This window comes from Heptranchias perlo, chromosome 20 (assembly GCF_035084215.1).
Source record: "Heptranchias perlo isolate sHepPer1 chromosome 20, sHepPer1.hap1, whole genome shotgun sequence".
Lineage (NCBI taxonomy): Eukaryota > Metazoa > Chordata > Chondrichthyes > Hexanchiformes > Hexanchidae > Heptranchias > Heptranchias perlo.
Genome location: NC_090344.1, coordinates 11,766,776 through 11,876,629, shown reverse-complemented (window position 1 = coordinate 11,876,629; position 109,854 = coordinate 11,766,776). Strand labels below are relative to the sequence as shown.

General features: G+C 43.7%; 1 protein-coding gene and 23 non-coding genes across 24 annotated transcripts; 11 read left to right on the top strand and 13 right to left on the bottom strand.

Annotated features, from left to right (window-relative positions):
• Positions 1 to 1,070: 1,070 nt before the first annotated feature.
• Positions 1,071 to 1,144, top strand: trnai-aau (transfer RNA isoleucine (anticodon AAU)). Its single transcript has one exon. It is a non-coding gene; the product is annotated as a tRNA-Ile (tRNA).
• A 526-nt stretch (positions 1,145 to 1,670) lies between these two features.
• trnap-agg (transfer RNA proline (anticodon AGG)) lies at positions 1,671 to 1,760 on the bottom strand. The gene is given in 2 exon segments: positions 1,671 to 1,706; positions 1,725 to 1,760. It is a non-coding gene; the product is annotated as a tRNA-Pro (tRNA).
• Positions 1,761 to 3,638: 1,878 nt separating this feature from the next.
• trnai-aau (transfer RNA isoleucine (anticodon AAU)) lies at positions 3,639 to 3,712 on the top strand. The gene has a single exon. It is a non-coding gene; the product is annotated as a tRNA-Ile (tRNA).
• A 2,470-nt stretch (positions 3,713 to 6,182) lies between these two features.
• On the top strand, positions 6,183 to 6,256 carry trnai-aau (transfer RNA isoleucine (anticodon AAU)). The gene has a single exon. It is a non-coding gene; the product is annotated as a tRNA-Ile (tRNA).
• Positions 6,257 to 6,782: 526 nt separating this feature from the next.
• trnap-ugg (transfer RNA proline (anticodon UGG)) lies at positions 6,783 to 6,865 on the bottom strand. Its single transcript is given in 2 exon segments — positions 6,783 to 6,818; positions 6,830 to 6,865. It is a non-coding gene; the product is annotated as a tRNA-Pro (tRNA).
• A 6,668-nt stretch (positions 6,866 to 13,533) lies between these two features.
• Positions 13,534 to 13,604, bottom strand: trnag-gcc (transfer RNA glycine (anticodon GCC)). Its single transcript has one exon. It is a non-coding gene; the product is annotated as a tRNA-Gly (tRNA).
• A 13,774-nt stretch (positions 13,605 to 27,378) lies between these two features.
• On the bottom strand, positions 27,379 to 27,467 carry trnap-agg (transfer RNA proline (anticodon AGG)). Its single transcript is given in 2 exon segments — positions 27,379 to 27,414; positions 27,432 to 27,467. It is a non-coding gene; the product is annotated as a tRNA-Pro (tRNA).
• A 4,130-nt stretch (positions 27,468 to 31,597) lies between these two features.
• trnat-agu (transfer RNA threonine (anticodon AGU)) lies at positions 31,598 to 31,671 on the top strand. Its single transcript has one exon. It is a non-coding gene; the product is annotated as a tRNA-Thr (tRNA).
• Positions 31,672 to 35,810: 4,139 nt separating this feature from the next.
• On the top strand, positions 35,811 to 35,892 carry trnas-cga (transfer RNA serine (anticodon CGA)). The gene has a single exon. It is a non-coding gene; the product is annotated as a tRNA-Ser (tRNA).
• A 5,207-nt stretch (positions 35,893 to 41,099) lies between these two features.
• trnat-agu (transfer RNA threonine (anticodon AGU)) lies at positions 41,100 to 41,173 on the bottom strand. The gene has a single exon. It is a non-coding gene; the product is annotated as a tRNA-Thr (tRNA).
• Positions 41,174 to 59,175: 18,002 nt separating this feature from the next.
• On the top strand, positions 59,176 to 59,246 carry trnag-gcc (transfer RNA glycine (anticodon GCC)). Its single transcript has one exon. It is a non-coding gene; the product is annotated as a tRNA-Gly (tRNA).
• Positions 59,247 to 71,603: 12,357 nt separating this feature from the next.
• trnak-cuu (transfer RNA lysine (anticodon CUU)) lies at positions 71,604 to 71,676 on the bottom strand. Its single transcript has one exon. It is a non-coding gene; the product is annotated as a tRNA-Lys (tRNA).
• Positions 71,677 to 72,445: 769 nt separating this feature from the next.
• On the bottom strand, positions 72,446 to 72,519 carry trnai-aau (transfer RNA isoleucine (anticodon AAU)). The gene has a single exon. It is a non-coding gene; the product is annotated as a tRNA-Ile (tRNA).
• A 1,727-nt stretch (positions 72,520 to 74,246) lies between these two features.
• Positions 74,247 to 74,336, top strand: trnap-ugg (transfer RNA proline (anticodon UGG)). The gene is given in 2 exon segments: positions 74,247 to 74,282; positions 74,301 to 74,336. It is a non-coding gene; the product is annotated as a tRNA-Pro (tRNA).
• Positions 74,337 to 74,862: 526 nt separating this feature from the next.
• trnai-aau (transfer RNA isoleucine (anticodon AAU)) lies at positions 74,863 to 74,936 on the bottom strand. The gene has a single exon. It is a non-coding gene; the product is annotated as a tRNA-Ile (tRNA).
• A 1,886-nt stretch (positions 74,937 to 76,822) lies between these two features.
• Positions 76,823 to 76,912, top strand: trnap-ugg (transfer RNA proline (anticodon UGG)). Its single transcript is given in 2 exon segments — positions 76,823 to 76,858; positions 76,877 to 76,912. It is a non-coding gene; the product is annotated as a tRNA-Pro (tRNA).
• A 526-nt stretch (positions 76,913 to 77,438) lies between these two features.
• Positions 77,439 to 77,512, bottom strand: trnai-aau (transfer RNA isoleucine (anticodon AAU)). The gene has a single exon. It is a non-coding gene; the product is annotated as a tRNA-Ile (tRNA).
• A 1,887-nt stretch (positions 77,513 to 79,399) lies between these two features.
• trnap-ugg (transfer RNA proline (anticodon UGG)) lies at positions 79,400 to 79,489 on the top strand. The gene is given in 2 exon segments: positions 79,400 to 79,435; positions 79,454 to 79,489. It is a non-coding gene; the product is annotated as a tRNA-Pro (tRNA).
• A 526-nt stretch (positions 79,490 to 80,015) lies between these two features.
• On the bottom strand, positions 80,016 to 80,089 carry trnai-aau (transfer RNA isoleucine (anticodon AAU)). The gene has a single exon. It is a non-coding gene; the product is annotated as a tRNA-Ile (tRNA).
• Positions 80,090 to 81,979: 1,890 nt separating this feature from the next.
• trnap-ugg (transfer RNA proline (anticodon UGG)) lies at positions 81,980 to 82,069 on the top strand. Its single transcript is given in 2 exon segments — positions 81,980 to 82,015; positions 82,034 to 82,069. It is a non-coding gene; the product is annotated as a tRNA-Pro (tRNA).
• A 526-nt stretch (positions 82,070 to 82,595) lies between these two features.
• On the bottom strand, positions 82,596 to 82,669 carry trnai-aau (transfer RNA isoleucine (anticodon AAU)). Its single transcript has one exon. It is a non-coding gene; the product is annotated as a tRNA-Ile (tRNA).
• A 2,433-nt stretch (positions 82,670 to 85,102) lies between these two features.
• trnai-aau (transfer RNA isoleucine (anticodon AAU)) lies at positions 85,103 to 85,176 on the bottom strand. The gene has a single exon. It is a non-coding gene; the product is annotated as a tRNA-Ile (tRNA).
• Positions 85,177 to 95,075: 9,899 nt separating this feature from the next.
• Positions 95,076 to 97,012, top strand: LOC137336071 (zinc finger protein 271-like; the record flags this gene model as incomplete). Its single annotated transcript, XM_068001565.1, has 1 exon — positions 95,076 to 97,012. A coding segment is annotated over one exon (1,593 nt), but the record flags the coding sequence as incomplete, so codon positions are not given.
• Positions 97,013 to 102,432: 5,420 nt separating this feature from the next.
• Positions 102,433 to 102,527, bottom strand: trnay-gua (transfer RNA tyrosine (anticodon GUA)). The gene is made up of 2 exons: positions 102,491 to 102,527; positions 102,433 to 102,468 (listed from the first exon to the last, which is right to left on the bottom strand). It is a non-coding gene; the product is annotated as a tRNA-Tyr (tRNA).
• Positions 102,528 to 109,854: the final 7,327 nt, after the last annotated feature.

The following is a 109,854-nucleotide window of genomic DNA, read 5'->3' as shown; positions in this document are numbered from 1 at the left end:
TAACGCTTCAACCACTCGGCGATCGCAGCGGCACATGGCAGTACTTGCATGCATGGCTGTAGATGCTACTTTACACTGCCAGTTGCTTCAAACGATGCCCGATAGACCGGCGTTGTCTTGTAGCTTTCCCAGGAGCTTCATTTGATTCGGTGGGTCAAGTTTGGGAAATTGAACGATTTGCACCGGCAGCTTGTGGTAGCATATTACCTCATTTTCATTACCGGTAATGAACCACTGCAGCCACTGCAGAATTCGGTGCCACCCACAGCCGATCGGCCATCCTTTCAGACCTCTTCTATCCATCCAATCACGTTTTCTATTCCGATGTAGAGAAATGTCGAGTTGCACACTAACTATTTCCTCCGTTCTCTTTCGCAAACATATCACTGAACCAAACTTCACAAGTCACTCAGGAAAAATAATTCAGTTCAAAATCATTCGCTTCCGAAGGACCTGCGAGGACAGACTGACCAAACCTGCGTTCAGTCGTGAAGCTTGTGGGTGTGTTGTGATCCGAAGGGACAGAGACAGGCCTGCGACACGGAGCGAAGGCAGGAACTCAGAAATGTGGCCATAAATGGGCAGACAGTCAGTCACAGTCATTGATTCTGACACACGGCCCGGTAGTTGTTCAGTCAGTCGGGGAGCGAGGCCTGCAGCCAGCAAAGAAAAAGCCTGGCCTGAGAATAAGGCAGAGACCCAATCAGACGGATAGACAGACAGACATCTGACTCAACGTCGAAACGCAGCGTGATCGAATCACGTTGCGGTGATATCATTTTCACAGTAGCTCAGGTTCCTGCCCACAGGTTTTATAGCGGGGCAGTGTTTTATGGATGGTCTGTTCATTGTGAGTAAAATATTATTGATCGGAATTTAATTTGTTACATTAAAGTGCTCTTTGTTTGTTAATTTTGATCTACATCCTCGACAGTATATACAGAAACAAGTAACAATGTTTAAGGGATGTGGTTTATTCAATATTCGTTGCAAAACCCTGTCAGCTGGTGTAAAAATAAACTCAAACTACCCAACACGCGGGTAAGCCCATAAAGCTAAACTACATAGATGGCCGGTTAGCTCAGTTGGTTAGAGCGTGGTGCTAATAACGCCAAGGCCGCGGGTTCGATCCCCGTACGGGCCATAAGGTTCCTAATGCAATGCGTTGGTAACTTTTAAAAGTTTGGCAGACTTTGGAAACAAGCGAATCCACACAAAATGTCATGAGGTCAATTTTTTGGAGTAACATCCATTGATATGTTTTCTGATCTATCTTTTTGAGGTCCAAAGTGGACGGCCTCAAACTTGCTTACGTTGAAATCCATTTGCCGCAGTTTTGCCCATTCACTTAATCGAGTAATATCTCTCTGTAATCTCATTCTTCCATCCACACTGCTCATAATTCTGTCTATCTTTGTGTCATCGGCAAACTTGGATATGTGTTTCTCGATCCCGTCATCTAATATCAATGAGACCGCCTAAATTGGGGTAAATTCACATTCAGCTTCAATCTCCACATCATCTTGAGACATTTTATTTACTCCGTGTGTGTTGCGCCTTGGAAACTTCTGCACTTTGTCCTCTGGAGCTCAAATATAATTCAATTCGAACAACTGCAAAGATGTCAGAATCCAATTGGTGACTTTTCACTAAAAAGCAGTGAGATAACAGGGCTCGTCCGGGATTTGAACCCGGGACCTCTCGCATATTCTATTAGAAAAACGCCCTAAGCGAGAATCATACCCCTAGACCAACGAGCCGCTTGCTAGAAAGTCCTGCAGCCGGTCTAAAATTTCACCATAGTCTTCAGCCGATCGGCTATCCTTTGCAACCGCTTCTGTCCACCCAATCTCGTTTTCTATTCCTATATACAGCAATATCAAGTTGTACACTACCTATTTACAGTCACCAATATTAGCCTCTCTTTACTAAATTCGTTTACAATGTACGACTTGTTTTTTCAAATAATACTTTTCAGAATTAGTTAATCTGAAGCTACATTGGCATCTGTCTCGTCATCGTCAGAGTATACAAGCTACCATAAGTATATTTTACTCACATTGCTGTTTTCTTTCACTGTGAGGGCGAAGAGACAAAAATGTGGAGACATTAGCTACGAATTTATCAGCTGGGTTGCACCTTTACTTTTCCGACCGTCTCAGTCTTTTTTTCCTTTACCTTTCCCTGCTGGTGTTGCAGATTAGATCAGCCTTTACCGTTCCAGGAAGCCTGAGAAGTCCATCAGGGGACAACATGGAGACAAGAGACAAGGAGAGATAGAGAGATTCGTGCAAATAAAGTCGCTTATAAATGGGTGGTTCTGCAAAGTAGCAGAATTTTAGTTGCAGATTGGGCAAGATTCTTTCTTGTGTATTTGAATTTTGAAAGAGTACATTGTGCACCCAATTAAAAGCGCCGGCCACGCTCGAGTATCTCTCATGCTCTGAGAGAGACAAATGAAGTGAGTTAGATCCAGTTCATTCATTTGAGCATTGAACGGATCTTTAAACAATAATTCAGCGAGCAGAAATCAAACCTGCGAAGGAAAACTCCATTTGATCTTGAATTTAACGCTTCAACCACTCGGCGATCGCAGCGGCACATGGCAGTACTTGCATGCATGGCTGTAGATGCTACTTTACACTGCCAGTTGCTTCAAACGATGCCCGATAGACCGGCGTTGTCTTGTAGCTTTCCCAGGAGCTTCATTTGATTCGGTGGGTCAAGTTTGGGAAATTGAACGATTTGCACCGGCAGCTTGTGGTAGCATATTACCTCATTTTCATTACCGGTAATGAACCACTGCAGCCACTGCAGAATTCGGTGCCACCCACAGCCGATCGGCCATCCTTTCAGACCTCTTCTATCCATCCAATTACGTTTTCTATTCCGATGTAGAGAAATGTCGAGTTGCACACTAACTATTTCCTCCGTTCTCTTTCGCAAACATATCACTGAACCAAACTTCACAAGTCACTCAGGAAAAATAATTCAGTTCAAAATCATTCGCTTCCGAAGGACCTGCGAGGACAGACTGACCAAACCTGCGTTCAGTCGTGAAGCTTGTGGGTGTGTTGTGATCCGAAGGGACAGAGACAGGCCTGCGACACGGAGCGAAGGCAGGAACTCAGAAATGTGGCCATAAATGGGCAGACAGTCAGTCACAGTCATTGATTCTGACACACGGCCCGGTAGTTGTTCAGTCAGTCGGGGAGCGAGGCCTGCAGCCAGCAAAGAAAAAGCCTGGCCTGAGAATAAGGCAGAGACCCAATCAGACGGATAGACAGACAGACATCTGACTCAACGTCGAAACGCAGCGTGATCGAATCACGTTGCGGTGATATCATTTTCACAGTAGCTCAGGGTCCTGCCCACAGGTTTTATAGCGGGGCAGTGTTTTATGGATGGTCTGTTCATTGTGAGTAAAATATTATTGATCGGAATTTAATTTGTTACATTAAAGTGCTCTTTGTTTGTTAATTTTGATCTACATCCTCGACAGTATATACAGAAACAAGTAACAATGTTTAAGGGATGTGGTTTATTCAATATTCGTTGCAAAACCCTGTCAGCTGGTGTAAAAATAAACTCAAACTACCCAACACGCGGGTAAGCCCATAAAGCTAAACTACATAGATGGCCGGTTAGCTCAGTTGGTTAGAGCGTGGTGCTAATAACGCCAAGGCCGCGGGTTCGATCCCCGTACGGGCCATAAGGTTCCTGTTGCAATGCGTTGGTAACTTTTAAAAGTTTGGCACACTTTCGAAACAAGCGAATCCACACAAAATGTCATGAGGTCAATTTTTTGGAGTAACATCCATTGATATGTTTTCTGATCTATCTTTTTGAGGTCCAAAGTGGACGGCCTCAAACTTGCTTACGTTGAAATCCATTTGCCGCAGTTTTGCCCATTCACTTAATCGAGTAATATCTCTCTGTAATCTCATTCTTCCATCCACACTGCTTATAATTCTGTCTATCTTTGTGTCATCGGCAAACTTGGATATGTGTTTCTCGATCCCGTCATCTAATATCAATGAGACCGCCTAAATTGGGGTAAATTCACATTCAGCTTCAATCTCCACATCATCTTGAGACATTTTTTTTTGCTCCGTGTGTGTTGCGCCTTGGAAACTTCTGCACTTTGTCCTCTGGAGCTCAAATATAATTCAATTCGAACAACTGCAAAGATGTCAGAATCCAATTGGTGACTTTTCACTAAAAAGCAGTGAGATAACAGGGCTCGCCCGGGATTTGAACCCGGGACCTCTCGCATATTCTATTAGAAAAACGCCCTAAGCGAGAATCATACCCCTAGACTGCAGCCGGTCTAAAATTTCACCATAGTCTTCAGCCGATCGGCTATCCTTTGCAACCGCTTCTGTCCACCCAATCTCGTTTTCTATTCCTATATACAGCAATATCAAGTTGTACACTACCTATTTACAGTCACCAATATTAGCCTCTCTTTACTAAATTCGTTTACAATGTACGACTTGTTTTTTCAAATAATACTTTTCAGAATTAGTTAATCTGAAGCTACATTGGCATCTGTCTCGTCATCGTCAGAGAATACAAGCTACCATAAGTATATTTTACTCACATTGCTGTTTTCTTTCATTGTGAGGGCGAAGAGACAAAAATGTGGAGACATTAGCTACGAATTTATCAGCTGGGTTGCACCTTTACTTTTCCGACCGTCTCAGTCTTTTTTTCCTTTACCTTTCCCTGCTGGTGTTGCAGATTAGATCAGCCTTTACCGTTCCAGGAAGCCTGAGAAGTCCATCAGGGGACAACATGGAGACAAGAGACAAGGAGAGATAGAGAGATTCGTGCAAATAAAGTCGCTTATAAATGGGTGGTTCTGCAAAGTAGCAGAATTTTAGTTGCAGATTGGGCAAGATTCTTTCTTGTGTATTTGAATTTTGAAAGAGTACATTGGGCACCCAATGAAAAGCGCCGGCCACGCTCGAGTATCTCTCATGCTCTGAGAGAGACAAATGAAGTGAGTTAGATCCAGTTCATTCATTTGAGCATTGAACGGATCTTTAAACAATAATTCAGCGAGCAGAAATCAAACCTGCGAAGGAAAACTCCATTTGATCTTGAATTTAACGCTTCAACCACTCGGCGATCGCAGCGGCACATGGCAGTACTTGCATGCATGGCTGTAGATGCTACTTTACACTGCCAGTTGCTTCAAACGATGCCCGATAGACCGGCGTTGTCTTGTAGCTTTCCCAGGAGCTTCATTTGATTCGGTGGGTCAAGTTTGGGAAATTGAACGATTTGCACCGGCAGCTTGTGGTAGCATATTACCTCATTTTCATTACCGGTAATGAACCACTGCAGCCACTGCAGAATTCGGTGCCACCCACAGCCGATCGGCCATCCTTTCAGACCTCTTCTATCCATCCAATCACGTTTTCTATTCCGATGTAGAGAAATGTCGAGTTGCACACTAACTATTTCCTCCGTTCTCTTTCGCAAACATATCACTGAACCAAACTTCACAAGTCACTCAGGAAAAATAATTCAGTTCAAAATCATTCGCTTCCGAAGGACCTGCGAGGACAGACTGACCAAACCTGCGTTCAGTCGTGAAGCTTGTGGGTGTGTTGTGATCCGAAGGGACAGAGACAGGCCTGCGACACGGAGCGAAGGCAGGAACTCAGAAATGTGGCCATAAATGGGCAGACAGTCAGTCACAGTCATTGATTCTGACACACGGCCCGGTAGTTGTTCAGTCAGTCGGGGAGCGAGGCCTGCAGCCAGCAAAGAAAAAGCCTGGCCTTAGAATAAGGCAGAGACCCAATCAGACGGATAGACAGACAGACATCTGACTCAACGTCGAAACGCAGCGTGATCGAATCACGTTGCGGTGATATCATTTTCACAGTAGCTCAGGGTCCTGCCCACAGGTTTTATAGCGGGGCAGTGTTTTATGGATGGTCTGTTCATTGTGAGTAAAATATTATTGATCGGAATTTAATTTGTTACATTAAAGTGCTCTTTGTTTGTTAATTTTGATCTACATCCTCGACAGTATATACAGAAACAAGTAACAATGTTTAAGGGATGTGGTTTATTCAATATTCGTTGCAAAACCCTGTCAGCTGGTGTAAAAATAAACTCAAACTACCCAACACGCGGGTAAGCCCATAAAGCTAAACTACATAGATGGCCGGTTAGCTCAGTTGGTTAGAGCGTGGTGCTAATAACGCCAAGGCCGCGGGTTCGATCCCCGTACGGGCCATAAGGTTCCTGTTGCAATGCGTTGATAACTTTTAAAAGTTTGGCAGACTTTGGAAACAAGCGAATCCACACAAAATGTCATGAGGTCAATTTTTTGGAGTAACATCCATTGATATGTTTTCTGATCTATCTTTTTGAGGTCCAAAGTGGACGGCCTCAAACTTGCTTATGTTGAAATCCATTTGCCGCAGTTTTGCCCATTCACTTAATCGAGTAATATCTCTCTGTAATCTCATTCTTCCATCCACACTGCTTATAATTCTGTCTATCTTTGTGTCATCGGCAAACTTGGATATGTGGTTCTCGATCCCGTCATCTAATATCAATGAGACCGCCTAAATTGGGGTAAATTCACATTCAGCTTCAATCTCCACATCATCTTGAGACATTTTATTTACTCCGTGTGTGTTGCGCCTTGGAAACTTCTGCACTTTGTCCTCTGGAGCTCAAATATAATTCAATTCGAACAACTGCAAAGATGTCAGAATCCAATTGGTGACTTTTCACGAAAAAGCAGTGAGATAACAGGGCTCGTCCGGGATTTGAACCCGGGACCTCTCGCATTAGAAAAACGCCCAAAGCGAGAATCATACCCCTAGACCAACGAGCCGCTTGCTAGAAAGCCCTGCAGCCGGTCTAAAATTTCACCATAGTCTTCAGCCGATCGGCTATCCTTTGCAACCGCTTCTGTCCACCCAATCTCGTTTTCTGTTCCAAAATACAGCAATATCAAGTTGTACACGACCTATTTCCAGTCACCAATATTAGCCTCTCTTTACTAATTTCGTTTACGATGTACGACTTGTTTTTTCAAATAATACTTTTCAGAATTAGTTCATCTGAAGCGACATTGGCATCTGTCTCGGCATCGTCAGAGTTTTCAAGCTACCATGAGTCTATTTTACTCAGATTGCTGTTTTCTTTCACTGTGAGGGCGAAGAGACAAAAATGTGGAGACATTAGCTACGAATTTATCAGCTGGGTTGCACCTTTACTTTTCCGACCGTCTCAGTCTTTTTTTCCTTTACCTTTCCCTGCTGGTGTTGCAGGTTAGATCAGCCTTTACCGTTCCAGGAAGCCTGAGAAGTCCATCAGGGGACAACATCGAGACAAGAGACAAGGAGAGATAGAGAGATTCATGTAAATAAAGTCGCTTATAAATGGGTGGTTCTGCAAAGTAGCAGAATTTTAGTTGCAGATTGGGCAAGATTCTTTCTTGTGTATTTGAATTTTGCAAGAGTACATTGGGCACCCAATTAAAAGCGCCGGCCACGCTCGAGTATCTCTCATGCTCTGAGAGAGATAAATGAAGGGAGTTAGATCCAGTTCATTCATTTGAGCATTGAACGGATCTTTAAACAATAATTCAGCGAGCAGAAATCAAACCTGCGAAGGAAAACTCCATTTGATCTTGAATTTAACGCTTCAACCACTCGGCGATCGCAGCGGCACATGGCAGTACTTACATGGCTGTAGATGCTACTTTAAACTGCCAGTTGCTTCAAACGATGCCCGATAGACCGGCGTTGTCTTGTAGCTTTCCCAGCAGCTTCATTTGATTCGGTGGGTCAAGTTTGGGAAATTGAATGATTTTCACCGGCACCTTGTGGTAGTATATTACCTCATTTTCATTACCGGTAATGAACCACTGCAGCCACTGCAGAATTCGGTGCCACCCACAGCCGATCGGCCATCCTTTCAGACCTCTTCTATACATCCAATCACGTTTTCTATTCCGATGTAGAGAAATGTCGAGTTGCACACTAACTATTTCCTCCGTTCTCTTTCGCAAACATATCACTGAACCAAACTTCACAAGTCACTCAGGAAAAATAATTCAGTTCAAAATCATTAGCTTCCGAAGGACCTGCGAGGACAGACTGTCCAAACCTGCGTTCAGTCGTGAAGCTTGTGGGTGTGTTGTGATCCTAAGGGACAGAGACAGGCCTGCGACACAGAGCGAAGGCAGGAACTCAGAAATGTGGCCATAAATGGGCAGACAGTCAGTCACAGTCATTGATTCTGACACACGGCCCGGTAGTTGTTCAGTCAGTCGGGGAGCGAGGCCTGCAGCCAGCAAACAAAAAGCCTGGCCTGAGAATAAGGCCGAGTCCCAATCAGACGGATAAACAGACAGACAGATAGACAGACAGACATCTGACTCAACGTCAAAACGCAGCGTGATCGAATCAGAAAATGCCACTTTGTGCGAGCAGTTTGTCCGGCCTGGGCTGCAATGAGGTAGGACACTGGGAGTATTCAATTAATGAAATCAGTACTTCAAACAGAAAACATTCTTCACTCACTCATCCTGAGACATTAGGGTCTCTATACTTGAATTATTGTTCCATTCATTGGAACTTGGGAACATGAGTAGGCCATTCAGCCCCTCGAGCATCCTTCCTGAGGTGGGTGCCCGGAACTGAATGCAATCCTCCAGATGGGGTCTCACCAGAGCTCTGTGCAGCTGTAACATAACATCCACCCCTTGTTTTCCAGCCCTCTTGAGATAAACGGGGAGAGTCAGAGCTCAAGAGAGAAAGCGAGAGTGAGCAAATGGGAGAGAGAGAGAGGATTATGCATTGCACAAACCGTCCCTGTGTCGATTTCTCAGGAGCGCTGTGAATCCCCACTGAGCTTTTGATCCACTTGCTGCATATGGGTAACGTGAAATAACCTAATCGACAGCCGATTTGTGGTGCCATGGGTAGCACGTGGGACTTCTTCTAATCACTGCAAAGGTTGTGTGTCCGAATCTCACCATCGTTGAATTTTAGTTCAGGGTTCGGTGATTTCGGCGCTGGGAAGTGAAATTTTGCAGCTAAACCGCAACAGGATCATTAATGCTCGTCAAGGAAGGGAAATAACCCCCTCCACTTCATCATATAAAAGTGGCTCCTGTCCCACCCGAATTTATAATGCTTAATCCACTCTGAGCTGGATTGGCGAAACACTCTCAAGATGGAGGCACATCATCTGCTCACCGCAAAAGTCAATCTGCTGGACTTCCGGCTCTGTCAGACTGCATGTTCCTTCAGACAGGTTTCTAACTGGACACATGCATCCTGCTGCCTGCGAGCATTGGTGCTTGAGGGGTAGAATTCTTGCTTGCAGTAATTCTATTCCTGTGAAAGTAGCTCCTGATGATCGCAAGATGGAAAGTTTCGTGACTGAGCGGTCGAACGCGCAGGGTAAAAGCTCAGGCTAAATTCCATAACTTGTCGATGGATCAAAATCATAGTTTGCGGCTCCAATACCGCAGCCTCCCTCCTGTAAACTAATAACACGAAATATCTCATCTGATATTGCAACAAGAGGAACCACGTGGCGATACAAATAATTGATGCATTTTGGAACACTCAATTATACGTTCAGCTCCGTTCGAAATGTTCACAAGGAAAAGGATTCGTTGATCTCGGTGAGACTCGACGAACAACCTTGCCATTTCCCGACCTTGTCCGGTCATATAAGGACCGCGCACTGAATGATTGCGCCGCTGGAGCCCGGTCACTTTGATCACCTCTCCCACTCTGCTGGAAAGAATCTTAAGGTGAGAAACGTGTCCTGTCCCCGTGATGAAAATAATATCTGCACGTTCACTTTCAGCTTCTTTCACATCCTCTGCTCCATCGCACTACAATCGGGTTTTCTGTGAACAGGTCAAAATAAACACTGGCAGAAATTCTAACAGCAGTGGGATTCAAACCCACGCCTCTATAGAAATTAAATTTAACACCTTCGACCGCGAGGCCGCGCTACCATAATGTCACAGTAATGTTTAAAGAGCTGTTTAATGCTCCAATAAATGAATTGAAGCTAATTGACCGCATTTAGCCGGTGCTGGGGTTGTTCTCCTTCGAGCAGAGAACGTTAAGAGGAGATTTGATCGAAGTGTTCAAAATCATGAAGGGTTGAGATAAATAAATAAAGAGAAACTGTTCCCATTGGCGGAAGGGTCGAGAACCAGAGGACACAGATTTAAGGTGATTGGCAAAAGAACCAAAGGCGATATGAGGAAACAGTTCTTTACCCAGCGAATAGTTATAATCTGGAATGCGCTGATTGAAAGGTGGCTTTCAAAAAGGAATTGGATAAATACTTGAAGGGAAATAAATTCAGTGCGAACGGGAAGGAGCGGGGGAATGGGACTATCTTGAATGCTTTAACAACGAGCCGGCACGAGCTCGATAGGCCGAATGGCCTCCCTCTCTGCTATAACCATTTTATGATTCTATGATTCTGTTTATACTCTTTATTTTCTTTGCATGCATTTCTCCATCTCTCCCTGTCTCTGTCTCATGTGTTGTCCTCTAATGGACTTCTCAGGCTTCCGTGAACGGCGACGGCTGATCGATCCTGCAACACCAGCAGAGAAGGTTAAAGAAAGGTTGAGACGGTTGGAAAAGTAAAGGTGCAACCCAGCTGCTGCAGTCAATGTCTAAACATTAAGATCTCTTCGCTCTCACAGTAAAACAAAGCACCAATTTGATTAAAGTATACTTTTGGGAGAGTGTATGTTATCACCATGCCGAGACAGACGGCAAAACATATCATAGAATCATTAAAATTTACGTTAGCGGAGGCCATTCGGCCCATCATGTTTCTTCCGGCCGGAAAAGAGATATCCAGCATCACCCGACTTACCAGCGTTTAGTCCGTAGTCTTGTCGGTTACGGCTCTTCAAGTGCATATTGAAGTGCTTTTTAAACCCGATGAGGGTTTCTGCTTCTCCCAACCTCTCAGGCAGTGAGTTCCAGACCCCCACCACCCGCTGGGTGGAACAAAATTCCCCTCTGCTCCACTCTAATCCTTCTCCCAATTACCTTAAATCTATGACCCTTTTTATTGAACTCTCTGCTACGTGAATCAGGTCCTTCCTATCCACTCTATCGAGGCCCGTGATAATTTTATACACCTCAATTAAATCTCCCCTCAGCCTCGTCGGTTCCAGAGAAAACAACCTCAGCCTATCCAATCTATCCTCATAGCCAAAATTCTCCACTCTTCGCAACATCGTCGTAAATCTCTGTACCATTTCGAGTGTAGTCCCATCTTTCCTGTAATGTGGTGACCAAAACTGTACGCAATACTCCAGCTGTAGCCGAACTAGTGTTTTATTCAGTTCCAGAATAACCTCCCTGCTCTTACATTCTATGCCTCGGCTCATAAAGCAAAGTATCCTTTATACCTTTTTAACCACCTTAACCACCTCTCCTCTTATCTTGAGGGATCTGTGGACATGCACTCCAAGGTCTCTCTTTTCAACGACACCTCTCAGTATCCTCCAAAGCAATGTAGTTTCCGAGCAACTAATTCTGAAACGTCTTGCTTGACAATATAAGTCGTAGAGACGAAACCAATTTAGTAAAGGGAAACTAATATTGGTGACTGGAAATAGTTAGTGTACAACTTGATATTGCTGTGTACCGGAATAGAAAACGAGATTGGATGGACAGAAGAGGTCTGAAAGGGTAGCCGATCGGCTATGGGAGACAGCGAAATTTAAACTAGCTGCATGACGTAAGTAACAGCGTCTGGTTGGTCTTGATGTATGATTCTTGTTTCGGTGGCTTTGGTTGATTAATATCTGAGAGTCCCGGTGTAAAATCCCCAATAAGCTCTTGCTGTTCAGCTACGTTGAGTGTAAAATTCACCAATTGTCTTCTGACATCTTTTCAGTGTTCCTGTTGGTCGGATTAAAGTGCATGTTTGAGCTCCAGAGGACAGAGTGCTGAAGTTTCCAAAGTGCAACACATGTGAAGTAAATAAAATGTCTCAAGATGATGCAGAGATTGATGCTGAATGTGAATCTCCCCCTATTCAGGTGGTCTCATTGATATTGGATGACGGGACAGGGAACGACATATGGAAGTTTGCCGATGACACCAAAATGGGCAGCGTTATAAGCAGTGCTGATTATATAGGAATAGGAACACAGGAACAGGAGTAGACCATTCAGCCCCTCGTGCCTGCTCCGCCATTTGATAAGATCATGGCTGATCTGTGATCTAACTCCATATACCTGATTTTGGCCCATATCCCTTAATACCTTTGGTTGCCAAAAAGCTATCTATCTCAGATTTAAATTTATAAATTGAGCTAGTATCAATTGCCATTTGCGGAAGAGAGTTCCAAACTTCTACAACCTTTTGTGTGTAGAAATGTTTTCTAATCTCGCTCCTGAAATGTCTGGCTCTAATTTTTAGACAGTGCCCCCTACTTCCAAAACCCCCAACCAGCGGAAATAGTTTCTCTCTATCCACCCTATCTGTTCCCCTTAATATCTTATAAACTTCGATCAGATCACCCCTTAACCTTCGAAACTCTGGAGAATGCAACCCCAATTTGCGTAACCTCTCTTCGTAACTTAACCCTTGAAGTCTGGGTATCATTCTGGTAAATTCCAGAGAGTCATTAATAGAATGAATGAATGGGCAAAACTGTGGCAAATGGATTTCAATTTAGGCAAGTGTGAGGTCATCCACTTTGGACCTCAAAAGGATAGATCAGAATACTTTATAAAAGGTGAAAAATTCGAAACTGTGGAGTTCCAAAGGAACTTCGGTGTCCATGTACATAGATCAATAACATGTCATGGACAGGAACTGAATATAATCAAAAAGGCTAATGGAATGGTGGCCTATATGTTTAGAGGATGAGAATAGACATTATGCTACAGCTACACAAAGCTCTGGTTGGACCACACCTGGAGTACTGTGTTCAGTTTTGGGCACCGCACCTTAGGAAGGATATATTGGCCTTGGAGGGAGTGCAGTGTGATTTACTAGAAAGATAACTGGACTCTAAGCGATAAATTACGAGGAGAGATGACACAAACTATAGTTGTATTCCCTTCAATTTAGTAGATTAAGGGTTGATGTGATCGAAATGTTCAAGATATTAAGAGGAACTGATGGGGTAGATGGATAGAAACTATTTCCGCTCGTTGGGGTGTCTAGGACTTGGGGACATCGGCTAAACATTAGAGTCAGAATTTCAGGAGTGATGTTAGGAAACACTTCGACAAGCAAAGGGTTGGAGAAGTTTGGAACTCTCTTCCATAAACAGCAGTTGATGCGAGCTCAATTGTTAATTTCAAACTCGTGATTTATCGATTTTTGTTAACCAAAGATATTTCGAGATATGGGACGAAGGCGGGGACAGGGATTTCGGTCACAACTCAGCCATGATCGTGTTGAGTTGCGGAACAGGCTCGACGGACCAAACACCACAATCCTGTTCCGAAGTTCCTCCTTGGTGCAGAATGCAAAACGATCGTGCACTGGCCGGGAATCGAACCCGAGTCTCCCGCGTGGCAGGCGAGAATTCTACCCCTGAACCACCAATGCTTGCTGTTGTAGAAGTTACATGCTCCTATATGGAATGCTGTCTAAACGAACAAGCCGTTCACAGCTGCGATGGCCCAGTGGTTCAAGCGTTGGTCTCAAAACCCCATTTGGGTTTTCCAGCCGAGGTTTGAATTCTGCTCGCAACCCCCAACTGTTTAAAGATCTCTTCAATGCTCAAATAGATTAATTGGAGTTAATTGACCGCATTTACAACTCTCCCAGCATCAGAGATACTTCAACGTGGCCGGTGCTTTTAATTGAGCGTCCAATCTTCTCTTGCAAGATTTCAAGACCCGAGAAGGAATCTCTCCCAATCTGTAACTTAAATTCTGGTCGTTTGCAAAACCTGACATTTATACTCTTTATTTTCTTTGCATGCATCTCTCTATCTTTCCCTGTCTCTGTCTCTTCTCTCTCTGTTGTGCCCGACGGGCTTCTCAGGCTTCCTTGAACGGCGAAGCCTGATCTCACTTGCAACACCAGCAGAGAAAGGTAAAAAAAAGGCACTGAGACGGTTGGAAAAGTAAAGGTGCAACCCAGCTGCTGCAGCTAATGTCTACACACTTATGTCTCTTCACTCTCACAGTGAAACAAAGCATCAATTTGATTAAAGTATACTTCTGGTCGAGTGTATATTATCGCGATGCCGAGACAGACGGCAATTATATCATAGAATCCGAGAAAGTTATGCCAAAGAAGGAAGCCATTCTGCACATCGTGCCTGTGCCGGCCGAAAAATCGGTACCGAGCCTCATCTCACTTTCCAGCGTTTGGTCCCGAATCTTGTCGGTTATGGATCTTCACGTGCATATTGAAGTTTTTATTTTTCAATGCGATGAGGGTTTCCGCCTCTCCCACCTTTTCTGGCAGTGATTTTCCGACCCCCACACCCACCACCCTCTGGATGGAAAAAAAAAATTCACTCCCCTCTAATCATTCTACCGATTACATAAGATTGATGTATCCTGATTATTGACCTCCCTACGAAGGGAAATAGGTCCTTACTATACACTCGATCGAGGCCCGTCATAATGTTATACACCTCAATTAAATCTCCCAACAGCCTCCTCAGTTCCAAAGCAAACAACCCCAGCTTATCCAATCTAATCTCATAGCTAAAATTCTCCAGTTCTGGCAACATTGTCTTAAATCTCCTTTGTACCCTTTCTCGTGCAATCACATCTTTCCTGTAATGTGGTGACCACAACTGTACGCAGTATTCTTGCTGTGGCCTAACTATTGTTTTATAAATTTCTACCAGAACCTCCCCTGCTCTTATATTCTATGCCTCGGCTAATAAAGGAGAATATTCTTTATGGCTTCTTAACCACCTTATCTCGCTGTTCTGCTGCCTTCTGGGATCTGTGGACATGCACTCCAAGGTTTTGCTGTTTATCTACATCTCTCAGTCTCCTCCCAAGCAATGTAGTTTCAGAGCAACTAATTCTGAAACGTCTTACTTCATAATTCAAGTCGTACAGTCGAAACCAATTTGTTAAACGGAGACTAATATTGGTGACTGGAAATAGTTAATGTACAACTTGATATTGCTATGCACCGGAACAGAAAACGAGATTGGATGGACAGAAGAGGTCTGAAAGGATGGCCGATCGGCTGTGGGAGGCAGCGCACCTTTCAACTGACTCCACGGCTTCAGCATCAGCGGTTTGTTGGTCTCGGGGTGTGATTTTCGCTTGGAGGGTTGTGTTATGTGATACGCGCGCGATCTCAGCTTCAAATCCCGCATGACCCCTCCTCTTTCTGTGCTTTTAGTGAAAAGTCACCAATCAGCTTCCGATATCTTTTCAATGTTGCTGTTGGTGGAATTGAATTATATCCAGAGAATGTTTGAGCTCCAGAGGACAGAGTGCGGAAATTTCCAAGGCACAACACAGGTGAAAAAATAAATGTCTCAATATGATGAGGAGATTGAAGCTGAATGTGAATTTACCCCAGTGCAGTCGGTCTCATTGATATAAGATGACGGGATAGAGAGCGACATGTGCAGATGACGCCAAGATGGGCAGCACTGTAAGCAAAGTAGATGGAAGCAGAACATTACAGAGAGTATTTAATATAATAAATGAATGGGCAAAACTGTGGCAAATGGATTTCAATTTAGGTAAGTGTGAGGTCATCCAAATTGGACCTATAGAGCATTGATCAGAATACGTTCTAACTGGTGAAATGCTCAAAACCGTGGAGTTCCAAAGGGACTTAGCGGTCCATATACATAGATCATTAAAATGTCATGGACAGGTACAGAAAATAATCAAAAAGGCTAATGGAAAACTAGCTTTTATACCTGAAGGACCAGAATACAAGGTGATAGACATTATGGGACAGCGAGACAAAGCTCTGGTTGGACCACGCCTGGAGTACTGTGTTCTATTCTGGGCACCGCACCTTAGGAAGGATATTTTGGCCGTGGAGGTAGTGCAGTGTAATTTTGCTAGATTGATACCTGGAATCCAAGGGTTAAATTACGAGGGGAGATTACACAAACTAGGGTTGTATGCCCTGGAATTTAGTAGAATAAGGGCTGATTTGATTGAAGTTTTCAAGATATTACGGGGAACTGTTGGTGTTGATGGAGAGAAACTCTTCCCGCTCGTTCGGATGTCTTGGACTCGGGAACCTGGCCTAAAAATTGGAGTCAGGAATTTCAGGAGTGAAATTAGTTAACACTTCGACAAGCAAAGGGGGGTAGAAGTTTGGAACTCTCTTCTGCAAGCGACAGTGTTACCTTAATTGTTGATTTTAAACCTGAGACTGATAGATTTTTTCGTTAACCAGTGGTATTAAGGGATACGGAGCGAAGGCAGTTATATGGAATTAGGTCACAGATCAGCCATGATCTCACTGAATTGCGGAACCGGCTCGAGTGGCTAAACTCATCTTCCTAATATGGTGCAAAACATGAAACGTTCATGCATTGTCCGCGAATCGAATCCGTGTCAGAGGCCAGAATTCTATCCCAGAGCCACCAATACTAGTGCGTACAGGCACTGCATATGTACATTTATGTTACTCTCATAGTGATTAAAAGCAGCAATTTGAGTAAACTATACTTATGGTAGAATGTAAACTATGACGATGTCGAGACAGACGATTATGTTGTTTCAGAGCAATTCATTCTGCAAAGTGTTACTTGATAATGCAAGTCTTACATTCAAAGCAAATTTGATAATAAGCGAGAAATATTGTTGATATGAAATGATCAGTGTGGAACCTGATATTGCTCCACATCGTGCATCGTAGAAGAAAGCGGGATTGTATGGACAGAGCCTTCTGAAAGGATGGCGGAACGGCTGCGTGGCAGCGAGATTTTACAGCGGCTGCACGGCTCTGTTGCTTGTTGGTCTTTGGGTCTGAATGTCGCTCAGGAAGTTCGAATCGTTCAAAATTCCGAATGAGCCCTGTTATGTCCCCATTTTTAGTCAAAAATCACCAATTGGCTTCTTACATCTTTTCAGCGGTGTGGAAGGCAGTTTTGACTTATCTCCAGCAGAGCATGTTTGAGCACCAGAGGAAAGAAAGCAAAGGGTTTGTCCATGCAACACAAGTGGACGAAATGAAGATCATCTTTGAAGAAGTTGTAGATTGAAGCCGGCACATGAATTTATCCCAATTCAGACAATCTCATGGGGACAGAACAAAAAAGGTAAAGGATGCTGCATTGGCCTGGAAACTAACCCCAGGTTTCCCACCAGCAGGCGAGGGTTCCACCACTGAACCACCAATGGACACACGGCTGCAGGCAGCACGTGTAGCTTTGGATACATGTCTAGAACATGCACTCTGGCAGAGTTCCTGTGATTACCGTCCGCAATCGACTCGACAGCCGCGCGATGCCTTTGTGTTAACTTATAGATTAAGCATGGTCGTGAAATTCACTGGGGGCTCGAAACCAGCTTACACGACGATTGTGAAACAGTCAAAGAAATAAGAGCTGTAATTACCAGGCAGTGTTTACTTCTCTCAGAGGTTAAGGGATAATCCAGCCCAATGTTCACCTTTAACATTTCACGACTTGAGACAGAATTTCAAAAAAACTGTACCTTAAATTCTGCTCAATCACAGAATTTGGAGATTTATACTATTTTATTTCTTTGCATGCATATCTCTATCGCTGTCTACGTTTCTTCTCTCTCTTATCAGGCTTCCTTGAACGGCCAGGTCTGGAAACCGGGGATGGAAAAGACTGTCGGATCTTCAGTCCAAATGTTGGATTTCGACGGGATGAGCTTTGCTATTTTCCGTCTCCGTTTTCGGAAAATATAAACCCAGATGGGATTTCACCTCCTCAGTCCCGTCACCTCCGGGTAATGGGAATGAACCCAATCTATCGCTCGGTCGGAACATCCGTATTATTATTGCTTAAGTATAAAATTACGGGGTTACAGCTATATTCAGGACGCATTTTAGAAATTAACACGTAACAGACTTATGCGAAAACTAGAAGCACGTGGAATTAAAGGACCTGTGGTAACGTGGGCACCTAATTGGCTCAGGAATGGGAGGCAGAGAGTAGTGGTGAACGGATACCCTTATACATTAGGGTCTCTATACTTGAATTATGTTTTCATTTATTGGAGCATAGGAACAGGAATCGGCCATTCAGTCCCTCGAGCCTCCAGGTTAACACATCCTTCCTGAGGTGGAGTGCCCAGAACTGAATGATGTCCTCCAGATGAGGTCTCACCAGAGCTCTGTGCAGCTGTAACATAGCTTCCACCCCTTTGTATTCCAGCCTTCTTGAAATGAACGGGGAGAGTAAGAGCTCAAGAATGAAAGCGAGAGAGAGCAAGACGAATAGAGAGAGACAGACAGACAGACAGCTCACTCGGCATTGGAGAAACCGTCGCTGTGTCGATTTCTCAGGAGCTGCTGTGAATCCCCACTGAGCTTTCCAACCACTTGCTCCACCGCAGCAAAAAGTCATAAGCAGCAAATGGGTAATGTGAAATCACATAATCGACAGCCGATTTGTGGCGCAATGGGTCGCACGTTGGACTTCAAATCACCAGCTCCAAAGTTGTGGATTCCAATTTGACTACCGTTGAAGTTGAGGGCTCAATTTTGGTGGTGGGAATTAGAACTTTGCAGCAAAACCACAACAGGATCACGAATGTTCATCAAAGAAGGGAAACAACCCTCTTGTTGCTCCTGAAAATCGCAAGAATTCAAGTATCGTGACTGAGCGGTCTAACCCGCTGGTTTAAAGCTCCAGTTAAATCCCATATTTTGTAGATGGATCAAAATCACGGTTTGTGGCTCCAATTCCGCAGCCTCCTTCCTGTAAACTAATAAAACTAAACATCTCATCTGTTTTTGCAACAGCGTAGGCCGGAGGAACCACATGGCTGAACAAATAACTAGATGCATTTTGTAACACACCAATTGCACATTCTACTCTGTTCGAAATGTTCACAAAGAAAAGGATTGGTTGATCTCGATGAGAGTCAACTAACAACCTCGCCATTTCCCGACCCTGGACTGTCATATAAGGACCGCCCACTGACTGATCGCGCCGCAAGAGCCCGGTCACTTTGATCACCCGTCCCACTCTGCTGGATGGAATATTAAGGTGAGCGGCCCTCACCTGTGGGAACGTGTCCTGTCCCCGTGATGAAAATAATATCTGCACTTTCACTTTCAGCTTCTTTCACATCCTCTGCTCCATCGCACGACAATCGGGTTTTCTGTGAACAGGTCAAAATAAACATTGGCAGAAATTCTAAGAGCATTGGGATTCAAACCCACGCCTCCATAGAAATTAAATGTAACACCTTAGACCGCGTGGCCGCGCTACCATAATGTCACAGTAATGTTTAAAGAGCTGTTTAATGCACAAATATATGAATTGAAGCTAATTGACCGCATTTACCCCGTGCTGGGGCTGTTCTCCTTCGAGCAGAGAAGGTTAAGAGGAGATTTGATAGAAGTGTTCAAAATCATGAAGGGTTTAGATAAAGTAAATAAAGAGAAACTGTTCCCATTGACAGAAGGATCGAGAACCAGAGGACACAGATTTAAGGTGATTGGCAAAAGAACCAAAGGCGACATGAGGAAACACTTTTTTTACCCAGTGAGTATTTATAATCTGGAATGCGCTGCCTGAAAGGGTGGTGGAAGCAGATTCAATCGTGACTTTCAAAAAGGAATTGGATAAATACTTGAAGGGAAATAAATGCAGGGCTACCGGGAAGTGGCGGGGGAATGGGACTAACTGGATCGGTCTTACAATGAGCCAGCGCGGGCTCGATGGACCGAATAGCCTCCTATGATGTAACCATTTTATGATTGTATGATTCTATTGATAATCCTTATTTTCTTTGCATGTATTTCTCTATCTCTCCCTGTCTCTGTCTCTTGTGTTGTCCCCCGATGGACTTCTCAGGCTTCCTTGAACGGCGTTGGCTGATCGATCCTGCAACACCAGCAGAGAAGGTTAAAGAAAGATTGAGACAGGAGGAAAAGTAAAGGGGCAACCCAGCTGCTGCAGCCAATGTCTACACATTAATGTCTCTTCGCTCTCAATTAAGTCACTCTCTTTTCATTCCTCTTATTTCGTTCTTTTTCTTTCTGCCTCCAGCACCTTTATCTGTATCCTGTTTTTATTCCCTCATGTGTCTCTGCTGGATGATCCAAAATTCAGACCCGCCGCTTCTTCCAGCTTTTTCTTCCTTCCACAATAATGGTCCATTTCATTGAGACTTTACTGCGGCCTTGCTACTCTAACATTCACCTTCACATTCTTACGCCTTTATGATTGCTCTATATCGACCGCTGTTCCTCGGGGGCACATGGCCCGTTCATTTGTGCCTTGAAACATTTCCACCTGCGTGACTGTTCCAGAGACAAGCACAAAGAAAGCAGGTCTGGCATTCCGAAGGACAGCGGCATAGTTTTCCGTGGAATTTCCATGGGGTATCTTGTGACACGGGGGATGTTAACTGAAGAACTGGGATTTGTTTTCATGGTCGTTGGAGCTTTTCCCCGAGCAGTTGATGTGCGGGAGAGACGGGCGGCGCGACATAGCTGCGAATGACGGCTGAAAGGTGCACTTTTGGCAATCTGGGCGGTGCAGTAAAGTTGGAAATGTTCCGCTTGATCTTAATAGGTCTGTGGAAATATCTGATTCAAAAGGAATGAGGAGAAATGAAAAGAGCGGCAATGGTGAAAAGGTATCGATTACAGGAGATTGGCCGTGAGCGAAAGGTCCTTTGAAAGCTCGGCGAAGAGGGGAATTTTGTTCGGAAACGGCAGACTTTAAGCGCGTGAGGAAAGTGAAGTGCGAGCTGCGTTCTTGGGTCAAATTGGGTGTTTTCAGGCAAACAGCCATTGTGAAATCACAAAAATGAAAACAGAAAATGCTGGAAACGCTGAGCAGGTCAGGCAGCACCTGTGGAGAAAGAACCAGAGGGAACGTTCCAGCTGCATGACCTTTGTAATCAGAACTAAAAGGTTTGTCATGTGTTTGAGCAACTTGACTGTCGAAGATGCGAGCTTCCAACTCTGAATTATTTGGGTTCGAATCTTACTGCTGCCAGAATTTGTCGAGTTTTTCATTTTGGCCGCCACACCAAAAACCCTTCTTTAATAAGAAGTGTTTTTCCGCATTGCTAGTTTACACCTGATTGTAAAATTCAGCAAAGTCTGGATTGCCACCCAACTGTTTCTTAGACGGAGGTGTTGGGAGTGTTAGGGGTGATCTCGGTGAAGTATCAATCAATGTGCACAATGGCGCCCTGGTGAACCGAGTACCTCTTATAGTCAGTATAATATCAAAGATATGTAACATAATTATGAATTTCTTCTTTACATCACACTAGGATTTATTATCAGGGAATGGACATGAGCAGGTCGATTTACGTCACGCTCCGGTCGCTTTGCATCGCCCCCGACACAAAGAATAGAATCATAGAAAGGTTACAGCACGAAAAGAGGCCATTCGGCACATCGAGTCCGTGCCGACAATCTGCCAGTCCAATCCAGACAGACCAACTCCCCCACCCTATCCGTGTAGCCCTGTATTTTCTTTCGTTTCAAATACTTATCCAGTTCCTTATTGAAGACCATGATTGAATCTGCCTCCACCACCCCCTCGGGCAGTGCATTCCAGATCCTAAACACTCGCTGTGCAGAAAAGTTTTTCCTCATGTCACCTTTGGTTCTTTTGCCAAACACCTTAAATCTATGTTCTTTGGTTTTTGATAGGAACAGTTTCTCTCTATCTACTCTGTCTCGATCCTTCATGATTTTGAATACCTCTATTAAATCTCCTCGTAACCGTCTCTGTTCCAAGCAGAACAACCCCAGCTTCTCCAATCTATCCATGAAACTTATGCCCCTCATCCCTGGAATCTTTACAGTAAATCTCTTCTGTGGGGATTCGGTATTAACATCGCCGAATCCCCCACCATCAACATTTGGTGGTCACCATGAACCAGAAACAGAACTGGACCAGCCACAGAGGCTGGATATTCTGCGCCAAGTGACTCACCTTCGAATTCCCTAAAGCCGTTCAACCATCTACAAGGCGCAAGTTGAGTGAGTTCGAATACTCATGTGATGGTCATCGACCTGAAACGTTAATTCTGTTTCTATGTCTAAAGATTCTGCCTGACCTGCTGAGGATACGCACATTTACAGTTTCTGTTTCAGGTTGGCAACAGAGTCAGTATTTTCATTTTGAATAAAGGGGCTTTCACGCATTTCTCCATGCGACGAGGTGGTAGAGAGGTTAAGGCGATGACCTGTTAATCTGTTGTGCTCTGCAAGCGTGGCTTCAAGTCCCATCTTCGTCGTTATTGTGTTTAAGTTTTGTTCCTCTCATTCGTGAAAGAATGTCTGGTGAAAGTCCCATCCTTCTCGAAACGGCAGACGGAGGGTTGTGCATTGTTTGCTGAAATCAGCTACAGTTCCTTCCAGGAAGGTGTTGAGATTGTTTGGTCGCGAAGTATCAGATTGAAGATTGGTGTCATTGTAAAAAGAGTAAATCTTATGGCCATCGTCAGAGAAACGTATGTACCATAATTATGATTTATGTCCGGATCATTGCGTGTCTGTGTCTGTTAAAAAATGGATGTGCTGTAAGTCCCGGATCATTCTCTGTGCGTTTTACCCGATTTTCTTGATACCTTTTTCCTTCTGAACTGAAATGACGATCCTCTCTCGAGAAAACGGTTCACCACCTGCTTCGGGCAACTGGTCGGAAAAATAACAAAAACTGATGAGACCAAGTTCATTCTGCTCGGATGAAATTCCAATCTCCGCACTCTATCCCCCATTCAGACCCACCCCCGCCTGGACATTATAATCTGCGATATTCATAAGGGAATGGAGAAGCAGAATATCACGGTTATAATTTTCTTCGTTGCTCAACACTGAATAGCTTCAATTGCAATGATTCAGAAGGTAATCATAGAATCATAGAATCTTACAGCACAGAAGGAGGCCATTCGGCCGTCGTGCCAGTGCCGGCTTTTTCTAAGACCTGTCCAAATTAAACTCACACCCCACATTTTTCCCAATAATCCTGCAAATTCGTCTTCTTCAATTATGTCAAATTGCCTTTTGAATGATCCTATGGAATCGGCTTCCACCACCCTGTCAGGAAGTGCGTTCCTGATCTTATCAAACCCTCTGTGTGAAAATAATTCTCCTCAATTCCCCTCTAGTTCTTTTGCCAATTATTTTAAATCTGTGACCTCTGTTTACCGACCCACTTGCCAGAGGAAACAGTTTCTCCCAACTTGCTCTTTCAAAACCCCTCATTATTTTGAATATCTCTGTTAGGTCTCCCGTTAATCATCTCTGCTGTAAGGAGAATAATCCCAGATTCTCCAATCTCTCCATGGAACTGAAGTCCCTCATTCCTGGTAACATCCAGGTCAACCTGCTCTGAATCCTCTTCAATGCCTTTTTATCCTAAAGTGTGGTGCCCAGACCTGTACAATATACTCCAGCTGAGGCCTAACCACTGATTGTAAGGATTAGTACAATTTCCTTTTTTTTGTATTCAATGCCCCTGTTTACAAAGCCAAGTATCCCATACGCTTTCTTAACCACCTTATCAACTTGCGTTGTTTTATGAATATGAACACCCAGGTCCCTCTGCTCTTGGAACCCCCCATAATTTGTTCCATTTAGATTATACTGCCTCTCCATGTTCTTCTTCCAAAAGTGCATCACTTCACACTGATCGGCGTTAAATCTGTCACGTGACTGCCCATTTCACCAGTCTGTCCATCTCATCCTAAAGTCTGCTATTATCTTGCTCACGATTTACTACGTTGCCAAGTTATGTATCATCCGCAAACTTCGAAATTGTACTCCCAATTCCCACATCCCAGTCATTTATATATAACAAGAAAAGCAATAGCCCTAATACCGACCCCTGGGGGATTCCACTGCATATTTCTCCCCAGTCAGAAAAACATCCGTTCACCACGAATCTCTGCCTCCTATCCCTCAGCCAATTACTTGCCCACGTGACCACCGGCCCTTTAATCCCACGTGCTTCTAGTTTTCGAATAAGTCTGTTATGTGTTAATTTCTAAAATGTGTCCTGAAAATAACTGTAACCCCGTAATTTTATTGTTAAACAATGAGAATACAGATATTAAGACCGAACGATAGATCGGGTTCATTCCCATAACCCGAAGGTGTCGGGACCCGAGGAGGTGAAAACCCATCTGGGTTTATATTTCCCGAAAACGGAGACTGAAAATAGCAAAACTCATCCCATCGAAATCCAACAATTGGACGAAGAACCGACAGCCTTTTCCCATCCCGGGTTTCCAGACCTGGCCGTTGAAGGAAGCCTGATAAGTCCATTAGGGAGCAACACCGAAAGTGAAGAAACGCAGACAGAGATAGAGAGATACATGCAAAGAAAAATAGTCTAAATTTCCAATTCTGTGATTGAGCAGAATTTAAGCTGCAGCTTAAAGGAAATTCGTCTCATGTCGTGAGATGCAGATAGGGCTGGATTATAACTTTATTTCTGAGAGAAGTAAACATTGCTTGGAAACTACAGCTGTTATTTATTTGACCATTTTACAGTGGCGGTGTGAAGTGATTTCGAATCTCAGTCAATTTCAAGACCATGCTTGATCCACTCGTTTGGTCACCAACAGGTAGCACGCGGCTGTAGAGCAGACTGCGCAGGCTTATCACAGGAACTCTACCAGACTGCATGTTCCAGACTTTTATCCAACGCTACACGTGCAAACTGCAGCCATGCGTGCATTGGTGGTTCAGTGTAGAACCCTCGCCTGCCGGTGGGAAACCAGGGGTTTGGTTGCAGTCCAATGCAGCATCCTTTACCTTTTTTATCTGTACCCATGAGATCGCCTGAATTGGGATAAATTCATGTGCCGGGTTCAATCTGTACAACTTCTTGAAAGATTATCTTCATTTCATCCACGTGTCTTTCGTGAACAAACCCTCTGCATTCTGTCCTCTGGTGCTCAAACATGCTCTGCTGGAGATAAGTCAAACCTGCCTTCTGCACCGCTGAAAGGAAATGAGAAGCCAGTTGGTGATCTTTGACTAAAAATGGGGACACAACGGGGCTCATCCGGGATTTGAACCAGTGAAACGCCTTGAGCGAGAATCAGACCCAAAGACCAACTCGCAACAGAGCCGTGCAGTCACTGTAAAATTTCGCTGCCACGCAGCCGATCCGCCATCCTTTCAGAACACCATGTCCATACAATTCCGCTTTCTTGTACGATATACGATGTAGAACAATGTCAGGTTCTGCACCAATTATATCATATCAACAACATCAAATTCGTTTTGAATGTACGACTTGTATTATCAAGTAACACTTTACAGAATGAATTACTCTGAAACGACATTGTCGTCTGTCTCGGCACCGTCATAGTTTACACTCCACCATAAGTACACTTTACTCAAATTGCTGCTTTCATTCACTATGAGAGCGAAGATCCATGAATGTGGAGACATTAGCTCCGAATTTATCAGCTGGGTTGCACCTTTACTTTTCCTACTGTCTCCGTCTTTTTTTCTTTCACATTCTCTGATATTATTGCAGGTGAGATCAGCTCTCGCCCTTCATGGAAGCCTGAGAAGTCCATTGGGGACAACACAGAGAGACAAACGACAGAGACAGGGAGAGATAGAGAGATGCATGCAAAGAAAATGAAGAGTAGAAATGTCAGGTTTTGCAAACTCGCAGAATTCAAGTTCCTGATTGGGAGAGATTCCTTCTCGGGTCTTGAAATCTTGCAAGAGAAGATCTGACACTAATTAAAAGCACCGGCCACGCTGTCGAATCTCTCATTCTGGGAGAGAGATAAATGCGGTCAATTAACTCCAATTAATCTATTTCAGCACTGAAGTGATCTTTAAACAGTTGCTCTGCGAGCAGAATTCAAACCTGCGCAGGAAAACCTCAATTGAATTTTGAGTCCAACGCTTGAAACAGTCGGCCACCGCAGCTGTAAACGGCATGTTCGTTCAGATCGGATTCCAAATGGACACTTGCCGCTATTAAGAACGCGCGCATTGGTTGTGCAGGCGTCGAATTCCGCGGGAGACTTTGGTTCGATTTCCGGCCAATGCAGAATCATTCTCACCAATGAGGAGCTGAGGAATATAAGTATGCCATTTCTCCCCTCGAGCCTGTTCCGCAATTCAAACAGATCATGGCTGATATGTGACCGAACTCCAGATAATCGCTTTAGCCCCGTATCGCTTAATAACATCAGTTAACAAAAATCGATTAATCTCAGGTATAAAATTAACAATTCAGTTCGCATCAACTGCCGTTTGCGGAAGAGAGTTCCAAACTTCCACCTCCCTTTGCTTGCAGAGGTGTTTCCCAACTTCACTCCTGAAAGTCCTGACCCAAATGTTTAGGCGATGTCCCCAAGTCCTGGACATCCCAACCGGCGGAAATAGTTTTTCTCTATCTACTCCATCAGTTCCCCTTAATATTTTGAAAAGTTCGATCAAATCAGCTCTTAATCTACTAAATTCGAGGTAAACCCGAGTTTATGTAATCTCTCCGCGTAATTTAACCCTTGGGGTCCAGGTAACATTCCAGTAAACCGAAGCTGCACTCGCTCCACAGCCAATATATCCTTCCGAAGGTGCGTTGCCCAGAACTGAATACAATACTTCAGGTGTGGTCCAAGCAGGGCTTTGTATAGCTGTATCATAATGCCTATCCCCTTGTATTCTCGTCCTCGAGATATAAAGACCAACATTTCATTAACATTTTTGATTATTTTTTGTACCTGTCAATGACATTTTAATGATGTGTTTGGATGGACACATCAGTCTTTTTGGACCTCCACTGTTTCGAGCTTTTCACCATTTACAAAGTATTCCGATCTATCCGTTTTGGTCCAAAGTGGATGACCTCACACTTGACTAAATTGATATCGATTTGCCACAATTTTACCCATTCATTTATTATATTAATAACTCTCTGTAATTTTATGTTTCCATCTGCACTGCTTACAATGCTGCCCATCTTGGTGTCATCGGCAAACTTGGATATGTGGCTTTCTATCCCGTCATCTAATATCCGCCAGAATTGGAAAAGAATCCAAATTTAGCTTCAAACTCCTCATCATCTTGAGACATTTTATTTCCTTCACGTGTGTTGCGCCGACGATACTCCGGCATTGAGTCCACTGGAGCTCAAACATCCTCTGGAGAAAATTCAGTTCCACCAACAGCAACACTGAAAACATGTCAGAAGCCAATTGGTGACTTTTCACTAAAAGGAGGGCTCGTCCGGGATTTGAACCCGGGACCTCTCGCATATCACTCAATGAAACGCCCTAAGCGAGAATCATACCCCTAGACCAACGAGCCGCTGTTACTTCAGCTTTGCAGCCAGTGTAAAAGTTCGTTGCCTCCCACAGCCGATCGGCCATCCTTTCAGACCAGGTCTGTGCATCCAATCTCGTTTTCTGCTCCGGTGTCCAGCAATATCAAGTTGCACACCAAATATTTCCAATCACCAATATTAGTCTCCCTTTACCAAATTGGTTTCGAGTGTACGACTTGAGTTGTCAAGTGAGACGTTTCAGAATTATTTGCTCTTAAACTACATTGCTTGGGAGGATACTGAGAGGTGTGTCGATTTGCGGCACGCTCTGTTCCCTTTGCATCGCCTCATGCACATTGAGTTGAATCATGGAAAGGCTACAGCACGGAAAGAGGCCATTCGGCCCATCGAGTCCGTGCTCGCTCTCTGCAAGAGCAATCCAGCTAGAAACACTCCCGCGCCTTTCCCCGAAGCCCTGCATTTTTTTTCCTTTCAAGTACTTATCCAGTTCCCTTTTGAAGGCCATGATTGAATCTGCCTCCATCACACCCTCGGGCAGTGCATTCCAGATCCGAACCTCTTGCTGTGTGAAAAAGTTTTTCCTCATGTCACCTTTGATTATTTTGCCAATCACCTGCAACCGATGTCCTCTGGTTCTTGACCCTTCCGCCAATGGGAACAGTTTCTCTCCATCTTCTACGTCGAGATCCTTCATGATTTTGAATACCTCTATCAAATCTCCACAAAACCGTCTCTTTTCCGAGGAGAACAACCTCAGATTCTCCAGTCTAACCACGTAACTAAAGTCCCTCATCCCTGCAATTATGCTGGTCATTTTTTTCTGCTCCCCCTCCAAGGCCTTCACATCTTTCCTGAAGTGCGGTGTCCCGAACCGGACACAATACTTCAGTTGTGTTCGAACCAGTGTGTTATAATGTTTCATCCTGACTTCTATACTTTTGCACTCGAAACATCTGTTTATAAAGCCCAGGACCCCGAATGCTTTTTAACCGCTTTCTCAACCTGCCCTGCCACATTCAACTATTTGTAGACATGAACCTCTCTTTGTTCCTGGATCGCTTTCACATTTGTGCCCTGGAGTTTATATTGCCTCTCCTCGTTCTTCCAACCGAAATGTATCACTTCGCATTTTTCAGCGTTAAATTTCATCTGCCACGTCTCCGCCTATGTCATTTGAAGTCTATCACTGTCCTTAACACTGTTTACTACCGTTCCAAGGTTTGTTTCATCTGCAAATTTTGAAATTGTGCCCTGTGCACTAAAGTCCGAGTCATTGATATATATCAAGAAAAGCAGTGGTCCGAGCACTGATCCCTGGGGAACACCACTTTACAAATCTGTCCAGTTCGAAAAAGAACCGTTCCCCAGTAATCTCTGTTTCCTGTCCCTTTCTTGATGATAAGCCTACCATGCGCCACTTTATCAAAGACCTTTTGAAAGTCTATATACACCGCATCAACTGAATTGCCTTCATCTATCCTCTCTGTTACCTCATCAAAAACTCTTACAGGTTAGTTAAGCACGATTTGTATTTAACAAATCCGTGCTGGCTTTCCCTAATCAATTCACCCTCGACCAAGTGACTGTTAATTCTGTCCCGGATTATCGTTTCTAAAAGTTTCCCCACCACTGAGGTTAAACTGACTGGCCTATATTTGCTGGGTTTATCCGTGCATCCATTTCTGAACAAGGGTGCAACCTTTGCAATTCTCCAGTCCTCTGGCACCACCCACATATCTAAGGATGTTGATAGATTATGGCCAGTACCTCTGCAATTTCCACCCTTACTTCCCTCAGCAACCTAGCATGTATCCCATCCGGAACAGGTGATTTACCTACTTTAAGTACAGCCAGCCGTTCAAGTGCCTCTTCTTTATCAATTTTTAGACCATCCAGTATCTCAACTATAAGTTCCTTTGCTGAGACTCTGGCAGCATCTTCTTCCTTGGCAAAGACAGATGCAAAGTACTCATCTGGTACCTCGGCCATCCCCTCTGCCTCCATGAGTAGATCTCCTTGATCGGGCCGAATCCGCCTCTCGCCTCCGCTTACTACCCGTTTACTGTTTACATGCCTGCAGAAGACTTTTGGATTCCCTTTTATGTTGGCCGTCAGTCCATAGTCATATTTATCTTTGCCTCTCATTTCCTTTTTCTCTTCCCCTCTGAACTCCCTAATTTCGGCCTGGTGAATGAGAGCATAAAAAAGTTAGCATTTCATTCAGCCGGAAACAGAAAGTTACTGGTTGATTAATGGCGATTTGAACAAGCATTCGTCTTTTTTACAGAGTTTAATGAGTGTTGCGAAATTAATATAGTGAACTAGAATTCCTGATGGGGAACCTCTTCAGACATCACATTACTGCCCACACTGGGAAAAAGGATACTTCCGAAACTTTGACAACACATCGCAGGTCCCGCTGCAAAGTCACAGCTTGCCAGCTATTCCGAAATTTGGAGCCTGGACAGGGAGTTAAACGCTGGACCTTCAGCTCACTGCCCACTTTAAAAGTCTGATACTCTACCGACTGAGCAACCCAGGCTCAACACAACATCCCATCGTGCATATTCATGGGAGGCCTCTGAATCATCCCTGCAGCCGGAGAGCAAGGGTGAGGTCCGTTTTATAAAATTCTCAGCAACGTGATGAGGAGAATCCTTGTTCCTGTTGAACATGATGTAAGAAACATGGACAGTGAACTCGTGAGTTTACAATTCTTCTTGTTTGTGCGAAATGTCTTGTCATTCGTTAGCACCAATTAAAATAACACTTTACCCAGCGGCACAAAAGCTGAACTTGTCCCACACGGGAGCTGGAAAAGGCCTCTCGACCTTTCAGCGTATTAACATCTGTAAGCTGAATAATTTCTTCCGTTACACAGTGACACCAGGCAGCATATTTCCCTTCAAAATGTTGCCAACACGAAACTTCCAACCGATGAATATCGGCTTAACGAAAAGAAGAATTGTTTGTTTGGGTCTTTAGATTTAAAGATCTCGTACCGGCCCCTTTGCCATATGAGCTGCCGCTAAAAGTCCCCTCTCTCCCTATGAACAAGTAAACTGGCACCTGCTATTGCAAGACGGCAGGCCGGAGGAACCCAAGAGCTCCCATTGGAACACTAAGAAGTAGACGCGTTATGGAACATACCAGTTGTACCTTGAGCTCCAGTCAAAATGTTCGGAGTAAAAGGTTTGATTGTTTTAGAAGACGCTCGTACTCACAACCTGGTCATTTCAGGAGCCCATACTGCTATAAATAAGTAACGCACGCTCAATAATTGTGCAACACGAGAGCAGCGAACAACCGACAGCATCAGCTCTCCTGCCAAACAGCTTCATTTTCGGTCTCTCAATTATCACTTCGAGATCTTTCTCAAACAGAAGCCTCCAATCAAGATGCGCTTCATTAAATAACAATTCTTAAATCAAGAGAGTTTTGATCGATCATGACGAAAGCATGTACAATTTCCTCACTTGTTCCTTTCAATCCCCTGGGATGGTAAACATCAGGTCGTGGAGATTTGTCTATATTTAGCCTAATTATTTTCTCCATTGCCATTATTTTACTAAAACGAAACCCCTTGATTTATTAACAGTTTTCCTAGTGTCTCTGCTTTTAGCCTCATCCATTTCTGTGACGACCGATGCAAAGTAAAAGTTTAGCAACTCTGCCATTTCCTGATTTTCAATTACAATATCACCTCCATCTGTCTTCAAGCGGCCCACATTACTCCAAGCCTCCCTTCGTTCTCTTAATATATTTGGAAAAACCTTGAGAGTTGTCCTCATTTTCCCTCACAAGTTTTTCTCCTTTTCCCTTTTTGCTCCTCTTACGCTTTTTTTTAGTTTCAGCACCACAATAAACAACACTCCGCTGTAAAGTTCGGCTCAATAGTTCTCCAATGTCAGAACGAGAATTGTCTGATCCCCGAATTTATTTAATGTAACAAATACAATCACACATAATCATCCGTGTATCAACGCACTGATGGATACACAAAGATAAACACAGCGAGAAATCCAGTCAGTGTCGGAATGCACAGGTGAACGGACAAGCGAAACAGACAAAGATAAAACGGCCTGAACCCCCAACAGTGAAGTGTCGCTGATAGATATTAATGAGAGGAGGTGGCGACAAAGTGTCATCAATTGGCGCTGTGGCTTAGTTGGTGAAATCGTCTGTCTAGTAAACAGAAGATCCTGGGTTCAACTCCCAGCAGTGCCTTGTGCAGCTGGTTATTTTACCTAATTTGTGGAATTGAGCGACAAAATAACACTGTGGTGTTTTTTCAGGAGGAAACGGATAACCGAATAACTGTTCAAAAACGCCCTTTCATTGTGCAGACAGACCTCTCATGGAATGTGTCTGGAACACGTTAATTGAAAGACACGTTCTTGTTTCTGGGCTCGTTGGGATCGTGGTGCAATTCATGATTTGAGGTTCAAACCCGGAAATAGTCCTAATTTGGACCTGGACTTGTGATCTTGACCTGCGGTGCAAACGTTTGCAAAGAGGGAAAGGAAGTCCCCAAATCACTCCACCTGAATCGCCAGGCCCGGATGAAATACATCCCAGGCTGTTAATAGAAGCAAGGAAGGCAACAGCGGAGGCTCTGACCATCATTTTCCAATCCTCCCTGGCTGCAGGTGTGATGCCGGAGGATTGGAGGACTGCTGAAGTTGTACCGTTGTTTAAAAAGGGAGAAAGGAATAGATCGAATTATTGCAGGCCAGTCAGCCTAACCTCTGTATTGAGCACAATTCTGGGGGAAAGTATTAATCTTCATTTAGAAAGGGACGGATTAATGAAGGGCAGTCAGCATGGATTTGTTAAGGGTCGGTCGTTTGAATTGAATTTTTTTGGAGGTATCAAGGAAGGTGGATGAGGGTGGTGCGTTTTTTGTAGTCTACATAGATTTTCGCGAGGCTTTTGACAAAGTCCTACATGGCAGATTGGTCAAAAGTGTAAAAGTCCATTGGATCCAAGGGAAATTGGCAAGTTGACCCAAAATTGACTGAGTGGCAGGAAGCAATGTTCGATGGGTGTTTTTGTGACTGCAAAGTTGTCTCGAGTGGGGTTCCGCAGGGATCCGTACTAGGTCGGTGCTTTTCGTAGCACCGATCATTGATTTGGATTTAAATGTACGGGGTATTATTAACAATTTTGCAGAAGATGCAAAAATTGGTCATGTGGTTGATGGTGAGGAGGGAAGCTGTGGACTGCAGGAAGATATCAGTGGAATGGACAGGTGGATAGAATAGTGGCAAATGCAATTCAATCTGGAGAATGAGGTAATGCATTTAGGGAGGGCAAACAAGGCAAGGGAATACACAATAAATATTGAAACTAATTTGCCATTTACACGCCCATTTTGCAAGTTTACTGATGTCTTCCTGTATTTTTCGCATTTTTCCTTTGCATTAACTACAGCTCCCAATTATGTGCTGTCTGTCAATTTTGAAATTGTATTTCCGATTCCTATGACTAAATCATTTTTGTAAATTGTGAACAACAATGGTCCCATCACCGATAAATTGTGAACAACAGTGGTCCCAGCACCGATAAATTTTGAACAACAGTTGTCCCAGCACCGATAAATTGTGAACAACAGTGGTCCCAGCACTGACAAAATTGTGAACAACAGTGGTCCCAGCACCGATAAACTGTGAACAACAGTGGACCCAGCACCGACAAATTGAGAACAACAGTGGTCCCAGCACTGATAAATTGTGAACAACCGTGAACCCAGCACTGATAAATTGAGAACAACAGTGGTCCCAGCACCGATAAATTGTGAACAACAGTGATCCCAGAACCGATAAATTGTGAACAACAGTGATCCCAGAACCGATAAATTGCGAACAACAGTGGTCCCAGCACCGGTAAATTGTGAACAACAGTGGTCCCAGGACTTTTGACCTTGAACTGCATCTGAAACTTCTGCATAAAATGAAATGAAGTCCCCAAATCGCCCCACGTGGCTCTCAAACGCAATGGGAAGAAGTTCAATGCGAACAATCAGGAATTTAAAGGAATCTCAACGACCTGCACTTTCTTTGAATAAGTTTTGTTAGCTATTATATTTGACCGTGAAATCGCTCTCAACTTTCATCCAGCTGAAGCAGAGTGTGGCCGCTTTGTTTCTGCGAGCATGTCGGTGACGTGGTTAGCTTTGACACTGATTGCTTCCAATTTGTAAAATTTCACCAAGCGTCAGCGAAATTAAACCGAGAATCGAATTGTCCCTGTAAGTGATGAATTGAAGGGATTGGTGCTCCAAGCAGATCTGGAAAATGCACAGGGCGGTCGATCAGGAGTTCCAAATCCACCCTCCAGCCACTCACCAATCATATGAACTGAGCTTTACTCTGGCCCAGTGTCACCGCACTGAAATCGATTATTTCTCCGGCATGTTTTTCTTCATAGTTGCTACTTTAAGAGTGAAGACCGGCTGTTTGGATTTTCACTCCTACTAGCTTCAACCATTCATTTTGGTCTGACTGTAGGCAGTTGTTATATTGGTCGCTGCAAATTCAAAGTTTAGCCCAATTAATTATTGGTTTAGCAGGTGACCTCTTCGCCTGTCGAGTTGGTGCTGTCGGTTTGTACGGAAGTTTGATGGTTCGAGCTCTTATTTGATTTTTCCTCAGGATTCATCGCCTCAAAGTTCCAGGGTTTCAATGTATGTTTTGGAAGCAAGAATATCACAATTCTCCTTGGCAGACAAGCCCCGGAAAGGCCAGAAGGGAGGCCGCACTCGCTGCAGGAGAGCTGGTTCGCTGTGACATGGAGATTTCTGTAGTGAGCGAGACCAGACTGTTCCTATGTTCAGAGAATAAATGGCGCACCCGTTATGTTGGAAAAGCAAAACGGTGGGGATTTTTGGATCAGATGTTGCTCGTTGCGTTACTTTCATCTTGATCGTAGAACCGGTTTGGGCGTTCCTGTGATCAACGGCGACAATTGCCTATTCATTTTAAATTTAACAACAGCTGCACTGAGCTTTTAATCATACCCTTAAGATACAGTCTGTAAAATGATGAAATTTGATCATCTGCAAAGCATAAAAATCTGATTAAAGTTTTGACTGTCTCTTGGTAACCACGTCAACATCTCCTTCAGTATGAAATAGAAAGTTATCGTTTGATTAATGGTGAATAAAACAGTCATTCATCTACCAATAGGGTTTAATTAGTCTCATGTCATTAATTTAATAATTTCATAACTCTTGCTAAAGTTAATTCCTTGACTTGGAATCGAACTCATGAGGTGGTCGGTTGAGTCGTTTGAGAGGAGATTTGATAGAAGTGATCAAAATCATGAAGGGTTGAGAAAAAGTAAATAAAGAGAAGCTGTTCCCATTGGCTGAAGGGTTGAGAACCAGAGGACACAGATTTTAGGTGATTGGCAAAAAAAAACAAAGGCGAAATGAGTAAAACTTTTTTACGCAGCGAGTGGTTATGATCTGGAATGTGCTGCCTGAAACGGTGGAAGCAGAATCAATCGTGGCTATCAAAAAGGAAATGGATAAGTATTTGAAGGGAAAATATTTGCAGGTATACGGGGAAAGAACGGGGGAATGGGACGATCTGGATTGCACTTGAAGAGAGCTGGCACAGGCTCGATGGGCCGAATGGCCTCCTTCTGTGCAGTGACGATTCTATGATTCTATATCTCCCAATCTCCATCGTAAATGCTGCTAACTTGACGTTAGGTTTTTTCGATACTTTTATCTCTCTATCTCTCTCTGTCTCTCTGTGTTCCCCCCTGATGGACTTCTCAGGCAGCCTTGAACGGCCAAAGCTGATCGAACCTGCGACACCAGCAGAGAACGGTAAAGATCGAAAGACTGAGACGGGAGGAAAACGAAAAATCCAACCCAGATGATGAACTCGCAGATAATATCTACACATTAATGTCTCTTCGTCCTCATAGTGAAAACATCAGTAATTTTATTCCAATATAAAAATAAAGAAAGTCTTGTCTTTATAAAGCGCTTTTCAAGACCTCAAGACCTCCCAAAGCGCTATACAGCCAATGAGGTATTTTTGAAGTGTAGTCAATGTTATACTTGTGGTCGAGTGGATAATCTGCGGATGCCGAGGGAGACAACAATGTAACTTTCGAGAAATTAATTCTGAAAAGTCTCACTTGGCATGACAAGTCGCACATTCAAAACGAATGTGGTAAAGAGAGGCTAATATTGTTGATATGAAATAGTTAGTGTACAACTTCACATTGCTGTACATCGGAATAGAAAAAGTGATTGGATGGATCGCAGGATGGCCGATCGGCGATGGGTTGCACCGAATTCTGCACTGGTTGCACCCTTTTGGTAGCAGTAGCTGTTCTGTTTTTGTATAGCTGCGATGGCCGAGTGGTTAAGGCGTTGGACTCGAAATCTAATGGGGTTTTCCTGCGCAGGTTCGAATCCTGCTCGTAGCGCTATTTCTCATAGATTTGTTCAATGATCAAACAAATAAGGACTGGAGTTGACGGACCGTGTTCCCTCCCTCAGAGAGATGCTCCAGCGTGGCAAATGCTTTTAATTCGGAGTCAATGGTCTCTTGCAGAGTTGCACGGCACGTGAAAGAATCTCGACCAAGCTCCATCTTAAATTCTGCTCGTTCGCAAAGCTTGATATTTATCCGATTTGTTTCTATACTTTAATCTCTCCCTGTCTCTTGACTCTCTGAATTTTCCCCTGATGGACTTCTCAGGTTTTCTTCAACGGCCAAGGATGATCGAACCTGCAACACCAGCAGAGAAGGGTAAAGATGGAAAGACTGAGACGGGGGGAGAAGCAAAGGTGCAACCCAGTTGATGTATTCGGAGCTATTGTCCACACATTTATGTCTCTTCGACCTCACAGTGAAAAAAATCAGCAATTTGAATACAGTGCACTTATGGTAGAGTGTTTAAATGCGAGTGTTGAGACATACAACAATCGAACCGTTGCCATGGTGATGACCGAATCTAAACACTAGACCACAAAGAAACGCTGAAAATTCTTTGGTGCGAACAAGCAGCCCAACGCGGCCTTTCCCACTTGCCTCTTTGTAATTCAGGTCATTATCGTGCGAGACAAGCTGCTCGCAAAAAAATGGCATTTTCTGTTCAAACTACTATCGCGACAGAAGGTGATGTTCAGGCAATGACAGCACCAAGTGCAACTAGGCATGTACATGAAATGGAAAGTGAGGTAAAATACTACCACAAGCTGCTGATGGACATGTTTCCATTTCCAAAATTCACGAACCTGAATGCAGCTCCTGGGAAAACTGCAAGGCCACGCAGGTCCATCATGAATCATTTGAAGCAACTGGCAGTTTAAAGTGGCATCTCCTCCTGCTTCTGTCGGGGGTGAAGGAGAGACACCGTCGTTATAAAAGTACAGTTTGATTTTGTACAGAACTGTACAGAGAAGGAGCACATATACTGGGGCTGTGAGATATTCTATATTATTCATATTTAACCACAAGAATATCCGCAGTCAGAAGCTGAAAAGAAGGGAGAGATAAGAGGCCGGAAAATAAACACAGAGCTGAATGAATCACGCAAGAGTGAAAGAAAAGTAAATCTTACCAGTTCTGCTGTGTTCCGTGCGCAATCTTGGGCGCTCCCCGATGGACTGATGGTGAGAATTTAATGCTCCCACCAACGCATGAGTTCGATTCCAAGTCAGCGAATTAACTTTAGCAAAAGTTATTAAATTAATTACATGAAACTAATTAAACCCTGTTGGTAGATGAATGACTGTTTTATTCACCATTAATCAAACGATAACTTTCTATTTCATACTGAAGGAGATGTTGACGTGGTGACCGAGAGACAGTCAAAACTTTAATCAGATTTTTATGCTTTGCAGATGATCAAATTTCATCATTTTACAGACTGTATCTTAAGGGTATGATTAAAAGCTCAGTGCAGCTGTTGTTAAATTTAAAATGAATAGGCAATTGTCGCCGTTGATCACAGGAACGCCCAAACCGGTTCTACGATCAAGATGAAAGTAACGCAACGAGCAACATCTGATACAAAAATCCCCACCGTTTTGCTTTTCCAACATAAAAGGTGTGACATTTATTCTCTGAACATAGGAACAGTCTGGTCTCGCTCACGACAGAAATCTCCATGTCACAGCGAACCAGCTCTCCTGCAGCAAGTGCGGCCTCCCTTCTGGCCTTTCCTGGGCTTGTCTGCCAAGGAGAATTGTGATTTTCTTGCTTCCAAAACATACATTGAAACCCTGGAACTTTGAGGCGAAGAATCCTGAGGAAAAATCAAATAAGAGCTCGAACCATCAAACTTCCGTGCAAACCGACAGCACCAACTAGACAGGTGAAGAGGTCACCTGCTAAACCAATAATTAATTGGGCTAAACTTTGAGTTTGCAGCGACCAATATAACAACTGTCTACAGTCAGTCCAAAATGAATGGTTGAAGCTTGTAGGAATGAAAATCCAAACAGCCGGTCTTCGCTCTTAAACCAGCAACTATGAAGAAAAACATGCCGGAGAAATACTCGCTTTCAGTGCGGTGACACTGGGCCAGAGTAAAGCTCAGTTAATATGATTGGTGAGTGGCTGGAGGGTGGATTTCGAACTACTGACCGATTGCACTGTGCATTTTCCAGATCTGCTTGGAGCACCAATCCCTTCAATTCATCACTTACAATTCGATTCTCGGTTTCATTTCGCTGACGCTTGGTGAAATTTTACAAATATGAAGCGATCAGTGTCAAAGCTAACCACGTCACCGACATGCTCGCAGATACAAAGCGGCAACACTCTGCTTCAGCAAGATGAAAGCCGAGAGCGATTTCACGGTCAAATATAATGGCTAACAAAACTTATTCAAAGAAAGTGCAGGTCGTTGAGTTGCCTTTAAATTCCTGATTGTTCGCATTGAACTTCTTCACATTGCGTTTGAGAGCCACGTGGGGCGATTTGGGGACTTCATTTCATTTTATGCAGAAGTTTCAAATGCAGTTCAAGGTCAAAGGTCCTGGGAACACTGTTGTTTACAATTTACCGGTGCTGCGACCATTGTTGTTCGCAATTTATCGGTTCTCGGATCACTGTTGTTCACAATTTACCAGTGCTGGGACCATTGTTGTTCACAATTTATCGGTGCTGGGACCACTGTTGTTCACAATTTGTCGGTGCTGCGACCATTGTTGTTCACAATTTATCGGTGCTGGGACCACTTTTGTTCACAATTTGTCGGTGCTGCGACCATTGTTGTTCACAATTTATCGGTGCTTGGACCACTGTTGTTCACAATTTGTCGGTGCTGCGACCATTGTTGTTCACAATTTATCGGTTCTGGGATCACTGTTGTTCACAATTTGTCGGTGCTGCGACCATTGTTGTTCACAATTTATCGGTGCTGGGACCATTGTTGTTCACAATTTATCGGTGCTGGGATTACTGTTGTTCACAATTTATCAGTGCTGGGTTTGAGAATGCATACGGGGCGCCCTTTTAATAAAAATGCATATGGGGTAAGCTTTTAGTGGTTTATAGTGAGATACCTCCATAGCGAAGTAGCAGTGTGGTGAACCAATGGTTAATATAAGTAGCCCATTTTGCTAGCTAGAATTAGAAACAATGAGCTTCTTCTTTGACCACCTGTTTACGTTATTGATTTTCTTTATGTATAAGCCTGCCTTGTGTTAATCAAGCAAAGAGATATGATAAAGTTGAATTCTAGTATAAGGAGTTGTCATGCAGCTGCATTAATGAATGGATCTCCCTTTGCAGGCAAGGTCAAAACACATCCCAAGCCAGAGATAAGGTAGCCTCCCTTTTCCTTGGCATACGCATGAACAAGTATTACCTGTGAGTGGTCGGTCATTATGTCAGTTAGCATGGCTTGCCAAGACTCAGCTTATGATTGGTTTTAACCCCTTGCTACTCATGTCCCTCCCCACTCTGAAAATGTATAATTGTGTGGATCTGCCTATGTAATTTTGCCTGCTCTATGAGATTGACCAGACTCTGTCAAGAGTTGAAATCAATTCTATCGATAAGGTCAGCTGCAGCTAATAAATTGTGTTAAACTTTCAAGTTTTATTCTCATCAGTTATTGCTGAACCAGACTAAGGGTAAAGAAATCCGGTATCGTCAGGTTCACGGTTGTTCACAATTTATCGGTGCTGGGTTCACAGTTGTTCACAATTTATCGGTGCTGGGACCACTGTTGTTCTCAATTTGTCGGTGCTGGGTCCACTGTTGTTCTCAATTTGTCGGTGCTGGGACCACTGTTGTTCACAATTTATCGGTGGTGGGACAACTGTTGTTCACAATTTATCGGTGGTGGGACAACTGTTGTTCACAATTTATCGGTGATGGGACCACTGTTGTTCACAACTTACATTGATGATTTAGTCATCGGAATCGGAAATACAATTTCAAAATTGACAGTCAGCACATAATTGGCAGCTGTAGTTAATACAAAGGAAAAATGCGAAAAATACAGGAAGACGTCAGTAAACTTGCAAAATGGGCGTGTAAATGGCAAATTAGTTTCAATATTTATTGTGTATTCCCTTGCCTTGTTTGCCCTCCCTAAATGCATTACCTCATTCTCCAGATTGAATTGCATTTGCCACTATTCTATCCACCTCTCCATTCCACTGATATCTTCCTGCAGTCCTCAGCTTCCCTCCTCACCATCAACCACACGACCAATTTTTGCATCTTCTGCAAAATTGTTAATAATACCCCGTACATTTAAATCCAAATCAATGATCTGTGCTACGAAAAGCAGCGACCCAGTACGGATCCCTGCGGAACCCCACTCGAGACAGCCTTGCAGTCACAAAAACACCCGTCGACCATTGCTTCCTGCCACTCAGTCAATTTTGGATCAACTTGCCAATTTCCCTTGGATCCAATGGGCTTTTACACTTTTGACCAATCTGCCATGTAGGACTTTGTCAAAAGCCTCGCGAAAATCTATGTAGACTACAAAAAACGCACTACCCTCATCCACCTTCCTTGATACCTCCAAAAAAATTCAATTCAAACGACCTTCCCTTAACAAATCCATGCTGACTGCCCTTCATTAATCCGTCCCTTTCTAAATGAAGATTAATACTTTCCCCCAGAATTGTGCTCAATACCGAGGTTAGGCTGACTGGCCTGCAATAATTCGATCTCTTCCTTTCTCCCTTTTTAAACAACGGTACAACTTCAGCAGTCCTCCAATCCTCCGGCATCACACCTGCAGCCAGGGAGGATTGGAAAATGATGGTCAGAGCCTCCGATATTTCCTTCCTTGCTTCTGTTAACAGCCTGGGATGTATTCCATCCGGGCCTGGCGATTCAGGTGGAGTGATTTGGGGACTTCCTTTCCCTCTTTGCAAACGTTTGCACCGCAGGTCAAGATCACAAATCCAGTTCCAAATTTGGACTACTTCCGGGTTTGAACCTCAAATCGCGAAATACACCCCGACCCCAACGAGCCCAGAAACAAGAACGTGTCTTTAAATTAACGTGTTACAGACACATTCTATGAGAGGTCTGTCTGTACAATGAAAGGGCGTTTTTGAACAGTCATTCGGTTATCCGTTTCCTCCTGAACAAACACCACATTGTTATTTTGTCGCTCAATTCCACAAATTAGGTAAAATAATCAGCTGCACAAGGCACTGCTGGGAGTTGAACCCAGGATCTTCTGTTTACTAGACAGACGCTTTAACCAACTAAGCCACAGCGCCAATTGATGAGATTTTGTCTCCACCTCCTCTCATTAATATCTATCAGCGACACTTCACTGTTGGGGGTTCAGGCCGTTTTATCTTTGTCTGTTTCGCTTGTCCGTTCACCTGTGCATTCCGACACTAACCGGATTTCTCGCTGTGTTTATCTTTGTGTATCCATCAGTGCGTTGATACACGGATGATTATGTGTGATTGTATTTGTTACATTAAATAAATTCGGGGATCAGACAATTCTCGCTCTGACATTGGAGAACTATTGAGCCGAACTTCACAGCGAAGTGTTGTTTATTGTGGTGCTGAAACTAAAAAATCGTAAGAGGAGCAAAAAGGGAAAAGGAGAAAAACTTGTGAGGGAAAATGAGGACAACTCTCAAGGTTTTTCCAAATATATTAAGAGAACGAAGGGAGGCTTGGAGTAATGTGGGCCGCTTGAAGACAGATGGAGGTGATATTGTAATTGAAAATCAGGAAATGGCAGAGTTGCTAAATTTTTACTTTGCATCGGTCGTCACAGAAATGGATGAGGCTAACATAGCAGAGACACTAGGAAAACTGTTAACAAATCAAGGGGTTTCGTTTTAGTAAAATAATGGCAATGGAGAAAATAATTAGGCTAAAGATAGACAAATCTCCACGACCTGATGTTTACCATCCCAGGGGATTGAAAGGAACAAGTGAGGAAATTGTACATGCTTTAGTCATGATCGATCAAAACTCTCTTGATTTAAGAATTGTTATTTAATGAAGCGCATCTTGATTGGAGGCTTCTGTTTGAGAAAGATCTCGAAGTGATAATTGAGAGACCGAAAATGAAGCTGTTTGTCAGAAGCGCTGATGCTGTCGGTTGTTCGCTGCTCTCGTGTTGCCCAATTGTTAAGCGTGCGTTCCTTATTTATAGCAGTATGGACTCCAGAAATGACCAGGTTGTGAGTTCGAGCGTCTTCTAAAACAATCAAACCTTTTACTCCGAACATTTTGACTGGAGTTCAAGGTGCAACTGTTATGTTCCATAACGCGTCTACTTCTTAGTGTTCCCATGGGAGCTCTTGGGTTCCTCCGGCCTGCCGTCTTGCAATAGCAGGTGCCAGTTTACTTGTTCATAGGGGGAGAGGGGACTTTTTGCGGCAGCTCATATGGCAAAGGGGCCGGTACGAGATCTTTAAATCTAAAGAACCAAACAAACAATTCTTCTTTTCGTTAAGCCGATATTCATCGGTTGGAAGTTTCGTGTTGGCAAAATTTGGAGGGGAAATATGCTGCCTGGTTTCACTGTGTCACGGGTGAAATTATTCAGCTTACAGATGTTAATACGCTGAAAGATCGAGAGGCCTTTTCCAACTCCCGTGTGGGACAAGTTCAGCTTTTGTGCCGCTGGGTAAAGTGTTATTTTAATTGGTGCTAACGAATGACAAGACATTTGGCACAAACAAGAAGAATTGTAAACTCACGAGTTCACTGTCCATGTTTCTTACATCATGTTCAACAGGAACAAGGATTCTCCTCAACACGTTGCTGAGAATTTTATAAAACGGACCTCACCCTTGCTCGCCGGCTGCAGGGATGATTCAGAGGCCTCCCATGAATATGCACGATGGGAGCTTATGTTGTATCGAGCCTGGGTAGCTCAGTCGGTAGAGTATCAGACTTTTAAAGTGGGCAGTGAGCTGAAGGTCCAGCGTTTAACTCCCTGTCCAGGCTCCAAATTTCGGAACAGCTGGCAAGCTGTGACTTTGCAGCGGGACCTGCGATGTGTTGTCAAAGTTTCGGAAGTATCCTTTTTCCCAGTGTGGGCAGTAATGTGTTGTTTGAAGCGGTTCCCCATCAGGAATTCTAGTTCACTGTATTAATTTCGCAAAACTCATTAAACTCTGTAAAAAAGACGAATGCTTGTTCAAATCGCCATTAATCAACCAGTAACTTTCTGTTTCCGGCTGAATGAAATGCTAACTTTTTTATGTTCTCATTCACCAGGCCGAAATTAGGGAGTTCAGAGGGGAAGAGAAAAAGGAAATGAGAGGCAAAGAGAAATATGACTATGGACTGACGGCCAACATAAAAGGGAATCCAAAAGTCTTCTGCAGGCATGTAAACAGTAAACGGGTAGTAAGCGGAGGCGAGAGGCGGATTCGGCCCGATCAAGGAGATCTACTCATGGAGGCAGAGGGGATGGCCGAGGTACCAAATGAGTACTTTGCATCTGTCTTTACCAAGGAAGAAGATGCTGCCAGAGTCTCAGCAAAGGAACTTATAGCTGAGATACTGGATGGTCTAAAAATTGATAAAGAAGAGGCACTTGAACGGCTGGCTGTACTTAAAGTAGGTAAATCACCTGTTCCGGATGGGATACATGCTAGGTTGCTGAGGGAAGTAAAGGTGGAAATTGCAGAGGTACTGGCCATAATCTATCAACATCCTTAGATATGTGGGTGGTGCCAGAGGACTGGAGAATTGCAAATGTTGCACCCTTGTTCAGAAATGGGTACACGGATAAACCCAGCAACTATAGGCCAGTCAGTTTAACCACAGTGGTGGGGAAACCTTTAGAAACGATAATCCGGGACAGAATTAACAGTCACTTGGTCGAGGGTGAATTGATTAGGGAAAGCCAGCACGGATTTGTTAAATACAAATCGTGCTTAACTAACCTGTAAGAGTTTTTGATGAGGTAACAGAGAGGATAGATGAAGGCAATTCAGTTGATGCGGTGTATATCGACTTTCAAAAGGTGTTTGATAAAGTGCTGCATGGTAGGCTTATCATCAAGAAAGGGACAGGAAACAGAGATTACTGGGGAACGTTTATTTTTCGAACTGGAGAGAGTTGTCCAGTGGTGTTCCCCAGGGATCAGTGCTCGGACCACTGCTTTTCTTGATATATATCAATGACTTGGACTTTAGTGCACAGGGCACAATTTCAAAATTTGCAGATGAAACAAACCTTGGAAGGGTAGTAAACAGTGTTCAGGACAGTGATAGACTTCAAATGACATAGACAGGCTGGTGGCATGGGCGGAGACGTGGCAGATGAAATTTAACGCTGAAAAATGCGAAGTGATACATTTCGGTTGGAAGAACGAGGAGAGGCAATATAAACTCCAGGGCACAAATGTGAAAGCGGTACAGGAACAAAGAGAGGTGTATGTGTACAAATAGTTGAATGTGGCAGGGCAGGTTGAGAAAGCGGTTAAAAAGCATTCGGGATCCTGGGCTTTATAAATAGATGCATAGAGTGCAAAAGTATAGAAGTCAGGATGAAACATTATAACACACTGGTTCGAACACATCTGAAGTATTGTGTCCGGTTCGGGACGCTGCACTTCAGGAAAGATGTGAAGGCCTTGGAGGGGGAGCAGAAAAAAATTACCAGCATAATTGCAGGGTTGAGGGACTTTAGTTACGTGGATAGACTGGAGAATCTGAGGTTGTTCTCCTCGGAAAAGAGACGGTTTTGTAGAGATTTGATAGAGGTATTCAAAATCATGAAGGATCTCGACATAGAAGATGGAGAGAAACTGTTCCCATTGGCGGAAGGGTCAAGAACCAGAGGACATCGGTTTCAGGTGATTGGCAAAATAACCAAAGGTGACATGAGGAAAAACTTTTTCACACAGCAAGAGGTTCGGATCTGGAATGCACTGCCCGAGGGTGTGATGGAGGCAGATTCAATCATGGCCTTCAAAAGGGAACTGGATAAGTACTTGAAAGGAAAAAAAATGCAGGGCTTCGGGGAAAGGCGGGGGAGTGTTTCTAGCTGGATTGCTCTTGCAGAGAGCGAGCACGGACTCGATGGGCCGAATGGCCTCTTTCCGTGTTGTAGCCTTTCCATGATTCAACTCAATGTGCATGAGGCGATGCAAAGGGAACAGAGCGTGCCGCAAATCGACACACCTCTCAGTATCCTCCCAAGCAATGTAGTTTAAGAGCAAATAATTCTGAAACGTCTCACTTTACAACTCAAGTCGTACACTCGAAACCAATTTGGTAAAGGGAGACTAATATTGGTGATTGGAAATATTTGGTGTGCAACTTGATATTGCTGGACACCGGAGCAGAAAACGAGATTGGATGCACAGACGTGGTCTGAAAGGATGGCCGATCGGCTGTGGGAGGCAACGAACTTTTACACTGGCTGCAAAGCTGAAGTAACAGCGGCTCGTTGGTCTAGGGGTATGATTCTCGCTTAGGACGTTTCATTGAGTGATATGCGAGTGATATCCCGGACGAGCCCTCCTTTTAGTGAAAAGTCACCAATTGGCTTCTGACATGTTTTCAGTGTTGCTGTTGGTGGAACTGAATTATATCCACAGGATGTTTGAGCTCCAGTGGACTCAATGCCGGAGTATCGTCGGCGCAACACACGTGAAGGAAATAAAATGTCTCAAGATGATGAGGAGTTTGAAGCTAAATTTGGATTTTTTTCCAATTCAGGCGGATATTGGATGACGGGATAGAAAGTCACATATCCAAGTTTGCCGATGACACCAAGATGGGCAGCATTGTCAGCAGTGCAGATGGAAACATAAAATTACAGAGAGGTATTAATATAATAAATGAATGGGTAAAATTGTGGCAAATCGATATCAATTTAGTCAAGTATGAGGTCATCCACTTTGGACCAAAAAGGATAGATCAGAATACTTTGTAAATGGTGAAAAGCTCGAAACAGTGGAGGTCCAAAAAGACTGATGTGTCCATCTACATACATTATTAAAATGTCATTGACAGGTACAAAAAAAAATCAAAAATATTAATGGAATGTTGGTCTTTATATCTCGAGGACGAGAATACAAGGGGATAGGCATTATGATACAGCTATACAAAGCCCTGGTTCGACCACACCTGAAGTACTGTATTCAGTTCTGGGCAACGCACCTTAGGAAGGATATATCGGCTGTGGAGCGAGTGCAGCTTCGGTTTACTGGAAAGTTACCTCAACCCCAAGGGTTAAATTACGCGGAGAGATTACATAAACTCGGGTTTACCTCGAATTTAGTCGATTAAGAGCTGATTTGATCGAACTTTTCGAAATATTAAGGGGAACTGATGGAGTAGATAGAGAAAAACTATTTCCGCCGGTTGGGATGTCTAGGACTCGGGAACATCACCAAAACATTCGGGTCAGGACTTTCAGGAGTGAAGTTGGGAAACACCTCTGCAAGCAAAGGGAGGTAAAAGTTTGGAACTCTCTTCCGCAAACGGCAGTTGATGCGAGCTGAATTGTTAATTTTATACCTGAGATTGATCGATTTTTGTTAACTGAAGTTATTAAGCGATACGGAGCGAAGGCGATTATCTGGAGTTTGGTCACATATCAGCCATGATCTGTTTGAATTGCGGAACAGGCTCGAGGGGTGAAATGGCATACTTATATTCCTCAGCTCCTCATTGGTGAGAATGATTCTGCATTGGCCGGAAATCGAACCAAAGTCTCCCGCACAAGAGGTGAGAATTCGACCCCTGCACAACCAATGCGCGCGTTCTTAATAGCGGCAAGTGTCCATTTGGAATCCGATCTGAATGAACATGCCGTTTACAGCTGCGGTGGCCGAGTGTTTAAAGCGTTGGACTCAAAATTCAATTGAGGTTTTCCTGCCCAGGTTTGAATTCTGCTCGCAGAGCAACTGTTTAAAGATCACTTCAGTGCTGAAATAGATTAATTGGAGTTAATTGATCGCATTTATCTCTCTCCCAGAATGAGAGATTCGACAGCGTGGCCGGTGCTTTTAATTAGTGTCAGATCTTCTCTTGCAAGATTTCAAGACCCGAGAAGGAATCTCTCCCAATCAGGAACTTAAATTCTGCTCGTTTGCAAAACCTGACATTTCCACTCTTCATTTTCTTTGCCTGCATCTCTCTATCTTTCCCTGTCTCTGTCTTTTGTCTCTCTGTGTTGTCCCCGATGGACTTCTCAGGCTTCGTTGAACGGCGAGAGCTGATCTAACCGTCAATAATATCAGAGAATTTGAAAGAAAAAAAAGACGGAGACAGTAGGAAAAGTAAAGGTGCAACCCAGCTGATAAATTCGTAGCTAATGTTTCCACATTCATGGATCTTCGCTCTCATAGTGAATGAAAGCAGCAATTTGAGTAAAGTGTACTTATGGTGGAGTGTAAACTATGACGATGCCGAGACAGACGACAATGTAGTTTCAGAGTAATTCATTCTGTAAAGTGTTACTTGATAATACAAGTCGTACATTCAAAACAAATTTGATATTGTTGAAATGATATAATTAGTGCAGAACCTGACATTGTTCTACATCGTATATCGTACAAGAAAGCGGAATTGTATGGACAGAGAGCTCTGAAAGGATGGCGGATCGGCTGCGTCGCAGCGAAATTTTACAGTGACTGCACGGCTCTGTTGCGAGTTGATCTTTGGGTCTGATTTTCTCTCAGGGAGTTTCATTGGTTCAAATCCCGGATGAGCCCAGTTGTGTCCCCATTTTTAGTCAAAGATCACCAATTGGCTTCTCATTTCCTTTCAGCGGTGCAGAAGGCAGATTTGACTTATCTCCAGCAGAGCATGTTTGAGCACCAGAGGACAGAATGCAGAGGGTTTGTCCACGAAAGACACGTGGATGAAATGAAGATAATCTTTCAAGAAGTTGTACAGATTGAAGCCGGCACATGAATTTATCCCAATTCAGGCGATTTCATGGGTACAGATACAAAAGGTAAAGGAAGCTGCATTGGACTGCAACCAAACCCCTGGTTTCCCACCGGCAGGCGAGGGTTCCACACTGAACCACCAATGCACGCATGGCTGCAGTTTGCACGTGTAGCGTTGGATAAAAGTCTGGAACATGCAGTCTGGTAGAGTTCCTGTGATGAGCCTGCGCAGTCTGCTCTGCAGCCGCGTGCAATCCGTGGGTGACCAAACGAGTGGGTCAAGCATGGTCTTGAAATTGACTGAGATTCGAAATCACTTCACACCGCCACTGTGAAATGGTCAAATAAATAAGAGCTGTAGTTTCCAAGCAATGTTTACTTCTCTCAGAAATAAAGTTAGAATCCAGCCCTATGTGCATCTCACGACATGAGACGAATTTCCTTTAAGCTGCAGCTTAAATTCTGCTCAATCACAGAATTGGAAATTTAGACTATTTTTCTTTGCATGTATCTCTCTATCTCTGTCTGCGTTTCTTCACTTTCGGTGTTGCTCCCTAATGGACTTATCAGGCTTCCTTCAACGGCCAGCTCTGGAAACCAGGGATGGGAAAAGGCTGTCGGTTCTTCGTCCAATTGTTGGATTTCGATGGGATGAGTTTTGCTATTTTCAGTCTCCGTTTTCGCGAAATATAAACCCAAATGGGTTTTCACCTCCTCGGGTCCCGACACCTTCGGGTAATGGGAATGAACCAGATCTATCGTTCGGTCTTAATATCTGTATTCTCATTGTTTAACAATAAAATTACGGGGTTACAGTTATTTTCAGGACACATTTTAGAAATTAACACATAACAGACTTATTCGAAAACTAGATGCACGTGGGATTAAAGGGCCGGTGGTCACGTGGGCAAGTAATTTGCTGAGGGATCGGAGGCAGAGATTCGTGGTGAACGGATGTTTTTCTGACTGGTGAGAAATATGCAGTGGGATCCCCCAGGGGTCGGTATTCGGGCTATTGCTTTTCTTGTTATATATAAATGACTGGGATGTGGGAATAGGGAGTACAATTTCGAAGTTTGCGGATGATACATAACTTGGCAACGTTGTAAATCGTGAGCAAGATAATAGCAGACTTCAGGATGAGATGGACAGACTGGTGAAATTGGCGGTCACGTGACAGATTTAACGCCGATCAGTGTGAAGTGATGCACTTTTGGAAGAAGAACATGGAGAGGCAGTATAATCTAAATGGAACAAATTATGGGGGGTTCCAAGAGCAGAGGGACCTGGGGGTTCATATTCATAAAACAAGGCAAGTTGATAAGGTGGTTAAGAAAGCGTATGGGATACTTGGCTTTGTAAACAGGGGCATTGAATACAAAAAAAAAGTAAATTATACTAATCCTTACAATCAGTGGTTAGGCCTCAGCTGGAGTATATTGTATAGATCTGGGTACCACACTTTAGGATAAAAAGGCATTGAAGAGGATTCAGAGCAGGTTGACCTGGATGTTACCAGGAATGAGGGACTTCAGTTACATGGAGAGATTGGAGAATCTGGGATTATTCTCCTTACAGCAGAGATGGTTAACGGGAGACCTAACAGAGATATTCAAAATAATGAGGGGTTTTGAAAGAGCAAGTTGGGAGAAACTGTTTCCTCTGGCAAGTGGGTCGGTAAACAAAGGTCACAGATTTAAAATAATTGGCAAAAGAACTAGAGGGGAATTGAGGAGAATTATTTTCACACAGAGGGTTTGTTAAGATCAGGAACGCACTTCCTGAAAGGGTGGTGGAAGCAGATTCCATAGGATCATTCAAAAGGCAATTGGACATAATTGAAGAGGACGAATTTGCAGGGTTATTGGGAAAAATGTGGGGTGTGAGTTTAATTTGGACAGGTCTTCGAAAAAGCCGGCACTGGCACGACGGCCGAATGGCCTCCTTCTGTGCTGTAAGATTCTATGATTCTATGATTACCTTCTGAATCATTGCAATTGAAGCTATTCAGTGTTGAGCAACGAAGAAAATTATAACCGTGATATTCTGCTTCTCCATTCCCTTATGAATATCGCAGATTATAATGTCCAGGCGGGGGTGGGTCTGAATGGGGGATAGAGTGCGGAGATTGGAATGGAAGCCCAGCAGAATGAACTTGGTCTCATCAGTTTTTGTTATTTTTCCGACCAGTTGCCCGAAGCAGGTGGTGAACCGTTTTCTCGAGAGAGGATCGTCATTTCAGTTCAGAAGGAAAAAGGTATCAAGAAAATCGGGTAAAACGCACAGAGAATGATCGGGACTTACAGCACATCCATTTTTAACAGACACAGACACGCAATGATCCGGACATAAATCATAATTATGGTACATACGTTTCTCTTACGATGACCATAAGATTTACTCTTTTTACAATTACACCAATCTTCAATCTGATACTTCGCGACCAAACAATCTCAACACCTTCCTGGAAGGAACTGTAGCTGATTTCAGCAAACAATGCACAACACTCCGTCTGCCGTTTCGAGAAGGATGGGACTTTCACCAGACATTCTTTCACGAATGAGAGGAACAGAACTTAAACACAATAACGACGAAGATGGGACTTGAACCCACGCTTGCAGAGCACAACAGATTAACAGGTCATCGCCTTAACCTCTCTACCACCTCGTCGCATGGAGAAATGCGTGAAAGCCCCTTTATTCAAAATGAAAATACTGACTCTGTTGCCAACCTGAAACAGAAACTGGAAATGTGCGTATCCTCAGCAGGTCAGGCAGAATCTTTAGACATAGAAACAGAATTAACGTTTCAGGTCGATGACCATCACATGAGTATTCGAACTCACTCAACTTGCGCCTTGTAGATGGTTGAACGGCTTTCGCGAATTCGAAGGTGAGTCACTTGGCGCAGAATATCCAGCCTCTGTGGCTGGTCCAGATATGTTTCTGGTTAATGGTGACCACCAGTATGTTGATGGTGGGGGATTCGGCGATGTTAATACCGAATCCCCACAGAAGAGATTTACTGTAAAGATTCCAGGGATGAGGGGCATAAGTTTCATGGATAGATTGGAGAAGCTGGGGTTGTTCTGCTTGGAACAGAGACGGTTACGAGGAGATTTAATAGAGGTATTCAAAATCATGAAGGATCGAGACAGAGTAGATAGAGAGAAACTGTTCCTATCAAAAACCAAAGAACATAGATTTAAGGTGTTTGGCAAAAGAACCAAAGGTGACATGAGGAAAATCTTTTCTGCACAGCGAGTGTTTAGGATCTGGAATACACTGCCCGAGGGGGTGGTGGAGGCAGATTCAATCATGGTCTTCAATAAGGAACTGGATAAGTATTTGAAACGAAAGAAAATACAGGGCTACACGGATAGGGTGGGGGAGTGGGTCTATCTGGATTGCACTGGCAGATTGTCGGCACGGACTCGATGTGCCGAATGGCCTCTTTTCGTGCTGTGACCTTTCTATGATTCTATTCTATGTGTCGGGGGCGATGCAAAGCGACCGGAGCTTGACGTAAATCGACCTGCTCATGTCCATTCCCTGATAATAAATCCTAGTGTGATGTAAAGAAGAAATTCATAATTATGGTACATATCTTTTATATTATACTGACTATAAGAGGTACTCGGTTCACCAGGGCGCCATTGTGCACATTGATTGATACTTCACCGAGATCACACCTCACAGTCCCAACACCTCCGTCTAAGAAACAGTTGGGTGGCAATCCAGACTTTGCTGAATTTTACAAACAGGTGTAAACCAGCAATGCGGAAAAACACTTCTTATTAAAGAAGGGTTTTTGGTGTGGCGGCCAAAATGAAAAACTCTACAAATTCTGGCAGCAGTAAGATTCGAACCCAAATAATTCAGAGATGGAAGCTCGCATCTTCGACAGTCAAGTTGCTCAAACACATGACAAACCTTTTAGTTCTGATTACAAAGGTCATGCAGCTGGAACGTTTCCTCTGGTTCTTTCTCCACAGGTGCTGCCTGACCTGCTCAGCGTTTTCAGCATTTTCTGTTTTCATTTTCGTGATTTCACAATGGCTGTTTTCCTGAAAACACCCAATTTGACCCAAGAACGCAGCTCGCACTTCACTTTCCTCACGCGCTTAAAGTCTGCCGTTTCCGAACAAAATTCCCATCTTCGCCGAGCTTTCAAAGGACCTTTCGCTCACGGCCAATCTCCTGTAATCGACACCTTTTCACCATTGCAGCTCTTTTCATTTCTCCTCATTCCTGTTGAATCAGATATTTCCACAGACCTATTAAGATCAAGCGGAACATTTCCGACTTTACTGCACCGCCCAGATTGCCAAAAGTGCACCTTTCAGCCCTCATTCGTAGCAATGCAGTGCCGCCCGTCTCTCCCGCACATCAACTGCTCGGGGAAAAGCTCCAACGACCATGAAAACAAATCCCAGTTCTTCAGTTAACATCCCCCGTGTCACAAGATACCCCATGGAAATTCCACGGAAAACTATGCCGCTGTCCTTCGGAATGCCAGACCTGCTTTCTTTGTGCTTGTCTCGGGAACAGTCACGCAGGTGGAAATGTTTCAAGGCACAAATGAACGGGCCATGTGCCCCCGAGGAACAGGGGTCGATATGGAGCAAACATAAAGGCGTAAGAATGTGAAGGTGAATGTTAGAGTAGCAAGGCCGCAGTAAAGTCTCAATGAAATGGACCATTATTGTGGAAGGAAGAAAAAGCTGGAAGAAGCTGCGGGTCTGAATTTTGGATCATCCAGCAGAGACACATGAGGGAATAAAAACAGGATACAGATAAAGGTGCTGGAGGCAGAAAGAAAAAGAACGAAATAAGAGGAATGAAAAGAGAGTGACTTAATTGAGAGCGAAGAGACATTAATGTGTAGACGTTGGCTGCAGCAGCTGGGTTGCCCCTTTACTTTTCCTCCTGTCTCAATCTTTCTTTAACTTTCTCTGCTGGTGTTGCAGGATCGATCAGCCAACGCCGTTCAAGGAAGCCTGAGAAGTCCATCAGGGGACAACACAAGAGACAGAGACAGGGAGAGATAGAGAAATACATGCAAAGAAAATAAGGATTATCAATAGAATCATACAATCATAAAATGGTTACAGCATAGAAGGCTATTCGGTCCATCGAGCCCGCGCTGGCTCATTGTAAGACCGATCCAGTTAGTCCTATTCCCCCGCCACTTGCCGGCAGCCCTGCATTTATTTCCCTTCAAGTATTTATCCAATTCCTTTTTGAAAGTCACGACTGAATCTGCTTCCACCACCCTTTCAGGCAGCGCATTCCAGATTATAAATACTCACTGGGTAAAACAAGTGTTTCCTTATGTCGCCTTTGGTTCTTTTGCCAATCACCTTAAATCTGTGTCCTCTGGTTCTCGATCCTTCTGTCAATGGGAACAGTTTCTCTTTATTTACTTTATCTAAACCCTTCATGATTTGAACACTTCTATCAAATCTCCTCTTAACCTTCCCTGCTCGAAGGAGAACAGCCCCAGCACGGGGTAAATGCGGTCAATTAGCTTCAATTCATATATTTGTGTATTAAACAGCTCTTTAAACATTACTGTGACATTATGGTAGCGCGGCCACGCGTTCTAAGGTGTTACATTTAATTTCTATAGAGGCGTGGGTTTGAATCCCAATGCTCTTAGAATTTCTGCCAATGTTAATTTTGACCTGTTCACAGAAAACCCGAATGTAGTGCGATGGAGCAGAGAATGTGAAAGAAGCTGAAAGTGAAAGTGCAGATATTATTTTCATCACGGGGACAGGACACGTTCCCACAGGTGAGGGCCGCTCACCTTCATATTCCATCCAGCAGAGTGGGACGGGTGATCAAAGTGACCGGGCTCCAGCGGCGCGATCAGTCAGTGGGCGGTCCTTATATGACAGTCCAGGGTCGGGAAATGGCGAGGTTGTTCGTTGACTCTCATCGAGATCAACCAATCCTTTTCTTTGTGAACATTTCGAACGGAGTAGAATGTGCAATTGGTGTGTTACAAAATGCATCTAGTTATTTGTTCAGCCATGTGGTTCCTCCGGCCTACGCTGTTGTAAAAACAGATGAGATGTTTAGTTTTATTAGTTTACAGGAAGGAGGCTGCGGAATTGGAGCCACAAACCATGATTTTGATCCATCTACAAATTATGGGATTTAACTGGAGCTTTAAACCAGCGGGTTAGACCGCTCAGTCACGATACTTGAATTCTTGCGATTTTCAGGTTGTTTCCCTTCTTTGATGAACATTCGTGATCCTGTTGTGGTTTTGCTGCAAAGTTCTAATTCCCACCACCAAAATTGAGCCCTCAACTTCAACGGTAGTCAAATTGGAATCCACAACTTTGGAGCTGGTGATTTGAAGTCCAACGTGCTACCCATTGCGCCACAAATCGGCTGTCGATTATGTGATTTCACATTACCCATTTGCTGCTTATGACTTTTTGCTGCGGTGGAGCAAGTGGTTCGAAAGCTCAGTGGGGATTCACAGCAGCTCCTGAGAAATCTACACAGCGACGGTTTCTCCAATGCCTCGTGATCTGTCTGTCTGTCTGTCTCTCTCTATTCGTCTTGCTCTCTCTCGCTTTCATTCTTGAGCTCTTACTCTCCCCGTTTATTTCAAGAAGGCTGGAATACAAAGGGGTGGAAGCTATGTTACAGCTGCACAGAGCTCTGGTGAGACATCATCTGGAGGACATCATTCAGTTCTGGGCACTCCACCTCAGGAAGGATGTGTTAACCTGGAGGCTCGAGGGGCTGAATGGCCGATTCCTGTTCCTATGCTCCAATAAATGAAAACATAATTCAAGTATAGAGACCCTAATGTATAAGGGTATCCGTTCACCACGACTCTCTGCCTCCCATTCCTGAGCCAATTAGGTGCCCACGTTACCACAGGTCCTTTAATTCCACGTGCTTCTAGTTTTCGCATAAGTCTGTTACGTGTTAATTTCTAAAATGCTCCTGAATATAGCTGTAACCCCGTAATTTTATACTTAAGCAATAAGAATACGGATGTTCCGACCGCGCGATAGATTGGGTTCATTCCCATTACCCGGAGGTGACGGGACTGAGGAGGTGAAATCCCATCTGGGTTTATATTTTCCGAAAACGGAGACGGAAAAGAGCAAAGCTCATCCCGCCGAAATCCAACAATTGGACTGAAGATCCGACAGTCTTTTCCATCCCCGGTTTCCAGACCTGGCCGTTCAAGGAAGCCTGATCAGTCCATCAGGGTTAAACACCGAGAGAGAAGAAACGCAGACAGCGATAGAGAGATGCATGCAAATAAATAAAATAGTATAAATCTCCAAATTCCGTGATTGAGCAGAATTTATGGTACAGCTTTTTTGAAATTCTGTCTCAAGTCTTGAAATCTCATAGGTGAACATTGGGCTGGATTATCCCTTAACCTCTGAGAGAAGTAAACACTGCCTGGTAATTACAGCTCTTATTTATTTGACTGTTTCACAATCGTCGTGTAAGTTGGTTTCGAGCCCCCAGTGAATTTCACGACCATGCTTGATCCATAATTTAACACAAAGGGCACCGCGCAACTGTAGAGTCGATTGCGTAGGGTAATCACAGGAACTCTGCCAGATTGCATGTTCTAGACATGTATCCAAAGCTACATGTGCTGCCTGCAGCCGTGTGTCCATTGGTGGTTCAGTGGTGGAACCCTCGCCTGCCGGCGGGAAACCAGAGGTTTGGTTCCAGGCCAATGCAGCATCCTTTACCTTTTTTGTTCTGTACCCATGAGATTGTCTGAATTGGGATAAATTCATGTGCCGGCTTCAATCTACAACTTCTTGAAAGATTATCTTCATTTCGTCTACTTGTGTTGCATGGACAAACCCTCTGCTTTCTTTCCTCTGGTGCTCAAACATGCTCTGCTGGAGATAAGTCAAAACTGCCTTCCACACCGCTGAAAAGATGTAAGAAGCCAATTGGTGATTTTTGACTAAAAATGGGGACATAACAGGGCTCATTCGGAATTTTGAACGATTCGAACTCCCTGAGCGACATTCAGACCCAAAGACCAACAAGCAACAGAGCCGTGCAGCCGCTGTAAAATTTCGCTGCCATGCAGCCGTTCCGCCATCCTTTCAGAAGGCTCTGTCCATACAATCCCGCTTTCTTCTACGATGCACGATGTAGAGCAATATCAGGTTCCACACTGATCATTTCATATCAACAATATTTCTCGCTTATTATCAAATTTGCTTTGAATGTAAGACTTGCATAATCAAGTAACACTATGCATAATGAATTGCTCTGAAACGACATAATAGTCTGTCTCGACATCGGCATAGTTTACATTCTACCATAAGTATAGTTTACTCAAATTGCAGCTTTCAATCACTATGAGAGTAACATAAATGGACATATGCAGTGCGTGCACGTACGAGTATTGGTGGCTCTGGGATAGAATTCTAGCCTCAGACACGGATTCGATTCGCGGACAATGCATGAACGTTTCGTGTTTTGCAACAATTAGGAAGATGAGTTTAACCACTCGAGCCGGTTCCGCAATTCAGTGAGATCATGGCTGATCTGTGACCTAATTCCATATAACCGCCTTCGCTCCGTATCCCTTAATACCACTGGTTTACGAAAAAATCTATCAGTCTCAGGTTTAAAATTAACAATTAAGCTAACACTGTCGCTTGCAGAAGAGAGTTCCAAACTTCTACCCCCCTTTGCTTGTTGAAGTGTTAACTAATTTCACTCCTGAAATTCCTGACTCTAATTTTTAGGCCAGGTTCCCGAGTCCTTGACATCCGAACGAGCGGGAAGAGTTTCTCTCCATCAACACCAACAGTTCCCCGTAATATCTTGAAAACTTCAATCAAATCAGCCCTTATTCTACTAAATTCCAGGGAATACAACCCTAGTTTGTGTAATCTCCCCTCGTAATTTAACCCTTGGATTCCAGGTATCAATCTCGCAAAATTACACTGCACTACCTCCACGGCCAAAATATCCTTCCTAAGGTGCGGTGCCCAGAATTGAACACAGTACTCCAGGTGTGGTCTAACCAGAGCTTTGTATAGCTGTAGCATAATGTCTATCACCTTGTATTCTGGTCGTTTGGATATAAAAGCTAGTTTTCCATTAGCCTTTTTGATTATTTTCTGCACCTGTCCATGACATTTTAATGATCTATGTATATGGACCGGGAAGACCCTTTGGAACTCCACGGGTTCGAGCATTTCACCAGTTAGAGCGTATTCTGATCAATGCTCGCTAGGTCCAAGTTGGATGACCTCACACTTACCTAAATTGAAATCCATTTGCCACAGTTTTGCCCATTCATTTATTATATTAAATACTCTCTGTAATGTTCTGCTTCCATCTACTTTGCTTACAGTGCTGCCCATCTTGGCGTCATCTGCACATGTCGCTCTCTATCCCGTCATCTTATATCAATGAGACCGACTGCACTGGGGTAAATTCACATTCAGCTTCAATCTCCTCATCATATTGAGACATTTATTTTTTCACCTGTGTTGTGCCTTGGAAATTTCCGCACTCTGTCCTCTGGAGCTCAAACATTCTCTGGATATAATTCAATTCCACCAACAGCAACATTGAAAAGATATCGGAAGCTGATTGATGACTTTTCACTAAAAGCACAGAAAGAGGAGGGTTCATGCGGGATTTGAAGCTGAGATCGCGCGCGTATCACATAACACAACCCTCTAAGCGAAAATCACACCCCGAGACCAACAAACCGCTGATGCTGAAGCCGTGGAGTCAGTTGAAAGGTGCGCTGCCTCCCACAGCCGATCGGCCATCCTTTCAGACCTCTTCTGTCCATCCAATCTCGTTTTCTGTTCCGGTGCACAGCAATATCAAGTTGTACATTAACTATTTCCAGTCACCAATATTAGTCTCCGTTTAACAAATTGGTTTCGACTGTACGACTTGAATTATGAAGTAAGACGTTTCAGAATTAGTTGCTCTGAAACTACATTGCTTGGGAGGAGACTGAGAGATGTAGATAAACAGCAAAACCTTGGAGTGCATGTCCACAGATCCCAGAAGGCAGCAGAACAGCGAGATAAGGTGGTTAAGAAGCCATAAAGAATATTCTCCTTTATTAGCCGAGGCATAGAATATAAGAGCAGGGGAGGTTCTGGTAGAAATTTATAAAACAATAGTTAGGCCACAGCAAGAATACTTCGTACAGTTGTGGTCACCACATTACAGGAAAGATGTGATTGCACGAGAGATGGTACAGAGGAGATTTAAGATAATGTTGCCAGAACTTGAGAATTTTAGGTATGAGATTAGATTGGATAAGCTGGGGTTGTTTGCTTTGGAACTGAGGAGGCTGTTGGGAGATTTAATTGAGGTGTATAACATTATGACGGGCCTCGATCGAGTGTATAGTAAGGACCTATTTCCCTTCGTAGGGAGGTCAATAATCAGGATACATCAATCTTAGGTAATCGGTGGAATGATTAGAGGGGAGTGAATTTTTTTTTCCATCCAGAGGGTGGTGGGAGTGGGGGTCGGAAAATCACTGCCAGAAAGGGTGGGAGAGGCGGAAACCCTCATCGCATTGAAAAATAAAAACTTCAATATGCACGTGAAGATCCATAACCGACAAGATTAGGGACTAAACGCTGGAAAGTGAGATGAGGCTCGGTACCGATTTTTCGGCCGGCACAGGCACGATGTGCAGAATGGCTTCCTTCTTTGGCATAACTTTCTCGGATTCTATGATATAATTGCCGTCTGTCTCGGCATCGCGATAATATACACTCGACCAGAAGTATACTTTAATCAAATTGATGCTTTGTTTCACTGTGAGAGTGAAGAGACATAAGTGTGTAGACATTAGCTGCAGCAGCTGGGTTGCACCTTTACTTTTCCAACCGTCTCAGTGCCATTTTTTTACCTTTCTCTGCTTGTGTTGCAGGTGAGATCAGCCTTCGCCGTTCAAGGAAGCCTGAGAAGCCCGTCGGGCACAACAGAGAGAGAAGAGACAGAGACAGGGAAAGATAGAGAGATGCATGCAAAGAAAATAAAGAGTATAAAAGTCAAGTTTTGCAAACTACCAGAATTTAAGTTACAGATTGGGAGAGATTCCTTCTCGGGTCTTGAAATCTTGCAAGAGAAGATTGGACGCTCAATTAAAAGTATCTCTGATGCTGGGAGAGAGGTAAATGCGGTCAATTAACTCCAATTAATCTATTTGAGCATTGAAGAGATCTTGAAACAGTTGGGTGTTGCGAGCAGAATTCAAACCTCGGCAGGAAAACCCAAATGGGGTTTTGAGACCAACGCTTGAACCACTCGGCCATCGCAGCTGCAAACGGCATGTTCGTTTAGACAGCATTCCATATAGGAGCATGCAACTTCTACAAAATCAAGCATTGGTGGTTCAGGGGTAGAATTCTCGCCTGCCACGCGGGAGACCCGGGTTCGATTCCCGGCCAATGCAAGATCATTTTGCATTTTGCACCAATGAGGAACTTCGGAACAGGATTGTGGTATTTGGTCCGTCGAGTCTGTTCCGCAACTCAATACGATCATGGCTGAGTTGTGACCGAAATCCCTGTACCCGCCTTCGTCCCATATCTCTAAATATCTTTGGTTCACAAAAATCGATAAATCACGGGTTTGAAATTAACAATTGAGCTCGCATCAACTGCTGTTTATGGAAGAGAGTTCCAAACTTCTCCAACACTTTGCTTGCAGAAGTGTTTCCTAACTTCACTCCTGAAAGTCTGACTCTAATGTTTAGCCTATGTCCCCAAGTCCTAGACACCCCAACGAGCGGAAATAGTTTCCATGTAACTACCCCATCAGTTCCTCTTAATATCTTGAACATTTCGATCACATCAACCCTTAATCTACTAAACTGAAGGGAATACAACTATAGTTTGTGTAATCTCTCCTCGTAATTTATCGCTTAGAGTCGAGTTATCTTTCTAGTAAATCACACTGCACTCCCTCCAAGGCCAATATATCCTTCCTAAGGTGCGGTGCCCAAAACTGAACACAGTACTCCAGGTGTGGTCCAACCAGAGCTTTGTGCAGCTGTAGCATAATGTCTGTTCTCATTCTCTAAACATATAGGCCACCATTCCATTCGCCTTTTGGAATATATTCTGTTCGTGTCCATGACCTGTTATTGATCTATGTACATGGACACCGAAGTTCCTTTGGAACTCCACAGTTTCGAATTTTTCACCTTTTATAAAGTATTCTGATCTATCCTTTTGAGGTCCAAAGTGGATGACCTCACACTTGCTTATATTGAAATCCATTTGCCACAGTTTTGCCCATTCATTCATTATATTAATGTCTCTCTGGAATTTACCAGAATGATACCCGGACTTCAAGGGTTAAGTTACGAAGAGAGATGACACAAATTGGGGTTGCATTCTCCAGAGTTTCGAAGGTTAAGGGGTGATCTGATCGAAGTTTATAAGATATTAAGGGGAACAGATAGGGTGGATAGAGAGAAACTATTTCCGCTGGTTGGGGGTTTTGGAAGTAGGAGGCACTGTCTAAAAATTAGAGCCAGACCTTTCAGGAGCGAGATTAGAAAACATTTCTACACACAAAAGGTTGTAGAAGTTTGGAACTCTCTTCCGCAAATGGCAATTGATACTAGCTCAATTTATAAATTTAAATCTGAGATAGATAGTTTTTTGGCAACCAAAGGTATTAAGGGATATGGGCCAAAGGCAGGTATATGGAGTTAGATCACAGATCAGCCATGATCTTATCAAATGGCGGAGCAGGCACGAGGGGCTGAATGGTCTACTCCTGTTCCTGTGTTCCTCTTCCTATATAATCTGCACTGCTTATAACGCTGCCCATTTTGGTGTCATCGGCAAACTTCCATATGTCGTTCCCTGTCCCGTCATCCAATATCAATGAGACCACCTGAATAGGGGGAGATTCACATTCAGCATCAATCTCTGCATCATCTTGAGACATTTTATTCACTTCACATGTGTTGCACTTTGGAAACTTCAGCACTCTGTCCTCTGGAGCTCAAACATGCACTTTAATCCTAAAACAGGAACACTGAAAAGATGTCAGAAGCCAATTGGTGAATTTTACACTCAACGTAGCTGAACAGCAAGAGCTTGTTGGGGATTTTACCCCGGGACTCTCAGATATTAATCAACCAAAGCCCCCGAAACAAGAATCATACATCTAGACCAACCAGACGCTGTTACTTACATCATGCAGCCAGTTTGAAGTGTCGCTGTCTCCCATAGCCGATCGGCTACCCTTTCAGACCTCTTCTGTCCATCCAATCTCGTTTTCTATTCCGGTACACAGCAATATCAAGTTGTACACTAACTATTTCCAGTCACCAATATTAGTTTCCCTTTACTAAATTGGTTTCGTCTCTACGACTTATATTATCAAGCAAGACGTTTCAGAATTAGTTGCTCGGAAACTACATTGCTTTGGAGGATACTGAGAGGTGTCGTTAAAAAGAGAGACCTTGGAGTGCATGTCCACAGATCCCTGAAGGTAAGAGGAGAGGTGGTTAAGGTGGTTAAAAAGATATAAAGGATACTTTGCTTTATTAGCCGAGGCATAGATTGTAAGAGCAGGGAGGTTATTCTGGAACTGAATAAAACACTAGTTCGGCTACAGCTGGAGTATTGCGTACAGTTTTGGTCACCACATTACAGGAAAGATGGGACTACACTAGAAATGGTACAGAGATTTACGGCGATGTTGCGAAGAGTGGAGAATTTTGGCTATGAGGATAGATTGGATAGGCTGAGGTTGTTTTCTCTGGAACCGACGAGGCTGAGGGGAGATTTAATTGAGGTGTATAAAATTATCACGGGCCTCGATAGAGTGGAAAGGAAGGACCTGATTCACGTAGCAGAGAGTTCAATAAAAAGGGTCATAGATTTAAGGTAATTGGTAGAAGGATTAGAGTGGTGCAGAGGGGAATTTTTTTCCACCCAGCGGGTGGTGGGGGTCTGGAACTCACTGCCTGAGAGGGTGGGAGAAGCAGAAACCCTCATCGGGTTTGAAAAGGACTTCAATATGCACTTGAAGAGCCGTAATCGACAAGACTACGGACTAAACGCTGGTAAGTTGGGTGATGCTGGATATCTCTTTTCTGACCGGTACAAACATGATGGGCCGAATGGCCTCCGCTAACGTAAATTTTAATGAATCTATGATTCTATGATATAATTGCCGTCTGTCTCGGCATGGTGATAATATACACTCTCCCATAAGTATACTTCAATCAAATTGGTGCTTTGTTTCACTGTGAGAGCGAAGAGATCTTAATGTTTACACATTGGCTGCAGCAGCGGGGTTGCACCTTTACTTTTCCCACCGTCTCAACCTTTCTTTAACCTTCTCTGCTGGTGTTGCAGGATCGATCAGCCAACGCCGTTCAAGGAAGCCTGAGAAGTCCATCAGAGGACAACACAAGAGACAGAGACAGGGAGAGATAGAGAAATGCATGCAAAGAAAATAAAGAGTATAAACAGAATCATAGAATCATAAAATGGTTACAGCAGAGAAGGAGGCCATTCGTCCCATCGAGCTCGTACCGGCTCGTTGTTAAAGTAATCAAGATAGTCCCATTCCCCCGCTCCTTCCCGTTAGCCCTGAATTTATTTCCCTTCAAGTATTTATCCAATTCCTTTTTGAAAGCCACCTTTCAATCAACGCATTCCAGATTATAACTACTCGCTGGGTAAAGAAATGTTTCCTTCTGTCGCCTTTGGTTCTTTTGCCAATCACCTTAAATCTGTGTCCTCTGGTTCTCGACCCTTCCGCCAATGGGAACAGTTTCTCTTTATTTATTTATTCCAACCCTTCATGATTTTGAACACTTCGATCAAATCACCTATTAACGTTCTCTGATCTAAGAACAACCCGAGCACGGGGTAAATGCGGTCAGTTAGCTTCAATTCATTTATTTGAGCATGAAACAGCTCTTTAAACAATACTGTGACATTATGGTAGCGCGGCCTCGCGGTCTAAAGTGTTAAATTTAGTTTCTATAGAGGCGTGGGTTTGAATCCCACTGCTGTTAGAATTTCTGCCAAAATTTATTTTGATCTGTTCACAGAAAACCCGATTGTAGTGCGATGGAGCAGAGGATGTGAAAGAAGCTGAAAGTGAAAGTGCAGATATTATTTTCATCACGGGGACAGGACACGTTTCCACAGGTAAGGGCCTCTCACCTTAAGATTCTTTCCAGCAGAGTAGGAGAGGTGATCAAAGTGACCGGGCTCTAGCAGTGCAATCAGTCAGTGCGCGGTCCTTATATGACCGTACAAGGTCGGGAAATGGCGAGGTTGTTCGTCGAGTCTCACCGAGATCAACGAATCCATTTCCTTGTGAACATTTCGAACGGAGCTGAACGTATAATTGAGTGTTCCAAAATGCATCAATTATTTGTATCGCCATGTGCATTATTTGTATCGCCTCTTGTTGCAATATCAGATGAGATGTTTAGTGTTATTAGTTTACAGGAGGGAGGCTGCGGTATTGGAGCCGCAAGCTATGATTTTGATCCATCCACAAATTATGGGATTTAGCTTGAGCTTTAACGCTGCGCGTTCGACCGCTCAGTCACGATACTTTCCATCTTGCGATCTTCAGGAGCTACTTTCACAGGAATAGAATTACTGCAAGCAAGAAGTCTACCCCTCAAGCACCAATGCTCGCACAGCAGCAGGATGCATGTGTCCAGTTGGAAACCTGACTGAAGGAACATGCAGTCTGACAGAGCCGGAAGTCCAGCAGATTGACTTTTGTGGTGAGCAGATGATGTGCCTCCTTCTTGAGAGTGTTTCGCCAATCCAGCTCAGAGTGGATTAAGCATTATAAATTCGGGTGGGACTGGAGCCACTTGTATAAGATGAAGTGGAGGGGGTTATTTCCCTTCCTTGACGAGCATTAATGATCCTGTTGCGGTTTTGCTGCAAAATTTCACTTCCCAGCGCCGAAATCACCGAACCCTGAACTAAAATTCAACGATGGTGAGATTCGGACACACAACCTTTGCAGTGATTGGAAGAAGTCCCACGTGCTACCCATGGCACCACAAATCGGCTATCGATTAGGTTATTTCACGTTACCCATATGCTGTTTTGGAACTTTTGCTGCGGTGCAGTAAGTGGTTCAAAAGCTCAGTGGGGATTCATAGCGCTCCTGAGAAATCGACACAGGGACGGTTTGTGCAATGCATAGTCCTCTCTCTCTCTCCCATTTGCTCACTCTCGCTTTCTCTCTTGAGCTCTCACTCTCCCCGTTTATCTCAAGAGGGCTCGAAAACAAGGGGTGGATGTTATGTTACAGCTGCACAGAGCTCTGGCAAGACCCCAACTGGAGGATTGCATTCAGTTCTGGGCACCCACCTCAGGAAGGATGTATTAACCTTGACGCTCGAGGGGCTGGATGGTCTACTCATGTTCCTAAGTTCCAATGAATGGAACAATAATTCAAGTATCGAGACCCTAATATATCAGGATGAGTGAGTGAAGAATGTTTTCTGTTTGAAGTACTGATTTCATTAATTGAATACTCCCAGTGTCCTACCTCATTGCAGCCCAGTCCGGACAAACTGCTCGCACAAAGTGGCATTTTCTGTGAGAACACGAAAGACTTGTTCAGGCCATGACAGTACCGAGTGCGGGCAGGCCTGCGCGTGAAATGGAAAATGAGGTGAAATACTCCAACAAGCAGCGGATGTCTCTGTTCCCATTTCCAAAATGCACGCACGCACGGGCCCATGATCCCCACTCACACTCTCCTTCCAATCTCACACACCTCGCTTTGGTTTGAAATCGTGTATGTTTTCACAATGGGATTTAATTTGAAGAAAGCAGTGCTGTAACAACCCGGGGATATTGAAGAGATGCAGTACAAGAAGATACATAAAAGGCAAATGATAACAATGACTGTTCTCACACTGTGAGCTACAGTTAAAGGCTGACAACATTTAAAGTCTCATGCAGCAGGTCCGGGTCCAAATCTTTCACGTGGCATCTCCTTCTGTTTCTGTCACTCCTTTTCCTCCACGTACAGTGGATTTGGAATTCCTGTGCGGCTGCATTGCGCATTTTCCAGATCTGCTTCGAGCGCAATTCACTCCAGTTCATCAATTGCACACATTAGTTTGATCAAGGGGAGAGGACACCTTTTCACAGACAAGGGCTGTTCATCCTATTGTTTTTCTAGCAGAGGAGGGCAGATGATCAAAGTAACCGGATTGGGTGGACTGTCCGTACAGGTGCCTGGTGGGCTCGTGGTTATGATTCGGCGCTTACACTGATATAATTAATTACATGAAACCAAATAAACTCTACGAAAAGAGCAATATTTCTTTAAACACCATTAACCAACCTATAACTTTCTGTTGCAGACTGAAAGACACGCTAACGAGGTTACCGAGTGACTGTCACAAGTTTAATAATGATTTGTTTTGTATGTGAAACGCTTTTCAGACTGCATTTTAGGAGACTGGTTGCACAGCTTGCTAAAGTAAAACATGCCATCATGTCGTGATCGCGGGTTTGATTGTTGTATGGTCTGATAAGGGGCTTTGTTTTGGGTTTTCGTAATTTTAAAATCCAAGCTTTACAATCAGATCCACAGACAAATTCACGGGACAATTTTATTGAATAGCATCCATTGCAACTTTACCCCTGGGCCGGAGAAACAAGTCTTTCTTTTTATTTTTCTTTCTCCGGTTTGCAGAGAAACGTTTAACTCGCGGCCTGTTCCCATTAATGATCGTCAGCAACAACAGAAAGACAGAGCGGGTCTGACCGCCCCGAGATGTGGAAAAAGGATCAGTTTAGAACAAATGCATCACATCAAATAGTCACCCGGCACCGAGAGAGACAAAACCAAGAGAAAAAGGCACAAGGTAACAGAGAAATAAAAACCAAATACAGACGATATAAATATTTCCCATCGTTGATGTCTCTCTGTTCCATCCCCAATCCTTCAGTGGTGGGGATAAAATTTCACTGCAAATAAATGCGAGAATCGACCCAAAGAAGAAGAAACTAAATAACCAAAAACTGCCAAACACTGGATTACACCAAAGACCTTTAAGTTTTCAGTCCAATGCAACCGCGACTGAGCTATTGGGACACCAAAGCAAATGCAACTTTTCGCCATTGTCTTGCAAGAAAATATAACCCAAGCGACGCCTTGCTGTTCATTACCGCACTTCATATATAAACACCACACTCATATATACCCAACCAGAGTCCATGGATAAACACCGCACTCACATACACACAACAACAGTTCATATATATAAACATCGCACTTATATATACACACCCACAGTTCATATATAAACATCTCACTCATATATACACACCCACAGTTCATATATGAACATCGCACGCATAAACACACACCCACAATTCATATATAAACATCTCATTCATATATACGCACCCACAGTTCATATATGAACATCGCACGCATAAACACACACCCACAGTTCATATATAAACATCTCATTCATATATACGCACCCACAGTTCATATATGAACATCGCACGCATAAACACACACCCACAATTCATATATAAACATCACACTCATATATACACACCCACAGTTCATATATAAACATCGCACTCATATATACACACCCACAGTTCATTTATAAACATCGCACTCATATATACATACCCACAGTTCATATATAAACATCGCACTCATATATACACACCCACAGTTCATATCTAAACATCACACTCATATATACACACCCACAGTTCATATATAAACATCACACTCATATATACACACCCACAGTTCATATATAAACATCGCACTCATATATACACATCCACAGTTCATATATAAACATCACACTCATATATACACATCCACAGTTCATATATAAACATCACACTCATATATACACACCCACAGTTCATTTATAAACATCGCACTCATATATACACATCCACAGTTCATATATAAACATCACACTCATATATACACACCCACAGTTCATTTATAAACATCGCACTCATATATACACATCCACAGTTCATATATAAACATCGCACTCATATATACACACCCACAGTTCATTTATAAACATCGCACTCATATATACACACCCACAGTTCATATATAAACATCGCACTCATATATACACACCCACAGTTCATTTATAAACATCGCACTCATATATACACATCCACAGTTCATATATAAACATCGCACTCATATATACACACCCACAGTTCATTTATAAACATCGCACTCATATATACACATCCACAGTTCATATATAAACATCGCACTCATATATGCACACCCACAGTTCATATGTCAATACTGCACTCATATATACACATCCACTGTTCGTATATAAACATCTCACTCATATACACTCACCCACAGTTAATATTTAAACATCGCACACCTATATATACAACGACAGTTCATATATAAACATCGCACCCACAAAAACAAATCGACAGTCCATCGATCAACATCGCACTCATATATACATACCCACATTTCATATATAAACATCGCACGCATATATAAACACCCACAGTTCATATATAAACATTGCATTCATATAAACTCACCCACTGCTCATATATAAATATCGCATTCATTAATACTCACCCACAGCTTATATATAAAAATCGCATTTTTTTTATTCGTGCATGGGATGTGGGCGTCGCTGGCGAGGCCAGCATTTATTGCCCATCCCTAATTGCCCTTGAGAAGGTGGTGGTGAGCCGCCTTCTACAACTGCTGCAGTCCGTGCGGTGAAGCTTCTCCCACAGTGCTGTTAGGAAGGGAGTTCCAGGATTTTGACCCAGCGACGATGAAGGAACGGCGATATATTTCCAAGTCGGGATGGTGTGTGACTTGGCGGGGTACGTGCAGGTGGTGTTGTTCCCATGTGCCTGCTGCTCTTGTCCTTCTAGCTGGTAGAGTTCGCGGGTTTGGGAGGTGCTGTCGAAGAAGCCTTGGCGAGTTGCTGCACTGCATCCTGTGGATGGTGAACACTGCAGCCACTGTGCGCCGGTGGTGAAGGGAGTGAATGTTTAGGGTGGTGGATGGGGTGCCAATCAAGCGGGCTGCTTTGTCCTGGATGGTGTCGAGCTTCTTGAGTGTTGTTGGAGCTGCACTCATCCAGGCGAGTGGAGATTATTCCATCGCACTCCTGACTTGTGACTTGTAGATGGTAGAAAGACTTTGGGGGGTCAGGAGGTGAGTCACTCGCCGCAGAATATCTCGCCTCTGACCTGCTCTTGCAGCCACAGTATTTATATGGATGGTCCAGTTAAGTTTCTGGTCAATGGGGAGCCCCAGGATGTTGATGGTGGGGGATTCGGCGATGGTAATGCCGTTGAATGTCAAGGGGATGTGGTGAGACTGTCTCTTGTACGAGATGGTCATTGCCTGGCCCTTGTCTGGCGCCAATGTTACTTGCCACTGATGAGCCCAAGCCTGGGTGTTGTCCAGGTCTTGCTGCATGCCGGATCGAACTGCTTCGTGATTTGAGGGGTTACGAATGGAACTGAACACTGTGCAATCATCAGCGAACATCCCCATTTCTGACCTTATGATGGAGGGAAGGTCATTGATGAAGCAGCTGAAGATGGTTGGGCCGAGGACACTGCCCTGAGGAACTCCTGCAGCAATATCCAGGGGCTGAAATGTTTGGCCTCCAACAACCACTACAATCTTCCTTTTTGCTAAGTATGACTCCAGCCACTGGACAGTTTTCCCCCTGATTCCCATTGACTTCAATTTTACTGGAGCTCCTTGGTGCCACACTCGGTCAAATGCTGCCTTGAAATGAAGGGCAGTCACTCTCACCTCACCTCTGGAATGCAGCTCTTTTGTCCATGTTTGGACCAAGGCTGTAATGAGGTCTGGAGCCGAGTGATCCTGGCGGAACCCAAACTGAGCATCGGTGAGCAGGTTATTGGTGAGTAAGTGCCGCTTGATAGCACTGTCGACGACACGTTCCATCACTTTGCTGATGATTGATAGTGGACTGATGGGGCGGTAATTGGCCGGATTTGATTTGTCCTGCTTATTGTGGACAGCACATACCTGGGCAATTTTCCTCGTTGTCGGGTAGATGCCAGTGTTGTAGCTGTACTGGAACAGTTTGGCAAGAGGCGCAGCTCGTTCTGGAGCACAAGTCTTCAACACTGCAGCCGGGATGTTGTCGGGGCCCATAGCCTTTGCTGTATCCAGTGCACTCAGCCGTTTCTTGATATCACTGGGAGTGATTAGAATTGGCTGAAGACTGGCTGCTGTGATGGTGGAGATATCGGGAGGAGGCTGAGATGGATCATCCACTCGGCACTTTCCTGAAGATGTTTGCAAACGCTTCAGCCTTGTCTTTTGCACTCACGTGCTGGATTCTGCCATCATTGAGGATGGGGATGTTTACACAGCCTCCTCCTCCCGTTAGTTGTTTAATTGTCCACCACCATTCACGACTGGATGTGGCAGGACTGCAGAGCTTTGATGTGACCCGTTGGTTGTGGAATCGCTTCGCTCTGTCTATGGCATGTTGCTTCCGCTGTTTAGCATGCATGTAGTCCTGAATTGTAACTTCACTAGGTTGGAACCTAATTTTTAGGTACGCCTGGTGCTGTTCCTGGCATGCTCTTATGCACTCCACATTGAACCAGGGTTGATCCCCTGGCTTGTTTATTAATGGTAGAGTGAGGAATATGCCGGGCCAAGATATTACAGATTATGCTGGAATACATTTCTGCTACTGTTTATGGCCCACAACACCTCATGGATGCCCAGTTTTGAGCTGCGAGACCTGTTCTGAATCTATCCCATTTCGCACGCTGATAGTGCCACACAACACGTTGGATGGTGTCCTCAGTGCGAAGACGGGACTTCGTCTCCACGAGGACGGTACGGTGGTCACTCCTACCAATACTGTCATGGACAGATGCATTTGCGACAGGTAGATTGGTGACGACGAGGTCAAGTAACTTTTTCCATCGTGTTGGTTCTCTCACCATCTGCCGCAGTTCCAGTCTGGCAGCTATGTCCTTCGGGCCTCGGCCAGTTCAGTCATCAGTGATACGACCGAGCCACTCTTGGTGATGGACATTGAAGTCCTCCATCTAGAGTACATCCTGTGCCCTTGCTACCCTCAGTGATTCCCCCAAGTGGTGTTCAACATGGAGGAGGATTGATACATCAGCTGAGGGTGGGCGGTTGGTGGTAATCTGCAGGAGCTTTTCTTGCACTTGTTTGACCTGATGCCATGAGATTTCATGGGGTCCAGAGTCAATGTTGAGGACTCCCAGGGCCACTCCCTCCTGACTGTATATCACTGCACCGCCACCTCTGGTCGGTCTGTCCTGCCGGTGGGACAGGACATGCACAGGGATGGTGATGGAAGAATCTTGGACGTTGGCTGAAAGGTATGATTCTGTAAGTATCGCTATGTCAGGCTTTGCTTGACTAGTCAGTGGGACAGCTCTCCCAATTTTGGCACAAGTCCCCAGATGTTAGTGAGGAGGAGTTTGCAGGGTCGACTGGGCTTGGTTTGCCTTTGTCGTGTCCGGTGCCTAGTGGTCCGATGCCGGGTGGTCCGTCCGGTTTTATTCTTATTATGACTTTTATTAGCGAGGTTTTACAACTGAGTGGCTTGCTAGGCCTTTTCAGAGGGCAATTAGGAATCAACCACATTGCTGTGGCTCATTTATACTCACTCACAGTTCACTCATAAACATCGCATTCATATATACTCACCCACAGTTCATATATAAACATCGCACTCATATATATATACACCCACAGTTCATATATAAACATCGCTCTCATATATAAACTCATTCTGTTTATAAAGCAACAGCGCGCTCATACACCCACACCCAGTTTATAGTAGCAGATCGGTACCGATCGCCGATAGAGCTCTCAGATTCCGAGAGTCCGAAGGAGCAGCGACCGAACAAATTCTGGATCTCATCCTAAACACAGACCGGTCGATCCACCTGTAAAATTACATCGCACTTGGATATCAGGGAGGGTAATGGTTTCTGAGAATGTATCAGGAAGCCTAATGGCTTCTTCGTGGCGATCCATCGGGGCAAGGGGATCTCAGAGAGGGGAAGGGACTGTCAGAGGGTATCAGAGAGTGCAAGGGGATCTCAGAGAGGGGAAGGGACTGTCAGAGGCTATCAGAGAGTGTAAGGGGATCTCAGAGCGGGAAAGGGATAGTCAGATGTCATCAGAAAGTGTCAGGGGGCTCAGAGAGGGGACGGGACTGTCAGAGGGCATCGGAGAGTACATTAAGAACTGAGAGAGGGGAAGGACTGCCGAGTCTGAGAGAGTGTAAGGGGGCTCAGGGCAGATCTGTGTAAGGGGCACTCAGTGGGTATGAGAGAAGGTAAAGAACGCTGACAAGGTTCAAAGAGGATCATGTACTCTCTGAGTTCGATCCAGAGTGTATCAGAGAAGATAAGCAGCTCAGGGAGAATCAAAGAGGGTAAGGGGGGCTCAGGATGTATCAGAGAGGCGAATGGATCCAGAGATGTCATCTTCTAAATATTACAATTTCGAACATTCAACATTTTTGATAACAGCAATAAATGAAGCCGATTGAACCGATAATCTGCCGTGTCCCATCTGGAGGGAATGAGAAGGTAGAATCGGGAGGGACTGGATATTTGGCAACGCTCAAGGTTTCATTTCACACAGCTCAGTGTTGTGTCTGTTTTTTAACTGGATTTCATGAACTCGAGAAAAGAGGTTGCAATTTCAAAATTTTATAACCCATTGTGAAAAAAAGAACACAAATCGCCCAAAGTGGGGCTCGAACCCACGACCCTGAGATTAAGAGTCTCATGCTCTACCGACTGAGCTAGCCGGGATGGTTGCTAAAATTCTTCCCATTCTATTATTGTAGAGAGACAGCTGTTGGCTTTGCTGCAGGGGTTCAGTTCGTTCTGCAATCTCAGGGTTTCTCCTTCTGTGCACCTGATTTTCATTCTGGAGTCAGTCTGATGCCTTTTGCACGTCATTCAGCAACACGCTGAGCTGAAAAGGAACATCGGAACAGGAGAGGGCCATTCAGCCCCTCTTCCTGCTGTGCCATTCAATTCGATCATGACGTGATCTGCAACTCAACTCTCCTTCCCCGCCTTGGACACATATCCCTTGGAACCCAAACAGAGAAATTATCTATCAATATCAGTCTTGAAAATTTGAATTGATCCACAATCCACATCCTTTTGGCCGAGAGAGTTCCAGCTTTCGGCCGTATTTTGTTTGCTAAAGTAATTCCTGATTTCTTGCCTGATTGGTCTGTCTCCAATTTCAAAATTAAAACCCCTCATTATGGATTCCGCCAACAAAGAGAGAGATGACACAAAGATAGACAGAATTATAAGCAGTGCAGATGGAAGAATTAGATCACAGAGAGATATTACTAGATTAAGTGAATGGGCAAAACTGCGGCAAATGGATTTCAACGGAAGCAAGTTTGAGGCCGTCCACTTTGGACCTCAAAAAGATAGATCAGAAAACATATTAATGATGTCACTCCAAAAAATTAACCTTATGACATTTTGTGTGGATTCGCTTGTTTCTGAAGTCTGCCAAACTTTAAAAAGTTACCAAAATATTGCAATAGGAACCTTATGGCCAGTACGGGAATCGAACCCGCGACCTTGGCGTTATTAACACCACGCTCCAACCAACTGAGCTAACCGGCCATGCGTCCATCTTAGCTTTATGGGCTAACCCACGTGTTGGGTAGTTTGTGTTTATTTTTACACCGGCTGACAAGGTTTTTGGACGAATGTTGATTACACCACATCCCTTAAACATTGTTACTTGTTTCTGTATACATTGTCGATGATGTAGATCAAAATGAACAAACAGAGAGCACTTTAATGTAACAAATTAAATTCCGATCAATATTATTATACGAACAATGAACAGCCCATCCATGAAACACTGCCCCGCGATAAAACCTGTGGGCTGGACCCTGAGCTGCTGTGAAAATGATATCACCGCAACGTGATTCGATCACGCTGCGTTTTGACGTTGAATCAGATGTCTGTCTGTCTATCTGTCTGTCTGTTTATCCGTCTGATTGGGTCTCGGCCTTATTCTCAGGCCAGGCTTTTTGTTTGCTAGCTGCAGGCCTCGCTCCCCGACTGACTGAACAACTACCGGGCCGTGTGTCAGAATCAATGACTGTGACTGACTGTCTGCCCATTTATGGCCACATTTCTGAGTTCCTGCCTTCGCTCTGTGTCGCAGGCCTGTCTCTGTCCCTTAGCATCACAACACACCCACAAGCTTCACGACTGAACGCAGGTTTGGACAGTCTGTCCTCGCAGGTCTGGAAGGATGGCCGATCGGCTGTGGGTGGCACCGAATTCTGCAGTGGCTGCAGTGGTTCATTACCGGTAATGAAAATGAGGTATTATACCACCACAAGCTGCCGGTGAAAATCATTCAATTTCCCAAACTTGACCCACCGAATCAAATGAAGCTCCAGGGAAAGCTACAAGACAACGCCGGTCTATCGGGCATCGTTTGAAGCAACTGGCAGTTTAAAATCGCATCGACAGCCATGCAAGTACTGCCATGTGCCGCTGCGATCGCCGAGTGGTTGAAGCGTTAAATTCAAGATCAAATGGAGTTTTCCTTCGCAGGTTTGATTTCTGCTCGCTGAATTACTTTTTAAAGATCCGTTCAATGCTCAAATGAATGAACTGGATCTAATTCACTTCATTTATCTCTCTCAGAGCATGAGAGATACTCGAGCGTGGCCGGCGCTTTTAATTGGGTGCCCAATGTACTCTTGCAAAATTCAAATACACAAGAAAGAATCTTGCCCAATCTGCAACTAAAATTCTGCTACTTTGCAGAACCACCCATTTATAAGCGACTTTATTTACATGAATCTCTCTATCTCTCCTTGTCTCTTGTCTCTATGTTGTCCCCTGATGGACTTCTCAGGCTTCCTGGAACGGTAAAGGCTGATCTAACCTGCAACACCAGCAGGGAAAGGTAAAGGAAAAAAAGACTGAGACGGTCGGAAAAGTAAAGGTGCAACCCAGCTGATAAATTCGGAGATAATGTCTCCACATTTTTGTCTCTTCGCCCTCACAGTGAAAGAAAACAGCAATGTGAGTAAAATTTACTTATGGTAGCTTGTACACTCTGACGATGCCGAGACAGATGCCAATGTAGCTTCAGATTAACTAATTCTGAAAAGTATTATTTGAAAAAACAAGTCGTACATTGTAAACGAATTTAGTAAAGAGAGGCTAATATTGGTGACTGGAAATAGGTCGTGTTCAACTTGATATTGCTGTATTTTGGAATAGAAAACGAGATTGGGTGGACAGAAGCGGTTGGAAAGGATAGCCGATCGGCTGAAGACTATGGTGAAATTTTAGAGCGGCTGCAGGGCTTTCTAGCAAGCGGCTCGTTGGTCTAGGGGTATGATTCTCGCTTTGGGCGTTTTTCTAATGGAATATGCGAGAGGTCCCGGGTTCAAATCCCGGACGAGCCCTGTTATCTCACTGCTTTTTAGTGAAAAGTCACCAATTGGATTCTGACATCTTTGCAGTTGTTCGAATTGAAATATATTTGAGCTCCAGAGGACAAAGTGCAGAAGTTTGCAAGGCACAACACACACGGAGTAAATAAAATGTCTCAAGATGATGTGGAGATTGAAGCTGAATGTGAATTTACCCCAATTTAGGCGGTCTCATTGATATTAGATGACGGGATCGAGAACCACATACCCAAGTTTGCCGATGACACATAGATGGACAGAATTATGAGCAGTGTGGATGGAAGAATGAGATTACAGAGAGATATTACTAGATTAAGTGAATGGGCAAAACTGCGGCAAATGGATTTCAACGTAAGCAAGTTTGAGGCCGTCCACTTTGGACCTCAAAAAGATAGATCAGAAAACATATTAATGGATGTTACTCCAAAAAATTGACCTCATGACATTTTGTGTGGATTCGCTTGTTTCTCAAGTCTGCCAAACTTTTAAAAGTTACCAAAATATTGCAATAGGTACCTTATGGCCCATACGGGGATCGAACCCGCGACCTTGGCGTTATTAGCACCACGCTCTAACCAACTGAGCTAACCGGCCATGTAGACATCTTAGCTTTATGGGCTTACCCGCGTGTTGGGTAGTTTGTGTTTATTTTTACACCAGCTGACAGGGTTTTACAACGAATATTGAATAAACCACATCCCTTAAACATTGTTACTTGTTTCTGTATATACTGTCGAGGATGTAGATCAAAATTAACAAACAAAGAGCACTTTAATGTAACAAATTAAATTCCGATCAATATTATTTTACTAACAATCAACAGCCCATCCATAAAACACTGCCCCGCTTTAAAACCTGTGGGCAGGACCCTGAGCTGCTGTGAAAATGATATCACCGCAACGTGATTCGATCACGCTGCGTTTTGACGTTGAGTCAGATGTCTGTCTATCTGTCTGTCTGTTTATCCGTCTGATTGGGTCTCGGCCTTATTCTCAGGCCAGGCTTTTTGTTTGCTGGCTGCAGGCCTCGCTCCCCGACTGACTGAACAACTACCGGGCCGTGTGTCAGAATCAATGACTGTGACTGACTGTCTGCCCATTTATGGCCACATTTCTGAGTTCCTGCCTTCGCTCTGTGTCGCAGGCCTGTCTCTGTCCCTTAGGATCACAACACACCCACAAGCTTCACGACTGAACGCAGGTTTGGACAGTCTGTCCTCGCAGGTCCTTCGGAAGCTAATGATTTTGAACTGAATTATTTTTCCTGAGTGACTTGTGAAGTTTGGTTCAGTGATATGTTTGCGAAAGAGAACGGAGGAAATAGTTAGTGTGCAACTCGACATTTCTCTACATCGGAATAGAAAACGTGATTGGATGGATAGAAGAGGTCTGAAAGGATGGCCGATCGGCTGTGGGTGGCACCGAATTCTGCAGTGGCTGCAGTGGTTCATTACCGGTAATGAAAATGAGGTAATATACTACCACAAGCTGCCGGTGAAAATCATTCAATTTCCCAAACTTGACCCACCGAATCAAATGAAGCTGCTGGGAAAGCTACAAGACAACGCCGGTCTATCGGGCATCGTTTGAAGCAACTGGCAGTTTAAAGTAGCATCTACAGCCATGTAAGTACTGCCATGTGCCGCTGCGATCGCCGAGTGGTTGAAGCGTTAAATTCAAGATCAAATGGAGTTTTCCTTCGCAGGTTTGATTTCTGCTCGCTGAATTATTGTTTAAAGATCCGTTCAATGCTCAAATGAATGAACTGGATCTAACTCACTTCATTTATCTCTCTCAGAGCATGAGAGATACTCGAGCGTGGCCGGCGCTTTTAATTGGGTGCCCAATGTACTCTTGCAAAATTCAAATACACAAGAAAGAATCTTGCCCAATCTGCAACTAAAATTCTGCTACTTTGCAGAACCACCCATTTATAAGCGACTTTATTTACATGAATCTCTCTATCTCTCCTTGTCTCTTGTCTCGATGTTGTCCCCTGATGGACTTCTCAGGCTTCCTGGAACGGTAAAGGCTGATCTAACCTGCAACACCAGCAGGGAAAGGTAAAGGAAAAAAAGACTGAGACGGTCGGAAAAGTAAAGGTGCAACCCAGCTGATAAATTCGTAGCTAATGTCTCCACATTTTTGTCTCTTCGCCCTCACAGTGAAAGAAAACAGCAATCTGAGTAAAATATACTTATGATAGCTTGTACACTCTGACGATGCCGAGACAGATGCCAATGTAGCTTCAGATTAACTAATTCTGAAAAGTATTATTTGAAAAAACAAGTCGTACATTGTAAACGAATTTAGTAAAGAGAGGCTAATATTGGTGACTGGAAATAGGTCGTGTACAACTTGATATTGCTGTATTTTGGAATAGAAAACGAGATTGGGTGGACAGAAGCGGTTGGAAAGGATAGCCGATCGGCTGAAGACTATGGTGAAATTTTAGACCGGCTGCAGGGCTTTCTAGCAAGCGGCTCGTTGGTCTAGGGGTATGATTCTCGCTTTGGGCGTTTTTCTAATGGAATATGCGAGAGGTCCCGGGTTCAAATCCCGGACGAGCCCTGTTATCTCACTGCTTCTTAGTGAAAAGTCACCAATTGGATTCTGACATCTTTGCAGTTGTTCGAATTGAATTATATTTGCGCTCCAGAGGACAAAGTGCAGAAGTTTCCAAGGCGCAACACACACGGAGTAAATAAAATGTCTCAAGATGATGTGGAGATTGAAGCTGAATGTGAATTTACCCCAATTTAGGCGGTCTCATTGATATTAGATGACGGGATCGAGAACCGCATATCCAAGTTTGCCGATGACACAAAGATAGACAGAATTATAAGCAGTGTGGATGGAAGAATGAGATTACAGAGAGATATTACTAGATTAAGTGAATGGGCAAAACTGCGGCAAATGGATTTCAACGTAAGCAAGTTTGAGGCCGTCCACTTTGGACCTCAAAAAGATAGATCAGAAAACATATTAATGGATGTTACTCCAAAAAATTGACCTCATGACATTTTGTGTGGATTCGCTTGTTTCTCAAGTCTGCCAAACTTTTAAAAGTTACCAAAATATTGCAATAGGAACATTATGGCCCGTACGGGGATCGAACCCGCGACCTTGGCGTTATTAGCACCACGCGCTAACCAACTGAGCAAACCGGCCATATAGACATCTTAGCTTTATGGGCTTACCCGCGTGTTGGGTAGTTTGTGTTTATTTTTACACCAGCTGAAAGGGGTTTTACAACGAATATTGAATAAACCACATCCCTTAAACATTGTTACTTGTTTCTGTTTATACTGTCGAGGATGTAGATCAAAATTAACAAACAAAGAGCACTTTAATGTAACAAATTCAATTCCGATCAATATTGTTTTACTAACAATCAACAGCCCATCCATAAAACACTGCCCCGCTTTAAAACCTGTGGGCAGGACCCTGAGCTGCTGTGAAAATGATATCACCGCAACGTGATTCGATCACGCTGCGTTTTGACGTTGAGTCAGATGTCTGTCTATCTGTCTGTCTGTTTATCCGTCTGATTGGGTCTCGGCCTTATTCTCAGGCCAGGCTTTTTGTTTGCTGGCTGCTAGCCTCGCTCCCCGACTGACTGAACAACTACCGGGCCGTGTGTCAGAATCAATGACTGTGACTGACTGTCTGCCCATTTATGGCCACATTTCTGAGTTCCTGCCTTCGCTCTGTGTCGCAGGCCTGTCTCTGTCCCTTAGGATCACAACACACCCACAAGCTTCACGACTGAACGCAGGTTTGGACAGTCTGTCCTCGCAGGTCCTTCGGAAGCTAATGATTTTGAACTGAATTATTTTTCCTGAGTGACTTGTGAAGTTTGGTTCAGTGATATGTTTGCGAAAGAGAACGGAGGAAATAGTTAGTGTGCAACTCGACATTTCTCTACATCGGAATAGAAAACGTGATTGGATGGATAGAAGAGGTCTGAAAGGATGGCCGATCGGCTGTGGGTGGCACCGAATTCTGCAGTGGCTGCAGTGGTTCATTACCGGTAATGAAAATCAGGTAATATACTACCACAAGCTGCCGGTGAAAATCATTCAATTTCCCAAACTTGACCCACCGAATCAAATGAAGCTGCTGGGAAAGCTACAAGACAACGCCGGTCTATCGGGCATCGTTTGAAGCAACTGGCAGTTTAAAGTAGCATCTACAGCCATGTAAGTACTGCCATGTGCCGCTGCGATCGCCGAGTGGTTGAAGCGTTAAATTCAAGATCAAATGGAGTTTTCCTTCGCAGGTTTGATTTCTGCTCGCTGAATTATTGTTTAAAGATCCGTTCAATGCTCAAATGAATGAACTGGATCTAACTCACTTCATTTATCTCTCTCAGAGCATGAGAGATACTCGAGCGTGGCCGGCGCTTTTAATTGGGTGCCCAATGTACTCTTGCAAAATTCAAATACACAAGAAAGAATCTTGCCCAATCTGCAACTAAAATTCTGCTACTTTGCAGAACCACCCATTTATAAGCGACTTTATTTACATGAATCTCTCTATCTCTCCTTGTCTCTTGTCTCTATGTTGTCCCCTGATGGACTTCTCAGGCTTCCTGGAACGGTAAAGGCTGATCTAACCTACAACACCAGCAGGGAAAGGTAAAGGAAAAAAAGACTGAGACGGTCGGAAAAGTAAAGGTGCAACCCAGCTGATAAATTCGTAGCTAATGTCTCCACATTTTTGTCTCTTCGCCCTCACAGTGAAAGAAAACAGCAATCTGAGTAAAATATACTTATGATAGCTTGTACACTCTGACGATGCCGAGACAGATGCCAACGTAGCTTCAGATGAACTAATTCTGAAAAGTATTATTTGAAAAAACAAGTCGTACATTGTAAACGAATTTAGTAAAGAGAGGCTAATATTGGTGACTGGAAATAGGTCGTGTACAACTTGATATTGCTGTATTTTGGAATAGAAAACGAGATTGGGTGGACAGAAGCGGTTGGAAAGGATAGCCGATCGGCTGAAGACTATGGTGAAATTTTAGACCGGCTGCAGGGCTTTCTAGCAAGCGGCTCGTTGGTCCAGGGGTATGATTCTCGCTTTGGGCGTTTTTCTAATGGAATATGCGAGAGGTCCCGGGTTCAAATCCCGGACGAGCCCTGTTATCTCACTGCTTCTTAGTGAAAAGTCACCAATTGGATTCTGACATCTTTGCAGTTGTTCGAATTGAATTATATTTGCGCTCCAGAGGACAAAGTGCAGAAGTTTCCAAGGCGCAACACACACGGAGTAAATAAAATGTCTCAAGATGATGTGGAGATTGAAGCTGAATGTGAATTTACCCGAATTTAGGCGGTCTCATTGATATTAGATGACGGGATCGAGAACCACATATCCAAGTTTGCCGATGACACAAAGATAGACAGAATTATAAGCAGTGTGGATGGAAGAATGAGATTACAGAGAGATATTACTAGATTAAGTGAATGGGCAAAACTGCGGCAAATGGATTTCAACGTAAGCAAGTTTGAGGCGGTCCACTTTGGACCTCAAAAAGATAGATCAGAAAACATATTAATGGATGTTACTCCAAAAAATTGACCTCATGACATTTTGTGTGGATTCGCTTGTTTCTCAAGTCTGCCAAACTTTTAAAAGTTACCAAAATATTGCAATAGGAACATTATGGCCCGTACGGGGATCGAACCCGCGACCTTGGCGTTATTAGCACCACGCGCTAACCAACTGAGCTAACCGGCCATGTAGACATCTTAGCTTTATGGGCTTACCCGCGTGTTGGGTAGTTTGTGTTTATTTTTACACCAGCTGACAGGGTTTTACAACGAATATTGAATAAACCACATCCCTTAAACATTGTTACTTGTTTCTGTATATACTGTCGAGGATGTAGATCAAAATTAACAAACAAATAGCACTTTAATGTAACAAATTAAATTCCGATCAATATTATTTTACTAACAATCAACAGCCCATCCATAAAACACTGCCCCGCTTTAAAACCTGTGGGCAGGACCCTGAGCTGCTGTGAAAATGATATCACCGCAACGTGATTCGATCACGCTGCGTTTTGACGTTGAGTCAGATGTCTGTCTGTCTATCTGTCTGTCTGTTTATCCGTCTGATTGGGTCTCTGCCTTATTCTCAGGCCAGGCTTTTTGTTTGCTGGCTGCAGGCCTCGCTCCCCGACTGACTGAACAACTACCGGGCCGTGTGTCAGAATCAATGACTGTGACTGACTGTCTGCCCATTTATGGCCACATTTCTGAGTTCCTGCCTTCGCTCTGTGTCGCAGGCCTGTCTCTGTCCCTTAGGATCACAACACACCCACAAGCTTCACGACTGAACGCAGGTTTGGACAGTCTGTCCTCGCAGGTCCTTCGGAAGCTAATGATTTTGAACTGAATTATTTTTCCTGAGTGACTTGTGAAGTTTGGTTCAGTGATATGTTTGCGAAAGAGAACGGAGGAAATAGTTAGTGTGCAACTCGACATTTCTCTACATCGGAATAGAAAACGTGATTGGATGGATAGAAGAGGTCTGAAAGGATGGCCGATCGGCTGTGGGTGGCACCGAATTCTGCAGTGGCTGCAGTGGTTTATTACCGGTAATGAAAATGAGGTAATATACTACCACAAGCTGCCGGTGAAAATCATTCAATTTCCCAAACTTGACCCACCGAATCAAATGAAGCTGCTGGGAAAGCTACAAGACAACGCCGGTCTATCGGGCATCGTTTGAAGCAACTGGCAGTTTAAAGTAGCATCTCCAGCCATGTAAGTACTGCCATGTGCCGCTGCGATCGCCGAGTGGTTGAAGCGTTAAATTCAAGATCAAATGGAGTTTTCCTTCGCAGGTTTGATTTCTGCTCGCTGAATTATTGTTTAAAGATCCGTTCAATGCTCAAATGAATGAACTGGATCTAACTCACTTCATTTATCTCTCTCAGAGCATGAGAGATACTCGAGCGTGGCCGGCGCTTTTAATTGGGTGCCCAATGTACTCTTGCAAAATTCAAATACACAAGAAAGAATCTTGCCCAATCTGCAACTAAAATTCTGCTACTTTGCAGAACCACCCATTTATAAGCGACTTTATTTACATGAATCTCTCTATCTCTCCTTGTCTCTTGTCTCGATGTTGTCCCCTGATGGACTTCTCAGGCTTCCTGGAACGGTAAAGGCTGATCTAACCTGCAACACCAGCAGGGAAAGGTAAAGGAAAAAAAGACTGAGACGGTCGGAAAAGTAAAGGTGCAACCCAGCTGATAAATTCGTAGCTAATGTCTCCACATTTTTGTCTCTTCGCCCTCACAGTGAAAGAAAACAGCAATCTGAGTAAAATATACTTATGATAGCTTGTACACTCTGACGATGCCGAGACAGATGCCAATGTAGCTTCAGATTAACTAATTCTGAAAAGTATTATTTGAAAAAACAAGTCGTACATTGTAAACGAATTTAGTAAAGAGAGGCTAATATTGGTGACTGGAAATAGGTCGTGTACAACTTGATATTGCTGTATTTTGGAATAGAAAACGAGATTGGGTGGACAGAAGCGGTTGGAAAGGATAGCCGATCGGCTGAAGACTATGGTGAAATTTTAGACCGGCTGCAGGGCTTTCTAGCAAGCGGCCCGTTGGTCTAGGGGTATGATTCTCGCTTTGGGCGTTTTTCTAATGGAATATGCGAGAGGTCCCGGGTTCAAATCCCGGACGAGCCCTGTTATCTCACTGCTTTTTAGTGAAAAGTCACCAATTGGATTCTGACATCTTTGCAGTTGTTCGAATTGAATTATATTTGAGCTCCAGAGGACAAAGTGCAGAAGTTTCCAAGGCGCAACACACACGGAGTAAATAAAATGTCTCAAGATGATGTGGAGATTGAAGCTGAATGTGAATTTACCCCAATTTAGGCGGTCTCATTGATATTAGATGACGGGATCGAGAACCACATATCCAAGTTTGCCGATGACACAAAGATAGACAGAATTATAAGCAGTGTGGATGGAAGAATGAGATTACAGAGAGATATTACTAGATTAAGTGAATGGGCAAAACTGCGGCAAATGGATTTCAACGTAAGCAAGTTTGAGGCCGTCCACTTTGGACCTCAAAAAGATAGATCAGAAAACATATTAATGGATGTTACTCCAAAAAATTGACCTCATGACATTTTGTGTGGATTCGCTTGTTTCTCAAGTCTGCCAAACTTTTAAAAGTTACCAAAATATTGCAATAGGAACCTTATGGCCCGTATGGGGATCGAACCCGCGACCTTGGCGTTATTAGCACCACCCTCTAACCAACTGAGCTAACCGGCCATGTATACATCTTAGCTTTATGGGCTTACCCGCGTGTTGGGTAGTTTGTGTTTATTTTTACACCAGCTGACAGGGTTTTACAACGAATATTGAATAAACCACATCCCTTAAACATTGTTACTTGTTTCTGTATATACTGTCGAGGATGTAGATCAAAATTAACAAACAAAGAGCACTTTAATGTAACAAATTAAATTCCGATCAATATTATTTTACTAACAATCAACAGCCCATCCATAAAACACTGCCCCGCTATGAAACCTGTGTGCAGGACCCTGAGCTGCCTGTCTGTCTGTCTGTTTATCCGTCTGATTGGGTCTCGGTCGTATTCTCAGGCCAGGCTTTTTGTTTGCTGGCTGCAGGCCTCGCTCCCCGACTGACTGAACAACTGACGGGCCGTGTATCAGAATCAATGACTGTGACTGACTGTCTGCCCATTTATGGCCACATTTCTGAGTTCCAAATCGCTCTGTGTCGCAGGCCTGTCTCTGTCCCTTAGGATCACAATACACCCACAAGCTTCACGACTGAACGCAGGTTTGGTCAGTCTGTCCTCGCAGGTCCTTCGGAAGCGAATGATTTTGAACTGAATTATTTTTCCTGAGTGACTTGTGAAGTTTGGTTCAGTGATATGTTTGCGAAAGAGAACGGAGGAAATAGTTAGTGTGCAACTCGACAATTCTCTACATCGGAATAGAAAACGTGATTGGATGGATAGAAGAGGTCTGAAAGGATGGCCGATCGGCTGTGGGTGGCACCGAATTCTGCAGTGGCTGCAGTGGTTCATTACCGGTAATGAAAATCAGGTAATATACTACCACAAGCTGCCGGTGAAAATCATTCAATTTCCCAAACTTGACCCACCGAATCAAATGAAGCTGCTGGGAAAGCTACAAGACAACGCCGGTCTATCGGGCATCGTTTGAAGCAACTGGCAGTTTAAAGTAGCATCTACAGCCATGTAAATACTGCCATGTGCCGCTGCGATCGCCGAGTGGTTGAAGCGTTAAATTCAAGATCAAATGGAGTTTTCCTTCGCAGGTTTGATTTCTGCTCGCTGAATTATTGTTTAAAGATCCGTTCAATGCTCAAATAAATGAACTGGATCTAACTCACTTCATTTATCTCTCTCAGAGCATGAGAGATACTCGAGCGTGGCCGGCGCTTTTAATTGTGTGCCCAATGTACTCTTGCAAAATTCAAATACACAAGAAAGAATCTTGCCCAATCTGCAACTAAAATTCTGCTACTTTGCAGAACCACCCATTTATAAGCGACTTTATTTACATGAATCTCTCTATCTCTCCTTGTCTCTTGTCTCTATGTTGTCCGCTGATGGACTTCTCAGGCTTCCTGGAACGGTAAAGGCTGATCTAACCTGCAACACCAGCAGGGAAAGGTAAAGGAAAAAAAGACTGAGACGGTCGGAAAAGTAAAGGTGCAACCCAGCTGATAAATTCGTAGCTAATGTCTCCACATTTTTGTCTCTTCGCCCTCACAGTGAAAGAAAACAGCAATGTGAGTAAAATATACTTATGATAGCTTGTATGCTCTGACGATGCCGAGACAGATGCCAATGTAGCTTCAGATTAACTAATTCTGAAAAGTATTGTTTGAAAAAACAAGTCGTACATTGTAAACGAATTTAGTAAAGAGAGGCTAATATTGGTGACTGGAAATAGGTCGTGTACAACTTGATATTGCTGTATTTTGGAATAGAAAACGAGATTGGGTGGACAGAAGCGGTTGGAAAGGATAGCCGATCGGCTGAAGACTATGGTGAAATTTTAGACCGGCTGCAGGGCTTTCTAGCAAGCGGCTCGTTGGTCTAGGGGTATGGTTCTCGCCATGGGCGTTTTTCTAATGGAATATGCGAGAGGTCCCGGGTTCAAATCCCGGACGAGCCCTGTTTTCTCACTGCTTTTTAGTGAAAAGTCACCAATTTGATTCTGACATCTTTGTAGTTGTTCGAATTGAATTATATTTGAGCTCCAGAGGACAAAGTGCAGAAGTTTCCAAGGCGCAACACACACGGAGTAAATAAAATGTCTCAAGATGATGTGGAGATTGAAGCTGAATGTGAATTTACCCCAATTTCGGCGGTTTCATTGATATTAGATGACGGGATCGAGAACCACATATCCAAGTTTGCCGATGACACAAAGATAGACAGAATTATAAGCAGTGTGGATGGAAGAATGAGATCACAGAGAGATATTACTAGATTAAGTGAATGGACAAAACTGCGGCAAATGGATTTCAACGTAAGCAAGTTTGAGGCCGTCCACTTTGGACCTCAAAAAGATAGATCAGAAAACATATTAATGAATGTTACTCCAAAAAATTGACCTCATGACATTTTGTGTGGATTCGCTTGTTTCTCAAGTCTGCCAAACTTTTAAAAGTTACCAAAATATTGCAATAGGAACCTTATGGCCCGTATGGGGATCGAACCCGCGACCTTGGCGTTATTAGCACCACCCTCTAACCAACTGAGCTAACCGGCCATGTATACATCTTAGCTTTATGGGCTTACCCGCGTGTTGGGTAGTTTGTGTTTATTTTTACACCAGCTGACAGGGTTTTACAACGAATATTGAATAAACCACATCCCTTAAACATTGTTACTTGTTTCTGTATATACTGTCGAGGAAGTAGATCAAAATTAACAAACAAAGAGCACTTTAATGTAACAAATTAAATTCCGATCAATATTATTTTACTAACAATCAACAGCCCATCCATAAAACACTGCCCCGCTTTAAAACCTGTGGGCAGGACCCTGACCTGCTGTGAAAATGATATCACCGCAACGTGATTCGATCACGCTGCGTTTTGACGTTGAGTCAGATGTCTGTCTGTCTATCTGTCTGTCTGTTTATCCGTCTGATTGGGTCTCTGTCTTCTTCTCAGGCTTTTAGTTTGCTGGCTGCAGGCCTCGCTCCCCGACTGATTGAACGACAACCGGGCTGTCTGTCGGAATCAATGACTGTGACTGACTGTCTGCCCATTTATGGCCCTGAATGGCCACATTTCTGAGTTCCTGCCTTCGCTCTGTGTCACAGGCCTGCCTCTCTCCCTTCGGGTGAAAACACACCCACAAGCTTCACGACTGAACGCAGGTTTGGTCAGTCTGTCCTCGCAGGTCCTTCGGAAGCTAATGATTTTGAACTGAATTATTTTTCCTGAGTGACTTGTGAAGTTTTGTTCAGTGATATGTTTGCGAAAGAGAACGGAGGAAATAGTTAGTGTGCAACTCGACATTTCTCTACATCGGAATAGAAAACGTGATTGGATGGATAGAAGAGGTCTGAAAGGATAACCGATCGGCTGCGGCTGGCACTTAATTGGGCAGTGGCTGCAGTGGTTTATTACCGGTGGTTTGTTCTCGGTGTCTTGTTAGGCTTGGGGTCTGATTTTCGCTTTGGAATATTTGACGATTGATTCTGAGCGAGGTCCAGTTTCTCAATGTTGTTTGAAGCTCAAATAAATATGAACGAGATTTAACCAACCACATTTCTTTCCTTCAAACAGATATTTCAGCAGACGAGTGTCCAATCGTCTTTTACAAGACATTTGAAGGAATCTCTCCCGAGCTCCATGTTAAATTCTTGCTCGTTCGCAGAACTTGACATTTGTTTCTATACTTTAATCTGTCTCTTGACTCTCTGTGTTTTCACCTCATGGACTTCTCAGGCTTTATTAAACGGCCAAGGATGATCGAATCTGCAGAGAAGTGTAAAGATAGGAAGGCGGAGACTGTAGGAGAAGTAAAGTTGCAACCCAGCTGATGAATTCATAACTAATGTCCACTAATGTCTCTTCGCCCTCACAGTGAAAAAATCAGCAATTTGAGTACAGTATACTTTTGGTAGAGTGTACAATAGGCAGATGTTGAGACAGACACCAATCGAACTGTTGTCGTGGCGATGAAAGCGCCCAATGCTAAACAATAGATCACAAGGTAACGCTGAACATTCTTTGCTGTGAACAAGCTGACAAACGCGGCCTTTCCCACTTGTCATTTTCGGGCCAGGCAAGCTGCTCGCACAAAACAGCATTTTCTATTCGAACTACGATCGGGACAAAAGGTGATGTTCAGGCAATGACAGCACCAAGTGCAAGTAGCCATATACACGAAATAGAAAGTGAGGTAATATACTACCACAAGCTGCCGGTGAAAATCATTCAATTTCCCAAAATTAACGCACCGAATCAAATGTAGCTCCTGGGAAAGCTGCAAGACAACGCAGGTCTATCGGGCATCGTTTGAAGCAACTGGCAGTTTAAAGTGGCATCTCCTGCTGCTTCTGTGGGGAGTGAGAGAGAGAGAGAGACTGTCGGTATCTGCGTACAGTTTGATTTTGTACAGAACTGCAGAGAGAAACAGCAAATATACCGGGGCTGTGATATATTGTGTCCTAGGCCCAACCATCTTCAGCTGCTTCATCAATGATCTTCCCTCCATCATAAGGTCAGAAATTGGGATGTTCGCTGATGACTGCACAGTGTTCAGTTCCATTCGCAACCCCTCAGATAATGAAGCAGTCCGAGCCCGCATGCAGCAAGACCTCGACAACATCCAGGCTTGGGCTGATAAGTGGCAAGTAACATTCGCCCCAGATAAGTGCCAGGCAATGACCATCTCCAACGAGAGAGAGTCTAACCACCTCCCCTTGACATTCAACGGCATTACCATCGCCGAATCCCCCACCATCAACATCCTGGGGGTCACCATTGACCAGAAACTTAACTGGACCAGCCATATAAATACTGTGGCTACGAGAGCAGGTCAGAGGCTGGGTATTCTGCGGCAAGTGACTCACCTCCTGACTCCCCAAAGCCTTTCCACCATCTCCAAGGCACAAGTCAGGAGTGTGATGGAATACTCTCCACTTGCCTGGATGAGTGCAGCTCCAACAACACTCAAGAAGCTCGACACCATCCAAGATAAAGCAGCCCGTTTGATTGGCACCCCATCTACCACCCTAAACATTCACTCCCTTCACCACCGGCGCACTGTGGCTGCAGTGTGCAACATCCACAGGATGCACTGCAGCAACTCGCCAAGGCTTCTTCGACAGCACCTCCCAAACCCACGACCTCTACCACCTAGAAGGACAAGGGCAGCAGGCGCATGGGAACAACACCACCTGCACGTTCCCCTCCAAGTCACACACCATCCCGACTTGGAAATATATCGCTGTTCCTTCATTGTCGCTGGGTCAAAATCCTGGAACTCCCTTCCTAACAGCACTGTGGGAGAACCGTCACCACACGGACTGCAGCGGTTCAAGAAGGCGGCTCACCACCACCTTCTCGAGGGCAATTAGGGATGGGCAATAAATGCCGGCCTTGCCAGCGACGCCCACATCCCGTGAACGAATAAAAAAAAAATTCATATTTAACGACAAGAATATCCGGAGTCAAATGCTGAAAGGAATGGAGAGATAAGAGGCCTGAGAATAAACACAGAGCTGAATGAACCACGAAAGAGTGAAAGAGAAATAAATGTCATCAGTTCCACAGTGTCTGGTGCGGAATGTTGAGAACTCCCCGGTGGGCTGGTGGTTCGAATTCGGTGTTTTCACCGCCACGTGGTTCGATTCCCAGTCAGGGAATGAACGTTATACAAGAATAAAGAACCGATTGAATTAACTGCATGAAGCAAATTAATCGCAGTTCGTCGTTGCATCATTGTTTGAATCACCATTAATCAACAGATAACTTTTTATTTCAGACTGAAGGAGATACTGACATGGTCATCAAGAGACAGTCAAAACTTTAATAAGACTTTTGCGCTTTGCATGTGATGAAATTTTATCATTTTACACATTGCAAGTAATAAAGTAATACAAAAAAATCAGAATCCTTTAAACCGAGGAGGAGTCGAACCTATAACGTTTTACATTTTGAAGAAGATACGTTATTTATTGCACCACTGGCTCAGATTGCAGAAAGTCAGCAGCAGCTCACACTCTCACAGCGCTGCGATATAAACAGGTCCCGAGTCAGCCTCGGTCATGAGCACGGGACACCACGAGCCTGAGAGCATCAGAAAGGTGCTCACTAAACAATTACCAAAGAGAAGTACGTTGTTTTTTCCTGCCTGCGATAGCTTTGCTGGTCGAACAGAAAACTTCAAAGGAGTAGATCTTTACGATCGTTTGTTCAATTCCATCTCAAAGGAGCAATCAAGCAGCAATTAGCTCAAGGCCCCTCTCGTAAGTTTACGATGCACCCTCAGAGACCGCCATGTCGTCTGAGGAATCACCCTCCTCGATCGCTTCACTCGCAGACGGCCCTGCAAGAGAACAGAGGGCACTATGAGGCATGTGCACCAACGTTACGGTGCGCCTGATGGCAGGTGATGATACGGTTACTCGCGATCATGGGTGTTGAGTGTCAGCTTTCCCTTACCGGCCGTTTCTGCAGCGACACACTCGCCATCAGCCACCGACAGGCAATGTCGCGTGCGGGCGAGGTCGAGCGCCTCCACCTCTGCGTCGGTGAGCTCTACCACTTGCGGCGGGCCACCTCCGATGCGTGCCCTTTCCCGATTGTTCTTGCTCCTCTTCTCCTGTCAAGGCAAAACACAGATGTGTGAGTGGGTGCGTATTGCATTGTGAGACGCATCGAGCATCGGTGTGGGTGGGTTGAGCGTGGCGCAGATGGATGGGAGGATGCGTGTGCCACGTGCCCATCCCATTGCATAGGGATTGGGTGTGTGGTAGTGTTCGGGTGGGGACAGGGACGGTGGGTACTTGCGGGCACGGCGAGGGTGGTGAATGAGTGGCTGTGAGGATTGCTGCTGGAGCGCTGTGGTAGCTCTGCAGGAGGGGTTGAGATCTGTTTGGCGTGATGGTGGGGACGGGCTGTGGGAGGGTGCGTTGGCGTACTCACCTTGCCAGACCCAGTCAGGTCATTGAAGCGCTTGCGGCACTGCTCCCAAGTCCTTGGGGTGTTGGCCCTGCTGCTGACCTCCGCCGCCACCTCTGCCCATGCCTTCCTGGTGGCAGCGGCAGGGAACTTGCGTCCATCCGCCGGGAATAGCGTGTCCCTCCTCCTCCTCACGCCCTGCAGCATCAGCTGCAGCGCAAGGTCGGAAAAACGTGGCGCAGCCTTTCCCCTTGGCTGAGCCATCATCACCAGCCTAATGATTGCAGCAGGAGGGGCTTTGGGAGACTGCCCCTTTAAGTGGAGCTCCTACATCGCGTCGACGGCAGTGCGCATGCGCAGCCGGCCGGCACGCAGCTGGGGAGCGGAGAACCCGGAAGCAGGGCTGAATCTGTTCAATTCGCCCTGCGCGTTTTCCACGCTCCCGGAGGACCACCCGCTGGGAACCCGCAGGTCTGCTGAATTCGAGCCCTTGAATTATTTATATCATAAATTATACCTTTGAATTAATTATATAATTTAAACACTTGACGTCTTTATATAATAATTTTAACACTTGAATCATTTACATAATAAATTAAACACTTGCTAATTCATATAATAAATTAAACTTTTGAATTATTTAGATAATCAAATAATCAGTTCAATTATTTACATAATAAATTTAATACTTGATTTTTTTATATAATAAATGAAACACTTGAATTATTTACTTAATAAATGAAACACTTGAATTATTTATATAATAAAATAAACAATTGTTTCTTTATATATAAATTTAACACTTGTATTATTTATGTAATATATTAAGCTGTAGAATTATTTTTGATAAACTAAACACTTCAATAATTTATATAGTAAATTAAACACTTCAATTGTTTATACAGTAAACTAAACTATTGAGTTATTTATCTAATAAATTAAGCACTTGACTTCTTTAGATAATAAATTAAACAATAAAGTTAGATAATAAATTAAACACTTGTTTATTTGTACAATAATTTCATCAATTGAATTATTTAGATGATTAATTTATGATAAAAATAATTCAATAGTTTAATTTAACAACTGAAGTAGTTATGTAAGAAATTAAACAATTGATTATTTATATTATGAATTAAACTATTGAATTATTTATATAATAAACAAAACCTTTAAATTATTTATTTAACAAATTAAACTAGTGAATTATTTAGATAATAAATTAAACACTTGAAATGTTTAAATAATAAAGTAAACAATTGAACTATTTTTGTAATAAATTATACACTTGACTGTTTCATATAATAAATTAAACACTTGTTTATTTGTATAATAAATTCACCAATTGAATTATTTATATAATAAATTAAACAACTGAACTATTTATATAGTGAATTATACACTTGAATTATTTATATAATTAAACTACTGAATTATGTATCTAATATATTAATCAATTGAATTATTTATATAATAAATTAAACAATTCAATTATTTAAACAAAAAATTAAACAGTTTATTAATTATATAATATATTAAACTATTGAATTATTCATATAAAATTAAACACTTGAACAATTTAGATGATGAATTAAACTATTGAATTATTTATATAATAAATTTAGCTGTTGAATGTTTTATATAATAAATTAATCTCTTGGTTATTTCTATAATGAATTAATCAATCGAATAATTTAAACTATTGAATTCTCTTTATAATAAATGAAACATTTGAATTATTCATATCATAAATTACTTGAATAATTTATATAATAAATTAAACTATTGGATTATTTATATAATTTAATCAAACGAATTATTTAGAGAATAAATTAAACAATTGAATCATTTATATAATAAAGAAACAATTTAATTAATAAATGAAACACTAGACTTTACATAATAAATTAAACAATTGATTATATAATGAGTTGAACTATTTAATTTTTTATATAATACATTAAACACTTGAATTGTTCACATAATAATTTAAACAATTGAATTATTTGTATCATAAATTAAACAATTATTATATTTATATAATGAATTAAGCTATTGAGTTATTTATATCATTAAACACTTGAATTATTTATACAATAAAAGAACAATTTAATTTATATAATAATTTAAACACTTGAATTATTTATATAATAAATTTGACACGTGAATTATTTAATGAATTAAACAATTAAATTGTTTATCAAATAAATTATTAATATCGTAAATTAAACAATTCGTTTATTTATATCATGAATTAAACGCTTGAATTATTTATGTAAAATTAAACACCTGAATAATTGATAGGATGAATTAAACTATTGAATTATTTATAACGTAAATTTAGCTATTGAATGTTTGATGTAATAAATTAAACTCTTGGTTATTTCTATAATAAATTAATCAATCGAATAATTTAAACTATTGAATTCTCTTTATAATAAATGAAACATTTGAATTATTCATATCATAAATTAAACACTTGAATAATTTATATAATTAATTAAACAATTCAACTAATGACATAATAAATTAAACGATTGAATTATTTGTATAATTTAATCAATCGAATTATTTGTCATAAATTAAACAATTTAATTAATAAATGAAACACTCATCTTTATATAATAAATTAAACAATTGATTATATAATGAGTTGAACTATTGAATTATTTATATAATAAATTAAACACTTGAATTGTTCACATAATAATTTAAACAATTGAATTATTTATATCATAAATTAAACAATTATTATATTTATATAATGAATTAAACTATTGAGTTATTTATATAATTAAACACTTGAATTATGTATACAATAAAAGAACAATTTAATTTATATAATAATTTAAACACTTGAATTATTTATATAATAAATTTGACACGTGAATTATTTAATGAATTAAACAATTAAATTGTTTATCAAATAAATTATTAATATCGTAAATTAAAAAATTCGTTTATTTATATCATGAATTAAACGCTTGAATTATTTATATAATGAATTAGCTGTTGAATTATTTAGAGAATAAATTTAACAATTGAATTATTTATATAATAAATTATTCAATTGAATTGTTTATACATTAAATAAAACGACTCAATAACTTATATAATAAATTAAACTATTTAATTACTTATATAATCAATTAAACTATTGAATTCTTCATATAATAAATTAAACAATGGATTATTTATATAATGAATTAAACTATTAAATTATACATGTAATAAATTAAACACTTGAATAATTTATACAATAAATTAAATAATTCAATTATTTACATAGTAAATTAAACTATTGAACTATTTATATAATATATTAAACTTTTGAATTATTGATTACCTGCTGCACCTGTATGTTGACTTCTTGTGTTTCATGTACGAGGACACCCAGATCCCTCTGGACCGCAGCATTTTGTAGTATTTCCCCTTTCAAATAATAATTTGTTTTTTTATTATTGCTCCCCAAAGTGGATGACTTCACATTTTCCCACATTATATTCCATCTGCCAATTTTTTGCTCATTCCTTTAACCTGTTAACATACCTTCACAGATACTTTGTATCCTCATCGCAACTTGCTTTTCCACCGATCTTTGTATCATCAGCAAATTTGCCACAAGATACTCTGTTCCTTCATCCGAGGTCCAAACGCGATCTCTCTGCATTCAATGTCTTTGCTTTTGGGCCAGATTTTAAGAACATCAATGGCGGCTGTGCCACCCAGCATGCAGCGCGGTAAAGATTGTGCCCTATCTGAATCAGTGGAGCACAGCGCGCAGGCGCAGTAGTGACTCATTATCGGGCAGCGTGTCCTGAGCATGCGCGGTCAGTGGAGGCTGCGGGAGGAGCGCGTTCGGTGCAGGTGAGAGGATCGGAGCAAGAGGATCAATAAACCCCGGGGCCCGGGTCCGGGCTCAGGCCCAGGCTCAGGCTTCACAAACCCCGAGTGCGGCCCCAGACCCGAATATAAAACAGTGAACATTATCCCCCCTCACTACCCGCCGGTTTCCGGTTTCTCCCGTTTCGCTCCGGACCAACTCTCAACAAAAGGCCGCGGCCCCGCGCATGCGTGGAGTAAACTGGGAATTCTCAGGGAGCGTCTGTAAATGAAGGAGAAATGGTGATCGGTCAGGGAGTGTGTGTAAATGAAGGAGAAATGGTGATCGGTCAGTGAGCGTCTGTAAATGAAGGAGAAATGGTGATCGGTCAGGGAGCGTCTGTAAATGAAGGAGAAATGGTGATCGGTCAGGGAGCGTCTGTAAATGAAGGAGAAATGGTGATCGGTCAGTGAGCGTCTGTAAATGAAGGAGAAATGGTGATCGGTCAGGGAGTGTCTGTAAATCTGAGAAATGGTGATTGGTCAGGGAGCGTCTGTAAATGAAAGAGAAATGGTGATCGGTCAACGAGCGTTTGCAAATGAAGGAGAAACGGTGATCAGTCAGGGAGCATCTGTAAATGAAGGAGAAATGGTATTCTCTATATCTTCAGTCATCCAGGGAGCTCTAGCTCTGGATGCCATTCCGTTCCTCCTCGTGGGAATCTGTCCACTCTCAACCCACTCCTCCTTGAAGGCCTCCCATTGTTCAATTACTGTTTTGTTGCCAATTTTTGATTCCAATTCACCTGGACAAGATCCCATTTTAACTCATGAAATTAGCCCTCCTCCAGTTAGGAATTTTCACATTTGACTGTCCCCTGTCCTTTTCCATAACTGTTCGAAACCGAATGAGATTATGATCACTGCTGCCCCACTGAAATATGCTCCACCTGCCCCACTTCATTCTCCACACCGAGCTCACTGCTGTACTCACATTCACTCTCTCACATTCACTCTCTCACATTCACTTTCTCACACTCACTCTCTCACACTCACTCTCTCACATTCACTCTCTCACATTCACTCTCTCACATTCACTCTCTCACATGCACTTTCTCACATGCACTCTCTCACACTCACTCTCACATTCCTCTCACCCTTTCACTCATGGTTTAGGGCCACTGAAAGATGATGCGATGGGTTTGGATTTCAGCACAGGGAGGAAGGAGAGTGTGTGGGACGGGGATTTACAGCTTAAAGGAATAAGAGAGTAAAGAATGTTCCATAGAAAGTAGAGTTATCTGATCTGAATTTCTATCCTGTATTTACAGTGATAATTTTTATAAACTCCTTTTACAGGGTATGAGAAGGGGAGGATTTGCAGACAGGAAACTCAAACCAAAGATCACGTCACGATCTGACAGAGTCACTCGATTCATCAGGACCTGAATATCATCGGCTTTTGAATGTGGAAGGAGAAATGTTTGTCTGTTCTATCTCTGGGAGAAGATTTCAAACATCAGTGTGAGTGGAAAAGCACCGAGACACACACACCCGAGTGAGAGTGTTCCAGTGCACTGACTGTGGAAAGAGCTTTAACCAGTTACACAGTCTGCAAAAACATCAGACCATTCACAGCGGGGAGAAACCGTACACGTGTTCTGTGTGTGGACGAGGCTTCAACTGATCGTCCAACCTGGAGAGACACAAGGACACCCGGACCACGGAGAAACCGTGGAAATGTGGGGACTGTGGGAAGGGATTCAATTCCCCTTCAAAGCTGGAAATTCATCGACGCAATCACACCGGGGAGAGACCGTTCACCTGCTCCGTGTGTGGGAAGGGATTCACTCAGTCATACACCCTCCTGACACACCAGCGATTTCACTTTGATGAGAGACCTTTTAAATGTTCGGACTGTGAGAAGAGGTTTAAAAGCAAAAGTAACCTGCTGACACACCAACACACTCACACTGGGGAGAGGCCGTTCACCTGCTCCGTTTGTGGGAAGGGATTCACTCGGTCATCCACCCTGCTGACACACCAACGAGTTCACACTGGGGAGAGGCCGTTCACCTGCTCCGTGTGTAAGAAGAGATTTACTCGGTCATCCCACCTACAGAGACACCAGCGAGTTCACTCTGAAGAGAGACCTTTTAAATGTTCTGACTGTGGGAAGAGATTTAAAACCAGAAACGAACTACTGAGACACCAACGCACTCACACTGGGGAGAGGCCGTTCTCCTGCTCCGTGTGTAAGAACAGATTCACTCATTCATCACACCTTCTGCAACACCAGCAAGTTCACACTGATGAGAGACCTTTTAAATGTTCTGACTGTGCGAAGAGATTTAAAACCAGAAACGAACTACTGAGACACCAACGCATTCACACTGGGGAGAGGCCGTTCACCTGCACCGTGTGTGAGAAGAGATTTACTTGGTCATCCAACCTGCTGAGACACCAGCGAGTTCACACTGATGAGAGACCTTTTAAATGTTCTGACTGTGAGAAGAGATTTAAAAGCAAAATTAATCTTATGACACACCAACGCAGTCACACTGGGGAGAAGCCGTTCACCTGCTCTGCGTGTGGGAAGGGATTCACTCGGTCATCAGACCTTCTATCACACCAGCGAGTTCACACTGGGGAGAGACCGTTCACCTGCTTCGTGTGTGGGAAGGGATTCACTCGGTCATCCCACCTTCTGTCACACCAGCGAGTTCACACTGGGGAGAGGCCATTCACCTGCTTCGTGTGTGGGAAGGGATTCACTTGGTCATCCAACCTGCTGATACACCAGCGAGTTCACACTGGGGAGAGACCGCTCATCTGCTCTGTGTGTAAGAAGAGATTCACTCATTCATCACACCTTCTGCAACACCAGCAAGTTCACACTGATGAGAGACCTTTTAAATGTCCTGACTGTGAGAAGAGATTTAAAATCAGAAACGAAATGGTGAGACACCAACGCACTCACACTGGGGAGAGGCCGTTCACCTGCTCCTTGTGTGAGAAGAGATTTACTCGGTCATCCAACCTTCTGTCACACCAGCGAGTTCACTCCGATGAGAGACCTTTTAATTGTTCTGATTGTGAGAAGAGATTTAAAAGAAAAATTGATCTGCTGACACACCAGCGCACTCACACTGGGGAGAGGCCATTCACCTGCTCCGTGTGTGGGAAGGGATTCACTCGGTCATCCACCCTGCTGAGACACCAGCGAGTTCACACTGGTGAGAGACCTTTAAATGTTCTGACTTTGGGAAGAGATTTAAAATCAGAAACAAACTGCTGAGACATCAACGCACTCACACTGGGGAAAGGCTGTTCACCTGCTCCGTGTGTGGGAAGGGATTCACTAATTCATCCCACCTTCTGAAACATCAACTTGTTCACACTATTGAGTGACCTTTTAACTCAGTGACTGTGAGAAGAGCTTTAAAAGCAGAAATGAACTGCTGACACATCAACACATGCCCATTGGGGAGAGACTGTTCACCTGCTCCGTGTGTGGGAAGGGATTCACTCAGTCATCACACATGCTGAGACACCAGCGAGTTCACATATGACTGCATGGGTTGGATTCTGCTGTTAATCACATCCAGGACTGAACCATGTTCATTCTGACAGTTGGGGTTTGTTTCTTCTGATGTCAATAACCCCTATAACTGGGCTGGAGTTTAATATTCTGGATATCTCTTAAATAAATTAGCTTTATTTTCAACACCTTGTTGTAGATTTTGGTCTTTCCCACCTGAGTGTTTAGCCTCACCTGACTGGAGCTCAGAAAGGACAATCTGCGGGGAGGATCGTCCGGGGGGAACAGAACTTCAGCCTGGACACAGTCCTTCAGGGCCACACTGAGAGGGGCAAACGGCACTTTGGTCTTTCTCGTCTCCCTTCTCTGACAGTAAAGTCGCTGTGAGGCATCCAGTCTAAAAATGACTGTGGTAATTATTCTATGGAGATTTCAACTGTTTGAGTGACAGTCCTGAGTCTACCATTTAAGGCAGGTGTTAACTCATTTAATTAATCCCGTTAAAATAAATGAGTTAAAGTCTGCATTAAAATAGCAGAGGGAGGAGTTCACAGGAGCCTGTTAACTGCTGGTACAATTATACAACAGTCATTCGATCTCCAGATAAAGAAGGACCTGCAGTGTGTTTCCAGAATTCATGGTTTTATTGCTGTGTGCGTGTTAGACACCAGGATCACTAAAAATACACGACCCGGACCATCCACAGGGTGGGGGCGATCCCGACATTTACTCTGGGATCACTCCCACTGCGGAACTCCACCACTGACCCTGCTGAAGGTTGCAGGCTCAGGGAGTGGGGCCTCCAGGAGTGGACTGTAAGAAAGCTGGGTTTCAGTATCCTGATAAATATATGCCGAGGAACCAGAGGAATCCTTACAAAGGAACCATCTGGGGTTTTACCTGCCAGTGTAGGTCTCGGGGTGAATGATTCCCGACTCCCTGAACTGTCTTACATTTAACCCAGATCGGATCAGGATCAATTCAGTTTGCAGGAGAATTTGGTCAAATATCACCCACAATTGAGGGAGACACAAGCAGCCATTAGAGAATCTAAGAGATCTTTGGAAAAGAAGATGGTGCACAATTGTGGGAATAATAGCAAACGTCTTTCCAGCTAGGTCAGGATTCAGAAGACCATTAAAGATGGTTTAGGGCCACTGAAAGACAGTTCAGGACAGATTCCCGGGCTATAGCAGAGCTAGTCATAGAGTCATAGAGTTATACAGCACGGATAGAGGCCCTTCGGCCCATCGTGTCCGCGCCGGCCATCAGCCCTGTCTACTCTAATCCCATATTCCAGCATTTGGTCCGTAGCCTTGTATGCTATGGCATTTCAAGTGCTCATCCAAATGCTTCTTGAATGTTGTGAGGGTTCCTGCCTCCACAACCCTTTCAGGCAGTGAGTTCCAGACTCCAACCACCCTCTGGGTGAAAAAGTTCTTTCTCAAATCCCCTCTAAACCTCCTGCCTTTTACCTTGAATCTATGTCCCCTTGTTATAGTACCCTCAACGAAGGGAAAAAGCTCCTTAGTATCCATCCTATCTGTGCCCCTCATAATTTTGTACACCTCAATCATGTCCCTCCTCAGCCTCCTCTGCTCCAAGGAAAACAAACCCAATCTTCCCAGTCTCTCTTCATAGCTGAAGCGCTCCAGCCCTGGTAGCATCCTGGTGAATCTCCTCTGCACCCTCTCCAAAGCGATCACATCCTTCCTGTAGTGTGGCGACCAGAACTGCACACAGTACTCCAGCTGTGGCCTAACCAGTGTTTTATACAGCTCCATCATAACCTCCTTGCTCTTATATTCTATGCCTCGGCTAATAAAGGCAAGTATCCCATATGCCTTCTTTACCACCTTATCTACCTGTTCCGCCGCCTTCAGGGATCTGTGAACTTGCACACCAAGATCCCTCTGACCCTCTGTCTTGCCTAGGGTCCTCCCATTCATTGTGTATTCCCTTGCCTTGTTAGTCCCTCCAAAGTGCATCACCTCGCACTTTTCCGGGTTAAATTCCATTTGCCACTGTTCCGCCCATCTGACCAACCCATCTATATCGTCCTGCAGACTGAGGCTATCCTCCTCACTATTTACCACCCTACCAATTTTTGTATCATCAGCGAACTTACTGATCATACCTTTTACATTCATATCCAAGTCATTAATGTAGACCACAAACAGCAAGGGACCCAGCACCGATCCCTGTGGTACCCCACTGGCCACAGGCTTCCAGTCACAAAAACAACCTTCGAGCATCACCCTCTGCCTTCTGCCACTAAGCCAGTTTTGTATCCAAAGTGCCAAGGCACCCTGGATTCCATGGGCTCGTACCTTCTTGACCAGTCTCCTGTGGGGGACTTTATCGAAGGCCTTACTGAAATCCATGTATACCACATCCACTGCGTTACCCTCATCCACACGCCTAGTCACCCCCTCAAAAGCTGTTAAATGACTATTTCTCATCAGCCTACACTCCTGTGGATGATGCTCAGATTCCAGCTGTGGGATGTGCTGTCAACAATAACATCATAAATATTAAAATAGAAAGGGATGTCATCTTGGATAAAATATGAAATCTCAAAATACTTTGTGCTCCAGGTCCAGATGATATCCACGCCCGGGTGTTTAAAGAGATGGGACGGGTGCTCTGTGAGCCCCTTGCCTGTATCTTCAACAGCTCAATAGAGTCAGGGATTGTCCCCTGAGATTGGAAGGTAGCTCACGTAGTTCCCATTTTCATGAAAGGAGACAAATCAGAGCCGGGGTAGGACAAGCCCATCAGTGTGACCTCGATCAGAGGGAAGATGCTTGAAGGGATCCTAAGAGATGCTGTTTATGATCACGGGGAAAGAGAAGGGGCCATTAGAGATACTCAACACGGCTTCTGGGAAAGAAAATGGTGTCTCACAAACTTGCTTGAGTTTTTTGAAGAAGTTGCTGGGTTAGTGGATGAGGGTAATCCGGTTCACATTGTCTATCTCAGGGGTGTCAAACTCATTTCCTATGGTGAACCTGACCCGACATCATGACACTTGGCCTGGGCCACATTCAGCAAAAATTATTAAACTGGAAAGAGATGAAAATGAACTCTATTGTTACTTCCATACATTAAGATGTTGTTTTCTGCTACTGCTGCTCCTGATACCTGGCGCCTCTGAGCTTGAACTATTGCACCAACATTTGGAGTAAATGACTGGGCTGAGGCCTGTCTTGGATAAAAACATGAGGACCACTTGTCATTACAGAACTGTGTGCCCCAAACACTAACCGTGGAAGTGAATTCCACAGACTGCCTACTCCCTATGTAAAGAAGTTTCTCTTGACTACTGCTCTAAAACAGATAGCAGGGGTTAATTGTAGCGACTCACACTGTATAAGGTGGAAAGTGATGCTCCACAAGGATTGGTTCAGGGACCACTGTTCACAATTCACATAAACGATTTGGACTCGGGAATCGGAAGTACAATTTCAAAATTAACAGATGACACCAGATTGGCGGGGTGGGGTGGAGTTTTGATAATATTGATGAAGATTGCGACCAAATACAAAATACATTAATAAACTTGCAAAATGGGTGTATAATTGGCCAATGAATTTTAATGCAGATGACAGTGAATTGGAGCATTTTGGTAGCAAGAATTTGGAAGTTGTGCCCTGTATACCCAAGTCCAAGTCATTAATGTATATCAAGAAAAGCAGTGGTCCCAGCACCGACCCCTGGGGAACACCGTTGTATACCTCCCTCCATTCCGAAAAACAGCTGTTCACCACTACATTCTGTTTCCTGTTATTTGGCCAATTCTGTATCCATGCTGCTACTGCCCCTTTTATTCCATGGGCTTCAATCTTGATGACAAGCCCATTAGGCGGCACTTTATCGAATGCCTTTTTTAAAGTCCATACACACCACATCAACTGCATTTCCCTCATCGACCCTCTCTGTTACCTTATCAAAAAACTGTATCAAGTTAGTTAAACACGATTTGCCTTTAACAAATCCGTGCTGGCTTTCCCTAATCCTTGTCCAAGTGACTGCTAATTCTGTCCCCGATTATCGTTGCTGGAACTTTCTCCACTGCCGAGGTTAAACTGACTGGTCTGTAGACGCTGGGTTTTGTCTTTCACCCTTTCTTGAACAATGGTGTTACATTTGCAATTCTCCAGTCCTCTGGCATAACCCCCATATCTAAGGATGTTTGGAAGATTATGACCAGCACCTCTGCAATTTCCACCGTTACTTCCCTCACTAACCGAGGATGCATCCCATCCGGACCAGGTGATGTATCTACTTTAAGTCCAGCCAGCCTTTCAAGTACCTACTCTTTATGATTTTTAGCCAATCCAGTATCTCAACGACATCTTCCTTTACTGACACTCTGGCAGCATTTTCTTCCTTGGTAAAGACAGATGCAAAGTATTTATTTAGTACCTCCGCCATGCCCACTGCCTCCCTCTGCTACTTCCTCACTATAACCTGGGTGAGTGGTCCAATTGATAACGCATCTGCCTACGGATCAGAAGACTATCGGTTTGATTCCTTCCTGGCTCAGATGTTTTTTTTTGCAAACTGTGCATTATTTTATAGCTGTCCTAATTGCTGATGCTGCCTGGCTGCATACCTGGTAAGTGCCTTCTTATTGCAGCAAGCAGTGCATCAGTGTCAAAATCTGAAGGTCCTGAATTCAATCTTCAGAGAAGACCTCAGGGATTACGAAGCTTTTTTTCTATCTCTCACCTCATCTTTCCATCTTTGCTGCAGAGCAAAATCAAGAACTTTTGCTTACTGCAGATTTGCTGCCTCTTGACCTCTCTGTACCCAAACACACAGCGAAGATTAGGAAGTGCATGGGCTATGGACTCGCTGACAACAATCTTGTTTCTGTATAATTGCACCAAGACAATCGGTGAGTGGAGAATATAATCAACGATCCCACTACTTCTCACATGCCAAGTGAGCGATCTGCCAGTTGAGCTAAACCTCGTTTGCTGTTTGTAAATCGCCCTTCACAGTTCCTGCCTCACACTCGCCTCCAAGCTGCTCCACGACCAGCAGAGAAATCTTGCCTTGGGTTATGGATCCCTGAATATATGAAATACTTTGCTCCAATCGGCAGTATCGAGCATCAGCAAGTGAGGAACAGCAGAACGGGAAGCCACAGTAATCATGAATGATGCTGAGAAGAGCCCGAGCCTGCGGAAGGAAGACGAGGTCACCGGAAAGCAACAGCCGCCCGAGCTTGAGGGAGCAGCGTGAGCCCTGACTGACTGACTGATCGAAGACCTTTTTGCCTGAAATTGAGGGCGATTTGAAGTGTTGCTGCTCAAAGGCACTCCCTGCTGGTGAGCAGAGGGAAATGCTCGAGTGAAACAGCCGTGCTCGGGCACACACAGAAAGCTTCAAGATTTGAGAAATGAAAAGTGGTGTCCTGTGACTCAGTGGCAACATGTTAATCTGTGAGGTGCCTGTAAAGTTCAGAGAGCGACCTTGAGGTAATTGTTGCTTATTCCAAAAGCACACTCACTCCTTCGAGCCGGAATTGAACCAGCGACCTAAGGATGACTTTACTTTGGTTTAATTCACTACAGTCCTCCGCTCTACCAGCTGAGCTATCGAAGGGAAGTGATAGAAAGGATTGTCTTTGGTGATTGTTCACCGTGCGCCTGTTGACATGTTCAGACTCGTGAAACAGTCGAGTCTCGAGTTAAACAAAGGCACGGATGAGGGTTTCAGCAGCAGAACTTCATTCTGGAAGTTGGGATTTGTTTCTGCTGATGTTAATAACCGCTATAACTGGGCTGAAATTCAATATTCTGGATATATGTCAAATAAATCAACTTTGTTACAAACAGAATGGGTCAATTACTTGATGAATTCAAGATAAGAGACTAATTGATGTCCGAATGACCGATTATTATGTCTTCCTCCTTTCTCACTGCAGATTATTTCAGTTCACATACCTTCAATTACTCTCATGGCCAAGTCCCAGTTCCCCGGTCCTTCCCGAGTGCCTCTCCCAGCCTTGGGATCCAGGGAAGGTATCAGTAATGTACCCGGGATCACTAAACACAAAACCCAGTCTGTGAATCACTTTCAGCTCCTGGACTTATCGTGTGTCCCACAGCATCTCGTTGACCTTCGATGTGTGAATAGAGCATCAGGTATGGGAATCTCGGCTTAAATTTAAATCCACTCTCCAAATGTATTTAACAAAATACAAACAAGTAAACACATCACGGCCCAATAATCCAGCAATAAATTCAAAGGAATAATTCTGTTATCAAACTCTTTGAGTGGACAGAGAATCATAGAATCATAGAAGATTGCAACATGGAAACAGGCACTTTGGCCCAACATGTCCATGTCGCCCAGTTTATACCACTAAGCTAGTCCCAATTGCCTGCACTTGGCCCATATCCCTCTATACCCATTTTACCCATGTAACTGTCCAAATGCTTTTTAAAACACAAAATTGTACCCGCCTCTATTACTGCCTCTGGCAGCTCGTTCCAGACACTCACCACCCTTTGAGTGAAAAAATTGCCCCTCTGTACCATTTTGTATCTCTCCCCTCTCACCTTAAATCTATGTCCCCTCTTTATAGACTCCCCTACATTTGGGAAAAGATTTTGACTATCTACCTTATCTATGCCCCTCATTATTTTATAGACTTCTTTCAGATCACCCTACTCTCCAAGGAAAAAAGTCTCAGCCTATCCAACCTCTCCCTATAAGTCAAACCATCAAGTCCTGGTAGCATCCTAGTAAATCTTTTCTGCACTCTTTCTAGTTTAATAATATCCTTTCCATAATAGGGTGATCAGAATTGTACACAGTATTCCAAGTGTGGCCTTACTAATGTCTTTTACAACTTCAATAAGACATCCCAACTCCTGTATTCAATGTTCTGACCAATGAAACCAAGCAAGCTCAATGCCTTCTTCACCACCCTATCCACCTGTGACTCCACTTTCAAGGAGCTATGAACCTGTACTCCTAGATCTCTTTGTTCTATAACTCTCCCCAACGCCCTACCATTAACGGAGCAGGTCCTGGCACGATTCGAACTACCAAAATGCATCACAGAATAAAGAAAAATCCCAACTCTCAGATCCCCTCGAATCCTTTGAAAATTCCTTACAAATCTTGACAATAATCAACAAGTCTAATTGAATGTTGACCTTTATCTTGAGTGGGGTTGGAATACAGAAGTGATGCTTCAGTTGTAAAGAACCTTGGTCAGACCCCACCTGAAGAACTGGGCACCGAACCGAGAGAGAGATCAATCGGCCTTGGGAAAGATACAGTGTAGATTCACCAGAATGACACCTGTGTTAGAAGGATTAAATTATGAGGACGGGTGGCATAAACTTGGTTTTTATTTCAATGAGTTTATAACATTGAGATGTGATCTCATCGAGATGTTTAAAATAATAAAGGTGTCCAATAATATAGATGCAGAGAAATGATTTCTTCTGGAGGAGGAATCCAGAACAAGAGGGCACAAGAAATAGGAGCATGAGTGGGCCATACGGCCCCTCGGGCCTGCTGTGCCATTCAGTAAGTACATGGCTGATCTTCAACCTTAACTCCACTTTCCTGCCTGATTCCTTGATTCTCTCGGTGCACAAAAATCTCTCCATCTCATTCTTGAATATAATCAATGTCTGAGCATCCACAGCCCTCTGGGGTAGAGAATTCTAAGGATTCACTACCCTCTGATTAAAGAAATTTTTCCTCATCTCAGTCCTAAATGGCCGATCCCTTATCCTGAGACGATGCCCCTTAGTTCTAGACTTTCCAGCCAGGGGAAACAGCCTCTCAGCATCTACCCTGTCAGGCCCTCTCAGAATTTTAGACGTTTCAATGAGATCACCTCTCATTCTTCTAAACTCCAGAGAATATAGGGCCATTCTACTCAATCTCTCCTCATACAACAAACCTCTCATCCCAGGAATCAATCTAGTGAACCTTCGTTGCACCCCCTCGAATCAAGTATATCCTTCCTCAGGTAAGGAGACCAAAACTGTACACATTACTCCAGGTGTGGTCTCACCAAAGCCCTATATAATTGCAGCAAGACTTCGTTACTCTTAATCTCCAACCCACTAAAAATAAAGGCCAACATATTATTTGCTTTCCTAATTGTTTGCTGTACCTCCATGTTAACTTATGTGATCAGTGTACAAGGACACCCAAATCCCTCTGAACACCAACATTTCTTAAACTCTCACCTTTTAAAAAATATTCTGCTTTTCTATTCTTCCTCCCAAAGTGAATAATTTTCACATTTCCCCACATTGGACTCCATCTGCCAAGTTCTTGATAATCTTAAAAATAGAGCTAGTTCATTTAAGAGCAAAATAAGGCGGCAATTTTTCACACAAACGATAGTGGAAATTACAAACTCACTTCCCCGAAAGGCTGTGGATGCTGGGGCTCGATTGAAATTTTCAATATTGAGCTCAATAGATTTGTGTTGTGTGAGGGTTGCAAGGGATATGGAGCAAAGACGAGTAAATGGAGTTGTGACACAGATTAGTCCTGATCCAATTGAACGGCGGAGCAGGCTTCAGGGGCTGAATGGCTAATTCCAGTTCCTGAACCCAGTAATTGACACCAATCACCTCCACTCTGATAAAAAAAACACCACAGGCACTGACACAAATCACCTCCGAACTGATTTAAACCAACTCCACAGTCACTGATACCAACATCCTCCTGTCTGATAAAAAATAACCCCACAGTCACTGATACCAATCTCAATGAATGGTGAAACCGGCTCGAGGGGCTGAATGGTCTACACCTGTTCCTAATTGCAAACAATTTTACAACACCAAGTTATAGTCCAACGATTTTATTTTTAATCCCACAAGCTTTCGGGGGCTTTCCCCTTCCTCAGGCGGTGTGGAAGTGACAATTTCGAATCCTTCGCATTTTAAAATCACAGAACAATGCCTGGTGATTCCTGCCCGTTGCCAAGGCAATCACAGTGAGCAGACAGAAAGGTGTCATCTAAAAGGCCACTGAATGTACAACCCCCCCCCAAAAAAAAAGAGAGACAGACAGAACGAAGACAGTCAATGACACGTTATATTAGAGTCATAGAGTCATACAGCACGGATAGAGGCCCTTCGGCCCATCGTGTCCGCGCCGGCCATCAGCCCTGTCTACTCTAATCCCATATTCCAGCATTTGGTCCGTAGCCTTGTATGCTATGGCATTTCAAGTGCTCATCCAAATGCTTCTTGAATGTTGTGAGGGTTCCTGCCTCCACAACCCTTTCAGGCAGTGAGTTCCAGACTCCAACCACCCTCTGGGTGAAAAAGTTCTTTCTCAAATCCCCTCTAAACCTCCTGCCTTTTACCTGAATCTATGTCCCCTTGTTATAGTACCCTCAACGAAGGGAAAAAGCTCCTTAGTATCCATCCTATCTGTGCCCCTCATAATTTTGTACACCTCAATCATGTCCCCCCTCAGCCTCCTCTGCTCCAAGGAAAACAAACCCAATCTTCCCAGTCTCTCTTCATAGCTGAAGCGCTCCAGCCCTGGTAGCATCCTGGTGAATCTCCTCTGCACCCTCTCCAAAGCGATCACATCCTTCCTGTAGTGTGGCGACCAGAACTGCACACAGTACTCCAGCTGTGGCCTAACCAGTGTTTTATACAGCTCCATCATAACCTCCTTGCTCTTATATTCTATGCCTCGGCTAATAAAGGCAAGTATCCCATATGCCTTCTTTACCACCTTATCTACCTGTTCCGCCGCCTTCAGGGATCTGTGAACTTGCACACCAAGATCCCTCTGACCCTCTGTCTTGCCTAGGGTCCTCCCATTCATTGTGTATTCCCTTGCCTTGTTAGTCCCTCCAAAGTGCATCACCTCGCACTTTTCCGGGTTAAATTCCATTTGCCACTGTTCCGCCCATCTGACCAACCCATCTGTATCGTCCTGCAGACTGAGGCTATCCTCCTCACTATTTACCACCCTACCAATCTTTGTATCATCAGCAAACTTACTGATCATACCTTTTACATTCATATCCAAGTCATTAATGTAGACCACAAACAGCAAGGGACCCAGCACCGATCCCTGTGGTACCCCACTGGCCACAGGCTTCCAGTCACAAAAACAACCTTCGACCATCACCCTCTGCCTTCTGCCACTCAGCCAGTTTTGTATCCAAGGTGCCAAGGCACCCTGGATTCCATGGGCTCGTACCTTCTTGACCAGTCTCCTGTGGGGGACTTTATCGAAGGCCTTACTGAAATCCATGTATACCACATCCACTGCGTTACCCTCATCCACACGCCTAGTCACCCCCTCAAAAAATTCAATCAAATTAGTCAGACATGATCTTCCCTTGACAAAGCCATGTTGACTATCCCTGATTAATCCTTGCTTCTCCAAGTGGAGACTAATTTTGACCTTCAGAATTTTTTCCAATAATTTTCCTACCACTGATGTTAGGCTCACTGGCCTGTAGTTCCCCGGTTTTCCACTACTCCCCTTCTTGAATAATGGTATTACATTAGCGGTTCTCCAGTCCTCTGGCACATCCCCTGTGGCCAGAGAGGTTCTGAATATATGTGTCAGAGCCCCCGCAATCTCCTCCTTTGCCTCACACAGTAGCCTGGGATACATTTCGTCCGGGCCTGGGGATTTATCCATTTTTAGGCCTGCTAAAACCGCCAATACCTCCTCCCGCTCGATATTAATATGTTCGAGTATATCACAGTCCCCCTGCCGTATTTCTATGTCTACATCGTCCTTCTCCATAGTGAAAACAGATGCAAAAAATTCATTTAGAACCCCTCCTACATCTGCCGGCTCCACACACAGATTGCCATTTTTGTCCCTAATGGGCCCTATTTTTTCCCTAGTCATCCTCTTACCCTTAATATACTTATAAAATATCTTAGGATTTTCCTTTATTTTGCTCGCCAGTGTTATTTCATGGCCCCTCCTTGATCTCTTAATTTCTTTTTAAGTAAAAACAGATAACATTTGTTCGCTGGTGGGGTTACGTGTAGCGTGACATGAACCCAAGATCCCGGTTGAGGCCGTCCTCATGGGTGCGGAACTTGGCTATTAATTTCTGCTCGACGATTTTGCGTTGTCGTGTGTCTCGAAGGCCGCCTTGGAGTACGCTTACCCGAAGGTCGGTGGCTGAATGTCCATGACTGCTGAAGTGTTCCCCGACAGGGAGAGAACCCTCCTGTCTGGCGATTGTTGCGCGGTGTCCGTTCATCCGTTGTCGCAGCGTCTGCATGGTCTCGCCAATGTACCATGCTCTGGGGCATCCTCTCCTGCAATGTATGAGGTTAGACAACGTTGGCCGAGTCACAGGAGTATGAACCGTGCACCTGGTGGGTGGTGTCCTCTCGTGTGATGGTGGTATCTGTGTCCCAGCGTACAGGGAACCCCCAGCTTCTGTCGCGAAACTACAGACTTCCTACAAAAACTCAGTACCCACGGACCAGTTGAACCAGGAACACTTCTCACCACGATGGACGTCTCAGCAGTCTACACCAGTATCCCCCACGATGACGGCATCGCTGCGACAGCATCAATACTCAACACCAACAACAGCCAATCCCCAGAAGCCATCCTACAACTCATCCGCTTCATCCTGGATCACAATGTCTTCACCTTCGATAACCAGTTCTTTACCCAAACACACGGAACAGCCATGGGGACCAAATTCGCACCCCAATACGCCAACATTTTCATGCACAAGTTCGAGCAGGACTTCTTCACTGCACAGGACCTCCAACCAACACTATACACCAGATACATCGACGATATTTTCTTTCTATGGACCCACGGCGAAGAATCACTGAAGAGACTACACGATAACATCAACAAATTCCATCCCACCATCAAGCTCACCATGGACTACTCCTCAGAATCAGTTTCTTTCTTGGATACACGAATCTCCATCTAAGACGGGCACCTCAGCACCTCACTCTACCGCAAGCCCACGGACAACCTCACGATGCTCCACTTTTCCAGCTTCCACCCTAACCACGTCAAAGAGGCCATCCCCTATGGACAGGCCCTGCGAATACACAGGGTCTGCTCAGACGAGGAGGAACGCGATGGACACCTACAGACGCTGAAAGACGCCCTAGTAAGAACGGGATATGACGCTCGACTCATCGATCGACAGTTCCGACGGGCCACAGCGAAAAATTGCATAGACCTCCTCAGAAGACTAACACGGGACGCAACCAACAGAGTATCCTTCGTCGTCCAGTACTTCCCCAGAGCGGAGAAACTACGCCATGTTCTCCGCAGCCTTCAACATGTCATCAATGATGACGAACACCTCGCTATGGCCATCCCCACACCTCCACTACTCGCCTTTAAACAGCCACCCAAACTCAAACAGACCATCGTTCGCAGCAAATTACCCAGCTTTCAGGAGAACAGCATCCACGACATCACACAACCCTGCCACGGTAACCTCTGCAAGACATGCCAGATCATCGACACAGATACCACCATCACACGAGAGGACACCACCCACCAGGTACATGGTTCATACTCCTGTGACTCGGCCAACGTTGTCTACCTCATACGTTGCAGGAAAGGATGCCCCAGAGCCTGGTACATTGGCGAGACCATGCAGACGCTGTGACAACGGATGAACGGACACCGTGCAACAATCGCCAGACAGGAGGATTCCCTCCCAGTCGGTGAACACTTCAGCAGTCAAGGACATTCAGCCACCGACCTTCGGGTAAGCGTACTCGAAGGCGGCCTTCAAGACACACGACAACGCAAAATCATCGAGCAGAAATTGATAGCCAAGTTCCGCACCCATGAGGACGGCCTCAACCGGGATCTTGGGTTCATGTCACGCTACACGTAACCCCACCAGCGAACAAAGTTATCTGTTTTAATGTAACGGGTCATTTGCTGTCTTTCTCTTCCTTCCGGA